Source organism: Scomber japonicus, chromosome 19 (assembly GCF_027409825.1).
Source record: "Scomber japonicus isolate fScoJap1 chromosome 19, fScoJap1.pri, whole genome shotgun sequence".
In the NCBI taxonomy this organism is placed as follows: domain Eukaryota; kingdom Metazoa; phylum Chordata; class Actinopteri; order Scombriformes; family Scombridae; genus Scomber; species Scomber japonicus.
The window spans coordinates 20,249,412-20,393,590 of NC_070596.1; the positions used below are offsets into that span (position 1 = coordinate 20,249,412).

A 144,179-nucleotide genomic window follows, 5' to 3' on the forward strand; every position below is an offset into this window, starting at 1 on the left:
TTTAATAATAATGGAAATACTTGCTAAACCACTTTCTTGCTTACTTGTCAAAGGATACACTTACTGTAGGCTACGTGTTTAAGTTTGTGTGTAGTTATAAGCATCTATTCATGAAAGTTCTTGTGTTCATTGGATCCAAAGTACTAATATCTAAGTGCATTTTTATGGACTATCAGAAAGAAAAAGGTCATCAGCCATTGCCCTCTAGCTGAGTTACTGGTTTTTGTGATTGGCTAATACTATCTTATCACAGGCCAAAACAGGAGGAAATAAATGCTACATTGTAACAGAGCAAAATTTTGCATTCCATGTGTATTGTTACATTTAATGATGTGTTAACAAATAACATGCAAATTAATTGCCAGAAAAATTACAGTTTGTGTTAGAGGGTCTATTAAATTGCTCAGATATTGCATAACATTACCACCGATGATGGTACAAAACATGTTTGAAATGAGAAAGAGAGTCAACTAAAGGATCCCAAAAACAAACCAAGACAGGAACAACACTGCCAAAATGTTGTCTCTCTGTGGCCCATTTTCTGTGGCCTCCCATGAAGGGCAGACAGAGACCTCACTGAGCTAATCTTGATTGACTTTTCTGTTGCTACAGACTTCAATATTGAGCTCAGATCACAGAGGCAGCGCTCCTGCTGTGTCCCCTTTGAAGAAGATGTGTAATAAGATGACTCCATTTCCACTGCAATGCATAATATCCTCTGACCTTCCTCAGTCCATATTACTGTATGTAAATAGTATAAGGCTTACTTACTGTAAATCTACGTCGGTGCTCCCGTGTGAAGCTTTTCTTGCAGCAAGAGTTGAGTTAAAATGAGCAATTTAATGGGCACTATACCTGTGGAGCTGAACATCACATCTCAGCAGAAGTTGATTGATATTCCAGTCTCAGGATATAATGCTATAATTTATATATCAGCAGGTTAATCATATCAGTGGAAATGGAAAATAATTTCCATGCCCATGTAGGTCAAAAGAGTAATGAGCTTTGTGATCAGGTCATAAACATATTTATTTTTATGTTTTATCTCATTTTCTGCTTAGTGACATCTGAACCATGGAGCAAAACAAACACACACACACACACACACACACACCAAAAAAGAAGAGGCTGGCTGGTGTTGTGTATGTATGTGTGTGTGTGATCTGTAGACAAATAGGGTGGGCAGACGCAGACAAAGACAAAGCAGCAGAGGAAGAGGCCAAACAGCAGCAGGGCAGCCCTTGCATTCTAATCAGATCCCCCTGTTTTGGCTCCCGGGAAGTTCTCACCCAACAGGCCAGGACATTGTGCATCTCATCAGTGCTTGCAGATACTGAGTAAACACAAAGACACACCACACACACACACACACACACACACACACATATACACACACTGACCCTGACCAGGCAAACCAAGTCTCGCTCTGGACAGTGGGGAAATTTTGGATGATTTTGGATGCAGAAGAAGGCGAGTGATCATGGGACAAACAGAAGATGAGGTGACCCCCACTAAAACAAGTCCACAATCAATCTCTGGGCTGCAGCTGAAATGAAAAGCAGCATAAATATGACTTATTTCCAATCAGAGCCCTCCAGAAATCACCTTGTGGATTACTACTATGGTTGTCTTTCCTGTCTGGTGTGACCTTGCCTGAGAAAGGTCACTCTGTTCCTAATGTTACAAATGTCTTGAGCAGACTGTTGAAAATGAAATGTGATGGAAGGAAAGGAAATTAGGCCAACATTGATTTGACTAGCCTAATGAAATTCGATCCCAGGGACAAACAGGGCACCAAATGAAGGGGCTACCTTTTTCTTAGCTGACAAGTATTGTGGATGCAGTAATTAATTGTATGAACATGGTTTCAGACAAGGATAAACAAAGAGCATCGTGCAGTTTGCAGCATTATATTCACCAACAGCAATGTCAAAGTCTGCATTCGTGATATTGATAGGCTGAATTGCACTGTGATGACAAAAAAGTTATTTTAGACAAAATGTATATTTTCAGTCCCAGAAATATGGTATCCTGGAGCACAGTCAAAGACACCAAAAGCCATTAAAGGTCTTGGTGTGGGGTTTGCAGAGAAGCTCATTAAGCCTTTGATGAATGGTAAACTGTTGCTAGATAAATCATAAGTTATTACCATTTGAGGTACAGATTCATTAAAATATATCTGAATGGGAAAGTAATTAAATTTAAAATCCATTATTTCTCAAGAGGACTCTCCACAGTGTCTAATTTATTCCAGACTAACTGTAGGGCTTTCTACCCTATACTGGATCATACTGTCCTTGGTGTAATGTAACTCACATGATTTCTGACCCCAGGCTGCAGGTTAAATAAAATGCTTTGATATGCAATTCTAAATAATTGAATGTATAGGATAACACCATCATAAAAAAACACTAGCAAATTTAGCTGTGGGTCACAAGTCATTTCATGGTCGTATCAAGGTCAAAGCGCATGTTCTCTCAAAGCTGAAACTACATCAGAATTACGACATGAATGGGCTTCATGCAAAGACCTTAAACTCACCCTAATACATTACTGTGTCAGTTCAGATAGCAAGTAAATGAAAAACAAATAAGCATTTTTTTCTGTGGCTGAGATAATGTCATGACTTATAAGAAACACACATCAGTTTGTCGAGTGCCCGTGAGCAGGACCCTGAATCCCAAATTGCTCTAAATTGTGTGTTTGTGTGTGTGAAGGGGTGATGATAAAAATATCAGTGTATGAATGTATCTGTGACTGGGTGAATGTTGGCATGTGTTGTAGAGCACATTGAGTGGTTAATAAACCTAGGAGGATGCTGTATAAAGTGCAGTGCATTAACAATGTACCATCAAATATCACATTATTACTTTAAGTTTCCAGTGTCTAGCTAATGATAATATTGACTAATAATGTGATGCCTTTGGTTTCTCTCAAACACATCCGTCAACCTTGAGCTACTACTGGATCAGTGAGGGTCAAGCCTAAGCCTGTAACCTTATTTTAGTCTCATTTCAAAGAAGATAATGCCCTCTAATCCTAACCATAGATATGCAGGCCTGGGAGGGAGGACAGAGTCTAACTAGGCGATGATGAATGAAAGGGAGCGACAGATGAAGGAGACTTTGTTGACAGGTGCAGACTGGGAGTTAAACCTGCTAACATATTCATACCAACCTGGTTTGACATCACAGTTCCCCAGAAAGAATCTGAGCATGCAATGACCTCATGGAAGCTTGACAATGCCATGAAAAATAAGACTCAAATGTAGCTAATATTTTGTTCCAGTAAAGCACTTGACTATGGGAAACTCTTTCTAAAATAAGCATTAAATAGACATTCATCTCCTTATTATTATATTATATATTATAGAAATTATATTAAAATGAGCCAAACTATACAGACATTATTTATAAGTCTCACTTTGACAACTGAATCCTAATTTAAGGCAACAACCAGCAATGAGATAAGCCTGTGCTTAACTTAAAGAAAATATAAGAAAGTCAGTGTTATGGATATCACTCACCCCAGTCGACTCTTTTCTCTTCTTCTATGCGTGTGGGCGAGGGCAGCTCATGCTGTTCTAGCATGTGCTGATCCTGAATGTTTCCGTGCCCTAGGCAAAATATTTTCCGAGTAACCCCCAACCACCCTATCGCTTTATTTTCAGCATAAGTACAACTATTCAGAAATTACATTAATTGGCATGTTCGTGGTCATGCAGTTTGAAATTATTCTGATTTTGTATGTGTGTGTGTGTGTGTGTGTGTGTGTGTGTGTGTGTGTGTGTGTATGTGCACAGGTTTCTGATACACCACAAATATCTGCATAAGACTGAATAGAGAGTGTCAGTATGGTCCAGGGATATAAGAACCATGTTGAAGGGAGATTCAATCAAGCAAACATCAAGTATAATATTGCCATGGAGATTAGCTGAGCAGCTTTTTTGTATTTTATCTTATGTTTTGGAGAATGACCTACTAAAAGTCATTTTGCATTTGCTTCTTGCAAAAATGGTTTGCAATGTAACCATGGAGACAACAATGATTAACAATAACATTTGATGCTGAAGAAAAAGTGGCGAAAATTTGAGTTCAAAGGGTTAATGGGCACTCATGTTCATCAAGTTTTTTTTTTTTTTTTTTTATAATTCTCATCCTCCTTTAATTTTTTTTTTTTTATTGGGGCTAATAATGCTGGCTGTTGTTCCATTACCATCAACTAAACATGCTAATCAGGCCATTCCCTCATCAATCAAGCCTGGCTATCTCTATAATTAAACAGAAATTGAGCTATTTTACCAGCTGATTGGAAGATGAATGGATCTGCTTTGTACCTGTACCTCACTGCAACACACAGACGGGTAACACAGGTTTAGAAAGAACCAGCATGCTTTATCCCACAGTATGTTCGTTTGCTATACTGCTGTACTGTAGATACCACTAGGAATACATTCAAAGTCATTGCGACCTGTTTCAACCGCTAAAGAAACAAAAATGACTGAATATTTACATGAAAAGCTGTATTTATGTAACAGATTGCATAATAATGTTCTATCATTCACTGTACAGATGTGAATAATAATGGTGATAAAACCTAACTTGTCCATGTCTGCCTATTTAGCGTTTAAAAAAAGTATAGAAACATTTAATAAATGGTTTCTGACAAAGTATAATGTAATTGAAAACCGATATAAGGAAAAACACATGTCAAGTGTAATGTATTACTATACAGTATTGGCCAGTCATTATAACTTCTCCTAAGAGGACATATTTCATATTATCACAACTTTTTTTGCTATTGTCATTCACTATTACTTTATACACCAGACCACACTTTATACACTTATATCTGCGTATAACTCAATTTTGTAGTCTTATAAACTATACATTAAGTATTAGTTTATTGCTTATAAATGCTTAATAGGGGACATCAAATTTTACTCCCATTCCAGATGTAATTTTTCTATACTAATCAATATTTTTGCCATAGAGACCAGTTATTTCAACCTAAGTAGTATACTGTCATCTTTTTTACATTTTCAAAATATAAGGATGCAGACTTAGTCATATACATGTCAGAATATTCTTAATATCTATTAATATTACATTATTGTGAATGTAATTGCTCTGGTCATTATTGAAAAAGTAATGATGCTCTTATGATAATGCTCCTGTAGATAAACCTTCGTTGTCAAACAAACACATGCTAAAAAATTAATTTCCTCTGTATACAATTACTCACATTTAATGTAACATAACTGTGTAATTGAGGGCTCAGATGATAATAGATCTACAGAGCAGCTGAAGCATGCATCACCCTGGCGTAACCCCTGCTTTCAAAAGGTAACCGCAAACCACCTCTGCAATTTGAGCTGTGTTCAACTTCTATTTTAAATTGGGAGGGTGAAAACAGACAAGCATGCAGTGTAGGGTTCATTCTTTGAGATTTAATCAAAAGTGTTACAAGTTGAAGATGTATATATTTAGAAATTGTCTGCTTGAGCAAGATTCTGTTAGATATTAAAAGTGACAAATAAGCCTGCATTTAGTAGCTTGACCCAGTCTCATCTCTGAGTACATCATCATATGGAGAAATCTGTCTTTTATATGATGAATGTCTTTTGTATGATGACTTTATGACTGATAGCTGGATTTGTAGGTAATGAATGGAAATCCCTGCTGGCCACATGGATGGATATTTCACCTTGCCTCTAACTGCTGACAGACACTATTCCTGAATCCTCTCTGACCCTCTCCATCACTGCAAATCATTTCTCCATTTTCTCCCTCCGTCGGATTGAGATGAGTAAAAGCTTGCTCATGCAGCGCCCATCTCCACTGAAACACACGCTGCTTGACAACAGAATGACAAACACTTGTTTTTTAAATGACAATATGTCGTTTATTTTCTATATTTTAAAGGTTTATTATTTACAAACAAAATAAACAAAAAAAAATCAAAAAGATTTTTTTGACAAACACTGTTTGTCTGCATATTGTTGTAAGAAAGTTTACATTTATCTTTCTTTCGTCTGAATCAAGTAACCAACTGATAGTTCTTTTTCTCTAAGCCTTGGATTACATAAATGAGCTGAACAATGACCATGTGAGTGGGCTTTAAGAGGACCAAGCAGCTCCTTATAGCGTCTGCCCCTCTCTCCACTTTCCACATCATCAGTAAACATATGAAACCTGTGGTCATCAAAACCAAATAAACATTTGGTTTGTCCTTTCTGGGCATTATTCTCACTTCTTTTTGCATCTCTATTTTTTCCCCTCAAACCAACCAATCAACAAACAAAAAGAAATATACAAATATATGTGCTGGTTTGTTGAGAGTCTCTATACTGCTAATATGTAAGCTCATTAGTTTGTGTTGTATGTCACCATTAATGCCCATTCCAGTATGTTAGTTGTGAATCTTATAGTGAAAAAAGCACATAGTTGGGAAGCTCTCCCTCCAAAGGCAAATATCAAAAACAGCACAAACCAACAGTGCTGCTATCCATCTTGACTGTGTACTAGTTCCTATACACTATGGCATATTCACGATTAAGCGCTCTTCGTTGTATATAGAACATCACCCCACCCTCACTTAGAACCTCATACAGGATCAGGTCAGCACAAATTCTCGGGGATATTGCTCCCTTTACTAACTCATTCAACATCTAACCTAGCTAAAAGAATCTGTACCTTTTTTATTAGTAACTTAGAAAGTGCAATTTCAAAACAAAGACAATGACTTAGAATGTTTTGCTTTGGCCAGTTTCTTTCCACACATTAATATTCAACCCAAACGTCAGTGGCTAGCTACAAAGAAAGGTGTAAAGGTGCTCCAAATTTGTACAATGTCTCATTGAGCGTGATATTACTGCTAAAGATTGCACTTCTTTTTTTCCCCTACTGTACACAAACTCATTAAATACTTTATATAGCCTGACTGAGAATGTTAGAAAAAAACCTGCCTCTAGTTGTTCACATTGTAAGTAAAGATACCAATTGGATAAACTGAGACATTTGGCCATCATCATTGCTTACTCCTTTCCCATCTAAAAACACTGAGACATAGAACACATAGAGTATAGTAAGAATGAATGCGCAGTTGTGTGCAGAAGTGCCCCCCGTACGCACCGAGCTCACACTCATAACAAAGGATGGAACATGGCTATAGTTTAGGCACAAATACTTAAGAATGTCCATGTGAAAAGTCAATGCTTCTGTTCACACACAGATAACGTCTAGGCAGACAGACAATGAACAAAACATAATCTAAACATTACATTTAACGTCAACATTTCTGAGATAGTATCTTTTTTTTTTTAAGTATTTGTGACAGTGCATGCTTTCATGACAGTGGTGGGTTGACTGTATTGGTACACTATCGACACAATCTGTAGCGAAGAATTGTTATCTTTTTAAAAACGGTATCTCAAAGGGGCTTAGTTACTTTGAACTGATGGGATACTTGGCACCATGAAAATTATGACCCTAAATAGAAATTCTGTGAGAGTAAAATAAAATAATTTGTCACCTTTGACTCTCTTTAAAAAGACCGCAGGAAGGCCTCGAGCACAATGCACAACCTATTGTGCTTTACGTGCAGTCAGCTGGCCTGTAAGCCGTAATGGCTGGCTTATTTTTTTGTGGAGTCATCAAATTCTTTGGTTATTGCGAGATTATAATAGTTGATTTCTTTTACAATAGTCACAATATTCTTGGTTGACCTTGCTTCCCTGCCTCAACGTCAGTCCAGGTCAGTTTAGAGTACCTAAGCCCACATAATGGATTTACATGAGACATAAACCTTAATGCAAACCAGCGTTTTTGCCTCCTAATTTGCACAAAAACACCTCTCAGTGAAAATATCTCCTGCACACTTGAGTGACTTGATACCTGACATCTCCAACTGAAAACATAAATGTCGTGCCAGGCTCTTCAACTACAGCAATTGTGATATAACAGCGCACAGTACAGTTTAACTCAAGAAGCACAGAGTTTAAATCATGGCAAAGACAACAAAATAAAATAGTGTTATTAAAAAATGTAAGCCTCATTCCCATCCATGAACCATACATTTAAAAAAAAAAAAGAAAAAAAAGCTCAGTTTTATACTAATATAAACAAAACAATCATTCATAAAACAATGCTCAGCAGTTTTGAGGAAATGAGGCAACAAAAAAGATAGACGCATTTACTTTCAATAGGACGACTTCAAATCAAGTTGTGTATTGTAGGTAAATATCGTATATGTTCACTTGATGTGAAATCAAAAGCTATACTAGGAGTAGGAATAGTATACAGAGAGAGAGAGGGATTCTTAAATGTCCTCCGATCAGGCGTTTCTCAGCATCAAGTAGTGCTAGCTATTGCATTAAGGTTTGTTTATCTCTTATGAAACATGTGTATTTTGTCACTTAACCTTTGTTGCGTTTAGATGATATCCAGGTTCCTGATAGAAGTAAGACATTGTTATGATAGAGAATGCACCACACAGTATCTGTAAATACTAGATCTACAAAACTATTTACAGCACACATATAGGTAATCTTTATGTCACAGTCTATTGCATAATGGTGATAATCTTTAGTTTATAAATATTATAAATATACACAGAATTTAAGCAACATTACATAACATCTCAGCCATCTGAAATCAGAAATAGAAAACAATAGCATCCATCCATATCTTTCTCCACACTTCATTCTGCTCTAAAAATCAACAAAGAAAGCAGCATTTCTATTATCTATTCCCTTTGGACCCATAACACTGTCATGGTTTGTATGTGAGCCTCTGTAGGGATGTAGTGGCTCAACAGACTGTATTTTTGTTGCTAAAAGCAACATGACACTTAGTTACAGTGTTTGTGTTGATTTCTGAAATGAGGGTTCAGGAAATTGGTGTGAGATTTGTTTTTTATGAGTGTGTGCTTTTTGAGATTATTTGTTGGTGTTGCTTGCACGTATTATTCCACAGTGGTGCCTAAAGCTGCTTAATAGGAGAAGATAATTTTCCTCTTCCTCAATGGTAAAAAAAAAAAGAAAAAGAAATCATCATTGTCAGAATCCACAATGCATTCCAGTTTAAAAAAAACACAAAACAAAACAGAAAGCAGGAAGCAAAAATAAATACATTAAAAAAAACTTCATACACTGTATATACGTAATTCTTTATATTTCTCAGAAAGGAAGACTCATGTTTATACTACAGCTTTTAAATTGCCATTGCCAAATATTGTAGTTGGATTTTACACACGCGGTCACATGCACACACACACACACACGCACACACACACTCTCACATACCCATACATACAGCAGTGTATAGTATATTAATATAGATGTATGTATATATATATATACATACACATATATCTACAGATATATATGTATATATATAATAAATATGCGTAAAAGAAAAGAGATGTATCTGTATAATATACATTCTTAAGTTTAGGGAGACAATGTTTGTCTAAAATATAATACAAGGGCTTGTATGTACAGGATTTCTATGAGGTTATTTCAGAAGAAAATTGGAGAGAAACAAAAATGCTGAAGTTCCTCATTTGTATCTCTTTTGTTGTATCTCCATTTTTAAAAATGAATTGAAACATATTTAAGTTTAAAAAATGAAAAGGAAAAAAATGGGATCATAAATTTGATGAAAAACGCATTTTGTCTTGCTCAGTCTCCGTACTGCTCAGCACAGAATCTCTCCTAGAACCAGGGGCTTCCCTGTGTTGGGTTGAAGATGATGATGCTGCTGCCACTGCTGCCGCCGCCGCTGCTGCTGCCGCCGAGCGCACTGGGGGCAGTGCTCCTGATGACATCTGGCGGAATAAATTGACCCGCTGGGGCACTGTAGTGCGGAGGCCGCTCTGCAGACTCATCCCCTGGATCGCTGCCGCCGCTGCCGTTGGTGGCACGATGGAGGCCAGAGAGTCTCCTGAGGCTGGGGGCACTCTGGGCCCCAGAGATGTGTCGTGCGGCAGTGAAGGTTGGGAGGCCGATAAATGTCGGACATCCCGACTCAAGCTGCCTGACTGAAGAGCCTGCGTGCTCTTGTGGATGTCTCCCCGCTGAGGTGAAGGGATCTGCTGCTGCTGAGGTGACTGTTGCTGCTGCTGCTGTGTTGCAGAGCCTGCGGCTGCAGATGACACAGCTGGTTGCTGGGCAAGCTGCTGCTGTGCTGATAGAGATTGTTGGGCAATGGGCTGCTGGATAAGTGACAGCTGGGAGCCTGTGCGCGAGCCGTACTGGAAGCTCCGGCTCGCCAGAGGGGTCTGCACTGGTGGGCTACACATGGCAGCCGTGAAGGACATGGGTGACATGATCGCTCCTTGCTGCTGGAGTGGGGTCTGTGGGTTGGTCAAGGAGGCATTCAGGCTGCCATGGGAAAGACTGGGAGCGGGGTAAATCCCCTGTGCTGCAGCAGCAGCAGCGGCAGCGGCCGGCAGCATGCGTGCAGCAGAAGCGTTGGCAATAGCTGAAGCACTGTATGTCATCGGTACAGAGGACTGCTGGAGCTGATTTGTGCCAAAGGCAGTGGAAAAGGAGGGTTGGGCTGGAGAGTTAATGATGGAATTTCCTGACATTGGTGTTGAGTTCATCCCGCTGACTGACTGCTTGCGGTCCACCATCATCACCATCTCCCTGTCCTGACGAATAATCTGCTTCAATATCTCGTTCTCCTGCGTATTGAAAACGCCGGCATTCAGATCCTTCTGGAACTTCTGCAGCAGCAAGGAGTTCTTCTTCCCTGTTGGGGAGCAGTCAGGAGAGGTGAGCACATACAGCCATGGCAAAGTCTGGTTGCACTTAACCACAGGAAAACGGCAGGATTCAGGACAGTAATGATAAAGATGCAGTGAGTAGGTTTTAGTAGGAAGACTTCCTAACATAGACACCACACATTCAAAGGACTCTAAAGACTTTGGCAGGGGGCATTTGTCTTCTTGATTCCAATACTAATTAACTGCACTTTATTTAAAATCACCCCATTAATGTCTCGTCAAGATGTATTTCAACTCTTGTAATCATACAAACTGCATCTTTTCACGTCCACTAAGGTTTGTCATATTGAATATAAAATGTGAAAGACATTGAATGGCTATGACTATGGGAAGTGGAAGGTTTGAAAGGAGGTAAAGACACATAAGGAGACAACAATGACTGAAAGTATGGTGTGATAGCGTAGACAGTGAAAGTGCTGATGTGGACAATGGAACACAGAATACTGAGGAGTCATACCCACACGTCATTACACTGGACACTTTCTTTTTAGAAGGGACAAAAAGTCTAAGAACTAAATTAAAGTCACATTCTATTTAAATCACAATGACAACTCAGCTAAAACACATCACAAGGACACTTAGAATAACCTTTTAACAACATGAAAATAAAAACACACAAACAATGCAACAAAGATCTATTCCTAACACACTATCTCACCATCAGTGGGCAGAGATTGTAAATATAATTAAACATTACATAAAACATCTTACCACAGAGTGCTACTCAGAATGCCATACTATCTTTATCACTAAAATTGGCATTTATATTCCATTATTAGATAAAAATACACAGTTATGCTATGCTTTTGTGAACCAATTTGGTAAAATTAAATTATAATAATGAAAAATACATCACTCCCTCAATATTGTAAACAAACTGGTTTAGTGCTGGTGTTAAGTGCTATTATTATTACGCCTAAAGGGCATTTTAAGCCCACAGGCCTGGACATTTTTCCCAGTCACTGACACTGTGATAATAGAGGCTTGGCAGACCCCTTTTGTGGCTTTGAGAGTTTGGCTGCAAAACTGTGGTAACATGCTTAATGATACAAAGGGCATGAAAGATGTCTTGAAACTGGTCTTTTGTTGAGAGAGAGCTGTCCCATTTGGCAGTATTAATAATAAATATGCATTTAACATGTTTACTTTGAATGAATGGGTCAAAATGTGTTTAAATGGTGTATTTCCTGTAATTACCGTTGACCTTGTTTATCGACAGGCTGTGAAGCGCTCTTTGTCAGTAAAGAAGACAGAGTGGACTTTAAGTGTCCTGAAGGCTTCAGCTGTATATTTAATCAATCATTAAGGCCTATCCTTGAGTGCAGAAGATTTCTCCACCTAGTTTACAGTTGAGCGGCATTTTCTGGACGACTTTCTCTTCTCAAGGCTTCCAACAAGCCATGCATTCAACTACAAGACAGGACTCATGCAGCTGTAACAGTCTCAGCTGAAAATGGATTGATGTTACGTCTGTAGCCATTTCTCAGAATCAAGTTCTCCATTTGACGTTGTTCACTTTTACTGTCACTACAGGGTCAGGTAGATACAAAAATAGCTAATACTAGCACCACATACTGATTATACCACTACTGTTAACTTACAAGGCTGCTTGAATTGCACTTTTAAAGGTGATAGGGTTAAACTCTGTAGATTGGAAGGACAACACATTGATTTTGATGAGGTAGTTCAACACTTTGAATGTTCAGGGCACTCAGGGTGCAGAGCAACAGCATTTTGTGTACATTTTACATCTGCATTAGTCAGAAGAGTTCAACTTTGGACATTACTCATATAAATTACACTGGTACAGGGCTTCAGTAGTGTATTATAGTGTGCAGCTGTCTTATCTGTTGCTGTTGCCCCTCTGGATTCTCCTCAGGCCTCTTCTTATTTCTCTCCTCCTCTAATCTCTGATATCTCACTCTCTCTGTTGGTCAGTTAAGTGTATGCAAAGGCCATAACAGATCTTACGGGCTATAAAAGCTTACATGTAAACAAATTATTTCACTCTTCTCCTACTGCAGAAAAGAAAATCTCACCTCAGCCGCCAGACTGAAAACATTTTAGTAGACATCTAAATAATTGTCAAAGTCCCGTTTAAGGAAACAAATACTGCCCTGCTCTGACCACTAAACTGAATTACTCCATAAATCTCATATTGGAACAAGAGGCAAAAAGAAACTTAGCAAAATCTGATGTATTTATGATCTATTTTCTGTTCAAAATATTCTGTTCCGCTTTCTCAGTGTTGCATCAAATGTTCTTCTGTAGGGGAGATTTTACAACACGTGCTTATAGATGAAGTCACCTCATCTATAAACCTGGACAGAAAGACTGGACAGAAAATATTATCCCTTAAAAACAAAATGAAAACAAACATCAACAAAATGTAAACATCACTCATGAGTAAAGAGAGATTTCTTTTTAAATAAAATAAAAAACAACTTATAAAATTAAAAATAATAATTGATCAGCTATGGGTTGAATCACCATTTGAATGCAATACAATTAGATTACTGCATTATTTCTTTCTTTCCTGGCATGATGGGAGGAGCATTTGGGATTCAACATCACCCCCAACAAATATGTTTTGTTTTAAATAATAGTAATAGGTAAAAGGTAGTTAACCCATATCTGACATCTGAATATAACAATCAACAAATACACCAAAACAAAATAAAAAAAACCCAAATCATACACAGACATTGCAATGTTCAACAAACATCATTTAAATAATCAACACTGCTTGTAAAAAATAAAATACACACATTACAAAGATGTATGGCTTTACAGATAAATAATACAGTCTCATTTCACTATTAAGCAGTAATCATCTGTGTCTGTTCTATTATGTTTAGTTTCACTTAATACACCATAACTAAAAAGCACTTTTTGAAGAGTGTTTAAACTGGTCTTAATGTGTGTGAGAAATGAAATTTAATGGTATAAATAAAACTGTTTTAGTATGTTGAGCTGTTGGCCTCCAAAATGCGGTCAACATGAAATTAATTGAATGAGTAAGTAAAGTTTAAAGCCAAAAATGAGATTTACTTTCTTCTGATTTGTGTCAGTCAAGACTAAATCTTTTTCCAGATTATTTACACAAAAGACAGAAGTCATATTTCAAGTCAGACAATCAGAAACAAACTTTTTTTCTATTGGTGAAAACATGAATAAATAATGAAATGGGATTTCTGCATGTGACAAAAAGTGTATGTGGCATTGCATTAGTAAAGTTTTTACTAAACTGCAGACATTTGTGAATGCACTTTGAACAAAAGATTCAAAGATTAAATAAAAATGTCACACCAACAGAGCTGAGTATGTGTTCATAATCTGGCTGATTATTCTGTGATTATAAATAAACATGGCATGTGACACTGAATGAGATATCTTTGTTTCCTTGATTGTCTTAATTATTGACATTTTGAATATGTCCATCAAAACATCTGCAGGACTAGTGTGGGTGACTTGAGTTATGTGTCACTGATGCAGGAATTCATCAACAGTTAATGTAACCTTGTGCAAGAGGACAAGCTCTTGTAGGATGAATTTGAGACCGGATCCATTTAGCAAGCCTCTAGGTCAATTTGTCAGGCTGTTCGAATGTTGGAATTGGAATAAAGTGTTTACCTGATGCCTACTCGTCGGCCAGGGCACTCTTGAAAACGAGATGTGCTCGTCTCAAGACGGACTCCTGGTCAAATAGTTTTTAGATAGATAAAAGATAATGTCAAATGTGCAACACGGTTATTGGTTTCAAAGCATGGTTACTTTTTTTTTTCTTTCCTTTTTAGAGCAAGACAAGCATGTAACCAAATGCAGTTCATATATAGAAACGATACAACCATCACGGATCATGACAAAGTATCTTCCCTTGTATGAGACAAAACCCCCTTCATGGTTAGTCTGACAGGATGGATCGAATCTATACCACTCTGAAAAGTGTCAGTCAGAGTGGTCAGCTTTCATTTTCCTGTTTACAGCTTGCTACAGCTGTAAACTAACTCAGCTGGTGGCTCTCATAAAAAGGGCAAATGCAGATTATTCTTGAGATCAAAGGGCATATGTTGTGAAGGGCACAGAGTGACAACAAATTATTACACTTTGCTACAGGGCAAATACAGATTTTGTGTGTTATTTTTTAAAATTATGTACTTATGTCCAAAAACCCTGCAACCCTGTCTCCTTTGAATTACGCTCATATGCAACAAAGTCAACATTTGTTTTTAGTGTCAGGTTCTCATGCAGTGTGAGTGTTGATGTCTGGGTGGGTGGAAGTACAAAGCCAGAGATGGAGTTTGTGCCCTGTCTCAAAAAACATATAAAAACCAAAGTGCACAGAGAACAAACATTTAACAGATACGTTTAATATTAACTTAGCACACATTTGAGTGTAAACATTTTGCTGATATGTTTTGTCTGATAATTGAATACAATCCAGTGCAAAAAGGGTTGCATATGATTATAACTTTGAGGAGAAAAGGTTGTCTTATGATGGGACACACATCTCTTATTGTATTCTGATTGACTTGCTTGGGTGGACTTATTTAAAATCTATTGTTTTATTGCTTGTTGCTGACTTGCCTGACGCTACAGTATTTCAACAGTCAAAAATTAGGGTGCAAAGCAATTCAATATTGATGTGCCTGTGTCAGGCAAAAGAATACACAAATACAAAGCCATGACAAAGAAAAACAACAGTAACAGATAGAGAGGTAGATACAGACTGGAAGCTTAACCACTGATGTAAGACAACATTAGCACACTGTTATTATGCATACTCAACTTTAAAATTTGTATACAGGTGATTGTTGTTCTGTGTTTAAAATAATATAATAGGGCCGAAAAGTTTGCTGACAATAAGGTGACTTTATTGGTAAAGTCAGTTGTAGTGATGTGAAAATGTGTGTCTAATCTACTATGGTGAACTGTCAGTTTATGTGTGTACTGTAGCAGCCATAAAAATAATTAATCATTTCAAAATCTAACTTAACAAACCTGAACTTCATATATCAAATTTATTTGTCTCCAAAGCTGCATTTTATGATGTACATATAACAACTTCTTCAAACTGTGCCCTACGTGATTTGAATCAAATGGGGGCATTTTTATGTATCATATGAGAGTCTCCGTCAGTTAGAAGTTTCTTGGAATAAATAAAACGTCTATCTGAAACAGAATGTATGCTGTTGAATGAATTAACCATATTGAAAGACAGCTGTGGATATCAGCATGCACTGTGGCTGCCAGAAAGATGTTAGCAGTCAGGTGTCAACCACTGCATCCTCTTTCTATTCATCAGTGGAATCACTCTTTAATAGAGATTTTATCTGTGAAGCGCTCTGTTGCTAGGGTGAACGGAGCAGGCCAGGTTACACTCAAAGCTAGGAAGGAAGCACTCAGTGCAGCTAGAAACATGATACCACCCCCCCCCCCCCTATTTTGTTTACTTATTTACTTTGCAATGCACTATTAGGACATATCCTACATTTATAGTGTTATTTAGAGAAAGACCAATGGGGATGGGTTAGGGTCAGAGTTAAGGTGCGATCAAAGGTGCAGGTTTTCTGTTACTTTACTGTATATTTTTCTGTCTTAGTCACAATGGCATGGCTGTACTACAACCAAAATGTTACATTATTGATTTATTATAATTTTTATATGATGTATATATTATAAATTAATATATATATATATATGTTATATTATTTGTTTTATTATTTCCTGTTTTATTTATTTACCTCAATCAGTGCCTTGCTACATCTTATTGATAGGGGTTACTTTGTGTACACCTGCAATCCTTTAAAAAAAAAAAAAGGTATAATAATAATATAGTTATAATTTCAAATGTGGAAATCCCATTTCAGCTGGTAAGATACACTAACCAAAAAATTCATAAGTAACTGTTACTATTGTGTGTCTCGAAGGAGAAAGGAGCATGACTGCATGGAAAATGGCATTTTAATCATCATCAGTAACCTGTAGCCTTAATAGCCACTTCACCTTTATTTGGAGAGCATCCACCTGCATTGTCAAAATGAGGTTTTTTATTAGAAGTTTGCCAAAAACAGGGAAAGAGGTGCAATGCACTTGTGAAATTAGTACACTGTGGTCAGAATATTCATTACCATACTGTAGCATTGTGTTGGATTGGTAGTAGCTTACTTCAATGATTAAATGTAGCAGTTTACGGTCAAATATTTTTTTTTTTTAACAGTGTCCAATAGCTGAGCAACAAATGAAGCAATAGTCTACTGTAAGAATTAAATCAGTACTGATCACACTTATTTGTTTTGAATGTGCAACTGCCTCTTTCAAGTTCAAGTTCATTTTATTTTAAAAATATCAAAACCTAAAATGTATGTACAAATTGATAAAAAATGACTAATTTTACACATACTATTTAGTATTTATATTGTTGTATAAATTACTTTTTTATTCAATGTGATACTGAAATATGCGAATGAAATGTAGAGTTACATTATGTGACTACATTTTACTCTCCAAGAAATATAATGTTAACATTTAACTAAATAAGCCTGACTGAGGCAGAGGAAGAGAGGACAGTACACACATGGACGCATGAGAGTGGCGTGCTGCTGTTCAGAGAAACTTTGTGTTGAGACCATGATGGACAATGAATGCATACCTAAAGTATTTTGGTTTAGCTTCTGAGTGTGTCTATTTGTCAACCTAAATGAACTGAAACCAACAGTGAGCTCAGTGCACGGTAAGCATTACAAGAAGAGGACGGGGAGCCCAGTTCAAACCACCCAGGCAAGTGAACAGCGTAACGGGAAGACGAGAGGAGCAACAGCAGAAAACTAGTCTAGATCCTAGTTTTCCTTTCTTGTTGGCAATTAAGGCATTCAGTGTATGTTGTGGCCTGTTAGTAGCCGGTACAGCAATAAGGTGTAGTGGTATTTAAATCCCCTCGACTTAACAACAAAACCAGAACTACCAGAACTTACTGTGCTGGGTTTATGGAAGGTTATAAATATAAAAAGATACACATTTCAATTATATCTATGCAAAATATAAGCAAATACACATATGTACCTTCTACTTCTGCCAGTTGAATAAACCTTCTTTTAAATAATACTTATATTTTCTACAGGTTTATTGTTCAATCAAGTATTGGAGCAGAAAAATCTAGAAAATGAATTGGAGAATGTGAAACTGGAGGGTCAATGCCACCAATTATTGCCCTGTTGGTAATTCATACATGTGCCCCTTTTTAATCTGGAACAAATCTGTGTTCATGAACCATTATCAACTATAATCTGTCATGGCTAAATTCTTCTGTAAATGTTGCTTTATCAGAGAATAAAGAATATGGAAGCATTGTTGATGATGAGGGTATAGCTGATTGAAAATAGACAAGTCCTGCCTGTTGACAAACTGGGCTGGACCTGATGGATGTTGGGACCTGAAGCGACTTCCTGATGTCACCTGGCCCTGCTCAGGTTCTCTTTTACGGGGTTTGTGTCTGGTTGATTTTGAGAACTCTGATATGGGGTGGGGTGCTGCTCATACCCAGGAGTGCAGATGAGTGGAAAGGCCAGACACACATGCATTTGAGGTTAGCTTCCATCCACTCACTGGCGTCCAGTCGGGGGTCAACACCAAACCAACGAGGGGGCGACCTGACTCCCTCCCGGACAGCGACATGCACTGCCTTCCAGTTAATCCAACCACAAAACGCTATTTTGGTTCTTTAGAAGGATTAATGCTGGTTACAACAAATGTTCTTTATGGTTACATAAAACAAAGAAAGAGATGTGACTTCAAAAGAAAAAAGAAAAAAACATAGCATACAGGTCATGCAGCACAAGATGGCAGACACAATGCTTTTATGAGGAAAGAAGGCAAACAAATACTGATAAGACAAGACAACAAGGCACGATGACAGGCAAGAGATTCAACCAATCAGACAGGACAGGAGGATTAGATGTAGGCAGGTCTTACCGATGCGGTCCAATCGGTCAATGGCGACAGTTTCAAAAGCACGTCGCATCATGGGGTACTCTTCTAGCACCTCATTGAAATGGTCAACAGAGAGTGAGAAGAGTCGGCAGTAGGTGTCTGCTCGCACGCTGGCTGTTCGCCTGCCCTTGGTGAGCAGACAGATCTCTGTATGGCAGAAACACAGGGAGACAAAGAAAGAATGAGGTGTGAGAGAGTTAAAGAGAGTTAGAAATGTAGAGAGAGGAGGAAAGTACATCAGGTCATGAAGGAAACCCTCTCAGTAATTACAGGAAAGATTACCATATAGATGAACCTTGAGCGTTAAGGTACAGAAGCAGAAGCTAATGTGAATGTAAATAAAATGGGAAGCCCATCAGCGCTGCTGTCACTTGCAGTATACTAAGATAATTCATCATCCTGCAGAGAGCTAATGGTGCCATAATGCGATACAGTAGTCAGCTTTAAAAAAAAAAAAAAAAAAAAAAAAAAAAACCTCATCAAGCATGACTGCTTCACTGCATCAGTGCACTGAAGTTCTCAAATGCACTGTATATGTAAACAGGGATTTTCTTTCATATCAAACTGTATTATTTTTCAGTCACTCTGGTTTCTGATATGAAAACAGCATCAAAACTAACGTAGTAGACACCTGCCTGTAATGCACACATCTATGTTTGAGACAATAATCATTATGGACCCAACACAGACTGGACTGGTTGGTGCTTCTAATTCATCTCCTATAGTAGATTACACATTTGCAAGCACATCTCTGAGTGGAAATATTTGCAAATTTGGCTCTCAGTTCTTGGCCATGATTAAGGTTCATAATCTTAAAAATACTTGAGAGAAAGAAGAGAATGTACCCAAAGTTTCTGGAACCCACATTAATTAATTTATTAACAGGATGTGAAATGTGTTTTTTTCATATTCTCTGTTTTCGATGCCAATTATTTCTAATTCAAGTGCTCAAATCATTCCTACAGCAATTTGGTGATTGCAAAGTGAACTCCTGCAGAGAGAAAAAGGTCAGGCTTTTAATTCAGTCTAAAATAATGGGAACTTAAATTTTCACTTCTGATGACAATAACATGAGACTAACATCCAGGATCTAGCATGTAAGCAGCCTGAATATTAGCTGCTGGTAAAGACTGTAAAAACCAGCCTCACCATAGCATCCTGTTATACTAGCAAAAAAAAACAAAAAGATGAATGTGTGTGCTAGATAATGTGAGATGCTAACACATGATATCCAGTGAGTCCATTTCCTTAGTGTTTTCACAAATCAGTGACAGATGGCACAAAGTACACAATCCCATATCTGTCCACTCCACACACTATTCATTCATCCTTTCATCCTGCTTCCATTTTATCCTCTCTGTCTTTCAAATATACATAGTACTGTCAACAAATGTCACGTGCAGAGTCAAACCAATGATGAATTGACCCTATTTGAAAGGAGGAATAAGATTTATCAGGCTTTGGATACACACACAATACTTGGAAGCAGGGCCAGTTCATTATTGGCATCTATAGGTTGGTAAATATAGAAAATCACCAGCCATATCTGTTAAGCATGTGTAAAATAGTACCCACAATTTAAGTACCAACTTCCCTGGGTTTCTGTTCAATCCTCCATTCAAACCACAACACCTCTCTACCCCCATCCACATTTGTTCTTCTGCCTAATCAACGGCACAACCTCCATCTTCATTAAATCATTAAATGTTAACTGGTTGTGGCGTGATCTTTCCTCGTTATGACAGGAGTTGTCACGAAAATAGAGCACAGAATGTGCAAGATGTGAGAGCAACACTCTCAAGCTGTGGGTGTGAATAAGGTGTTTGCTGTTATAATGGAAAAACTGCCTTTAAGTGGTAGCTCTGTTAATCCAAAACACACAGAACAAGAAAGAGAAAGAAAAAACCTGTCTTGTAAAATATAATCTCACAAAGGAGGAGAAACAAAAGCAAAAAGACACACAATGCATGGCTGGTCTGTGTTATTAAAAAACCGACTGTCCCAATACCAACCGTACATAATATGCTGTGCAGTTGAGTTGCATGTTTTACTTGACAGTGGCTCAGATTAAGAGAGATGGGTTAAATTGGCTGAGTGGGTGAATCCTCCCAAATTACTACCTGCCATGCCACTACATTTCAACTGATGTCATATACAACTTTGAAGGCTGTTAAACTAAAATAGCTTCTTCTCCCACAAGCACAAGAGGGCTTTAATTACTCATTTTTCTTTTCAATTCATATTGCAAACCTTTCCTTAATATATATGCAACCAGTACAATCAAATTATTAGTTAGAATGTATTGCCAAGGAATACTGTAACATTTGCTGCATCTCAAAATGTAACATTAGATATAATTACACCTGGAAATAATGTTACCTGACATTACATACCAAAACATACATAACTACAATACATAATACACATTGAAACACTTTGAATAGTTTTAGAAAAGCTTTCTTTCTTTCTGAGAGTTAGATGCTAAATTGATGCCACTCACATCTGTTTGCTAGATATAGGAAAATGGTAAGCTTAGCTTAGCATAAAGACTGAAAGCAAGTGGAAGCAGCTGGCCTGGCTCTGTCTATAGGAAATCTGAAAAAATCTGTCAACCAGCACCTCTAAAGCTCACTAACATGTTATATCTTGTTGGTCTAATCTGCACAATAAAAATAAGTCACTGCACTGAGCCAGGAAATTGTGCAGCACATAAAGCCTTGTAAAGCCTAATATTTTAAACTCTGGAAGGAACCAGGCTAGCTGTTTCCCAATGTTTTTAGTCTTCATGCTAAGCTAAGCTCCTAAACTACAGACTCAAGCGTCATATCTAGTGCATAGATAAAGTGTTACAAATCTTCTCATCTGACTCATAGCAAGAACACAAATAAGAATTTTTCACCACCTGACCTTCTGCTACCAGGAATCGAACCACAGATTTCCTTTCTCAGAAACATCAGAGTACTGTTCCTGGGTTTGCTTTGGCTTTGATAACCCATTGCCACAGCCCCATGAATGAATTTTACCAGCCGTAGCCAGGGTTTTAGAAGAAATGAGGTCATGAGTCCTAGCCCCGCTAGGGGGGCTTGGGGCAATGCCTATTATACTTATTTCCAGCTCTATATTTTAAAATTGATACTCCACTAGAGTATTGCGTGATTCACAGTTTTAAAAAACCTCTATCTCATACTGCAAACCCCTCAGTTCAGCCTCTGTCTTACAACAGGTAGTCTTAGCTCCTGTCTCTTTAAGGCCCCCCCCCCCCGCAAGATGAGCACACTTTCTTTCTGTTCTGATTGGCCAGCTTCCCAGAAGCCTGCCAGGCAGCCGTATCAGAGTTATTAAGTTACCGCTGATGCAAACTCAACATTCCCTGCTTTACTGCTTCATATTAAAAGCTTTATAATGCCTACATTATTATGCCTACCTTGTGAAGAATTAAGAGGAAATGAAATGCATTCTCCACTGCATTAGCACAGTGTTGTCAGGGGCGCTAAAAATGGTCAACAAAACTACATAGTGAGAAATTTGGAGCTATTTGTGCTGCAGATCAGTTAGAAATAATGCAGGGAGGAATAGTACAAGTAGAAACAGCCACAGTGATGATGATGCTCAATGAGGAGCTGCAGACAATCAGCACACCTCTTACATTTAAACAACTTCTTCTAGCTTGCCCTGCTGTGTAATGGAAAAACACAGTGTGCTAGCTTCATGTGACAGGCCCCAAAAACAATGGAAAAAGACCATAATGTTAGTGGAGCAGAGTCGTGTACTGGTGTGGAACAGATGACCATATAGAGAAATCAGTCACAAGCTGACATCAGATTGGGCTGGAAGTTAAAAAAAAAAACAACCCATTGGAAACAGAGCGTTAAGAGCAGTCTGATGTCAGTGCTTTTTGCTAATAGGGATTACTTTTACATAATGTTTATGTATTTATTTGACACTTTGGCCATATTTCTGAACATACAACATTAAAACATTATATATACAATTGAAAATGTGGGAAAGCATAATTGGGATCCATTAAGCACAATTTTGGCTACTTTACCCTCCCTTTGTCCCTGGCAGGTGGCAAAATTGACAAAATTCCAGAACTGGATTTAACAGACAATTAAAAGTATTTCTAAGGGAAACATTAGCACTGTCAACTGAAGGACTTTTGTGAGCATAATTTGCTATCACTTCTGGTGTCACATACTGTCATAGCAACCACGTCATCGTCTGCTTAACCCCATCATAGCTGGGATGACAACGGGACTAGGAGAGGGAGTCACATGACTGAAACATTCAAGCCCAATAGAGATTTTCTGTCTATCATTGTCCTAACATTATTCTCTATTAGTCCACTAGCCTCAGAGTGACTTCACTATTGAGCTCTGCTGTAACAATATGTAATCCCACTCACGGAGGCCCAAGAGTGATTACTGTGATACCTTTTAGCATGCTGGTGTGGCATTGACCATGGCGGGGGGTGTGTAGTGACCTACTGTCCTCATAGATGTCCTGCTCATTACTATGCTAATAGTTTCCTGTAGCTGGGACTAGTTTTGTTACTCGCTCTCTCTCTCTCTTTCTGTCTCAGTCCCCCTCACTGCTTTCTCATTCTAGCTGCGGTTTGGCCTAGTTGTAAGGGGACTGTGAATCATTGGAGAAAAGGGGGAAGAGTGAGGTGCTTGGCACAGCCAGCTGCTCTCAACTCAGGCCTCATCTACTAATACCATACAAACTGGTAAAATTACCAGCTGGGCAGAAAGCAACAGCAGGTGGCTCGGCACTAACAGGACATAACAAAATGAGCTGTGTGACCTTTAGTATTTGGACAGATACGGCACATATCTTTTGATTAAAAGATTATTAATTAAATAGGAGCATTTACTGTATTAAGCATGTTATCCATATGTTTTTCCCCTTTACATCACACAAATTTTAGGATATTTCACTGTTAACACTGTGTAGTTGCCTTAACACATATCCTCGATTTATAAACGTGGTCTCCAGAGGTCAATTCCAGGGGAATAGTTTGTTCTCCTGTTCATTCCTTTTAGCTTTTAGCTATATTCAATGAACAGCTGGTGAACAGATTATCTCCTGCATAAAGCATAGAAAAAAAGTTTAGCTTCATTTTTGTATGTTGCTTGTTAAAAGACTTAATAGCAAAAGGCAGTACGTTTGTTATCAACCAAAGATACCAAAGAGTTGAATTTAAAAGGTGTTAGATGAGTTTCAAACTGTCTTTGAGCTACCATAATTACTTTTCATCATCTTACTGGAAACAATAGTCAGTTTAACTGCTGTGGCTTCTCTTCTTTTCTCTGAAACAGTTTGATAAATGTACTCATACTCACTATCATTAAGATCAATTTTTCAAAGTCGTATTGGCCAAAAGTCTTATCCTGACATTTCAGTTTAGTTTCTAAAACAAGATCTACTTGTTCTGTGTCAATAATTCTTTAGCAGAATATCTCAGAGCTACAGCCCCAGACAATGAATTGTTTGAATGAGATTTGCTGCTGTACTGCAACTGCCAGATATTTTACTATATGACATGTCCACTCTATGCAGAACGTAAGATGACCCCCTCCTTTGCAGCTTTGCAGGCTAAGATGCATGATGAGAGGGTGTATGACAGCAATCCTGTGGTTAGCACAAGCAGTAAAAAAAGATGACTACTTCTTTTTTGATTTGCTGCCTTCCTCGGCTCGCCTGCGAGACATGAGCTGCATGCAGCAGACACACCAAAGTGAAGGTATTCTTAGAATCCTCAGCCTCCTTTCATTGTGGGGATGAACTCATGAGATAAAATATGCACGAACTTCTAAAATAGGAAACTTTGCTTTGCTTTCACATAGACACGATAACGTCTGCCTGCAGATTTTGTCAGAGTAAACAACGTGCAATGAAATTACATCTGACATTTAAAAAATTAATGATACCCATAATTTTATGGAGAGGGAATGGGACCCATGCCGAGAGAAATAGACATAGAGGAAGACAGAGAACGAAAGCACAGCAGAGAACAGAGCGAGGGAATTGCTCCTGATTTGCCAAATATGTGCAGCAGGGACGTACAGAGGGGGGAGAAGAGTTCATGCATGTGTGTGTGTGAGGGTGGGGGAGGAACCTCTGTGTGTCCTAAGGGATGCCTGATCCACGCCTTGGCCTACTCCAACAACCAGATGAGAGGTTATGTAACTGCGGAAGCTGACTAACGTCCAACACTGGTTAATGAGAGTCTACAATAACTTAACTTCAAACAGCATCAAACGCAAGTCCTCAGGCAAGGCTCATGTCTCAATATATAACTGCATGAACATTGGAATGCATGTGTGACTCTGAATATGCTATTCCTGCATGGCAGAACACACATGTATAATTCATGTCTGTCAATTTATATCTGAAAAAAACAACTAACAAAACAAATTAAAAAAAATGTTTCGCTTTTACCTCCAAAGTAGGATCCATCAGTCAGCTTCATCTCCTTGTTGAACTTGGTGATGACACTTGCAACACCATGCTGAATGAAGTACATCTTTTTCCCGACCGTGCCTTCTCGGATAATGTAGTCGTTGGGTTGGAATACCTCAAACTTCAACTTGCTCAACATCCCCGTCACAAAGTTGGGGTCCGCGTTGGCAAACAGAGGCATGGTGGCCACAAGTTTGCGGCAATTGAAGTTGACAATTTCCTGGTGAAGGAAGAAAGCAAAGTGTCTGTCAGATACATGACATCAATCATCATTTTTACCTACAACATGAAAAATGAGCATCAGTTAGGTACTGTCTGACACAAAACATCACCACAAATCTCTGCTGCTTTTATCTGTGAGCACAAATGAATTGGATGCACACTGCTGCTTTATCCCTAATACTTCTAAGCACTTCCCATCACTCCTGAGAAGAAACTTTTTGGCACTCTCGTCAGATCCTGATGAGTTTGCCCTCTGGTGCCGGCGGCAGGCCATCTCTCTGGTCTCATCCTGTCCCCTCAGACCCAGCAGGAGATTAGGAGCTTGTTTTCTGTTTACCCACACATCTCTGTTGCCGTGCAGATGGAAAGCCGGGGCACTTGGCATCTGTGGTGGTGTGTTGTTGACGCCCCCATGAGGGATAGCTTCTCTTCCAGTGACAACAGGACATCAACAGAGAGATAACCAATCTCTGGGATGCTCGCTAGCTAGATGAGGGCTACGTAAAGTGATGTTAGCTCAGCCTCAGATGCCTGTGTCAGCTAATGCCACGGGCTCTGACCTCAATCATGCACCAGAACTAATGAATTAGATAGTAAGCAGTTTTCATGCCCAGCCAGGAGTTCTCTTGGGGAAACATTCTTTGGCTATGCCTATTTAAAGATTTGTCATATGGTGGAGAAAAAGACGCAGCAAAATAGAAGTAAGGAAGGGGTAATATGGAGAGACGGGACATCAGTCTGCCTATTATGTTATACAAAGCAATCTGCTTGCAAACTGCATATATATTTAGAGTACTGCAATCCATTTGCCAGATTTTATGTTTCAAACATTTTATTCAGACATATTTTCTTTATTCGTTTTAAAACAATATGAAAATCAAGTTGCAGCAATGTTTCACCTCCCTGAGAAAGGCAATCCATCACACTGAGCCTTCTGTGACTGTGAATTTTCTCAAAGTCAAAATTGTGTGGTAATACAGTTGCAAACAGGAGAATTTTAGAAAACACAAAACAAATACAAAAAGCTAATATTTGAATGGAAGAAACAACAATGTGTTAATGGTCATGATTTTCCAATAACAGAGCTATATCAATTAAAAGATAACCATCAATTATGGGATGTCGTTGTCCTTGAAAGCAACACCAAGGAGAAATTCTGTCAATGTCCATAGCTGCACACCAGAGTGATTAATGAATCGCTTGAGGCTTAGCTGTAAGCATCATTACCTTTGACCAACTCAACTCCGCACCAAATCCAAAGCTGTTTTATCCACTGACGCAGGGTTGTCATGCGAATCCCAGGTAGTCATAATTGCTTGAGCCAACAGCAGCCTAAATCTTGTGGTAAATGACATGCCGGAATCAGCTGAAGTATACTTGGGCTGATTTCATGGCTCACCTTTGGTCCAAAGCTAGTCTGAGTGCTGCCGAGTGGAGCTGATTCTTATCCCAAATTGACCCGAGTCTTCACCCCAAAAATAGTGTTGGAACATAACGTGCAGACACTCACACAGTGGCAATCAGCCCGACTGTCTCGGGCAGTCTACCTGGAATGGGTGTGGCTTCATTGATATTAGGCTGCGTTATAGCTACATTAATTGATTTCTGGCTGCTAAATGCTAAGAATAGATTGAAAAACAAAAACACACTGCTTTCTTCCCGTTATCTTTCAAAAGAAAACTTAAAGCCAATTTACAACAAAAGCTACAGAAGCTAAGCCTTACAAAGCACTGTAATGATGGATAAAATATACTGTGACAGCAGAGAAGGTACCATTAGTTGTGCCACACATATCTAGACATTAAACCTATGATTTGACATTTATTTGTAAAGTGTACTGTTGCTTTAAGTCTAATATGACTCAAACAGGAGTCGGTGAAAGCAAGCTCATTTATAGAGGTAGCTTATGAATGTGCATAAAGGTTGGCATTGCTCACGAACCTGAAAGAGGGGTCTGAAAACAGAGGAGGTGAGGGATGCGGTGGGGGCTCAACGTGGTGAAGTCTTTTAGTCAGTGTGACACAGCAAATTAGGGTGCTAAAGCCTGACAATAACACCATCGAAAAAGGGACATACAGCACTGTAGAGTACAGATGCTATCTTTCACACTCATTTTATCGATGGTACATTTTGTTAGAAATGCAGAATTCATTAACTTTGTGTTAAATACTCAATAGTACTATACTGTGTGGCAGCTGCTGCATATATTTATATTCATTTTTATTGTGTTTCTAAAAAAATCTATAGCAGAATTAGATAATAACACATCCTCTTGCCGTAGTAATTACAGAAGTATTACTCAATCAATCCTCAAGTGACCTAATTCTGAAATGGATGATCAGAGAAAAGCCTTCAATTTTGGAGACAGAGTGCATCAGTCTGGAAACCTGACACGGATGAAAACAATCCATTGCACTCCATAGTTACTACAGCAGTAGTAGCAGTGACCAGATTAAAGTTATGTGGTTAGCTTCACTAATCAGTTTTTATTTAAATGTCTTTTCCCTGCATACAAAGACTGAAAAAATGAAAAAAGGTAGACTGCCAGGAGACATGAGGAATAACTAACAAAACTACAGGTTCCTAAATCAATCTGCATTACCAGGCTGAAACAATGTAATTAAGCACAATCTCAAGCACATTCTAACTCTGTGGTATATTTTAATATGCAGAAACAAAAGCTACCTTATTGTTTTGGAAAATAATTGACAGTAATTCACTGTGGAGCAAATGAGCAACCTGCTTCCTCTACCTTCTCTGCGAAGAGTGAGCTGTTAAAATAAGCGATTTCTGACACATCTTAAACACTGTTATATGGTGAAATGGCAATGTAAGATAATTTTATGTAACCCGTTTTGCTCTGGTGTTTGTTTTCACTACTCAGTCTCATGGGCAGAGCTTTCATTGTGCGATACTGTCTCTATGCAGATTTTAACTTTGCTTGCTATGCACGGTGAATTAAGCCTGTAGGATTTGCTGTGTTCTCGCAGTCGTACCATCTAAATCCCTGCACCTCCCTGTGAGTGTCTGGGACTGCGTTTCAGCATTTGATTCTGCAAGGTGACTTAATGTGGGTACATGAGAGATGGTCATGATTTCTACGCTTGCTTTGCTTTTTATTTCTTCTCTCTCCCACATCCCTATGCATAATTACCCGTGTAATCTGCAGATATGAGGTCAGCCGAGAACTTTAAAACTGGTCATTGACTTCACAATAGATTTCAATATTCCTTTTCATTATCTCTCTTTGTGAATAATATACAGTATAATCAGTTGATGCTTGAGTTGTGTAACTGTATATCGGTGCTACACTGATATCTTCAGACTCATTATTCCAATATTCCAATACTACTGCATTTGAGAAATAAAAGAGCACATTTTTCAAACACTCTTGATCTGTGGTGAGGTGCAGGTAATGTTCCTGTTCAGAATATTTTCTTATCTTAATGAATGCTCAGTCTGAATGCACAAAGGATGAGGAAAATCCGTTTTGCTGTGTTTCTGCTTGACCTTGAAAGATGAGATGACAGGTGTTGATATCTCAGTTTCAGGTAGTGTGCATTTAAAGGTGCCAAATGAAGATTCACTCCTCATCTTGGGGGAAGAAACCAATTCATGTTCCCAAGCCAAAACCAGTGTTTGACACATACTTGTCAAGATTATTTTTTTCATATTTTAGATGTGTTTAAACATTTTTTTTCTACCATTGTTCCAAATATAGAACTTTAAAATGCCTTCAAACAGAAACTCTGAGTCTCAGAAGATTTATCAATGTTACTTAAGTGAAACCTCTGAAGTGCAACATTGGCAGGAGCTTCTGAGAGAACTGATGTTTAAATTGAGTGTAAAGGTCTTAAGAGAGAAGATGTCTCACCTCTTTGAGCGGGTCATTGAGTTCACTCAGGATGTTGTCCTCATCAAAAATTTTGCCTTGGTAGCGATGTTCATAGTAGTCGTGAATTTTCTGTCGCATGTCTGCTGGAAGCTTGTGGAAGGACATGTATTGCTCCACTTGCTTGTACTGTAAAGGCAAACACAAAACAGATAGATATCAGTTCAAATATGCAGTGCAAAGATGCATTCAAATATTCTCTATGTAAGAATTCCTTTTATCAGTGACAATGGTGGCCGTTAAGTGAGCTGCAGTCTGCGGAGGTCGGTAGTGAGGTAAGGTTTTTTTTTTTTTAAAAACACACCCACCTGACCTGCCATGAAGAGCCAATCTGCACTGCCCAACACACAAAGATATGCAATAATTAACTACCTGAACCTGGCCCCAACCCCCCAACAAACTGCTAACTTTGTTTACCAATTGTGTTTACGAAAAACACTGGTAGGCTCAGTGAGCTGTTGTTGGGGAGCAACGCGCTGTGGTTTTGTTGTGAAATGTGTGGTACACCCCAAGAAACATCAACAAACAAAGGTACTACAGTCAGGAACCGTGATAGCAGGCATGGTTAGGCAACTAGCCACCAGCCAACCTGGTGGGTAACAGAGCCGGATAGCCAATATCTTCTGGGTGTTTCTAATAAGATAAGTTAGCACAGTTTTTTGTTGTGGTGATGTCGGTCATTTAATGGCATTAACAGGAGAAAGGCAAGACACTTGGGAGAATGCAAAGAAAGTCCAGTTTGTTGGATTTTCTCTGGAAAAAAAACCCAACTTGAGCCCCTCATATCAAAATCAGATCACAGGCGTTTAAGGGAAACATACTATTATAATGTTAATAATTAGTATAAACAAGCAGGATTTCCAAAGGTCTTCACTGAATGTGTATTTGTGTCTCTGTATTGAGGACAACCCGTGCTCTCACATAGTCACGGTGCCATGTCCTGGTTCTGTGTGTGGGGAGGGAAAGACAGAACGAGGGAGGCAGGTGGTGAAGGAAAGTAGGAACGAGTACAGGCCCAGGGCTATGTCAGACCAAGGTAGCAGTTCCGATTATCTCACCCATGCAGGAAGCCCAGTACTAATGGGCAACTAAGCCATGATCTAATATGAACAAGCAAGGTATACCTGATATCCTAGAGAGATTTAAGAGCTGGCCATAAACCAGATGGCGCATAATGCATGATTTCATTTGAATATATTGTTGTGATTTCCTAAATATGGATTGATTCAATCAGACACAACCAGTGTTGGATTGTAAAGTGATGATGTCAAGGACATGCTCCTCTGGCCTTTTCTAGCTTCCCCTCCCTTCTATAAAATCTCTTGATTGTAAAGGACTGTACATTTTGTTTAGAAACTGAGTTTGATTCTTGTGTTTAAATTTACTTTTGATTCCTTTGTTTGTATTTCCTTATAAAGTTAAAATTTATGTTTTAAATTTATGCTGAATGGTGCTAAAAAACAATCATCTATCATCAATCATATCATATCATATTTTAAATTGGTAAATCCCCCAATTATTTTAGTATTACAGACTTATTTTTGAAACAACATAATTCTAACATAGTTATAAAAGCAAACTATTAAATAGTCTGTAGCATTGTCAATATTTCAATATTGTAATTATGTATTAACAGTCAGTACCTAAATATGAATAGTCGAGGAAACTACTGTAACAAGCATATTTATTTTTTAGGCAAAGTCGTTTTTTGGTTTTCTTATTTATCTAGCAGTATTTAACACCTTAGTAGATATGCAAATTAAATCCAAGTAAGGGTATATTTACAGTAAAATGAAAATGTAATTGGTTAAATTGTTACTTGCTGTATTTACAGAGAGTTTCCATAAAGCACAATATATTGGGGTTTGCCAATTTAGAGGGATAACTAGGATTATATAATGGAAATATATAACTATATAAAACAAATAAATAATGTTATTAAAGACTTGGGTCTTTACAACCTTTACGAAATGAAAGCAATGCTAGTTGGAAGTCCAACGGTGTAAGAAATACGAGATAGTCACATTATCAAGCTTCATAAAGCCAAAAGTTTAGCTAGATTATCTGAATTACTTTATTGGAAGGTAAACCTGAAAGTGAGCACACTTGTTGGTAATAATTCCTAAGTTATATAATATAGATCAAAGTTAAGCCAGGAAGTTGTTCAATATTATCCTTTAAAACATCGCTAGTGTTATTGTCACTCGCACTACAGTAACATCAGGATACATTATGGCCAGAGGATGAGTGGGAGAGAGGGACAGAGCGAAAGAGAGAGAATGATGGAGGAGAGGATGAAATATTTTGTGTCCTCAGAAAGCCAGATGGCCTGTGATTCATACACATTTTTTTTTTTACTGCACGTGCATGGCTGGACACAAGACTGTGATCTTCCATTTGTGCAATACTGCCAGTAACAGACATGTAAGAGCCGTCCTGTTTCTGGTAATTGAATCGTAGCGGGTGTTAACATTTTGTCCACATTAACCTGAAAGCAAAAACTGACCCAAAGGAGAAAGAAAAGATATTTGCTCATCTGTTCTGATCATTCATTGTTTCCTCACACACGTTTGCCACAGACAGGCCAGTGAACACAATCTCCCCAACCAGTCCAAGGCCCTTACACCTGAAATTAAACAGTCTCTCATGCTGCCGCTGGTAATCACAGAAGAGCAGTAGGTGAGAGTCAGTAGCAGCTGTGAGGTTGGTCGCTCTGTGGGGGGCTCTGTGGCCAGTGTGATGCAAGCATGGTTCACAAAATGAAATTTGTCAGTGAGAGAGAAGATCCTTGAGTCACAATGCCTCCCGCATTGATTCTCTCCCAGCTGCAGGCAGGTGATAAGGGGCCAAGGTTTTGTTTGCGGGAAATTGATTTATTTTGAGTTCACAGTCGAAGTTGGCGAATGTCTGGAGAGGCTCGATGGGGCTGAGGTGGGGCACATAGTCAGGCAAACATGGCACTGAGCATGACATGACATCTGCATTATTTCAGGTTGGATATGTGGCCTCTAGCTTGAGGTCATGTAATTTCTTTCTGCCACATAAATCTGTCATTTTTAATTTTATTGGTTAACTGTCCAATTATATGTCAAAATGTCCAAGTGCACTGGCATTTGCATAGCATTCAGTACTGCCTAACAGAGCCATTTAGATTGACTCCACTCCTAAAATGAAATCAGACGAAGTTAACTGCACTACATTATGACCTCATCCATTTCTTTCTTTGTGCCTCTCAGTCTTTCTCTCTAGAAATAGTCACTGCCTAGTCAGCCCTATACTCACAACGTGATGTGATGTGCCATTTGGCACAACATTAAGCCATTTCTGTTCTTGCCAGTGGCTTGGTCAGGTATTTTCAGTTAATACAATACAGCCTTTATCTAAAAAAAGTAATAGTCATGGAGAGACAGAATAAGTTTGGAAAGGTTTCTACTCTCTGCATGTGCTCAAATGTATCATAACTTGGGTAGAACAAATAGATTAGACCCTAATCTGTTTAATCTAGGACAGGAAACAATCAGATGCTTTTGTCTGTCTGATTTAGGAAATACTAATGACAAGCAATTTTCCAATTGTGGTCCAAAAAATTCAGTTAAAGGAATACTGTATAACTGTCTTGCTGAGGATTTGATAATTGAAACCACTCTCTGGTTTTCTGTGCTGAACTCTTCCTATGGCAGGGTGCAGTGACCTCCTGGAGTCTCCCTGCTGGTTCTCTGGCAAACTCACAGTAAGACTACAGAAAGTCACGAACTCTAAAAATTACAACTTGTCCTCTGTCTTTATGCTAAGATAAGCTGCTGCTGGCTATTGCTAACAGACAGCTATGAGAGTGGTATCATGTCATTCTTGGCAATTGCTATTCCTTTTAAGCATGGCTGCTTGTAAAATACACATATAGTACACAATATTTAAACTATATCTGGGTGTCCAAATGTTGACATCTTTATAGAGCTGTTTTTGACACTGATGGCTGCACATTCAAAGTGTCAAATTTCAGGCTGGTTGGAATTTTAGTTTTCTTAATTAACATTTCATGACAACTTGCTCTTAAGCTTCTTTTGACCAGAACAGTGTTTCATGGCAGACAATTTGTTTCGTGACTCTGAGCCTTGTATATTATCTAATGAGGCGCAGCATGGACAAGTCTTTAAGAATAACTCCTCAGGCCTCAGCTGATGAATGACACACAGCTGTACGCTGGCTCCCAGTGAATCAGCACCAGGGCATCACAGCAGGCACATCTTGAGATCATGCATGCTTTACACCCTCATTTCCTTTGACCCCCCCCCCCCACTATTATTTCTCTACTCTGTCATCCTTCATATGCTTCTTTCAGTATGTTTCCTTATATATTGCATTATGCTTTGCCCTCTTTGATCATTTATTCTTTTTTCACTTTTGAAACATGAGGAAGCTGTTTAGAGGAGATAAGGTTTTCAGGATTTATGTTGAACCTATTAAAAAGAATGACTCTTGAGTGCCAGTATCATTCTTTCTCTTTGTTCCTCATCTTCTGCCCATCTTACAGTACTTACCCCTTCTGCCCTTAGCTAACTTCTGACCTCACACTCACATCCATCTCTCCATCCATGTTTCCAACCCCCCAGCTGTGGCAGTGATAGATGTAATGACTAGAGGCTGAGCACCCTGGACCCATCCCTGCTGCTCCCCAGCCTGCTCCACTGATATGCACAGCCATGCAGCAAATCAGCCCTTGCTGAATCTGGCTACACACTGGGGCTCTGTTACCGTGAACATGGCATTCACAACCTCAAAGCTGTCAGTTCAATGCCTGGAGGGATGTTAAAAGGATAAAGTCGGATGTAGATTAAGCAAATTTGCTGTGAAGCAGATGTACATCCATACAGAGTAAGAGACATGTCACTAATTCAAACAGTGACTTAGGAAGCCCGACTTGTTTGCTGTGGGCGACCTGCTGTCATTAATTTTCAGTGGAATGCACTATGGCATTGGTTTATCTGGCTGTTTACGATCAATCATAAAATTATTGCAGCTTAATAAAAAAATCATGTCTCTGCTAATCAAATACCCATGACGCTCATAGTGTTACTCAGCAAAGTGATGTGGTTTTCCAGACTAAAAGGTTTTTCACCAAGCCTGTTCTATCTTGCCACATCTGCATCTTTTTATCCTGACTGTGAAGTGCACTGACTTCTAATCTGCTAGCATTTCTGTCAATAAAGACTCCATATGGGCTGACCTGCTGATGATTGGTCAGAGGATGAAATTCAATCTGTCGGAGGATGATGAAATTGAATGATTAGCATTCCACAATCCCATTGAGGTGAAAGCTGTGATCTCGACCGTGACGTTGACTAGATTAGGCTTGTCCATAGAGGACTGTCCCGATACTCTGTGTGCATTTAACTATTTTGATGATGTACCATGTATAATAGCACTGCAACACTGCAACTAACATACAGGGGGCTAGATGTGCATTAACCATAGCCTGGCAAGGTCAGGCCATCATTTTACAATGAAATGATAACAGCTAAATGCTTTTGTATGCAACATGTCCTGTTATAGTCAGAGCCAAGGTGACTATAACCATAATATACACCGATGCTCTGATAAGAATAATGGCAACAGCCTCATGCAGAGTAATTGATGTGTACTTTGTGTGTCAGCCGAGACCTACATTACTGAGTTTGTATGTGTGGGTATAAATACAGTCTGGCTACATCCAACAATGATTTCATCAGCAATTCATTTGCTGTAGAGCTTAATTTATAAACTGAATGACAGGAAATTCATGTGCAACTATTCTGATAATCAATTAATTGCTGGTGTAGTGTCATTTTTGAAGCAAAAATGCCTCACATTCACTGGTTCCAGCTACTCAAATGTGAGGATTTTCTGCTGCTTATTGTCAGATATGATAGTTGGTTATGATAGTTTTCAGTGTTCGTCAGAAAAAACAAGCAATCAGCTCTTGACACTTTCCAGAAAATTATTAACCAAGAAAATAATCAATAACGAAAGCAATCTTTAGTTGTTTTGATTACTTTCTTGATCGACCCTTTGGTTTATCAAATGTCAAAATACTAAAAAATGTCCATCACGATTTCGAAAGTCCAAATCAAAGTCCAAATAGAATAGAATGTTAGAATTTTTGCAATAGCGAATGATAGCTTGATTATTTAATAGCAGTTCCATCTTAATAGCGGGTTTGTTGGTTTCTAGTAATCAACAAATAATTTCATTTGAAATTATACATTTTTTACATTTATTTCTAAATCTACATGCTGTAGGTAAATCAGTAAATCTGAGCTTATGTCATCTTTGTTACCGCACAGGTTGAAGGTCAGCTCTTCCCTTTAATCATAACCATGCTCTGTAGTGGATCAAGCTAACCATAAAGGACTATAATCCCCCGCGTAACAATGATATGTACATGGAATTGTGCAGCATAAGCGCAGGAAAAGTTTGGAAGCTAAACTCAGGTTCTTGCGTGCGAGCACGGTGCACATCAGTTATGGCCGTGTGTTCTGGGAACTGCCCTGGCCCCTCAGCGGGATCACAGATGGTGGCTTGGCTGAAATGTTGGATAATCACCCTACACGCAAAAATAACAGTGATGTAATAGGGACTGAAATGAAAGGAGAGGAATAAAATGTGTTCACTGGTAACATACAATGAGGTGGCTGGTAATGTCATAGACCTTTTCACCCCGTTGGCCTTATGTGATCTGCTTGGTGGGAGAAAATCCTCTTTTCTAGTCATCACCCGGATATTGTGATCTGTGAGAGCTCAACCCATTGGTCCACAGGGCCACTGAGAGAAGGCCTAATTTATTTAAGTCTAGCTCCAATGAGCAGGATTTTATGCAGTAGGAAAGAGCAAAACCCACAGATTAATACTTTAAGACTATCCCAGCGGTAATTAGCATTACTTACCTTACAATAACAAATATTAAAGATGTGCAGGGTGCGATTTGCCAGGGGGGATGGCGGGAATTCCTTTCTATCCCTGTCTCAGCTGAATTATTTTTATCCCCTTTGGGATACAAAAATGTATCCACCTCATAGTGATTTATACTGCTTCAACCCATTGACCATATTAAAATCTATCGTTGTGCTGCAACGTGATAAGAATAAGTAGTGCAAGCTGCAGTAAAATCAGAACTGGACTTTCAACATCAGTGCTTGTGCATCAATAAGCTGACCTGCCATCTAAGTTACATGATGATACAGTAAATGGACCAAACCCCCTCTCTGATATCATATGAACCTGATCTTCTTTTAATCTTGGCTACTTAATATGATAATGTGTTTCACTGTGAGGTTCTTACCTTCTCTTGGTACTGCCTGCGCGAGGAATCCAGTGATTGGATTAGAGCCGTAGCATGGCCTACAAACATGGCGTAGCACGTGGCGCCTACAATCATACTCAGCATGGTGATCCACAGGTCAGACATGCTGACGGGTGCCCGGGCACCATACCCGATGCAGAGCATGTGGCTCATAGCTTTGAAGAGGGCGTATGAGTACTGCTTACCCCAGGAAACGTTCTGCAAGGACGAAGAGAAGGGGAGAAACAGAGAGACAGAGAGGGGGTGGGGGAAGTTACTGCAAGGCAAGGCAGAATGGAAAGACAGGCTTTTCTTTGATGGATCACTGAACCTCTACCACACATCCTGCTGGCATACTCTTCATGCCTCACAGCCTAATGCCCTCGCTGAGAGATTGAACTTTCTACCTCTATTTCTCCTCTCTCCTCTTTCACTCGACATTTACTCTTATTTTTCCTTCCTTGTTCTCCCTCTGGCTGGACCTACCTGGCTTTATTAATTCGCCAGTGGGTGAAAAACTGTTCATGTTTGCAAGACCTCAAAAAAAATATCCCTGAACTTGCATCATTTACAGAAGTCTGTGGAGTTGTTTCCTGTAAAGCCCAGGGCATCCTTCTCAGCAAGGGTTGCAGAAAGAGGAGAGGAGGACTGGGCTGGATTGTGCCCTCTCTCTGGTTTGATTTTAAGTGTTGTAATGGGATTCATTGTGTTGAAGGCAGAGGAACAGAAATACAGAGCTGGGAGGGAGGGAGTGCTATTGCTGCAGTCCCCACACACACACACACACATCAACAGAGACTCAGATCTGGCAGTCATTTATCATATTAGCTTGCATGTATACACACTTCCTAGTTGAAAATTTAGTCATGCACGGATATTTTAAACAGCGCTTTGTTACAAGAGAGGGACCCATTTGCAGTGAGTGAGAGTCGCTCCTTTAATCTCTCACAGCGTGTGTTCTCCACAAAAAAGTGACATTGTCTTGTGTGCCTTCAATTACACAATAATATCTTCAGTTGGGTTCACGAGGCCCCAATTATCCCATAATGTGTCCAGCTGGGTTCATAAGACGCAATTTCATTTTCAACTTGTTATTAAGCAGAGTGAGTTGTTTGAAAAGAATATGATCACTCGCTGCTGACTGGGAAACAACAAGTGTTGTAATTCTTTAACTCAAGATTAGTTGTATAAAGTAGGAGATGAAGGTATGCTAAGAGTTGGTGTCTTAAAGGCCTCCACACCACCATCAAGTAATCACATAGTTGTAGGGTTTTACCATTTTGTTCAACAGATTCAGAGTTGTCATGGTGACTAGAGTCAACACTGAACCTTAACTCCTTAACTGAACTAGATCTAAACATCTGAAATAAGACCTGAGGGGGAAACTCGCTATGAATTTGTAATGATGGTTTCTTTGTGTGAAGTGAAGGGAACGTTTTCGAGGTCAATATGCTTCCAATAAAGTGATTGATGGATCATCCAGAAGCAACTGAAACCCTCTCTTTCCCACTTTTTTTCTGAATTTCCTGAATTGGAGGAGGGTGCATCTGACACTTTTTCCAAAACCGGCAATCTAAAAATCCTTTCCATTTACAAAGCAATTGGCAAGGTGTGCTGTGCAGAAGACTGTGGGATTTTCACTTCTCTCTCAAGCTCTTTTTTTGGGGGGGCAAAACTACTTCCGTCACTTTTTGTGTGCACAAACAAGTACAACATAAATGCCTTTAAGGTGAGACTGTCCAAAAATGTGCACCGTATTCCCCATTATTGCACCTTTTGCCTTCAGGCGTGAACAATGCTCTACGGACTAGTTCCTTTTGAGCAGTTTGTAAAAGGATTTTTTGCCCTTTTATTATGCAATTGGAAATCTTACTAAAAGTCACTTCCATCCACAGAGGCTCTTAAGTAGGAGCCCCTGACTCCTTGGGCACCTGGGCCTGTCTGTCCACGGTATGGTGATTCTGCAAACCTTCCTAGTTATTAGGTAGTATCACTGCACAAGACTTGAAAATGTACTACCTTCACATTTTTTGTTTCAGATTTCTTTTTTCTCTCTTTTTGTAACAGTTTCAGTCTTTGAAGAAGTCACGTGTACTGTAGGAGCACATGGAGCAAGATTTAGACTCCTCATTAATACACTATGTCAAAAGTGTGCCTTTTTCCTCTGGGAACTGCAAAATATCTAGTGAGTAACTCAACCGGCCTCTCGAGGCTACATCTATGAAACCCAGTAAGTTCCTATCTGGAGAGAAATGCGACAGCTCCCTGCTACAGGCCTTGTAGCCGCAGCCAAGTTGCCGACTCTGCCAACAGCTTCAACTCCTTTAAACGAGAAACGTTGAGGAAGCGCTCCCACACAGAATACCTGTCTCACCCAAAACAGAATAGCTAATGAAAGAAATACGAAACCTCTAAAAAATATAGTGAATCTCTGTCTTTTCTGCCAGCTGACATACTTCTACATGCAACATGGTAATATACAGTAGATTACCCTATCATATACAGGCACTGGTGTCTCCTATGATTTTCTGTTCTGCTCCACTCCACACTGTTCATCAACTGTGTTGGTAAATGAGTAAATGTACAGCTAATCTGCCATGGAAGACTCACCGACTCTCATCTACATGCTGATTAATTTTTTTTTTCTGGAGACTGATTAAATTCATCCAACAAAATACTGTCTTCAAGTGCCACACAAATAACCATGATTTTTTCCCCCACCTTTACTGCAATAGACATATTTCTGGCTTCTGTGTGGGCATAAATATGTAATTTCTTCCTGTGGCATACAGCACATACACTGAATCACTTACATGCAGGCAAAACAAAAAAAACAGCACAAACCAAGCCAACCATGTAAATGGAACAAATGCCATTTGGGAGGTCATGGGCCTTAGGTGTCCTTTCACATGTGTACATTTTGCATGTGTGGTTGAGCTGGTGGGACAATTTATTGAGCAACATTGCAGAAGGTTTGTGTTGACATATTTGTATGAGTGCAAAAGCAGAAAAATGTTTTACCAGATGATGACAGATACGGCAGAGTGACTCACTGCACCTTTTGCTGTTTGTCCTTGTACGCGTTTGGTGAACGTAGGGACTGTTTGTACTGTTTGTTTCAAACATTTAGGAATTATATAATGAGCTTGTCATATAATTCTGTTGAGTATGGGCCATATAGGGTTTAAGCTTTGACGTCACATTGCATTGTGCATTGGGTGTGTCATATTTCTGATGTTTGTTCATAAATAGAAAATAATATAAAGATGCTATTTTGGAGCTCTTTATTGTACAGATTTTATGATGAAGATTAACACTGAAGGAGCAGACAGAAAATTAAGGGTGTCATGGAAAGGCAAGGATGCTTGAGGCTTGCATATTTAAAAACATCAATAACAATCAAGAATGAGTCCAATAAATGAAAGTATAGGCTATAGATTCACTAAAAGTTAATAACCAGTGCCTCTTTGCATGAAGTTCTACATCATAAATCAAAACTGATTTGAATGAGTGTCTTACAGTAATGTGCTAACAGCCTAGCTTAACACAGTCTCTATAGTGGACTAAACTGTGGCTCCTAATTAATAATCAACAGATGAGAGACCTTTTATGCTAAGTCCTATATTCACTGTAAATAGGCACAAATTGATTAAAAAGTGTAAGATGATCAGGAAATACTTATAGTAATTCATCATTTATTTTATTAAAGAAAAATTCATCTGATAAGAATGGCTCACATACTTCCAGGCAAGCAGTTTTTTAGATGCTAAAAGCTGCATATTTGGGATAATGACGCTGGTTGTGTATACTGTTGCTGATGGTTATAACAAATCCCAAAATATGGATATTTTTATGGGATGAAGACAGAGTAAGAATGAGAGAGACTTGGTAACTGAGAGTGTTGCAGGAGTAAAGTCTGTAAAGTGCACTTTACAGGAGCTTTTAATGTAACAAGACAAATCCACCGCACAAGCCACAAGACCAGCAACATAACTGCAGTGTTATTTTTCACACCACTGCTCTTAAATCAGTGTCATTCCTTAATTGGATTGCTTGAATTTGTACCTTTCCTGCTATCACAGTAAGTGACTCACTTACATCTGATGAGGTGCATTATGACTGCAGCAGTCTGTCATAAACACTTATCAAATGGAAGACATACACATATCTTTCTTCAGTATGTTAAAAGTGTTCAGGAACACCAGACATTTTTCCAGACACAACTGTCATAATTATTTAACTATTGTTTCTGACCATATAGCCTTTTGTCCTTTGGGAGGGATGACTTTAACACTTTCTGTTTGTATAGTATTATGCCCATGTTTTTATTAAATGTGGCTAACACAGCAGATGTATTCAGTTCCTCCAGAGTTGTTCTAAATATAATGAAGATCTAAAAGCAGCAAAATAAAACCAGTTACTGTATGTTCATCTTTCAGTAGCTCTACCTTTGTTTATATGAAGAACTGTAAAGTGAATTCACAGCCTTCATTATTATACACATGCATTAACACTAATCTCATCCCACACCACTGTATGCTAATCAACAACTTGAGAGTTTCTATAATTAGACTGCGCCAAGTGTTGACTATGAGCTCGTGAGTTTAACAACTTGCAATCATTTTAATTCATTAGTCACAACATCTCCAGTGTCTCCAACAGTCCCTTCACACAAGATGTAACTGGTTATGTGACCGCAAAGGCACTGTATGATTCACCATCCTCCCAGTGTTATGTGTGACCCAAAGGCATTGGTTGGTGCTGATACCCACGAATAAGACTAACACGATGTAATGCATGGCTGCAAAGGACAGGATTTGACCCCTGAACAACACCAGTGCTCACAGGGCAAATAACAAAACAACAGAATGTTTTCTCATCTGTACACCCACACTGTTTCAATAGCTGTCCTAGTTTCACTGCAGCATTACTTATTATCGAAAGCCTAAGAAAATGCATTTCCTGTCATATTCTCGTGAAAATTACACTTAAGTCTTTTAGAATGTGCAGGTGTTTTAAAACATATTTTTTCATGTTACAAACATTTTGTCCTTTCATTTAAATGTTTCATTCAAGGTTAACACTCCCTTTGTGTTTTTCTTTTAATATTCATATTTTTAAATTAAACTGAATGTGGATAACATTTATATTAACTGATGATTTAATTACTTTAGTCACGTGACTACCTAACCCATGTATGGGGATAAATATGTGACGCACAATATCCATTTTTCAATTACATAATCAAACTACAAGCTGTTCACTCTGGGAATACACAGAAGGCAGTCTCTGAGCATATGAGTGAGGAGGGGTAATGAAGGGGTCAGCAGGCTTGAATGAGTACCCAACTGTACAGTAAGTTGGCAAGAAAAGCACTCACAGTTGTGTATCTCAATATGAGGGTTGTGATTATCTTTGTTTTATGAGTGAAGCAAGTTGTAATGCTCTTCTCCTAGTCAGCATTCTTCTTGGACTTGGCCTGCCAAAGGTTTCTGATATTTTCTCCTTACTTGTCTATTTCTTTTATTTCTTTTCGACAAAATTGTTACTCAAAGTTGTAAAGTTGGAGTGTTGGTAGGGCTGCAATTATTTTCTTTATCAATTGATCAAAAAACCCAAAGATATTCATTTTACAAAAGACAAAGAAAAAACAGTAATCCTCCCTCAAGTTAATCAGCTAATTGTTTCAGTCAGTTGTTGTGGGTTAGGAGACACATGTGAGTCTGTGCTTTGTGATGTATTGCTTAGTTGTGGTATGCCCTTTCTTTTTGAGTTATAAATAAATGTCCATTAGCAGGCAAAGGCTACTGAAAAAGAATGAAAAGAATGACATTCTTTGGAGTGACGTGACTTCTTTTTCTTTTTGGTGTCCAATCATGTGCAACCAAGTATACAGCAGCCACTTTCACTGATTAGCAACACCCTCAATCAGAAAGGTTAAACTAACTGGGGCAACCTGTTTTATGTTTGGAAATGAGAAAGTGTCCGCACTCGACTCTCATCACAGGTATACAGATGACGATAGCGGCCACATTAGAACAAGAGTGATCTTGTGTCCTTCAAAACTCAGTGTTGCTGTTGCTGAGTGCTGTCCTGAGCAGCCATGCTTGACATCTTAACAATTCTGCTGGAAATACTCCTGCATTTGTGAGTCACTCCCTAGCGTCTGTGATTAAATCCTCCTATTAGCAGCAAGGCCACTCTGACACTGAAGGGTAAAAACACACAACAAATGACACACAACAACAATTTCAACCAATTTAAGACGTTCTGCACCGAGTAATTTACCGAGAGAGCAACAAAAATTTGCTCCTCACATAAGGGCAAAATCAGTCTTGCGTTTAACTGAGATGAAAGCTTCTTGTTAAGAGAAATGTGACATAGAAAGAGAAAAGTTTGATTAATTTATAAACTCTGGATTAAGCCAGGCTGTTGGAAGTGACTCATTTGGGTGTTTTGGGAGAAATAGAAGGGAAAGTAGTGGGTGGTCTAAGGACAAAAAAGGCCAGGAAGGGTGACTGATGCTGAAGGGCAGTTATGCATGGTTAGACATGTTTTTTTTTTCTCCTTTTGTGCGTGTTTTTATCTACCTACTGTATAGTATCTGCCTGTCTGTTTGCCCCTTACCCTCACTGGGACATGAATCCTCAGCAGGCTACTGCTCAGCTGTCTGTCTTTTAATACAAGCCTGGACAGGAGCAGTGAGCTCACACAGACCCACAAAACACACAAGTTCCTCCAGGCTCCTGAAACACATATCTTTACACTCCACATTCAGACAAAGCAACAGCCCATCACCCTCTCACCCGAGCCAGCGCAGTGACAGCAACATTATCTTGTCTGGTGATTAAGTAAATGCAGCCTCTAAAGAGTAAGAAGCTACTTTCAGGCCATTAGTCAAGAAGATAACAGGCTACACCCTGTGCTGCACCACTCAGCAGTATCTACAGTCCTCGTTGGCCCCACTCTTCTTCTCACAGCTGGAGACAGAAAGGACAAAGCCAACAACAGAGAAACAGAAAAAAATCTGAGTTTAAAGTTGTCACTCTTGAGCAACTTTGAAGACAACATTCACCTGACAGTCACTCTCCCGACAAGACGGACAGTTGCATTATGTATTTATACCTGCTGTAAAAAGAAGGGGGGTGGACGGGGGGACGTCATCAAATTTTTTTTTGTTTATGAACACTAATGCATTGTGATGGTGTGAGAGGAGGGATTCCACATATGGGTTGGGCTTTTCACTTTGGATTTGCCAGGCCGCAGTCAGCACACAGGCATCTACTTCTGCAAGGATCCACAGGGAAGAGATTCCACAAATTGCTCATTCTGCCACATCAGAGTCAGAAACACTATGTTAGCTACTCATGAGCTGACACCCTGCAGTAACAATCACAAAGAGTTTGGCTCCAAATGTGTCTCAATTAGGGCTGCAACTATTCAATTATTTTTTTATTGTTGATTGTTCTGTTTTCCATTGTTATGCATCTGCTCAGTAAATAGCAAAGCAAGCATTCAATCAACACAAAAACTACAGAAGGTGATCAGGAAAATAAATGTGAACAATTAAATTATTCCATTATTCTGTTTTTCTGACTGTGTGACTTGTCTTCTGTTTTTTTTGTGTGTGTGAAATGTTGAATTTGTGGAGCTTCCTCTGTATTTGAACATCAGGGGTATGATTATTAACTGCCCTGAAAATAATGCAATTGATGCCCGTCTTCTCCCAAGATTTTATGTTTTTGGCCTTTTTGCACTGTGACACTGTGTTGTTGGTGCAGTATTCTCCTTAAAAGTACTGATTCATTTTTTATAAAACTTTAAATCAAAATTGCACATAGCCCTAAATGCTTACTTTCTCCGACCACTAGTCCAAAACAGAGTTATTCTACTTACAGTGGAAGGAAGAGAGATAAATCCATGTTTGAGAAGCTGGAAGCAAAGATTGTTTGTTTGTTTTCTTTGATACATAATTGATTATTCAACAAAGTAACAAATCAATTAGCAAAACTGCTGTGGATTCATTTTCTGTCTATCCTCTACGCAATTTTGACTAATCCTTCCATTTGTATTCATATTTTCATTCCTGAACACAGCATGAAAAAAATGGACAACAGATTCATGAAACATATGGTCCTAATCCAAACAGTCCGAGAAGTTGTGAAACTGCTGAGAATTGAAGGCGTCATTGTCGCCTTAGTCTCCCATACAGACAGACTCTGTGAGGCTCTATATATAGGTATGCTATCCTGCAGACAAGCAGCTGCAGTCTGAGCATGTCACTAGAAACCTGATATCTGTGAGGAGCTATGAGATGTCTCTGTGATGCTGTTTCTACATGCTGCATATAATTTATTCTCCAATTTCATTTTTACCAAGGAGAGAAGATTTAGATGAGTCAGTCGTCACAGCTGTAACTATCCTACAAGCCTTCAGCACACAGCTATCCTATATTAGCTCTTTGTTTCAGGGGCCCTTTTGCAATCTCCTGTTATGGTTATAGCTTTTCACAGCCCAAATGATCCTGCTGCAGAGAGGGCAGCAAATTAGCCTTTTGCATGATTCCCATTTCATATCGATTTGCATCAGGGAATATACTGTGTGTGATTCATTCTGGGCAAGAGGAGCAGCGAGAAGCGGTTCATCATTAAGCCGCGTGATTACAAGTAAATCTGATTCCAGAGTGCTGTTCATCAAAGTTTAAAATCTGGGGTTGCTCTAGTAAATGAAGTAAATGTTTGCCCAGTTTTGTGTACATAACCAAGGATGAACTGTGAAAGTTATGTGTGGAATTATAACACTGCAAATTCCTTTCGGTGCAAACAGAGATGGATAATGTCTGTTTGGATGAATAACACATGTTGGTTGGTATTGGGCTCACTTGGGCAACTCATTGCCTGAAAGTAAAGAGAAGAGTGGGATGTAGAGTCGTGATGTTGAGGAAAGGTGACATTTGCACCTCCAGTCTGATGCCCGTAAGCAGTCAGTGTGCATGTGGAATACAGAAAATGTTTGTTGGAGAGTTGGAAGATGAAAAGGCAGAAGATTTCCCGGGGCGAGCATTTACAATTGGCATTACCCAGGAGGCCTGCGCCCACTTCTGCACTATCACATCTCCGTGAGTGGAGCAACTGCAGCCCGCTTGACCCCAACTCTGAGAAAGAGAAGAAGGCGGAGGAAGACAGAGGAAAAAGCAGAGGCGAAAAGAAAAAAAGCACAGATAGAAAAGAGACAGTCCCTAGAGTCCTCAAACTAAGTAGTTTGCTGTTTGCCATAGTCTAAAGAGATGCCAGGCCAGAGTGGATCAAGAAAATAAATGGATGGACAACATCTGAAAGGAGAACACTAAGGAAAGCTGTAGTGAATGTTGAACTGAATTTTTGACACTAGATATGAAAGTGAAATTTGTTACACAGTGCTGTTACAATGCCATTAGGATGCATGCACTGTAGTACTGTTTGTATGAAAAGCAGTTTCAATGCCTCATTATGCTGTTTCTTTGTAGATTGTAGGGAGTTTCAACGATTAGTCGATTAATCGAGTGGTTGCTGACTAGTCATTTTTTAAAGAAAAATGTCTGAAGTCTTTGATTCCAGCTTCTCAAATGCAATGTGTTTCTTTAGTCTTTTATCAGAGTAAACTGAATATGTTTGGGTTGTGGAATGTTGTGGACAAAACAAGTCATTTAAAGACACCACTTTGAGCCCATTTTCTGATGTTTTACAGAACAATTTGAGTTAATCAAGAAATGAATCAACAGATAATGTAAATACTTGTTAGTTTCAGCCCTAATGTGTATGAAACAGAGTCCTAGATATAAACAGTGCCTGATGAATATCTCTGATATAAATGAACTACCAGACTCCAACATCGCTCTAAACAAGTCAAATACTGAATCAGAACAACACACCAAGACAAAATACGGCATGTTGACACAACATGTTACCACAACTCGACATTATCCACATGACTACTTAATTTGTTTTGTGTTAGCGCTTCCTGCTTTTTGTTATCTCGAGTTAATTTTAAGTTTTTCAATGACATTACAAGAAAATACTACATTATTCACAGCCTCTGCCCAATTACACTACAGTCCAGCTCACTGTGAAGAGCAGCCACCCCACACTGAACTCCTGTAACAGCCTACGCGTCAAATCTAATGTTTTTAAATGACTCACATTTTAGTGCCCTTATTATAATCTAACATGATTATCATCACTGATGTGCATTCCACACTGTCACAGAAATGAAAAAATGTGCACTCTGATCGCATTCCTTCAGGGTTTCTGACAGCACTGTCAGCCAAAGTGGTGATCACACTGGCTGACAGTGGAGGAAGTGGAGCCATAGTCTTGTCTGGTTCAGGTGTGGTAAAGCTCACCAAGACTCAAACTGAAAGCAGAAGAGCAGTGAGCAAAAAAAAAAAAAAAGAGAATGAAATAGAATAAGGCATATCAACCAACACTGTTATACTCCACTACAGATTTTCTATCACTCTTCTCTCTATTTTCATTACAGTTAGGTTGACAGGTACATAATCTTGAAACAAGAGCGGGGTTTGTAAAACCTGTTATCTTGTGTTGCTCCGTAGCAGCAGAACATAAAAGTCAGATGCTTCGACTAACAACATAATGTTCGAGGAGGGCTACTATGATGATTTGACATTTAGGAGGGCAGGTAACAAACTACAGGTTTCTTTTCCTCTATTACCTGTTGCAAAAATACACACAGAGGTGCACCTTTATTCATTCATGTACATGTCTTCCTGACTTAATTACCTTTTTGGAAGTGTTCAGATCTAATAAGTTCACCTCTGCATCGACTGTTCTCCAGTGCCTCAAACATCGCTCTAAAACAGTTACCACATCAAGTTGTTTGGATGTTATTCATGGATTTCTTTAAGGGTTTTACAATAGCAAGCTCAGATTGAACTGGGACACTGTTGTTGTCAACAACAATTGTTATTGATTCCCCAGTCTCGTCTGATTAAACGTCTAATCCCCTTCACTACAATGGACGTGATTTAACTTATCTGCTACTGTGTTCTGAGGCTACTTTGATATTCTGGCAGCCCAGTTAGGAAGAATACATACAAATTGACTTTTCACTGAAGCCCTTTGACAAAAAGATTATCCAATTATAATTTAAGCAGGCCTTTCAACATCTGTATTTCTCTACATGCCATTTTTGGTTACCCAGAACCCAAACAACAGCAAAAATGCCCAAACTTTGTGATTACAACTTCCTTTTCTGTCACGTGACACACACTGGCCAAAGAGACTTTTTCCCATAAACTTAGACTGTGACAAAGACATCTGTAAATCAGCACATACATTTTTTGGAGTGGCACCTCCCTCGAAATGACTTGTAACACTATCAGAACAGTTTAATTATTTTAACCCCATTCAAGTTAGCAGAGGGCTAAACCAGTAGTTAGCCTGCTAGTTCGTCTCTATTGAGCATGCTTTATAGGCTCGATGATCCAGGTGATTTTATACCCATGAATTGAACTTTTTTGCTTAATGCACTAACTACTATCTAGTAAACCCTCACTTCCATGAACGAGAAGCACTTCATTTACCAGCTAGGTTACTGGCATTTTGCGATGTGTGGCATTTTCCCATTTGTGGAAAAGTTTAAGGTAATGTTAACAGGTCCATACTGTTGTCAGATTTTGCAATGTTAGTGTTTGTCAGCTGGAGACGGCACTTGCAACCTACTCATTGAGCCAACATCAGTTTAATTTGCAAATTGACGAGCTTAAAAATCTACCAGTGACAGTTTTCATTTCAGTTGGCAAATATCGTGGTCACCGGCTAGAAAGAAGCAAGCTGTTGTCTCACTCTAGTTGAAACAAAGCACTCTTTCTTTTGAAAATGAAATAAATAAATTGAGAGGTAAATCTGTTGTTATCAGTATAAACTATATTTTTGCCATGAGAGAATGTAAAGTTTGACAGGCATAGAAAACAAGGGGAGCAGGGCTTAATAAACATTGATTTAAAAGACTGCTCCGATAAGTTCAACTGTCATACAGATCATATATATATCAAATGCCAAAATAACAAACAAAGGAGAAAAGTGCAATACTTACAACCATACCGTTTAGGGACACCCAGCAGTCAGGGGGGAAGTCTTGTAGGAGAGGCACCAGATACTGGAGACAGCCATCCCAGTGACACAGAAGCAGCATCATCCCTATCAAATTAAATATTCTTACCACAGCACTAGCCAGGTCATAGGTCATATGGAAAATCTGCCAAAGAGAAAAACAGATGGAGAAAGAGACAGAGAGACCTCAGTTAGACCTCTTCAGTATCTCCTTTGTTGTGTGAGTATATACACTCAAATACATCATTTATGTACAATGTTGAGAAGTGATGCAAACCTCCAAACACAGTGGTTTGAATTTTACCACATGCGCTGGTATTTTGGAGACATAAAAAGATTAAAGAGAGGCTTAAAATGTTCGCAAAAGCACAAAGTCACTTTTGAAGTAGACGGCATGCAGCGCCAGTTTGGCCACCAGAGAATTCGGCCAGTGTGTGTGTGTGTGTGCATCTTCACTCACAGATGTTGAGCTGTTCATTCATAATTCAGCATGGCTGCGATCCAAAACAAACTGACCAGCAAATATACATACGGCATAGAGTACTCTGTAATGTAGAGCAAGAGTTTGTCAGGGAAATACTGAAGAATGAAGGGAGTGCACACCTCTGGAATAAAGAGCCAGGAAGTGTGTTTAAATGCCATGGACTGAGGCAAGTGTTATTGCCGGTGTGGCCTCACCACAGGAGGAAGTTTCAGAATAGAAAGTCATCAGTGGGGTGAGTAAGCATATCTGCAATGAGAAGCAGTTTCATTTACTTTGGACCTGGGCGAGGAGAATTGACTCATGCTTGGTCAACTGTGGCACTAATTCAGAGTTTCTCATTAGCATGAGAAACCCATTACTTCTTTCCAGGTTAGTTATTCCATAATCTTCCACACACTGAAGCTCAATTTCTTCTTCTGAAAATAGTTAAATATAGACAAAGATAGTGGCTGATTGGTGGTTTTGCATAATAAACCTGCTCCATTTGCCAATTTGTTGAATGAAATATTTCAGGTAATTGTCATCTATTTTTAAGGCGATGGCTTTCCATTCCCTGTAAAATGCCTATTCTACATATAATAAGTGTAATGACAGATTAATTGGATTAATTAGGGTATGGTACACCCAACTGTCATGTGATTAACAAAAAAAGGAAAAAAAGAAAAAAGAAATCACATAAAGTAAGAAAATAGCTTTTTACTCAGGAATGTTTCCCTACTTTGATCAGACATTCAAAGTTGGAAGTGGTACAAATAAAATAAAAATACAAAATCTAGTTCTTCTTTAGAAAAAACTGCTCCCTTATTACCAAGTTGCAGTGCAATGAGTCCAGAACTCACTCCAGAAAAGGAGAAGAGTCTGAGTGTGTACTTCATGCTTAGATGGATTTTGGCATAATTCAGTGCCATATAAACCCCATTAAACCCCAGGTGTGTTAAAGGCTCTTTGAATCCATCATCTCTCCACCCCGGTCTATTGTGACTGTCCTGTAACCTTTCTGCACAAAGGACAGTGTCCACACACAAAACAGAAGAGAGAACAAGAGGCTGGGCTGGTGCTCAGATCCCTCTGTGGTTCGACTCATCCACAGGGAGATACAGTGCACTGCCCTGAAAGGCTAAAATTAGCCACTAGCTTACAGGATGGCTGTCTCAGTGCACCCAGTATCTCTTCTGCTGCCTACATCTTTATTCTTAATTTAGAAGAACGCTCTCTCTCTGTCGTGAGCGCGCGTGTCTTCACATTCATCACAGTTTGATGACTTAATAGCAAAGAACAACAGACACAGGGCAAGAGAGATAAAGACGAGAGTGAGAAAAAAAAAGAAAAAGATAAAGGTAACTAATAAAGGTGTATATTCCTTAAGGATCGCAATAGGACCGGAACACAGGAAATAGCACTTTGGTCCCTCTTTGAATTGCAAATAATTCACACAAGGCAGAAATAGAAAAGTGTCAACTGATTGTCTGCTCTTTCCTTCCTCCACTAAGGGATAATCAAAAAACACCACAAAATTGGGGTCTAGGGTTTACAGGGAAAGCAAGCGACAAGGCTGCTGCTGAATGAGCTTCAGGTTAGATGTCTGAAGGTTGCAGAGAGGTTTTACAAATTCCCAGGGACCGTTTCACTTTGCTGGGAAGCCGCTGCAACCTTTGGGTCATGCTCGCCGAGGGCAGAGAGGGAATGTAGATGTAGAAACTCATTAACACAATGTGGAGTTTGTTTGGGTTTGAATTTCAGGGGCACTAGTCTGAAAAGTCTGTCAGTGTCAGCAGGTAGCCACGAGGTAGTAGTCTATTAATAGAGCTCTTAATAACAGAGGCTCTGGGTGTAGTTCAGTGGTCAGGTCAGAGGATTATACAGGATAACCTTCATTATGATGTGGGGATATATTAGGCTGAATTTATTTGAAACAGTGCAGTGTCGCAGTTGTTGCCAGGGAAAGAAACAATCTCTCCATATGGCAAAATGAATTCTTATATATATATTCTACTCTTTTTATGGTAAAGACTAAATGAATCCCACAAGAAAAACACAGAGAAACAATAAAACAAAAGATGGAGTGAGGGTGTGGAGGGAGAAAGTTTAAGTTGACTGTATTGCATTCAGAAGTCTACTGTCAGACTCAAGGGAGGGAATTAAGGACATGCAGAAGGCTGCGGAGAGAAGACCCTATGTCATGCTCAGGATATGTGTCAGAACAAAGAGTCTTCAGTTTCCTCACTTTCAAACATGCTCATTGCTAAGCAACATCTACTTTCTGTTATATGTGAGGTATTTAATATACATATATATTTTCTAATAACTAAAAATAACTAAAAATCCAGCTTTCATAAAAGAAACAAGATGAACAATGAATTTAGAAGAAATTGTTGGGTAGTTTTATTTTCATGGACAAAACCAAGTTATGGTGATGTAAGTACCTGCTCTGCCACAAATGAAAAATGTTTAATTTTGTTCAAATAATTAAGGTTTATATTTCTAATAGCAGCTGCACTAGTAGATGCCGAGCTGTATGGGAAGTAAACCCCAGCAACATGCTTCACTTTTTCTAAAAGACCAATGAAAAAAACATTAAATAAGAGAGTGCATTAACTCATAGACGCTACTGGAACTGAGGCTAATCAGATGTGATGTCATGACTTTGACTCTCTATAGGTGAGTAAGTGTTTTCTCCAAGAGGATTCTGGGAGTGGCTGCAGTACCAGCCTGTCATGCTGTCTGATTTGGGTAGCTTCTTTGCATGTGGGCAAAACTGCTGTGCAAAAGCAGCATGAGGATGAGCTTACACTGTGTGCTGTCACGCAAGACATTGTTTCTTTTTCCAGTTCTGTCTCATGTGTTTTTGTGCCAATGTATTGATTTGATTTTGTTTTCATGACCATCTGTTTCTGTTGATCCGTGTACTTTCAAAGTGTAGCTTGGCTATGATCCAACACATTGTTTGTGAAAGATCCAGGGCTTCGGGTGCAGTGTTTGTGTTGTCGCATTTGCATGAACGTGCCCATGTGTTTCAAGATGAGAGGGGGCCTGTAAAAACTCTTTAACCACCCGCTCACATTACAAGAACAAAGAACAGCAAGGCAGTGACATTTCTGAACACTGTCCCTACATTATAGGCACAACAAAGCAGTCGACCTAGCAGTGCGTCCGCTGGAAAAGATCTGAATTCATTTTCAGAGTGCTCTCTCTCTCCTTCTACATAAGCTCTCATAAAAACTGCACGACAGTAGGAAATAGGTAGCACTGATCAGCATCACCAATACTCTCGGCTGGCATTGGTAAGATATAGGCTTAGAATTTAGTGCATCAAGCTTAAATTTGACCGGGGACAGGGGCATAGGTCAGTATAATCCTCTAAACACAGTGGAGACAAACAGCCAAGATGTGATATGATAGGTCACAGTCTGGTTGTGTCCAGCCAGCGTGAGGCTAATGCACATTTGGCCTTTCCCCATCTATTCAACAGCGCTATATGGGAGTAGATGAGGATGTAAAACTACTGTAGGAGGTATTGTGTGTCTACATACACAAACATACTTCAATGAACAGGATTTATAAGACTGTGGACAGTTAAACTTCAGTGCATCGTTGCCATCTGTATCGCATGCATTACCGCTGAATAATAAAACAACTGAACTGACAACTAACAGGGAAGGTGTTACAGTAGGTGTCTAAAAATTATGGAGGTGCTGCGGTTCGTGTTATACTTTTGAAAACGTTTTATAATGGTGTAATCTGTCAAGTTGACATATGTACTTCTGACTGACATTTTCAATCTGATGTGCAGAGAAAAGAGCATGCAGGAGAATTACTCATCATCTAGCTGTGGGCCTTGAACACGCAATTACAAAGTGTTCTTTATGCATCTTCAAATTGGACATGAGTGACCTCTGTTTGAGGTTAGTGAGGATTAGCGAGGGACTAATTTGAGGGGATTAAATCCACCACTGGCTATTACATTGAAGGATGACAAAACTGCTTCCAGGAAAATCTGGAATTCTCCCGCTTAACATCGTCTTGCAAATCTCCTTTTGGATCTCTCTTGGTTTTGCTTAATCACAAAATTACAGTTGAACTTGGATTTGAAAAATCATATTATCATCTAATGGGAATTCACTGGGACTTAGGGAGTCTCATGTTTTCTTCTGCTGTCTATCTTCTTATATCTACCAAAAGAGTTGTTAAATTCTTTGTACTTATATTAAAAAAATATGAATAACTTCTGAAGACAATATACAGCTTTAGCAGATAAGGCGTAGTATGGAGAATTTTATGTAAACTGGAAGTACATTGCCAGTGCTATTCTCTCCCCCAAGAAAAGCAGCTTGCTGGAAGTAATTAGAGTTCACATGACTGCGATGCACTATGCGTAATCATGTTGATACATGTATAGTTCAGACATAAATAAACATAAAAAGAGTTGGCATTATTTCAGAGCTTCAGGCAACATAATGTATGCTCCAGGAAGCTAATCAGTCTGCAAATGTGTCTACAATGCAGACAAGCAGAGAGTAGACTCCACAAGAAAAGGACAGAAGAGAAGCAATGCTGTACTTCCAATGACAAAGCAGAGTTCAAACTGTAAAAACATTGATTTCCTGTGTTTATAAAAAGCACTGAATCTTCAGAAACAGTACATTCAGTTAATGAGGCCCAACAGCAATTTGTAGCCAGAGACTTAATTAAAAGGCAGGTGGCGATCGATGGGATCTTTACACGGGCAGAAAACAAGTAGTGATCCATTAATGTAACAGAGAACATCTGAAAGAGGAGAGCATTATTTCTTCTATGCATGCACTTCACTGTCAAAACACAGAGAATCAACTTCAGTTTCAGTTGTTCTTCCTTATTGGTTTAATTAAAATGCATTTTGTGTATTTAGTTTGATTTTGAAGTCATCACAACCTGATTTTTACATTATTTCAGCAACTAACCATTAAATGAAAGAAAACCAATAGCCAAGCATTTTAATAGTGAAGTGATCTTTGAGTATTTCATGTAACAACAACAATCAAATATCACTGAATCAAATCGAGCCTGACATTTGATTTCCATCTTACATTAAAATATAATGGTTTGGGACTTTATTACTTTTTATGTTGAAGTTGCTATTTTTCTCTTGATTTTTCATGATGCAATTACTTCACTACAAATATTATCCATAAATATCTGACTATATCCTTGTGACCCGCAGCAGCAGATGCATGTTTGTGATTGTTAAATAAAGCTTCTAATGTTTAGGACTGCACAAATCACAAATGAAGGTCTTTGAGTGTGGGATAATAATAGACATGTGACGTTGTAGATAAGATGATGCTGTTCTTAACAGGATTAGCTACCAGCCATTAATCAATGCATTCATTTAATTGGCTAAGTCATCCTAGGGCAATTTATGTCAATCACAAGTTAAAATAAAGACTCTTTCTATCCATGTAACTCCCTCCTATGGGAATGCTGCCGTTCATCCGCTCTGTTTTCCATCATTTCCGTGTCCGTCAGCAGTATTCTCTTGTTCTTCCACTAAGCACATCACACTGCACCGCGAGCCTAGCTCCCTTGCCCGCTGTCTCACCCGCTCTGCGTCTATTTTGGTCGTGTGAGCGTGATAACCTCAACACTTCTGTTCTGCCTTAATCTGTGCTCCACCATTCAAAGCTGCATTGGCAGAAGCAGCATCCTCCCAGGCAGAGAAGCCCACACGGGCCCAAGGGTCACATTTATGATGTTTTCTGCATGGACTTAATTTGTGGATTGTGTGGAGATACTGTGTTGGTAATGGCTTTAGGACTCAAACATTTACTTGTTATATAAGAATTTGGTTCCTCTTTTCTATCAGTGCTTCAATACATTGTGACACACACAGTGTGTTTAGCCTTGTGTATGCAGGACAAATCAGGGACCATTTAAAGATTCTCTCCAGACAAATGTTAAGATGCACTGTATACAAAACACTCTTGTTTGAATAATAATTTGTGTCTGATATGATTTTTCCCCACAAAAAAGCTGAATACTAGAACAAAATTGGCTTCCAAACTATTTGTGATATCATGAATCCTGTGCGTAGGCCCACTTTTTAAAATTGGATTCTCAATGAGCTCAAAGAAACTTTCCACTTTCAGCAGATGAATGTGAAACAGCCTTCTGGTTTCGAACACTGCACATATATCAATCTGCTCAGTGAAGCTCAAACATTCAACTGGAGGAACAAGAAGAAAGACATATTTTTGAGTGGAGGGGGACTTTAAAAGCCCCATGTGAACATTATTCTGAGTAGGGATTAATGTATGCAGTTAATGCATTCTGCTAATTTATGCATATTCCTTTAGAAATGTCCATCAAGGCTTATAAAAGTCTGCCCTATACCATGAAAGGCTCAGTGCTTCAGGAGAACAAGTAACATATTTATGGATGAGGAGGAGGTTGAATGTTCTATTGATTTGTACCTGTAACCTGAGCAGTGGTAACAAAATAGAAACATCAGCTCTGTACTAAGAAAACATGTACACATGACTGACTCCAAATTCAAATAGTACTCATAGCAGCACTTATACACTGATAACTCATCAGTGTAGCGTCAAAGTTGCTGAGAATACAGATGAGTATAATATGTTTTGGACATACTGTTTAAAAACATGCCAGCAGGCTGAAGAACAACTGCATTCCCACATGACCCATTTTCCCTCCAATTGTCTGGTTATGCAAGTCTTTTTCAGTATGACAGTTTGAAAAATCATTCCAGGAATTAAATCAGTACCCTCAGTCTATGATGGAGGAAAGAAGGAACGAGGCAAAGAGCGGAGAGATGACAGGGAAGTGACGGACAGACCGAACGCATGCATACAGCATTTACCCGAGGCACTGCTGCTGCCCAACATCCTAACATAGAAACAAGTCAACTCCATAAAATACAAGAAAATACCACATGTAAAACAAAATATTTACTGACATATAAAATAAGATTGTAATAATGAATTTCAATTAACGCTATTTGTCTGCAGTTGGCAATGATATATTTTTATATGATTTCTAATAGAGAGAAATCTCTAGCCTCTAGGGGACTGAACATCTCACACTAAGTTTTATTTGAGTTTTAAGTCAACATTACTAATTACCTCATATTTTAGTTAAGCCTATGATGTGTGAGTAAAAGGCATTTACAGTACTATGCTGCACTGTTGCAGTAACTCCCCGAGGTCTACTTGTTTTAAATGATACTGGGGGGAATAGCTCTATATTTCTTAAATATGTCGAACTCTTATTCGCTTTCTTGCTGAGAGTTAAAAGAGACTGGAGGGTGAAACAGCTCGCATGACTCACTCGAAAGTCAAAAAATACTCCTGCCAGCATGTTTAGCTCTACTTGGTCACAAATAAATAACTTCCTGTAAAAAAACACAGCTTTTCATTTTTACATTTATGTTTGTGGATGTGTTAAACACGTAAGCTGTTTCCCCCTGCTTCCAGTCTTTATGCTAAGCTAAGCTAAGTTTTCATTATTTTACAGAAAAGGTTTCCTAATATTAACTGAATTGTCTGACAACTTTACATTTAATCTTGAACTATCATATCACTATTTGTGTAGTACATCTTGTGTACAGTGACCAGACATCCTGGTTTGTCCGGCTCTTTCTGAGAGAACCTGTAAGTATGCTAACAGTTAGCTGTCAATCTTTTCTAAAGCGCTACAGGGGGCATTACTCATGCTGTGTTCTGCACAGACTGCAAGGTTGAAATACAGATATTAAAGATATCATATTAACAACAGCCAACCATGAGCAGTGGTTTCCCTGAGAGCTCCAACAAAAGCAACTTACTAAGAAGAAAGACTACAAAGTGTAAAGCACCTGGTAATCTTCTTAAAGGTAACTTTCTGTAAAGGCTCTATCTCTGTTTTTATTAACAAGGTGCAATTATGATTTAATGTTGCGATGTTTTAATCTTTGTAAACTTATGACAACCTTGTGGCACAGCATGACGTTATAGGCCACAATGAGATCTGTAACTTGTTTTGTTTAAAAAGAAAAAAAAAGCTGGCAGTCAATGCGTCACAGTCGACCATTTAGCCAGCAGCCTGTGCATGTGCACACTGACAAATACTTTGTTGGATTTTGGGAGACAGAACATTTTTCATCTGCTGAGGCACTGTCCATGGTGTTTATAGGTGTGCTGGGTAAATGTGCTAGACACTGAGATAATTGAGCCCCATCCTGAAGAAAATGCATGTGGTGTGTGTAGTATTCTTAAGGGATTTTATTTTAAACACTTTGAGTATATTGCGTGAAAGTAGACTGGTACGCAGAGAGAAATAGAAAAATTAAGAGTAAGAAATGTAATGTTTTGCAAATGTCACAGAGGGGTGAAAGAGAGGAAGGGCAAGTGTTTTAGTCTGAGTTATGGCTGTGCTAAGAAGGCAGTCAAGGAAGATTAGTGCCCATGTGAGAGCAGGAGGGATTTGAATGGATTGCACAGGGTGACCTGCTGTGCTCATGTAAACATCAATACGATGGACCCTTCGTACTAGTTTACAGCGAGGACACACCCTTCCCGATATGCCAGGAGGTTGGTGATAGCCTCACTGTATGATTTTAAACTGGTGAATCATCTATACTCAAAGCTGCCATTGATCCTTTCTGTGTACTGTGGCCTCTGAAGCTCAAACAGAATATATAATGGCTCTCCCAAACATCAAAACACAAAGTGCTTTAAAACCAGCATGATAGTAAATACACAGCTCTATTGGGTCAGTATGATATTATAATCAGTAACCCAGAGTGGAAGCAACGGCACATTATCTAGTCCCACATGTGTAGCATCATGACTACACCTGATATGCTACATAATCTATTCTGCGCTACTCTCACATGGACATCTATGATAATCAGTTTTCTATAATGCAATAATAGTTATTGCTATATAATGACATTCCTACAGGACGAAATAAAATGTTTCGATTTATATAAACAGAGCTCAATAGACGAGCACAGCTGTCGTCGTGACAGATTGATGCGGGGTGCTTCGGCGAATCCATCCCCCAGAACATTAACTCTTGGGAAGTGAAAGTGGAAGAACCCTAAATGCTTCACTAGTTAGTAATTAATTAATTTGCACAAGGCATCATTACAGGATGTCTGCCTCCCCTCTATGTGATAACTATGGGATCATTATACGAGTCCCATGGAGAATTAGCCATGGAGAGTTTATAAAGCACGGACCTTAAGACCTTTTTTCTACCAGGATTACAAATGCATCGATTTCCTTCAGTGTAACCCTCCCCACAAACCCCCCAACTTACCATCTACACTCACAAGGCAACCACCAACAACACGACAGTGAACAAAAATAACTGAGATTAGCCTAATCACCGCACTTATCACTTTAGCTCCCTCCCGAGACTATATCTGTCCTCCGTCTGCTTACTGTACTGTGCACACCACGCAGCAGGAAACTTGTGTTCACATGGGGATATCCCGTTTGGACGCCAGATCAAAGTTGCTTTCACTGAATGTTTCTTACTCAAAACTCCATCGGGGCTTAATACAAAAAAAGATATTGTCGCTGCGTGTCAAAATATGGCATGAGTTTAAAAACAAAATTATGCTAAAAAAATAAATAAGCAGCAGCTGTTGGAAAAATAGCAGATGTTGATTTTGTTTGACTGCTGCGGGGCTGCTGAAACACTTATACTCCAGGCTCAATAACGGAAGACGGCAGTGGTTTCAGGACGCTGCATATATTGTACACTACTCTGAACTGTAGCAGAGATCTGTGACTAGAATAGCATAAAACCTAGTTCTATTTACATTTCAAGGAGAAAAAATGATGATTAAAACCCTATTTTAAAAAAATATTGCATAAGACTTAGCATCCTGTCTGGATAAACTATCGCTTCTCTTTTTCTCTGTCCATTCCACTCGGTGTCACTGCCTTCCTATCTCTCTATCTGTCCCTCTCTCTTTTTGCTGTGCAGACATGTCCGTTTGCATCGTACATCAAATAAAGGGCAGAGGTGAGAGACATACTGACAGTGACAGTAAGAGACGCAAAGAGAGAGAGACAGAAAGAGATAAATAGAGGTACTCCCAGTGGAAGAGTATACAACATTTTAAATGTCATACATCAATGTACAGTGACAGTATGATACCATATGATGTGTGATCAAGTGACCTGAAAAAGCCAACGGTTGTTATTGTAGTTGGCAGACTTACAAGAATCTAAGTTTGATGAATATGATGACTAGTTGTACATTTTTTGTTTGTTGGTTGTTGTTTTTTTAAACGCACATGCCCTTTAAGCCAATTCATAGTTTTAAATCTTGACATATATGGTATGCAGCATAGGAGAAATAGACAATCTAGCCTATATTTAGCCTTCATATTCTCACACTTTAAAGCTTTGTAGGCTCCTCTCTGTGTTCTATTTATGAGGATATCAAGAAGACATACTTTTATTGTTGCGAGTGTTTGTGTGGTAGATCCAATGTTTGAAAGCCTATATCAATAGTAAAACCTGTGCACCAACTCTTCCTTTTATAAGTCATCCAATATGTTCTTTCTTTTAAATATATGCATGTGTGTTTCTGATTTGGTGTGTGGAAGAGTCAATAGTAATGTGTGCATAACCAGTCCCTGATTGAAAGAAAAACACTAAAATAAACTGCAGCTGTGGCAGTATAATCAGAGTGGATAAAGCTATTCTCCTCTCGCTACTTTAACACCACGGGTCTCACAATTAACTCTGTACTCTAAACCATATGGTCAAGCAATTAACACTATCTACTGCAGTTAACAAGAGCAACTGACAGCAGAAGGAGCACTGAGTGACTTGGCAAGGCACAAATGGGTTAAATCTACAGGGGGTAGAGTCTGGGATTTTCCACCCTGTGGGCCAACAGTGAGCTTCCCTCAGAAAGCTGAGCAAGAACATGATTCAAGGCACATTATGTTCATCGTCAGAGAGCCGTGTCTTAAAACAGAGAGGACAAGGAAAACAGACAGTGCGAGAGAGAAAAAGCATTGTCCTTCGTTTTTTTTTCCTGCTAGACAAAATTGGACTGGAGGAGTCCATTAGGCTATTATGTGTGCGTGTGTGTGTGTGTGTATGTGTGTGTGTGTGTGAGAGAGAGACTTTACTTGCTTGGGTGTGTGTGTCTGCGTATGTGTGTGAGAAAGGGTGAAAAAAAGAAAAATGCTCAGAGAGGGTTGAGAGTGAGAAATATAATGTGTGTTTGAGAGAAGATAATACCTAATTACTCCACCAAAAAAAAACATGCAAGCCAAAAAAAGTGTAAAATGCTGTTTTGTTCAAGTATGACATTAACATCTGGAGGAGAAAAAACCCTTCTAAACGCATTAACATATATATTAAAGCACAACCTAAACCTCTAATAAATCAAGTACACAACTTTGGTAACAGTAATGGTTTTAAAAGCATTTCCTAAATTTAAAGTAGGTTTTTATCTAGACAATAAAACACATAGTTGTAGAGCTCATTTAACATCAATGCTGCTGAATACTGCTATGACAGTGTGGGTTCATCTCAGTTAGACAGAGGTGCCCCTCCTCACGACATGTCAAATAAATGACAGGCAGATTGTCACACATTAAGACACGTGACAGAGCTCTTTAGCCCCCCACAGGCTGCAACTCCCAGACACCAGACAACGAAGGTCTGTTTCGACTCCAGTACAAAAAAGGGTGGGGTGGGGGGTTGGGGGGATCCTAAATCTGTTTATGCCAATGACCAGCACAATATTATAATACTCTGTTGAGTCCTGTCCAGATATTAAACAATGCAAAACATATTTTGATTTGGCTGTGAAATCAAAGCATTCACAGGCTATCTTGTCAGAAGGTCAGACCTGAATAAAAAGATGCAAACATGGTTACTGTTAACATGGAAACGCTAAAAAATAGATATATTTTTAGCATTTTCCATAAAAAGGCTGCTGTTGTAAGACTTGCTCAACCAAATGGGATAAAGCATGTAAAAACACCACTAGGGAGCTTGAACACTGATGAAAAATGCAAGAGGGAAGAAGAAGAGGGAGCGGTGAATTCACTGTTTCGGAGCCAAGTGCTTCGTGGCACCTGACACACGCTTTAGTGACAAATGCAATGCTTTTCTCTATGTATGGATGTTGGTCAGTAGTAGCCACACAGCACAAAACATGATCCTGTTTACTGATATCAAATCAAGATAAAGATTAATGTCTTTCTATTACAGTACAGTACGTTCATTTACAGAGCCAGTTTTAGACACATGAAAAGCAAAGATGAAATATGCATTGCGTTTTTTAGTCATTATTTAATATCCTAAATCAGTAAACTCTGTCACGGCATTGAGTGCACTAGAGCCTAAAATGTGCAGTTTACTGTTGGAATTTGTCTAAGACCAGCAGAGGAACAGATAGATATTCATTAAAAAAGTAATGAGCCTTAAAACAGAGAGACCACAATTCACCTTCACCTCCAGAAACTACTGGGTACTTACTGTATTGCTCACAAAGATACATTTGTAAAATGTACAGAGGCCATTGACTTCAAAAGACACTCAAATAAGAAGAATAATAATTATGTGAAATTATAAATTAGAAAGCATACAAGTCAACCCCCAAATGGTGTAGTAGAATCACATTAGAGGAAGGTGACAGAGACAAGCAACTGCTCGAGCTGAAGCTCAGATATGAGAAGTGGAGGATGTTACATGACGTCTCCCTTGACTCTCAGTTAACTGCATCCAAATGCAAACTACACAACGAATGTCTTATCAAAAGAGTGTAATCAGCATGTTAGTTTTAATTCAGCTGCACAATTTGTTCCATGTGTGAAGAAATTATTCTGCATTCATTAACTTTCATGCAATTTCCAATCAACCAGACTTGTGTTATCTCTGTGAATGCATAAAAAAAAGAGCGCTAAATATTACTCATGATACACATGCTGCTTCCAGGCCTTCTGCCCCGGGTTGATAAATAGCATGTCTCAGGGTGCAGAATTCATTTGAAACCAGTGCAAACATTGAGGACACTGAGTTTTCTCTCAAACCATGTGTGGGTTAGGGTTAGGGTTAGGGTTAGATCAGTAAATCAGACCTCTGTTTTCTTTGTAAAAACAGTGTTCCCTCCATGAAGTTCTTCTCTTTGGAACATTAAAAAAACATCCAGCTGTGCAGCAGCCTTGCTAGGTGTGATTTAAAGACTCTGGGCTAATTCACACCTTCTCCAGGGTTGAATTGTGTCTCTTCAGCTTTCCTAGCAGCCTTCATCTCACAGTGAGTTTGTTATCGAGCAGAATTACTATAGATCTCCATGAAATTCAACTCCAATGATTATCTGGTCATTTTGAGTGTTTAACTTGAGTGTCTCTTATCGGATTTGATCTGATGGCTTGAAAACGCTTATTTTGGGACATCATTTCCATAATTTGAACCATTTAATGGGTTCACTTCAGGAAAGTATAGGCCTGTGAAAATACAGTATATTTTAGGAATGAAAACGATCATTTGTGCTACCAAACTGTCATATGCCACCTCTAGGCTACAGGATATGACATATCTAAACGCACACACACACACACACACACACACACACACAAACGCATGGACATGACACAGTACCACAATAATCCTCAGCCTCACACGTGGACATCACATCACATCACATCATATCATATCACTTCACATCATATCACATCACAGGAAAAAGTTGTGTACAGCCATCAGCCAATGGCTCTGCTCCACCGCAGCTTTCTCACAGAGGAGAGTCCTACAACTAAATGCCATTTGAGAGAACATGATAATGAGGCCAGGCTCCTTTTAATTATCCTCCTATAAATGTCATTTGCTGTTCACTGTGATAAATGTGTTGTATATTTTTGTATAAATTCAATGTGTCTTTGACACTGTAATAAATTACATGTGGGTGCAGCTTGAACAGACAAAATAACAGATTAGATTTAAAAATGTTAAAGTCTGTGTAAAGTAAGAATAAATATGTGTTCTGAGTTTGACCTACCACAGAAAAGTGTGTTGTTAACCACCCTGCCGAATTTGAATGATTAAAAAAATCGCCAAATATATGAAATTAGGCTTCAAAGTTGTGTAAAACTCAGCCTTTTTCTCTGCTACCAAATGCTGTGTGCCCGCTGAGTTCGCTGAAATCCCGCCCCCTACCAAGTGTCACCTGTCAATCAAAGTCACCACCTCTACCAGAAACATGGACGCTACGTCTGAGAGCTTTCTGCCGCTAGCTCAGCTGCTAGCTTGGAGGCTAACTCGGCTGCTAGCTCGGCAGCTAACTGGCTAACTGTAGACTGTAGTAGTAGTAGTGTGCGATGAATGTATTTATACCTCTACATATCTATTTATATGCCCAGCAGGGGCGGGTTTATGCTTATCACCGCTGCGTTACGTAACGCGGCGGCCCACAAAATCCTGAACACAGAAATATTGAAACAGTTTGTGAAGTCTAGCTCAACTCTAAATGGTTGAAATGCTTTTAACACCTTTTTTAGAAATACATTTATGACCTATTTAATGTGTTTAGAAGAAAATGTCTGAATTCACTTCACACGGTCTTTAATTAATTTAGCATTGATCCACCAGCTGTAATTACAGAGAGAAATAACAACTACAAATCAATCAGAGGAAAATTATACAAGAATCACAGTTGCTGCTGTGATAGACACATACTAAGTTGAAAAGTCCTCCCCATTTTTTCTCTCTCTCTCTCCGTTTCTCTTGCTCTCATTTTCAACCCCACACATGATTCAGCACTTCATGATTCAGCACACCATCTGTGTGACTGTGCGTGCGTGTGTGTGTGATTATGCACCTGTGTCCCTGCATGAGACTGGGGCGGTGGCCTCAAGGCACTGAGGACCTGGCAAGACCTATTCTGAAACAGGTGAATCAAGTCCACAGGACTCAATAAACCAAAGCCGACTAATCTCCTTTGGCACCGATCTGTTGCTGAGGTGGCAAATTACACAGTGACCTCATTGAGGCCCCCGTTTTTCACCTCATAATGTCAAAGAGGAAGCTTATGTTCATCAATGCTGTCATTTATCAATCAAAATGCCAAACATTCACTGTTTTCAGATTCTCAAATTTGAGGATTTGCTGTTTGTATCATTGTGAAATGTTGATTTTGATCTTTAGCTCCTGAAGCATCATATTAGGCTCTGGTAAATTTTATCAGACATTTTTCACTTTTTCTTACATAATTAACTGAATAAATGATGCACACATGAATATTGAGTATACTTATTAGTTGTAGTCCTATATTCAAGCTTCTCTGTTGTATACATTCTCTGTTGCCTATGACGCCCTTTCCTGACAGACAAACATTCACACCTCCTCCACCTCCATTGTGTTGACATACTAAAAGATGGAGGAGTATAAAAAGCTCTGCTGTCCGTCACACAATAGTACGAGTTATTTCTGAGGAGACCAAATTTAGCCAGAGTAATGTAGTTAAAGGCTCCTCTTCTGCTCCCACGCAGTGAACTAGATACCCAGGTCAGCTGGCTCATATTTTCCCCTCTTTCAGATCAATTTACCGACTGAGCGGTGAATCAACTGCACACCTTTGCTCAGGATGAGGGATCCCTGAAGACACTCTAATTAAACAGATCACTTGCATCATGCCCTGCTGTCAGCTGCAGCAGAATAATGCCCTGGAAAAAAATAGCCAGCTTTAAAAGACGTAATATCTTTCCTACACCAGTGTCTTTGTACTTGCTGTAAAAGTGTAAAGTAATACCATTCATTAGTGGTGAATTAAAAGAACACTTTGAGCTGACTCATTGTGTCACATTATTGCTCACGGAAACAGGTTGTGCATTTATATGACAGCTCTGTGATTCTGATGCTGACAAAGTGGAAGTGGAGTTACACAAAGCTGCCATTTCCTTCAGGCAGCTGCTTAGTGCCTCGCAGACATGTTCGTTTTCCTATAAAAAATGAATGTAGTTCTTGTTGCCTGACAGACATGATAAAATAAATCAACATCACTGATTTAGAGAATGCTTAACCTCCCCATCAAGAATGCATAGTGTGCATATGGTTGGCAGAAGACCAAGAAAAATGAAGTTTCGGGGCATCTTCATGACACAAACTCTAGTGATGACATGATGACAGGAGATGATGACACAGTTTCATCACCGGGAGCAGCTTTTCAAAGCATAAAAATCAACTGGAATAGAGATAAGCAGAGAAAACTACACCAGTCAATAGTTTAGCAAGAATAATAATATATAATTAGAATAAACAGATTGAATTTGTAGCTACATTAGCAAAGTAGGTGCATTATCAGCGGGTGAAAATGGTAATTTTACCCCCTGTGCTGTTACTGTATTTGCTGTGTTGTATTTACTGTGTTTATCGTGACTATAGTGGGTGGGAGTCATTGTGTAACTCACCACGTGTAAAAATGTTCTGAAAAAGTAGTAGTTGGAGAGGAAATGTGTCAAAAAGCATATAGCGTATGTATTTACTGCATCATGAGGTACATATGTTGATAACTGTGGTTGATTTACAGTGTGTCTACTTACAAAGCAGAGTCTGTGGTGTTTAACACACACACACACACACACACACTACATTCATCATTCAAAATTAAAGGACAAAAAGGTGACAAATCTCCCTCAATACACAAGAGAATACAACGTTAGTTTACAGGTAGTTTATCAACAGGAACATTATGCCACTCTCTAGTTCTAGTTCTACAGTTTGCTAAATTAGCTTCCAAAATGTTATATTAATGTAGTCACTGAAATTTTCAATGCAGCATGTCAGAGAGAAACAATAATTAGGTCCCAACAGATGTCTTACGAGGCAATCATTTATGACTTTTCTGCAGAGATGTAACTAATTAAGTGAATGTGTATGTTTTTCCTGTTAAATCTGTAATGCATAGCCCATGTATTTCACAAACCACACAACAGACACAGAACACAATTTTCTATATTTTAGTATAACCACAAACATTCCAAAAGCCTGAAGCTTTTAGAGTATAAGTTGTTCAGACTTTTATATTATTGTTCTATAAAATATGCTTCATTTTCGTGAAAAGCAATCTAAATTAAGTAATACAGAGAATCAGTAAACAAAATGTGATGCTGTATAGATAACTTCTACTGATTTGTTAATGATAAGTTTTGACCCATATCTTGGAAACAGACCAATTCTGCCTGGAGCCTCAGAAAGGGTACAGCCACCCCTGGGAGCTTGTATGCTGCCACAAGCCCAACCCGAGCCCTTGTGCCTTAGCTGGGATCTGGCGGGAGGCCTGGTGGCTGTGATGAGCCAGATGTGGCACTGGGAGCTGTGGGGATTCTCTACAGCGGCTAAAAAATATTATCCCCTTACTGCGCTTTCTTTTGCATTTTGTATTAAATACAATGAACAAACAGCAGCACTGGGTGAGGTGGTATCTAAAACTATTCCTATATAAATCATAAAGATCTAGCCAACATTAGCATATATTCAAAGGTAACAGCAGAAGTTGGGGGAAAAAAGCCAGCCAGCCAGCCTGTCATGACTGTAAGGTCACTGAGATAATTAGCACAGTATCTGAGAGGGCATGAAATAATAAGAGAAACGTAAGGGAAGCTGGGTTAGAAATGAATAGGAGCAGGGGGCAAAACCGCCCTTGAAAGATCTAAAAATTCCTGTGAAATTAAAAATGAAAGGGCAAAAAATGCCCCCGATAACTGTTCTCATTATTTCATTGAATTGTTAAATACTCAGCCATTAAACATGATTACCCTGTAGGCCTCTATAGGTGAGTGTAAGGCAAACTATGACTAGCACATTTTTTCCAGGGTTCTCTTGGAATTCAATAGAAATGGTTTACATCTGATAGCAGTATTGATTTTTTTTTCTTCTTTTGCCTTTTAGAGACAACAGAAAGCTGTAAACACAACTAGGCTTTCCGACGATCTGATCGGCCGATATTTGTGAGATTGGCTGTAATGTCTTAATTCGCCGATCCGATCAATGTCGTCTAGGGTTGCAAAGGGGTGGAAAGTTTCCGGTAAATTTCCGGAAAGTTTCCGGTAAATTTCCATGGGAAGTTAAGCTGGGGAATTTTGGAAATATTCCAAATTGGAAACTTTCCATGGGAATTATGGGAATTATGGGAATTTATGGGAATTTATGGGGATTAAATGGGAATTTATGGGAATTTATGGCAACTGAGGGTAATTTAGTGGAAAGGTATCATCATTTGATTGATTAATTGGATAAAAAAAGTCCACCCCTTCATTAAAAAACATTATTTTAAGTTGACGATGAAAAAAGGTGCACAATGTCGCTTGATGTGCCTGAGCTGTTGAAGTTATATTAAATTATACAATTATTTATAAATTAATATTAAAAAAACAACTAAATGTTATTATTCTTAATGGTTTCACACACAACTCTGAAAAAATACAACAATGTGTCTGTGAAGCTACACAACCCTGAGGGGGGTGTGTCCAATGTATCCTGGTGGAGATACAACTCATAAAATCCAAAATATACAAGATGTTTTTAAAACTATTAGTTATTGTTATTTACTTAGGTGCAAATGATATAACTAGTAACATCAAAGTTCCACTCCTGTCTGTTAAAGTGATATTTGCTGTATAAATTGTGGTTTATTTGGTTTTGATCAGTTTTATTTTTTCCAACATAAGGCTAAATATAGCACTTACAAATAAAAATATCCCTAAATATATTACCATATAATGTCATCAAAACCACAGGCTCAAAAGTCTGGCTTCAAGTTGTGTGCTCTGTGCTCAAAAGTGTGGTCTAGGATTGTAGAAATCATCTGTGCATGTGATGGAGGAATGCACAGTGCATGTAGGGGGCGTGGTCTCAGATAGCATAGATATTCAGCTGTACTGCATGATATCTGGTTGTTTTAGTCAGGATTATGCTAAAATATTATTTTACACAACTATATTTAAGTTCCCTAATAAGAACATACCTTCAGTTTAGTAAATTCCCAGTTTATTCCCAGTTTATTCCCATTAATTCCCGTTAATTCCCATTAATTCCCGTTAATTCCCGTTAATTCCCATGGAAAGTTTCCAAGTTTGAAAATTCCCGGAATTTTGCAACCCTAATGTCGTCATTGTCGTGGTGAAACTTTTTGCAGATGCTCCTGTTGCATAGATTGCAGATGGCTTGTGTTTTATCTGTCTCATTCGAAGAAGTTCCACACCACCATGTTTGTCGCTAGTTTTGAGGATTGGTGATCGGTTTATTTAAACTCACTAATCGGTGATCGGCCACAAAAAATCCTGATCGTGTAAAGCCTAAACACAACATTAACATATTATAATCTTTTAGGTTGAAAAGGTGAGCAGATGGTTATATATAGATGTACATTCAGCAGACACAGAGCAACATCAGCATTATTTTGGTGTTTCTGTCCACCTGATGCTCACTCTCCCTCTAGCTCTGCTTTGGTTTCCTCCAACTTCTGAGGGAAATATCCGGTTCTTTAGCTGCTAACTGCTTAACTATGTTGACTTTATCTGTCTGCTGTTTGGTATTGAGCAGGTAGCACACAGTGGGTTTATGAAAGCTTTTTGGATAAAAAACAGATGTCTCCTGCTACTGGAAAAGGGTTTGATGTGACGGGTGAGACAAAGTCCTGAGTTACATGGAGATGTGTAGATGTACAGAATGCCAGCCCCCATTTGGTTGGTGCTTGTTTGTTTTGTTGAGTGTGGTGGATGAGCAGTAACTGTTCTGCATGACCTTCACACTGTATGCAGCAATTTCCCTAAGCACTGCATATTGTAATAATTATGTGAGCAAACAAATGAACGAATGATTGAACAAACACATAGAAAAACACATACAATTATAAATAGTGGCATTCAGTAGCACAAACACCAAGAAAACTGAGTCAATGCCTGTACAACATGTATGTAATTCTCAACTAAAAAACCAAATATCAGTAATACTTATCCTCCATTATATCATTTCTCTTCATTATTTTTCTGACTAATTGGCGCAGCCAGATGGAGACGTCTACTACTCCTTTCTAATGAGTGACAATCGAGTGAGTGACTTGCTTAAATAAGATGCACCAGGTCCTTTGTGGTTACTTATACTGTAGCCATTCAGCTGTTAAAGCAGAATACCCAGCACAAGCTGAGAATTTATGGAGGAAACTGAGACATAAGCTAATAGGTAATCATCTCATTTTGCAGTACATTACCATTTAGGACCTTGTGAATATGAGTTTGATTTTTTTTTTTTTTTGTGAAATTGAATTTTTGGTATGTAAGTATGAGGTGAAGAGATCATGTTTTTTTTGGATGATTACTTTACATTTTGCCAGCTACAGACATTATAGTGCATTTATAGTGCACATTTCGGTCTGAAAAACATCTATGAATGGCTCTAATAGAGAGTGTTAACAAGAATAATCTGACTTAGCCCAGTTCTCACTGTCCAGCCTGCGCTGATGAAATAATGTCTCGCTTTCCTTCACAGATGGAGGGAAGAGATGGTGACAAAGTGAGGATGGGGGCAGGAAGCACACAACAGATGAAGGGATGACGGACATGCAGGCTAGAAGATGACTTATTGTTGAAACTGACTGACTGAATAACTAACTGACTCCATCCCGGGCAGATGTATTGATGGTTCACTGCTTGAAACCCATTATGATAGCAGGAGACTGTGTTTGTCCCTCCATTAAAGTGCTAATCCTGCATCCTACACCTAACATGTTACGACAGCTTGGAATTTTTCCACCAAGTTCTTTTTATTTCCTCTCACAGCTTCTGTGAATGTGTCTGATTCGCTGTTGTTTTATTATTCAATGAGTCTATTTAATGTGGTTACCCCAAAAGAACTATATTACATTTTTATCTTTATTTTTTAATTTACTAAAGTTAGACTGAGAGAAAAAATGAGTGCTACAGAAGGATGACATACTGTGAGTGAGAAAAAGCATGCATAGGGGAGAGAGGGAGAGAATCACATTGGAGGACAGAGGCAGAGTTTGATTAGCAGAAAGACGAATGGAGACAAAGCTGAGCTGAGAGAGACAAACTGAGGTTGCAGGGCTATACGCTCTGCTGTTGTATACGAGCATTATGACACATCCCTATATACTACACCGCCTGCATGCATGTTCACTGCAGATTTTCTTTAACCTTGTGACTATTAATGTTTCTAACCTGCTTCATACTATCTCATCCTCTCACTGCATACAGTATGGATCTGCTAACTAGATAGCAATATACTGTAATTTACTGCCCCGAAATTCATTATCAACTTCCCACATGTGTGCATGTCGAGTTAATAATAACACCGAGCAAATGCGATCCATATGGTGCTCACTTTCACAATATGGTTTCTCATGTGTATCCTACAATACTATGAATCTAAAACCATATTTGGCAAAGCTTGAAGAATGCTGAAGCATGTTAATGGCAATATAAAACTGTTAAAAACAAGTACTGACAGGAAAATATAAGCTACTATAAACATTATAAAAGTCTGCTGCCTCATTGGTGCTTGAGCACAAAGATGATCTTTTTATGCTCTGTGTTCATTGATCCATAGCATGGGGGCTGGGAATTGAAAACAGTACATAGTGGTAGCATTTACACTAAGTTCTGGCAGGATACTTCTCACAGATATACCTAATAGTGTGTTTATAAAAGCTTATATTTTAGGGTGCATTATATTTAGGCTGCTAAATGCACCTTTATACAGCAAGTGATCTATTTTTACACATCCAGTGATACTGATATATCATTGAGCCATGCTGTACGTGCACTCTAAATAATGTAAGCTCGGGTTGAGCCCCGACAACAACACAACCGCCTCTACTGGTGTAACAAACAACATGGATAACAGCCGCCAGATAACAACAAGGGCGGGAGACGGAGGGGCAAGGACGTTCAGGATGAGGTGAGAAGGAGAGGCTAGCACATTAAAAATCGTGCTGCGGCCACCTATTTACATGTTATCCAAGCTACTATTCAAATCAAACGTGATGTCAGTGCCTTGGCTGTGATGCCTAAAATGCATCCGTCGGCTGAAATGGTTCAGTCGTGATATGGAAGAGCACAATCTTTTGATCTGTCAGTGTAATGAAATCATTACCAGGAGAGGGAGAGGACTAGAGCTCGGTTAAATAGTCTGAGTCAGGGAGTGTAGTGACTCAATGGAGGGTAATAATGTATCTCTCTCAGTTATGTCCTGTGGCGTATAACCTTGTGAATGTTCATACAAAAAAAAACCAGAGGCGCCTGAAACATCCACACCAGCAAAATACTCAGAAAGCAGTTAATTTGGGCTCTAATAAACATTCCCTTTACTTTGTGATACTCGTTTGATTAAATAGTTAAATATATTATATTATGTCCTGAATCCAAATTTAATATACCTACAATACAGGTGGTACTGAGGCTTTTTTTCTGAGAAACATGAAAGCAATTCCTTTTGATATCTGATTTTGAAATAATTTCACCCATCACTGAGCTGAGACTGACAGTACAACTTGTTACTCCAGATAAGCCTTCTGACCAGTGGTGATTGACAGCACCTATTAGATTTATATGTGCACAATTATATCTCTGCATTAACCTTTCAAGGTTGATACTGTGCTGCTGTGAAAAGCACCCAGCCAGAGCAAGAACAACCACGCAGCACAGAAATATAAATAAAATATACACCATAACTCTTTCTGACTCATTGTCTGGCTCTGTTTTTATATCAATCTTTTTTCTATATTTTTGTCTGTTCCCTGACTAAAATATACGCACCTCCTCCCACTGATGTATGTATCTGATGAGTCGGGACAGTCTTAACAGACGTAGGAGACTGAGGATCTTGGTGAAGCGGACGATTCGCAGGGCACGGGCTGTTTTATATACCTCCGAGTCAAAGCCTTTCTCCACTATTAAAAAGATATAATCCACTGGAATGGAGGAGAGAAAGTCCACGACGAACCAGCTCTTCAGGTAATTCATCTTGATGACCTTGGGGTCGAGGATGATCTCGGAGCTCTCCTCATTGACAATCCCCGTCCTGAAGTTCATGACCAGGTCCACCAGGAAGATGGTGTCCGAGGCTACATTGAAGATAAGCCAGGTGGTGGTAGTCTGCTCTGAGAAGAAGGTTATTCCCACAGGAATGATGATTAGATTCCCCATCATCATGATGAGCATTATCAAGTCCCAGTAGAACCTGCGGAGAAACACACACAAATAAGATTACAGTCATGCAAGGCAGAAATCATATTAGAGACAGTTGAATATAAGAGTAACACACAAAAGGTAAATAGTCAATGAAGGCAAGAAAGAACATATATGGGACTATCTGAATGGCGTTTAACATGTCATACCCAGCAGAAAAGAAATTATCAGCACGAAAACACAACCTTGGACTATCTCCAGAAAATGTGAATATGTTTTGTGAGACTAGAAAGCATTCCAGCTGTTCTTAAACATAGCTGTGCTTTGAGTTTAATACCAAAACCAACATGCTTTTTTTTCAGGTTCACCATCTTAGTTTATTGTTCTAGCATTCTACCATTTGCTAACTAGCACCACACAAAGTTCAGTTGTAGGCTAATGGGAATGTCATACATTTTGCAGGAATTTGGCCAATTACCAAAATATTGGACACCTTTAAACCCGGACCTATTGTTGGCCCTAAATGAAAAGTCAGGTGATCACCAAAGTTATTACCACATATCCTGAGGATGGTGAATGTCAAAACCAAATTTCATAACAATCCATCCAAAAGTTGTCAAGACTCAAAATCACAATTGTCAATCTCATGCTGGCACTACAGATAAAGTTAAGGGATCTCTCAATCTGGTTAGATTCATCCTCTCGGGACCGTGCAGGTCTTCCAAAATGTCACAGAAATCAATCCAATATTTGTTAAGATTCAGTGTGGATTAAAGTGGTGGACCGACTGACCAACATCCCCAGAGCCCTTCCTCTAGTGTGGCTAAAAACTAAGTTATGACTCTAAATTTCCTGCTCTGGGAGTTCTACAATCAGCACATATTATATTACATGTGACATGCCCATGTGTTTTAGTAGAAAATTCTTTAAAATTGCAGTCTGTGGATGTGCAAAGGGTGTTATGTCCTCACAAGCTACCCCACTAAGGAGAGCCAACAGCAGGTGCAGCCCTGACAGCTACATTATGCTTGAGTTGTTTCCAAATCTCTTTTAAGTCTTTCGGCTGTCACGGCCTCAAGTTAACTATGATTTAAGGACATCAAAAAACATGGTGCAACCACTTACTGTATGTATGTAGGGCCCTGTAGTATGAGACCCTCTCATTCTGCCTGGCTGTGTTAATGTCCCTGCCCACTGTCTTGTGATGAACAGGGCCACAAGTGATTCATCAGCACCCTGCGCTTTTCACGAAGTGTCCTGGGCTCCGATAAAGGCTGAGCAACCATGAATGAAAATAGATGCTTTCAGGAATCCTATCTCGTGCTAAAAACTCTCCACTGACGCCATCCTTGCTGCCTGACTGCCTGCCTCTGCCTTGCCATCCATCCATTGCTGTTGTTGAAGATGGAAATGGACTGACTGGCTGGTTGGCAGGCTGCCTGTCTTTGTTGGCAGACTGGCCACCCAGTAATGGATCTGTTTGAATAAATTAACCCAGGGCCTTGGCTTTATAAATATCCACAGATCATGTGTCTGAAAATTGTCTTCACTTCAACTAAACAGCGGTCATCTAGATGGTTCATAATATCCACCACAGGTATTTTTACACCAGCAGGCATTGAACTGAGGCCTGTGGAGTGGCCTCTTCATATGGAGAACCTTGACTTACTGTAACACCTTGATTGGGACATCAAAGAAGAGAAGATGATGCTACCATTAAGACTACTAAATCTTAATGGTAGCAACATGCCGCAATGACAATGATCATGAGAATCATAGGGTCAGTTATTTATTTGTCATAGATATCAAAATGTTTGAATAAGAGGCTGCAGTGTAGACATCCACAATAATTAATCATTTCAATTGATTTTTTTATCTGAGGGGAAAAGGAACAAAGATAAACCATGATTATAAACATATGTTTAGGAATTCTTTCAGTTTGTAGAAAACTATTTTAGATGACTTAATCAGTCTGTAATTAAGGAGCATAGCTGTAGGAACACTTTGAGAAAAAAATAAGTAATTTATAGAATGTTGTCAAGTACCATTTTCAACAATAATAATATTGAATACATTATTTCTCCTATTTTAATTTTGTGAAAACAATGCAATACCTTACTACATTGACAATATAGTATCAAATTCAATTAATTTGAAACCACGTAGCTTATGCTTATAGCTGGCTTACCACAAGTAAACATCCTGATTCTGCTCAACAGCTCATTGCCAGCATCTGTTAATTACTATGCTCCAAGGATTAGCAATGTTGGATGTTTTCCATTCTGGTATCGACAAATCCAAAAAAATGAGAGCCCACATCTCTTAGATATCTATTTCTCTCATAACTTGAGTATGTGGCATTTACACTATAATAAGTTGGCCTCTAGGACGCCAACTTATTTATGAATAAAACATTGTGTTTCTCTCCTTGAACTAGAAACTATAAAACAGGAGGCAGTAAAACATACTGAATGAACTCACAAACTTAAAGAAGTCATGTAAACCCTGAAAAATGCAGAGCAGTCCAGATGTCTAAATGTAAGCACAATCCTCATTTCAAGCCAAATCTAAGGCAAGTGCCCCCTTTTTTAAAGAGCCAGTCACAAAGCGTGTCATTGCAGTCAGCCACAACAAATGCTCAAACACTGCATCCATCATTGTATTAAGCTCTTGCTTCAATGCTCCAACTCTGAGAACGCACGCAGCCCCAGCTAAAAAAGTAGCCGCATGCAGTGCAACCGGCTGTAAACCCATTTCCAACTCCAGCAGTGCATTCAGACCCCTGTTTAACTCCTGCTTCATTTTTGGTTGCTCCTGCAGTGCACCTGGACACACCAACTGACTACTAATTGATAAAAGTTGAGTTAAAGAGTTAACATTACTGATTCCTCTACTAAATGCATCCACTCTTTATAAATTGGGAAAGAATGGAGAATGTCTCAACCCAATATATATCCACAACACGATATTTTAAACAAAAACCAACCACATGACACATGCCTCACTATACAACAGCCCCCTTGGACTACTTTCTGTAGAATCCAAAAAAGACAAACCATGGCGCTCTGGCAATCATAGACATCACTGCTGTGGTAGATTAGAGAACCTGCTGCTGTTTAGTGCAACCAGCACCAGTGGAGGCGGAAGAATTACCATCACAACAATCTTGCTCTGTATCAAGCCAACTCATTTCTTCCTGTAGGTTTCCTCCCTACAACAAGTGCTTCATCATAATCAATGCCAGACCACTCCTGCCAAGCAACAGAGGGAACCCCACACAGTCTTACTCAGCATAAGACCCTATCCAATCTGTAGTCTAACAGTTAAACTGTGCTACATTCCTATTCAACTCACTTTAACCTGTCATTGAATCTTTAAGTACTAAGTATTATTAAATTTGGGCCTGTGGACACCCAGTCAAAGAAGAAACTATTATATTAATTTTATAATGTGGGGCATATAAATCTTCAAATTGAGGAATGTAATTTTAATATTGTTAATGTATGTTATATACATGGTAAGAATAAATAAATTATTATTAATGATATGGAGATATTTCCAAAAAAAGCAGAAATTCTCGGCAAAACTAGTTAGAAATACCAATATAGATGAAGACATTTTAATGATGACATAAACTGTCTGCAATAACTGCAATGTGGCATTTTAACTATGATCATATAAGAATTATAATGGCTAAAACACATCCATGTGTCTTGGCCAAACAGACACCCTCTTTAAAACAGACTATGAAAGAGTAGTCGTTTACACTATGACAAAGGTATCTCCTTAGCATAACCAGAGGTGTATGAGGCCATGCATGAGGCCTCTCTCAAAATCTATGAATAATGAATATTACTAACCTGCCATTAAACTTTAAGCAGCCACTGTGTACAAAGAATATGTTGGATATTGAGTTTCAAACACTCCCTAAAAGCAATATAAAGCCTGTGTGAATAGTGGTGTCATTCATGGACTGTACTTACGTAAGACTTTTCATTAAAAGACTGTACAATGTTTTTCGTTTTCTCTTTTTTGGTCATATAAAAAGGTTCTATAAAAAAGAATAAAGGACAGTAAATGTATAATATAATATAATAACAGTGAATGATAGCTACTGATACATTCTTATAGCAAAAACCAAATAATAAAAATAATTAAGTTGTTAAATTAAGCCCTACAGATGAGAACAGATTAACTTTTAAGCCAAAATACAAGATGACCTACCAAGCAAAGAGTACCCTTGCTGTCTATCATCTATGCACCAGCATGTTAGGTAGCTTAAAGTGCTGGGGTATTACCTCACAGTACCACTTTCAAGCCAGAAGGCAAAATCTCTCTGGCATGGAAGGGTTGTGTCTTTACACTGGTTAGAGGACAAGGACTTCCTCTGAAAAACTGCCCTTTGGAAAATGTCATGACGAAGGCCCCTCAGGGGGCTTTCACCAGCCTGAGTTAGTGAAATGTTTTCTAATACAGCAGAAATTAAAGGACACACCACCATTAGGCTGTTAGACTCTGCACTTCTGACTGAGTATGTCTCACTGGGAGGATGCAGGTCTAGATCACTCCCTGTCACTTGTGGTACCACACGTATAGGTTCTCAACCCCATTCTGTTTACCCTCTACAATGCTCCCCTTGGGATGTCATCAGCAAATGTAGGATGTCTTTTCTTTGCCATGCTGCTCCTAACCCTGTCTTAAGGTGAGAAAGGGCTGGATGAGTATATATATCCACCAGTTAAACAGTACCAACACTGAAGCCCTCATTATTGGCACTCAATGTCAGAGTCAATTATCCCCCATAACTAATCTCACCTTTGACAGCCAGGATATCCCCCTCTATTCCTCACTCACCAATATGGGTGTTAGGTGTGACCCTTAGGTGACCATATAAGACATCTATGCATAACCTCTTTCTACCATATCTAAACTCCGCCCCTGTCAGATTCAGAACAGAGCTGCCAGGATCCTGATGAAAGTGCAAAAACACAAACATATAAACACAAATTCTGTTTTCAGTGCACTGGCTCCCTGTCTTCCTCAGGCTTGACTACAAAGTCCTGCTACTAACATATAAATCCATGAACAGACAGACACCTCCCTACCTACAGGAACTGATCATAACACAAACCTCCACCCACACCCTCAGATCTGCCAACAGCTCACTCCTCTGGGCCCCTAGTACTAAGCACCGCACGATGAGGGATCAAGCCTTCTGCTCTGCTGCACCGGGCTTGTTACTAACCATCTCAGACACAGACCCTAGACTCTTCAAAAATGCCTAAAAACCTTTTTATTCAGGAAAGCTTTTTCTTAATTCTTGCTGTTATTTTCTTTATGTTGTGTGCTCTGTGTTATTATTACTGTAGCACTTTGTGTTTCACTGTGAATGTAAAGTACGGTACACATTAAATGCATCATTACCATTATTATTATTATTATTAATTGTTATTTCTGATCCATAATCACTCACTACAACGCTTTACTTCTGCACTTTTCTAGGTCCTTCATACCCCAATTGTTCAGTGCAGTAACAGTGCAGAAAATCTAACCCATACACTTAAGACAGCCATTAATTATTATAATAAGTAATAACCATAAAGAAGGTATGCATATTACTGAATTATTCATGTCATAACCTTCGGCCATCTTTTAGAGAGGGTCAATCTCCTTACATAATTGTTTTCAGAGACTGCTAAGCTCATTGACTGTTGTGTTGTGCTACTAATCCTTACCCACCGTTATTGTACATCTGTGTGTGTGCATGTGTGCACACGGCATGTGCATATGCCTTTGTTTTTGTGTGGGTGAGGGCAGGATATCCTTGTTAGCATTATTCTCGTGTGCCTACCTAGCAACTACCTAGCAAGTGCAAGGAAATTGTAGAGGTGCAAGAAAAATAATAGGGGCCCAGGCATATTCAGGTGGTTTAGAGCCGTCATGTCCATTGTGTTGTATTTCATTACTGCACTAAAACAAGCAAAGGTGAGGGGTGGAAGCACAACTGCAACTTTTAGTGCAGTAATTATTTAGCTTGGAATTGATCTTAAATAAAAAGCTCCAGCTCTGGATCAGTAGCAGAAAACTGAAAGAACCAGAGTAGTGCATACCCAGACTTGCTCTGACTTCAGGACCATGGACAGCTCTATGTTCAAGGCAGAGGCAACAACAGACCTGGCACTTTACATGTGGCTACAGCAGTAAAACTGTGATGACTGTCACCATCAAGCTGTGCCAGGGGACACTGGTGCACAGAATGGGCCAGATGAGATGCTTAATTGGTGAGGTGGTGAACTGTAAACAAGCAGCTTGTGGAGAACCAGTCCTGCTTGTACCTGATCTCATCTGTTTCCCATTTGAACGCATTGTGTTCAAATGTTCAACAAATTAGAGCAGGCAGGCTGTTTGTCTGGCTGGGCTAATTTGCTACAATGCTTATCATGAATGTGTGACGATATAGTCTAGTCGTTGTCTTTCACCAGGCAGTTTCACTTACTGTCTCACTCTTTGGAACAACAGGACAACGCACTTTTGGCTTGCTTAGGTGAGAGAATAGCTGCCAAAGAAAATAAACAGCCTGTGGGCCAATCATGTCACTGTGGCATTTAGAAAATGCCAAGAAAGGAAGAGTGGCATGATCCTTCTGCAGCTCCTTTAAAACAAACACACATTCCATCACATTTCTTCAGCAGGGCAGCTTTAAAAATATATTACCCACACATTAGTCTAGTCACATGTTTGTAATTATAGCCTATGATTAGATTCAATGATCAATTTCCTCTCATTAATTCAAAAACCACGGCCATCTTCCCCTTAATCGTTCCCCTGCACGATTTTTACCGCATTCTGTGAGATTTTTTTTCTTGCACACACACACACAGGCCCAGCCGTCTTACCGCCGCCTATGAAATGTTTACAACCGTGATGGTGCATCGGCATTGTCACGTTGTGTGCAGGTACTGTCGCCCCTATAGAAGCTGAATATGTCGCAATGAGGACCTGACACTGTGCTGTTAAGTGTGCAACAACCAGAATGGGTGCGCTTGTGTGTGTGTATGTGTATGTGTGTGTGTGTGTGTGTGTGTGTGTGTTTTCAAATCATGACATTCACCATCATTTTTTCCAAGGACATTTCACACTGATACACCTTTGTAGCCTTAAACACGTCCCTCTCTCTATTAGGCTATGATAAAAATGCCGCAATGAAACACACACATGCACACACACACACACACTCGCAAAGCACATTTTGACAGTGAAGCCGTCAGCCAGCGGAAGCCCGATTGCCTAAATACAGAGGTAGATTAGCGCTTTGGGGCAGGCAGGCTGTGCGTGTGCTGATGACAGAGCGTTATGTGTGAAAGTGTACAGCTTGCAGACCCTAGGGTGACGGGAGGGGTGGATAAAAAAAAAGGGAGGGAGGGGAGAGGGTGAGCAGGTGTCTTTTCCAGCCCTTACCTAAAATCGCTATATGGATGAATGATCCAGTATCCGGCCGTTTGAACCCTCTCTTGCTCTTTCTCCACGGCTTTCTGACTGCCGAACATACGCAAGGAGAACTTATTGACTCCGGGCTGCATCATGGCCCCAAATTGCCTCTGCATAAAACCAGATTGCCTGGCCGCCCCCTCCAGATCGTCAAACCCGACCATGGCCTCTTCCCTCTCCCCCTTGAAGCCCACTGAGTTGCCATGGTCCTTGTTCTGGCTCCCCGTGTTATTTTTCTGTATCGAGTCTTGCCTCTGAAAAACATTATTCCCATCCGCCTTCTCCTCCTTGTTGCTGGAGAACGAATTAGATTTGTCTTCCATGGTGTTCTTAGTTTTCCCGTTTTTCTCTGTGGCCAAGCGTTCCGTCTCCTGCTCGGGAGGACTGTGCGTAAAACTCGAGAGGACCCGCCGAGGGCTCTCCTGTTTCTTTTGATGTCCTTCAAAACTGTTCAGCTCCCCTGCCTTCAACGCGAGTGCTGCAAACTGAGACAGAGTGCCAGAGAGCCCGGTGGATCAGGTTTCTTGGGTTACCGCCATCTACCGACGGCCCGGGCTCCTACCGTCCAAAAGCCTCTGCCTCGTCTCACTTCGCACGGCACTGCGGTTTAACTGGCACATGCTCCTGCACCTTATTTACATAATGTGTCTCATGATAGCGCCCTCCTCTATCCACATATGTCACCAGTTTCACACATGACAGGAGGAAGCCAACATCATGGGAACAGATCGATTGTAATTCAGTGATATATGAAGTCAATGAAGACGTGCTGTTTCTTCTTGTTTAAAAAAGAAAAAACAGTTGATACACCATGTGTGCTTCCTGTGGCTCGGCTGGCAGCAGGTTTGTTCACTACTGAGGAGAAGACAACACGGTGAAACATATTGTTATGTCGGCGTGATCATACTTAGTGTCACTGGTCATGTGAGAAAACTACATGAACATTTTGTGGAAATCACACCTTGAAAGGTGTTGCTGATATGAGCCAACATTTAGAGTTTGTAGTCTGCAAGCTACTTGTTTGTGGCACCTTGCAAGTAGACAATATGCTCCAAATAAAATCACCTGCATGGTGCATTTTAAACCAGAGTTAATTAGGCAATAGCTAAAATCCTTTTGATGCTGTATAAATGAGGGATGACCTCTTACACCCTCTTAAACGTCTAATTCTTCCCACCAACCTTCAATTTTAGTTTTTTTCAAACACCATGTTCATTCAGACATTTCTAATTAAATTAGTGGGTTCATTGTTGTTTTCATAAACCAACAACGTTCACAGAGGGCACCAGTCCAAATAAAGGAAGGTGATTACTGATGAACAAAAGAAGGGGAAAAAGAAATGACCTACACTGTGAGATTAAACGGTAAACTTGAAGGAGGACAATTTGGGAGATTTGAATTACAAAACAGTGAAACTGTGCTCTAAGAAAATAGCAGGGGAATGAAGTGATGGGGGAGGAATATTTATCATAGATAATGGGGAAAGCAGAAGCATGGAGCAAACAGGATGAGTAATGGTATTTGAAGGAAAGACAGGATGAAAATAACTGACTTGGGAAAGTGGATGAAGAGATGCAGAAAGAGAGAAAGAGAGAGCATGCAGAGAGCACCCCAGCTCATGCTTTCCCCATGATGGCATCGCTGCAGTACACATGACCCATGACACACAAATCCATCTGCTCAACTAGACCTATGGAAATGCAGTACATATAAGATCCAGAATATTTTACATTTGGTTGAAGCTGCAGTAATGCATTAAATGCTACCACCTCCATGTCAAGCATACTGACATAAAAATAAGATTAGATATGCTTGATTGTCATACAATTACATATAGAAGGAAAAAGTACTCAGATCATTTACTTTAGTAAAAGTAACAATATTAGACCAAAAAAAAAAAGAATTACAAATAAAAGTTTAAAATGCTAATTAACTACAAATAAAAAAGCAAAAGGGAAAGTACTCATGCAGAATAGTGGTTGTCATTGTTATGCAATTGGATCTTTATTACTGATAGGTTAACAAATAAACAGATATAGATTTTCTTTTATATAAATGTAGTGTAAAAAAAGTACAATCTTTCCCTGTGCAATGCAGTGAAGTGATGATTCAAGATAATGACAAATATTAAAAGCACAGTATTTTTATTTTATAGTTATTATAGTTGAGACTATATAATGCTATGGGTATGTGATAAATACATTTTCACAGTTTTTTCCCTAATCATTTTCTAAGTGCACCCTTTAATATGCTGCTGTTGTGATGTATCTCCTGATGTCAGTACAATGAAACAAAACTGAAGGTTACAGCCACACTAGCTGCTCTGTGAAGCTGTAATTAGGCACAGCTGCTAAAATGCTCATAATGACAATGCTAACATGCTGAAGTTAAACCTGGGGTGCTGCCCTTGCCAAAGGAGTTCACGCAGTGCTGATTAAGCCCATCACCGCCAGGTAAATCTCTCTGTATTTAACAGTATACAGATTTTTTTAATCTCGTGTGGGGTATGCCATTTCTATGCTGGCACACTAGTAATGATGTCTTTACATCAACTAGTGATTCTAATAATGATTGGTTTCCAGCTAACCAGAAGTAAGCAAATGTTATCGGACAGAATGGATCAAATTCTGATTTTAAAAAATAGTCATTTTTCAGGGGTTGTGACACTCAAAATAATTTATCCTGCATTTTACAGCTGCGAGGCGGACCAGCTTACACATGTTCTCATAAACTTGAGTCGCATCCAGGTAACTACTAGTGGCACTGCCAGGAGGGGGAGACAGGAATTCCATACTGCAGGTTTAAGTAGGGATAATGATTAGCATCTTAATGTGTTAGCATCTGAACATTAGCTAATAATCTTTAAACACAAAGTACAGCTGAGGCTGATGGGAATGTCATTAGTTCTGCAGGTATTTAGCTGTACGCAAACTGTTAGACAAATTAAAATTTTGATGATGTCACAAGAGGAAAAATCACAGGATCATCAAAGTGGTCATGAATGTCTGTGTTAGATTATTTAACAATCCATACAATGATTGAGATATTTCAGTCTGGACCAGTCAACATTATCATCTCTGAAGCCTCACCGCTGAAAACAGCAACTTTCAGACTGACAGCGTATACTGTACTTTAGATTATTAAAGGATTATACCGTATACCAATATATTCATCTTTGAGAGACTTTTATCTTTGTACATTTTACCTTGACTTTTACTGTGAATTAAAAATTGCATTAAAAATTTTGATTGATTTTTAAATAAATAAATATATTCAACCACTTAGCACCAGCTTTTATAAAATCCACATTAAAAAAACAAAAACAAAAAACAACAGAAACACTATTAACTCAATCATTCTATTGGCTGAGTCAAAGACCACCATTCACAAAGGTTAAGTCTCTTTCCACAACGCGGCATTACATACCCACACAGAGCCCACACACACACACACAGTCTTTTCATCGCCACACAAAAACCTCAGCTGGCTGTGTACATCACTAGAGAGGACATTAGCTGCGATATTATGCATGTTTGGTGGTGAATTATTATGTAATGATCCAAATGTTATCCTAATTGAAACAGACATCCCTTGATTTTTTTTTTGGTGGTGGGAGGGGGTTATGCTTTTTCTCTCTCTGCTAGGTTTGTATTGGGTTGGATTAGTTGGCATGCCAACTGTTTACCCTACACAACGCTTGTGTAACTTCAGCTACACAGTTAATGGGGCAGGGAGGGGTACTGAGAGAGAGAAAAATGTTGCATAAGATTTATGGATTAAAGTAATACTGATATTGAACAAAGTGCAAATCCCAGATGTCCCATTCACGTGTCAAGAGAATAAATACAGCAAAAGTGAATTTACCAAGTGGAGATTGTGTGTCACAGATGAAGATGGATTCATGTAGGGTAAATCTTAATTTAGATTTGGCCAAATCTCATCATTCATTTACAGCGTTACCAAGCTGCAGGATAACTCTGTTGAATTAAAAAAAATCTCAAAAGTGAACTGTAATTATTTAGATTTTCGCTCACTAAATTCATGCTTTTGTTTGACCTCCCAAAACTGATACTTCTAAGCTTATACAGTTAAATGCTGTATGTTGCACCAAGTTTTAGTCAATCACATTGGGATATCATTTTGCCTACTATATATCAAAATACATAATATCCAAAAAATAGTGGACCAAATATTCTGCTTCCTTGCAAGATAACATGAGTTACTCATTCCTCTGATTGTTTCATTGGCCCTGATGAAATTGCATTGTGTCTCTAAGATTACACCCAGTCATCTCTGCTTACAGTCAATACCTCATCTGGACATGAAACATTACATGTCCCTGCACTGCCAGCCATTGCTTATGCCACAAATAGCATCAGCAAGATACAGGATGGCAGCATTGTGTTACAATGCCCCCCTTAGCCCCTTTTCATTTTCTGCAAGTCACTCAATGTATAGCCAGATTATTGTACCGAGAGGCATTGTTTCTGCTCACAACATTTTGAATTAAGCTTAAAGTGACATGGGGATAAATCATCTGTGTAGTGTTACTGTATCTATTGCAGTAAATTTTGAAAGTAAATATATCTTTTCGTCCATTGTAGTGTTACTGAAACATCTGAGAGGCCGAGCTCAATAACTGACACAAATTAAAAATACAAATCTTCCACCTCCTGGGCCAGACATGACTACTAATTCACTTGTCCTCTTTGGACTCTTGTCCCATGACTGACTACTTTAATTAAACCATGATTGGGGCTGGGAAGATGGTGTTGTAATAGGATTGCAAGCTTTGGTCCGTCTCCAGCTGAGACTATCAGGGTATCATAGACCTCAGGGATGAGGCAGAGGCATTGGATTGGGACCAGCTGAGGCCAAGGTTGACTTAATCAGCAAAGCGACTGGTATAAACAAATGAGAGCATCACGAAGCTCCGTCAAAAAGACGATCAGAAGATGACGAGAGACAGGGTTGCACTGTATACATCAAATTTAGAAATCCAAAGAATGTAATTCTCACTGTACAAAATCAGTCCCTCTGTTCTTCATTACCAGCAAAAGTTCCAGTTTTCTGATGTGCAGAAGAATCCCTAGATGTTGGTTGTTGGGATCCCAAGCTGTAAACAAATATGTCAACCGTTGGACACCATACAATATTGTATTAAACATGGAAAGATCTTACTTCATTACCAGGATGTATGTTGCAACAGGATGGTGGGGTGGAACTTAATACATCAATCAAATGTGTCAACCAGTTACATGCCAGTTACTTTAATGTGACAGCTGGCATTTCCATATCATAATTAGATCTACACAGCAGAGCTCTTGTATAACTTATACAGATTAAGTAGCTACTGGGCTAAAGATACACATAACCTTTAAACACCTAGGAACTAATTGTCATCTGCAGCTTATCAACACTACATTAGTTGTGTTGATGTTTTAGCAGGTAGCTTCTTTGTCTCCACATGCCTCAGCTGCTTCAGTTGCCAGTGCCAGCCACAATGTGAATTTACTGTTACATTTACTTTACATGAGAAAGAGATTTTTGCAGAGGTGGGAAGCATATTTTCCAGGTACCTCCATATTTCCAGAGTCTTTTTCTATCCAAGTATCTGTACCTCTACTTAAGTACAGAATGTGAGTACTTTTGCCACCTCTGGATTTTCCCCCCTCAAAGCTCATGAGATCCTGAAGCATAGTTTTTTAGCAGGGGAATAGAATTTAAAATTAAAGATGTTGTAAAGAAGTAGATGTATTCTACAAATTCTGACTTGAAATTAAACATTGTTGTTGGACTGTTACTTTAATGTGTACATGTGCAAAGTTTAATACAGCATTTGTGTAATGTGGGATAGAGAGTAAAGATTAAATTCTCATGTGTACATCATGCAAGTGTTCACGTCACAGAACATCTACAGAACTGTTGTATGACCTCAAAGTTGATCTTGTGGGAGTTAAAAATACAGCGCATTGACAATATTGCACTATAAGCATTAACTTTGGGTTTAATCAGCTTGGATGAGACTTTGTCTGACATTAGGTATCCAGGTTGTTTGCCTTTTAAGGCATTTCTGTAACAGCCATATCAGAGCTTTCAGAAAAATCCATTCCATTTCCATTCAGAATTAAGATTATAACTACAAAGTACACTAACTGATATGACATAAATACTGGATGAATTCACACTGATTTATATGGATTGACTGTATGTTTGCATGATAGTACTGTTCCCCAATTTCAAACTACCTTGTAATTATAAGCAGGTCTTGAGTATGTAGTACATTCACCATAAAAAAAGTCACAAAACTACATATAGTGAAACAAGTCAGTATGGACACTATGGTTCCATAATGCAATGCATGGAGGAAATAGAAAAGCTTTCCACAGCTGCAGCAAGATTAAATAATGTGAATAGAAATGCAACAGCACCAGTAAGAAAAACTAAAGCATTTGATTACATAGATTTAATTGATTGAGTTTGGAACACAGCAACAGTCAGGTCCAGCCTAACCTGGATGCAGCTCCGCTTTATCAGACAGTCATCCAACACCTGACCCTGATTTGAGCAATAAAAGTTGCTGGTTATTTCAAGTATATCATTTTGACAATTTTATGAATTTTGCATTATAGCTCTTAACATTGTGTATACAGTACCTCATAGTACTGTGAAAAACATGTAGCTCATGAGAAACACCCTCAACTGAAGCAATGTTGCATGCAAAAACAGATCAAACTAACAATATGTTCCTGTTAATGTGTTTGAACATAATGATATGCCAACAAGAAGTCTTGTATTTGCTATGCACAAACAAAACTGGATCATTAGCCTGTCTCCTCTGAGCCTGTGCTAACTCCTCTGACAAAATTAAAACACTGCAATCTATTATCATCTACTACAGTAACATTCAAATGATGAGTGTATGTATGCTGTTATTTTGATAATGGATTTCATTCATACATGTCTATTTTACTCAGTATGTGCTCACATAGTGGATACAGCCTTTAATCATTACAAGTTTTATTTTCATCAAAAGTTAACACTGTTTTCACACCTTTGCACTGGGAACAGATCAAGCAGCAACCTCTGCAGCTGAAAAATGAAGCCAATGTGAAAGTGCCAAAAACTGCAATTCCTGGAGTAATCCCTGGAGGCTGGCTCTAAAAGCAAGTCCATCCTCATAGACCCCTATGTTAAAATGTCCAACTTCACAGCAGAAATAAACATCTTTACAGCTCAGCAAAAATACAAACACAGTTTTGTTTTCTAAAACTAAAAGTAAGTGTTGGTTGCTTAAAGAAAGCATTTGTTCAGCATTTGGTTGTAGTAAATGATGTCAATGTGTACATTTTCTAAGCCTGTTGTTTTGTCAGCAAAAATTAGCATTTGCATAATCACAATTAACCACACACCGTGAATGCACTAAGCTAGCAGTTAGCATAAGGATCAGGTCCACCCTCTCGTCCAAATACGGTGACTTCTGGCTCCAAAAAAACAAGATGAGGACAGTCAAAATGCAAACTCGAGGCTTCAAAACTGGAGTCCACAAATCACCAATGGGTGACGTCACAGAGCCTACATCCGTAATTTTTTTCAAGTCTATGGAACACATATACCTAGATGGTGTATCAAGTTGATGCACCATTGACAGCCTTTCATTGCCTAATTCCAGATTTGTGGCATACACAGTGTCCACTTCTAAGCGTAGTAATCCCAAAGGATTGACAAGTATTTTTAGTAATGGATTTACTGACGTCCGTTGATCCCTTGATGGGTAGCGTCTTTCAGAACAGTTATGAAGGAGAGAGCATCTCCAGCCTTGCTGAGCAAGCATTTAACAGTATACACGTGTGTAGGTTTTTTAACCAAACAAACAAGGTGCTTGAATAATGAGGTTAACTCAACAGAGAAATCAGACTACCTCCATCCTAACTTAAGAGAGGTGCAATGTTTTTTCTGTCTGCTGTCTTATCTGAACTCACCGTGATGAAAACCAAACAAGCAGCTGATGTACATCTCCTCACAGTCGCCGTAGGTTGTTCCTTTGTGCCTGCAGCAGTGTTGGTTTGTTGGACGGTCCTTTTTCTCCTGAGAGTTTATTTTCATCACCGGTCTTCCTCTGTTTCTCATCTCCAGCATTCACTTTACTATAGCATACAAGAAGACTCATTTCAGAAATGGCATTGTCAGTTTTTATGCTGATGTCCTACACTTAACAAAATACAATTTTGGAAGTGAAATAACAAAGTACTATATGTGTATGCCTCTACTTGGTGTTGATTATCATATTCAGCTGACTACTCTCATTGGTCTTACTCATCAAAGATACACCAAAGATAGCATTTTACACCTTTGCAACAACTGAAAACATTCTCCGAACATTAATCACACATACCTACGTCAAGCCAGACCTGCCTTTAAAGTACTTCTACTAATAAAAAGGTAATTGTTTGGATTTGTACCATCACACTTGTATGTTACTGTCTCAAGAGCCAAGATGAAACCAACAGGGAGCAGAGTTTCTCTAGCAACTGGGGAAGCCTATTCATTTCCTAATACAAAAGCTTTCTCTGTTCTTGCTATTATACGCAGTTTAGGACAGACTACAATATTGAAAAAAAAATTAACATAAGCACTCTCTAGCACTGCCTCTGTCTTTCTGCATCATTACTTTCAATAATGCTGTATTTGTGTGGGCGAATATGTCAGCTGTGAGTGTGGGTCTTGGTTATTGTGGTTAGTCTTTTATCTCTGAAACACCTGTTGCATACAGTGATTTTGTCTCACAGTGGATGGGTCAGCTGTCCCTAATTTATGAATACAGACCTGGACAAAATCCCAAACTTTTGTACCTCATTATGTCTCCCTCTTAAATTAATATTACACCTTTGTCATTGTTGGTGTGATTGGGTAGAATGGCTTGATATACATGACTGTGCAAGCTAAATGTGGTTATTTTTTTATGTTTGACACTCAAAAGTATGATTTTTTTTTTTTTTTTTTAATTTTGTTATTCATAAATAATCCTTGGTTCAATTATAAACCTTATCATGTCAGAAATGCTGAGTATACATGTGTGCCAAGTTATGAATGAGTAAAACAATGGCTACATTATGACTGGCTTAGTATGAAGGGAATCTAAATGTTAATTATGGCTCCAAAAAGTCAAATCGCCTAAACTTTGAAAGCCAGAGATTTTAGAGGCTGTCGGGTAAAATCCCATAGTAATCCATGGTGATCTGAAGTACTCTAGCTCCCAGACAGCGGCAGACCACGGCCAGCTGTAGACAGACAAGTGTGCATCTGTGTGCGTGTGTGCTTGTCTGCATTTGGGGGAAGGGAGCGAAAAGGAGGGAATTACTTTAGATGAATTCGGAACGTTTTAGCGTAAGAGGATACGATGTGTTCCTGGTCCAAGGCTGGGGAAATGAAGTGAGGGGCAGTGAGGGGCAGTGATGGCGGGAGAGGAAGGATTCTGTAACAGTGCATATACGCAACCTGTGACGTTGCTGCTTTCCATCTATCTGTCTCATTTATCCTCCTTTTTTCTGTCAACTAGTCCTCTCAACCCATATTTTCACACTACAGTCACACAATTTTGTATTCTCCTGTTACCTCCTATTAGTCATCTGTCCTCTCTAAACCACAACCCTCTCTCATCTCTCTTTAGTTATCCCCTTCTATCATGACAGGAAAGCTCCCTGATGTTTTGGTCTGCTACCTCAGCAACACAGCAAGGTTAAATCTCTCAAAAGATGGAGGTTCCCTGCAGCACTATATATTACCACATACAGTGCCCCCACCTTGGAAGAGTGACAGGCTTGATAACACATTTTCACATACATAAGACAGTTAACCAAAAGGTGGAGTTGAAAAAAATGCACCCATGGCAAAATGTCCTTGTGTGATCAGAATTTCAATATGCAATCAATGCAGTACACGTTTGTTTAGATTAAAGGAATAAAAAAAATGTGTCAGGACTGCACAAACCCCAAATAAAGGGCACTGACATTAAGGAGCAGATCTGAGTGTTGAGATAAAGGAGAAGGTCTACCTCAAAGGTGGTCAAGGGTGAGGTCACTTCAAAGCCACAAAGTCTCTTATCTGTGAACTTTCTTGACTTGAATTCAGACTCTCAGGCAGAGCTTAATCCCAGGCTGCCCCCAACAAGCTCCACCAATCAAATAATTATGTTTAGGGTCTGCAAATCCTCATGAAGAGGGCAGGATTTGTATGCAGGGAAAGTGTTGTCAAGTTGTGACAAGAAAATCCCAGATGAATGTTTTGAATCAGGATAAATACATTGTGGATTTGCATCTTTTTATGGGAACTGTTGATAATGTCTGTATAGCTATATAAAATGCATGTTCATGTTATAATGTAACGTTATTTGCAGTTATATATTCCTCTCACTAATTTTATCCAAAGCATGGATATTGAAAGCACAAGTAGTATTATTATTATTGAAAGTATTAAAACATTTTTTTAGAAAGCTTATTAACTTTTGTTAAAACATAGTTGAATCCCTGCAAACACAGGTGTATCTTTTAGTATTAATAATGGCTGAGCCAGGTCTGGGGTCCTGCCTATTGTTGTGCATGCTGGCTCTTTTACAGGCCTTAGGGGACACTTCAATTGATCGTTAATGTCACACCTATGCTTTTCCTGCTATGACATGTTAATATATCTACTTTGAGAAAAGCTTATTGACCACATGTAATGTTGCCAGCTACGCAAAGAAACAGAGTAAATAAATTGTCAGAGATAATTGGGAATCACTTCAGAATTATGAGGTCGGACTTTTAGAAGGAGCTATTGATTTGGGAGTCTCGTGTGGGCTATCTGCCTTCTGATAGTCTTCAGCTTTATTGCCTCTTTCTTTATCTACATGATGGAGCAAGCTCACTAATATGTTGTATTAACAAGATGTCAGGTCATACAAAACTGTAGTAGAGGTAAAGAGTATTTTCTGTCAAAGAATTGTTAACAGTCTAATTCATTAAGATGTTTTACAAATCAACACCTATATATGAATCTAAATATATACTAAGTGGGCACTTATCAACTAAGACAATGTAACTTTTTTTTTCTTCTTAAAATTGGTGACAAATTACATCACCCTTTCTGTAACATGCCCTAACAATGAATTGTTCCATACTGGCAAGTTACACAAAGAATACCCAGGATATTAGTATAAAATTAAGAAACCTGCCAAATAACCTCAAGGTGAATTGAGGAATGACACATAGCATGTTGTGATAAATATGTCACCCAAAAGGCCTTTGTTGTCAGACCAAATCACAGACCTGAATGTGTCTGACAGTTTACTTAAATAATTCATCATGTCTTCTCTACACTTGTACTTATGATGAGTAAACACTGGGCACATGTCGCATCCTGCTAGGTTGGAATATGACTTGAATTGACTTTGCTTCTTATCTTTCCTGTCTCAGGTGGTCACATTGCATAAACATGAAACTCGACATCCATTCAGATACTCAATACAGCAAAAAAGTTGTTTGCTGCTCACATACACTCTTTTTATTTATTTTGCTTTGTAAAGCTGTGGTGATGTTTACAGTATTTAGGTCCTGAGAATATCCTTAAGCAGGACTAACATATAGTACAAATGACTCTAGGTTTAGGTACATTTAGGTGAATTTAAACCTTAAATGTCTTTTTCTTTTTCTTTTTAACATGATATTAAATCTGTTACTGACGCATTGCATTGGTTTAGATTGCCGTAGCAGTCTAAACCAATGCAATATTTATTGTGTTCTCTATCTTCCAGGGTCAGAAAGTGAGATAAGAACCCTCTGGTTACAGCCCTAACTGTCAAGATCCCTTAATGTTTAATGGACCATTGGGAATCAAGTTTTTAAAGTGTCCATTTAAACTGCCACCCCTGATTAAACATGTAATTTATGTGCAGGTGATTTATTTGCTTCTGTTAACAACACTGTGACGATTAGAAGATAAATTCCGTGGGGACAAGTTTCTCTAATCTGGGAAAGTGAAGGCCCGGGAGGTGATATTGCCTTTGACCAAGTCACCTATCCCCCAGTTTGGAGCAGAGCACTGCTAAAGTAGCATTTTTGGAAACTTAAATAGAAAATCATATGCTAGTTAAACCTAATTTGCCTAAATCCTTTTTTTTCCCTTTTTTTTTATGAAGTTTCTGTGTTTTACATTGCTTCTTTATCTTTCTGACATTCATTAGGGCCCAAAGAGGCCCAGGACAAAGCTTTTTTATCCAGGTTTAAGTCCTTTGAGCTCACCCGTATGAATAATTAAGAAGCCTTCAATGGCAAGGTGCCCCAGTTCGATCGTAAGCTAATGAATCTATCACTAATGACACACTTAGCTCATCAGGCTTGACATCAGTAGACCCAGCATTTAAACAACAACACTTGAGCATGACTGTTAGCTTCAAGTGTCAAAACTCCCCTGCTGTTATATACCAGCAACTCTTATTTCCCCAGAGGACTAAGACTTTAAGGGCTTTTACAGGCCGGACATTAGATTGACTGCCCTAATCTTGTTTTTAGTGCATGTTAATCCTTGTTCTCACACACGAGTTATTGGTCAAAAATGTACATGGAATCCCTCAAACTGCAATGGCTGTAGTTAATGAAAACACCAAATATAACAATTAAAAAGGTATAAAATATTGTATAAAAACTTAAACCACTTTCTCAACATTTTCCTATCTTAGTTACTAATTGCAATGCTCCAAACTAAAGAGCACACAATCACCAAGCAACCAAAATAAAATCCTTTAAACCAAAAAAAAAAAAAAAAAAAGTGCAGGCCTGAGTCTTTCCTTAAGAGTGACCAAAAAACAAATACGTGCTTCACTTGCTAATGCAAACTAACAAAGAAATAGTATGTGTCCTACTGGTTAGTATACTCACAAATCCCTGAGTTGAAACATGGGTAGAGGAGGATGAAATGGGCAATGAGTGAGGTTACAGGCTGGCGGGCTGCAGCAGTCCAGAGGAAGTGAAAGCTGAGCGGGAGATGTCCACTCTTCCATGAAGTCCAAGGACAGTTTCCTGGTCCTCAGTCTAATGAATGTACATAAAACTTTTTTTCTCAGTCACTAAACTCATCCCAAAGCTCCTTTACTTCTCGTGCCAAGTTCATTTTGAGCTTTACACTAGTTGACAACATTAACACACACTAGCATCACACAGTAACATTATCTGCAACAACAGTGAACATGTGCAAATATAACTAGCGCGCTAATGGCATCAGTATCTGTCACACTACATCATGATTAACACATACACAGAGGTATTTACCTTCTGCACGTTACCCGTTGGTAAAACTCTACGTCCATCAAAGTAAATAAACTATCTTTATGTCCTCTGTTGACATCCGGCTAGCTAGTTGCTATACTCCGCGGTGTAACCTGTACTTCCGGCCCCTCGACCTTTTACCTTTTCCAGAGGGCGCCAAAAACGCCCTCTTGGCAAAGGGTGCTAAGTTTTTCATGGCTTATTTGCACGTCAAGACTTCATTTTATAATGTCACCATGTGGATCAATTAACCATGCTGCAGTGGACACCGTAGTTCTAGTTTGTGAACCAGCAGGTTTCTGGATCTCACAGTCAGAAGTAGGAGATGGGGAGAGAGGTGTCAGGCTGCCCCAGGTATCTTCACTGAAAGGTGGGAATCTAGTATCTACTTTATATGGTAGGCTAATGATGCAAAAATTAAAATGAGTCATACTACTAAATACAATTTGTAAGTGTGTTGTTGTATTTGTGTGATGTATGGTTTGTGCAATTTTATTTTATAGCCTATCTGTTTTTTTATGAGAAAATACGTAATCATAATTCATGATAGGCCTATAGCATTTTCAATTCACTATGAACCGTATTTTAACATTTCACTAAACTGGTTGTAATTGAAGACTTTTTAACATTTAAGATTATTTATTCATCTATAGTTATTTACATTTAGACTGATTAAGTATTTTCCTATTGAATGCCATTTCCTACTCATACTCATACAAGCCTAAATCACAGGTTCTAACATTTCTTGGAGTTCTTGCTTATCTTCTGCCAGAAGAACAGTGTGGTCAGCATACCTGATGTTTGTCTAACCCTCCCCATTGATCTGTATCCCTCTCTTCTCCTGTAGTGCTTCTTCGATCATCCTTTCTTCTGGTGCCAATATAGATTTTCTATTATTCTCATTTCTTGTGCAAAAACGCCTTCTTCTCTCAGTATCTCAATTAGCTGCAAATTGTGTACCTGATCAAAAGCCTTTTGATAGTCTATGAACACCTTATAATCTTTTTTTGTTCTTTTTTACTGTATCATTCTCTCACCAATGTGTCCTAGTATGGAGATGTCATCTCTTGTTCTTTTTTCTTTTCAGTAGCTCAGCTGGCATTCTCAAATCCTGCTATCAAAAATGTTAGTTATTGTGCTCTTGATTATATGCAACAGCATGTTTGACCTCTGACTTTTAATACTGCTCAGCCTCTTCACACACCTGGGTAATTTTCACTCTATGTAGAGGAATGAAACTGCTCTTCAGACATTAATCTTGTATTTTCCCTGATTTGTAGATCTTGTTTATGATGTTTTTGATGTTTCTTATTCCTTCTGGTCCTAGACTTTGAAGTAGTTCCACTGGGAAACCATCTGCTCCCCATCCTTGTCTTGTGAATACATTCTTTATCACTTCCTGAATTTCTTCTTCTGTGATTTCATTTGTTTTTATACTGGTTGTGTAATCAGTTTCTTGATTTTTCAGTGTTTATATCCTTGGTCCTGCAGTAGTCCTGTAGTTCCTTGATATACCCAGCCCGTCTTTTAAGCACTTTTCTCAATGAGTACTTGTTGATTTGGACTGCTGTTAATGCAATTCTTCCAGTTCTTTACACAGGTGGTTGACATCCACATTTGTTATATCTCCTTCTTCAGGTTTAGGTACAGTCTTTGTCTACCCTGATTAGTAGTTACTATGACTAGATTATGGTCTGCTCCCCAGTCTGGTCCAGGTTTTGCATTTGCAATTCTTACTAGATTGTTGTATGTTCCACTGACTAGCACAAAGTCTATCTGATTATTTGCTCTTCTACAAGGTGCTGTATGTCTGAATTCCACTTTTGTACAAATCATGTGTTGGTGAAGATCAATTTTTACCATCTACAAAATGACATTAACATTTCACCGCTTCATTTCTATCATCCAGACTAAAAAGTCCCACAGTCTTTTACTCTTTTTGTTCTACTACTATTTTATTAAAGTGTCCCATAAATATGTCATTTTACAGAAGGTCCTCTTGCATTTAATTGCTTCTCTTGGTTGCTCATCGAAAACTTGATTATTTATCAGCATATGTTATGAACATATTCATATTTATTGGTGTTGATTTTATTTTTACATACATAATTCTCTCACTTTTGTCCTTAGTATAGCCTTACTATATTCCCTGCTTTATTATTCATCATAACTCAATTTCTTGATTTTTTTTCCTCCTGGGTACAAAATTCTGAAACTGCCTTCAACTGTTAGTATGTCTGTCAAGTAGTCTCCTCTCTCCTTTCCAGTGTGACTCCAAGGATGTCAGCTTCCATTCTCTTTATCTTTTGCAATATGTTTGGCACTTTGCCTGTAGACACTGCTAATCCTTGTACACTCAATGTTCCAATTTTCTTGTCACTTGATGACGGTGAAAAGCTGCCTGTTTGCTCACAGCTGTTCCACTGGGCTGGATTGGTATGACTGGTATTCACCCTATACCCGGTTTGCCAAGATCTGGAAAACTTTGTTGAACTTTGACCATGTTTTATATTAAGAGGCTTGATAACAGAAGAAAGCCGCAAGAACTTCTTCTGCAAGCAGTGTCTAATTGACAGTTGACCCCAGCCATTGTTCTTCTATTTCGAAGAATCTTCTGTCTTATGTCTGTGACCACACAGCCATGAAATGAAATGTCCTCAACTTGCCCTTAAAGTCATCCACTGCCTGCATTCCATGGCTTCACATAATCCTGATTGGAGGGTTAACAGGTACACCTTGCTCAAGGGTGACCTGAAGGCTAGTGGAAGGAAGGAGAGCCTTACTTTCTTTTGGTAATATCTGTTACCATGACACTACCCACTACTCCTTCATTAATGCAGCACTCTGAAAAATATAAATCCAAGCTGCTTCTACAGATGTTGTTGCCACCCCCTGCCTGAGAGGGCACAGTAATATTGGTTTCTGGCAAACCAAGACAATGTTCATAAAACTGTAGGCAGAAACTCTCAGCCCTCAAGCTCATACAAGCTGATAATACACTACCTGGAGTCTGGACAGCACCAAATGGCATACAGCCAAAATAAACAAACGGCTGAGGAAGATAGCAGAATATCTGGCAAAACTAAAGACTCAGATATGTTTCTCTGGACTTGGCAGATATAACTAAAGCTAAATGTCAGCAAATATCTGGATTACATTTAATATCAAAGAAGATGCCAAGGCAATGCCAAGTTGCTGCAAGGTTTTGTTTTTCTGTTGCTTAATTTAAGTGTCTCATTCAAGACATTATCTTCCACAATCAGTTTTTTTTACCCCTTCTGCCCAGAAATGGTAAGAAATGGCAAACTTTTCTCTCTAGCTCAGCAACAAAGCTGTCATTTTATATTTACAACATTGGATGGGTTCTGGAAATTGCTCTAATCTTTTCACTGGTATAACGGAAATGCCATTTTGATAATTAATCTGCCTGGCTTCAGTGGGGGAGTCGAGCCCAAACTCACTAATGAGGAACTGTTATGTGGAGACCCAATGTTGACAGATGTCAAGAGTATCTGTTGCTCTCTTTGGGGATGATTATACACCAGTTGCATGGTTTGGGCCAAAACGTGAGCTTATGGGTTAAATGGGTTGATTAATTATGATCGTTACTGGTCTACAACATAAATATGTGTTTACATTAACATTATTTCAGTCATTATGAGACAATTACCATTTTTAATATTTCATACAGTATTTTGTGTTTTTTTAATGAGCTGGAACATTTTTTTCTTGCATAGTCAATATTATTAAAATATGCATGCACACCAAATATCAGTTGGTTAAATGGAGTACAGTATTTTGGATGGTAGATGTTCCTTTTTCCTATTATCCATTTCACACTGTTACAAGCTTGCAATAAATCTGCTTTGCTTGGACAGACTTTAGATGACTCAGAGACAGTCCACCTACTTACATCAGACAGTCATGCATCACATGTGCAAAACCTTTAGCTCTGCAGCTGTAACCCCACTGACGGAAAGCCATCAATTAACGCAGAGAGGCTACAGCTGAGTGAATACAAACTGTCGCTGTATTTCAGGGTGTGCAGTTGTGGGAAGCTGGCAGCGTCCAGTCATTGACTGATGTTATAACCATGAGGAGGCTTTCAAGAAAATTAGGTTTCAGAGCTACAACATACGGTCACTTGATGAATTGCTCTTAACTTTTCACCTTTATCGACATGAGGCCAAAGGGGTCCTTCCTCCTCCTCCCCACCCTTGTTACTCAGCGCATGAGTTGGTTCAATGCAAGGTTAGTCTTAAGTCTCACTAATCAAGAATGGTACGTGGCACATGCCTCTTGGTGTGTCTTCTTCCTCACGCCTGTGTTCAAGTGTCTGTGGATGTGTGCTTTTCCAGTCATACAGTACATTTGGGTCCCAAGGCAAAATTCTTTTTTTCATAGTGATGATAAAAGCCTGCCATAAACACAATGTTCTGCGGAGCACAGTAGCAATAGAAGTAAACAGCAGCTGTCTGGGGCATGTGACTGAATGCTCGCAACGCAGGGAACAAGCTATATCATGATTGATAAGCCTCAACATTGCCTTAATTGAAGACAGTGTCCCAGCCAGGCATATCAGCTTGAAACAAACACACGCACACATATGTACATGTTTGCATGCATGAATAAATGCCATATATAACATGACATTCATGCAAACACACACTATTCTTACAAGCATTCCCATTCATTTGCTGTTCACTTGCTGTCTTCCTCTCCCCTGCTGCCATTTCTGCACCTCTCCTTCCTCTTGTGGCAAACCAAAATCCCTTATGCAACAGTGCAGAAAGCCTGTCTCCATATTTGATGCCATACTAATAACGTAGCCAGTGTAACACATGGTGGACAGCTGGTACGGCTACCAGTTCAAATGTAGCTAGTTCCACCCCCTCCTCTCTCTGCCAGCATCCTTACGCAGAGAGGTCAGCTGTGCACCGTTCCCCTCATTAAATCTCATTACGCAATTGTAAATGTTTCACTGTAAATATGCTGCACAGTGTTTGTGGCTTTTTCTGAGAGAGATGTAGGTTTCATACTTATTGTTAATTCATGTTGTCACTGATAAGATATACTGCTTACTACATAGCACCTTCTCTTAAAAGCAATGACCATGAAAAAGGTGATGATTATTAGTGTCACGGCTCTGTGTCATATTCTGGCTCTGTGTCCCTTCACCAGTCTGCCAGATGCCCTCAGACTTTTCTCTCTGTTTGTCAAGACTGGACTGAGTGGGAAGAAAGACAGATAAGAAAGGTTGTAGGTTACATTTAAAGAGTACTTGAGATACTGTTGCTTGCTAAGTTGACTCTTGTAGGGACTAAGTGCCAACGCAAACTCAGCTCAGCAAAATCGGCTCCCTTTCTGTTCTCCTGTTCCACGTACCTCATCCCCTTGTCAGTTTAGTGTGTGTTTCAGTGGGTTAGCGTTAGGGTTCCTGGATTTCAGTTCAGTCTTGTTGGATCATTTGTTTGGTTTTATTCTATTGAGTTTAGTTCTACCTTCTTGCACTGCTGTGTCCTGTTGCTTAGTTGTTCAATAACTATATTCTTCAGTTCTTAGTGTCTGCTGTATTCTGCATTTAGGTCCATCTGCTCCGCACTTTATGACAATGAGATGATTTTGTAATGAAATGAAATCGGATGATTCAGTTGCTTTATATATTTTATATGATTCTATGATGTATACATGCATTTATGTAAGCACAACAAGACAAAGATATAGAAAACTGAATCATCTGATTTCATTAGCAAAACCATCTCATAATAATCTCCACCTATGATGACTTTAATGAAGACTACAGTTGATTATCAGATCAGAAATGTAGTAAGGCTACCATTCCTCAAAGATAATAATAATAATAATAATAATAATAATAATGTGGTGGGTCATATATTGTTAATGTACCTGCTTGCATTCATAGAATAAAATTAGCAGTGGTGCAATAAAGTATGAAAACTGCTGACCATTCATCCATTTGAATTAATTATGTTATACTGTACCTTCTCATGCTGACATAGTAGCAGCACTGTAAAACCACTTGTTAATTATGAAGAAGGAAAACTTTGCCGTTGCCAATGGGCACAAGTGCTTCTTAGTTAGCATTTCCTGTATTCACAGACACGGCTGAAGCTTTGTATGAATGTGTATGTTTTTGCACATATTCTATATTTGGTATTGCTATAAATACAGTGTGCCGTTACATCCAAGTATAAATCAATACCTTAACATGATACATTAGTGTTTAAATACATATTTTTAGATATGTATGTGCACATGTGTCTGTCTGCAGTCTGTGCTTATGAGCCAGAATCATGATTCTTCTGGAAAAAAGTGGGCAGCTGCTCTCGAGTTTCCTGGTGCCACTTCTCTCTGTCTGAGGAACTTGTTTACAACTGGGCACCTGACACTTTGTATGTAATACTAGAACAATAGCCACAACACACAGACACTGCAGGATAAGATTTGATCACAGACATCTCAAGTGCAAAGAAAGGACAATACATCTGAGACAAGACTAAATGTCCTAGTTTAGTGTCAGCAATCAACCCAGCTTGGTAAGTATTTTGTATTTAATCATTTATATTTAAACTGATCAAATATTTCTGTATATGACTTAACATAGTAATGCTACCAATATAATTGCCCTTTACTAAACCTGACAAGTAAATATGGTTTGGTTTGATGCATTATTTTTGTAGGTTAATGAAGTATATACTGTGTCTTGAAGCATACACTGTGATATGAAATAAAATCCCCCCCCCCCCCCCCCTCATTGTATGAGAAAATTCTTATTTCTTAGTCATATTTTTTCTTTTTTCTAAAAATCCTGCTGAACACAAACAAGGATATCACAGGCATGGTGAGATTTGGTTGCATTTGCAGGTTTTAGATAATACACAAGCCACGGTTCACTGTATGATTAATACTGCAGTTAACCAAGAGGCTGAAGATAAATCACAGGTCCTGCTTAAAATATTATCTTCATGGCTTTGATGTCAGCACAACTGTATGCAGGGACTTTTATGTAGGTCAGGTTAACAAATTGTATTTTCATGGCTATAACATACAGTATATGATCGGATAACCTGGATTTCATGCTTTCTAATTGTAATTGTGCAATCATTAATTAATCCCAACTTGCTACTGTATTTGCACTAAATAACAATATATTAGCAGGAGTCTTCCTCTGAAGCACATACAATGCAGTCTGCACTTAGAAGATAGAACATAGACTATGCATTCATACACATATTCTTAATCAAATATGTACTCTAACCACACACAGACCCGCATACACACATTCAGTAGTGCTGACACTGGTTGTGATTATAATGTACGGCCCCTCTCAAGCCCTCATGACCCTAGCTGCTCTTTCTTCCTCTTTAAATTAATGCACCGATGCAGTACCCACTTGTATATTCTGCAGGAGGAACAACCAATACTCACTGAAGACCCATTCATCTGCATGAGATGTTTCTGTGCCCATGAGATGTGTGTTTTTTCATCTTTCTCAGGTTTTCATTAAAACATGAAGAATAGAACCATTAAATATAGTTTACAAACAATGCATATTCAGGCTAGTAGACACTTAATAATAATAATAACACTGAGGATATTCAAATACTGCTAACATCAAAGTGTTGGTAAATTGCTGCTTACATTATAATTCACTGTCAGAGTTAGATGAATTTGTAATTACAATTAATTTAAATTAAAGTGAAGTTTGAATTAGCTGAACAGTTCACTACTGCATGCATGGACTGTAATTCCTCTCTCCGAGGTGCTGAGATGTGAGGTGAGGTGTGCACAGTGAAGAGGAGGCTGTGTTCATTATGCAGCGAAGCATTGATTTATGCAATAAACAATATGCTCTCTGTTTCCTACACACGGTGCACACACTGTATGTTTAGACATGCACAGACTGCATTGCAGCTCTGTACTGCGTCCTCCCTCAATCTGATATTGATCTCATGCAAGCTGTTTATTGCTGAAAACATATCAGATGTGTTCATTTTTTTACATCGTTTTGAGTTTATTTAGTAATTCTTTTATTTGCTATTTTCTCCCTCTTCAGTATCACTGATATCTTGAAAGTAGAGCTGACACAATTAATCCATTAGTAGATTGATTTGTTATTTTGAGAATCAAATAATTGTGATTTAATTGTCATTTATCCAGTTAAAATGCCAATATTTGGCCATAGACTGTGACTATTTTATGCTTTACATCATGGGTTTAAAAACCTTTAGATTACTTTTAGGGGTTTGTAAAATTAAAATGGGCATTTTTCACTTTTTTCTGACATTTTGTAAACAAAAAAATGAATTGAGAAAAGAATCTGGAGATGAATCGATAACAAAAACATTAGTTATAGCCCTACATAGAGCTCTATACATACTAAACTGATTGTTGTTGTATGTAATGGATGAGACCAAAAAGAGCAAACCATTTAGGTAATTGAACTAAGGGGGAATAAATCATGAAAAATATAGAAGCATATCAATTATAAGAAAGGGTGGTGCACAGTTGTTTTGGGCTTTGTGATTACCTCTCAAACAAAAGCTGGCAGCAAGGGTAAGCTACCAACTGCTGAATGTATAATGTGTGTGTATGCATGCATGTTAGTGTAAACTGATGGTTGGTGGTATATATGCATTCTCCCAGGTGCAGGGTTTATACTGTATGATACAGGCCTACTTTGCTTGGTATTTTAAGCTCACAGTGAGTTTAAATAGGTCCTTCATCAACATATCCTGTCCTTCCTTTTTTCCTGTATCATCATCTCTGTCTTGACCCTACAGTGTGTGAACATAGGGTTGGATTTGTAAGCAGCTATGGCGGTCAGTGATATATGATCTTGTGTTGTCCCAGAATATACATCTCTGAGGGTCTCAAAGCCAACACCAGATAATATTCTGAGACACATCAAAGCATCGCCTCGTTTATTTCTGCTGCCGAACAAACCTGAGGTTTTTTTTCTCCTAATGTCCAAACAACCAAACAAAAGTACAAGTATGAATTTATATTATACCCCGCCTCCTTTACTTGGAAGCATTTGTACATCACTAATCTGGTCCAACAATATTGCAAAAATAGCTCAGACTAAACCAGCTTGCACATTTATATGTCTCTTTTTTGACTAATAATCATGGTCAAGTCCATTAAACAACAACATGGCCAGATGGCATACACCAGATGTTCATGATTACTGAGAATACAAAATGATTCCCGATTTCAACATCATTAGCAAATAAAAAAAAGTGTGTGGGGGGAGGGGGGGGCTGGAGGGTGGTGGGTGAAAGAAATTCCTGTTTTTGGCTTTGAATCAACAAAGTAAATAGGAATGCCCTTCGTGTTTTGATCCCACAGGGAGAGATAGGGTGGGGTTGGCTGATGTTGATGTAATCACTGCTGCTTTATAAAAGAGATGGACTGGTCTTCCAAGGTCCCTTGCCCAGATGTTGTTGCATAATAGCTCATTGAAAATGAAAGCTCTGTTGTTTAGTATTGGCTTCCAACCTCTGGGACCAGCCGGCCAGCTTTGGCTGTATGAAGCTGAGCTGATGCCCATTGCCAGCCGCAGGAGGTAAAGCCTTAACCATTGATGATGAACTGTCTGTAAGCCAGAGGATGAATAGACACGCTGCTGTGCAATGTTTTGTAAGCCAGAGATATTGGACAACTGGCTCCATAAACATTTAACTGAAATAACATGCATTTAAATGATGCATAGTACACTGAGAGTCAGTCAGTATTTGTTCCATGTTATGAAGTCAGTTGCTTGCTGAATTATATTGACACAGAAAATGGTGAGAAAGACTTTGCTGCTGGTTGGTTGACCTCCTGCTAATAAGGGATGAGGACGTCAAGCTGCTGCTCAGTCACACTGAGAGGAGCAGGCTGTGGTGGTTTAGGCACCTGATGCCCCCCATGAGTATGGATTAGACAAGTGGCTAGAGAAATGGATGGGGTAGCTTCTGATGTAAAATACAAATTAAATAGTAAGTGATATTTAGCATGCTACATTGAAATTAATCAGAAAAATCATTATACAGAACATAGGACATCATTTGTCCAAATGCATTCAGAATGTCCTGGAAAAACCTCTTGATAAAATTAGCTTCCCTATATTAAGTTAAATTTAATGGGCTGAAGTTAGTTTTAAATTCATCTGAATTGACATCTGATGCGTCATAGGACCATCTCTCTGTTAGGACAGTCAAAGTAGTGAGAGAGAGGAACATCATTTTCTAGATGACATTATTTGTCTGTTGACCCACATGAGGAAATTAGATTGTAGCATAAGTAATGGTACTGAGTGGGAAAAGTATAAATATAATGTACTATAATTGTTGCAGTGTAAGAGATGATGCATTCAAGTTCATCTGAGAAAATACTGGAGAGAGAGTGCAAGAGCTTTTGTGTCTCATGTTGCAGGAGTTTGGCTGATTGTGCTATAGGTGACACATACAGTACACATGTGAGCTCATGAATGTCAAAATTTTACTTCTTGTCATTGAGATGGTGGACCTACTGACCGACCTTGACAGCTGCATTACTAGCATGGCTGGAAAAATTTAAAATGTACAAATAACAAACATTTTAAACACCTTAAAACCTAACCAAATAAATTAAACAGGTGCACTTGAGGTGTTTTAGAGAATCACTCCAGAAAGGTCTAGTAGCATGAGGAGATTGTGTTGCCCCTACAGACGCTGTTGCATTATTAATGAGAACCGTCTCACAAAGTTCCCACCTAGTAGCACTTAAAATCCTCCTTAAGTCCCAGGACACACCTCAGTTTGTCACTCCACAGGCCATTTGAGGGCAACTACGACAGAAGAACATCAAATGTTGCTATCATGTCAGAACCACATGCTTAGTCATAGTTACTCATTTATACAGGGGGAAAAATGTGGTCCAAAAAGAGTTTACAACAAATAGAGGATATAATACTGATTTAAAACTCATATAAAGTAGAATTCAATAAAGAAATGACAAAAAACAATACATGGGTGGATAAAACAGGAGTTATTACAACAGTAACTTTAAAAAAAGAAATAAAACTAGAGGGTTTAATATTGCAGTTTTCAAAGAAAAACACGATAAATTAGAGTTGTGATACTGGCAGAAAAAAACAGGGTCACCTTCATTCTTCAGCCTTGTAAATACCAGAAGAGCTAACTTTTAGGACAAGTTAGGTCATAAATTAAAGGACCAGTGTATAAGATTAAGTGAGATGGCAGATTGTAACTAACTAAAGCCCTCTCTAGACTGAGTATTTGGTTTGTCCATTCTGGGCTACTGTAGAAACATGACAGCGCAACATGGCGGGCTCCATGAAAGAGCCGCTCCCTATGTAGATATAAAGAGCTCATAATAATTCTTATTTTAAGGTTACTATACACAAGTTACAACATCATTATAAATATTCCATTTCTGCTATGTCCTTTCATAGACCCAAACAGTGTTTTGAAAGTAAAGTTCTGGTAACGTTATTTCCAAGAACTCACACTTAGCAACCCTTAAATCAAATTTCAAGTCTTCCGTCATGTCCTCGACCCTTCCTGTCGTATATCTGTCACATATCACAACAACCTGGATTACAGTTGGCAGGCATGCAAGCACGTCCATATCACATCACTGACTGAAACTGTACCAGAGTCTAAAGTATCCCCGTCTAAGGTACATGGGTCAAACACTGCCGGTCCTGTCCTGTAACAAGAGAAGAGGGTGCCAGCCAGGATACTCAAACAAGCTCTTAGCAGCCCAGGCACACATCACATCACAGCGTTACCTCAGCAATTCATTGACCCGCACACAAGTGCCCTTGTTTTCTCAGCAGCCCTCATCCATTCACTGTCTAGATGAAATGAGCTCCTATGATTTAAGAGGGGGAGCAAAGGGGGGGAAGGGGGGGTTAGGGACCAGGTGACCATTCCTGTTGAACCTCAGTGAGACTATCTAGGTCACACCCTCCTTTGACTAATTAAAAATTCAGGATGGAGAGACCTGCTTCATTCTCCAGAGGCATGAAAAATGTTTTACGTGTATGTGTTTTCTAAAACAGCTGAAATGAAACTGAAACCACAGTATAATTTTAGATCTTTTGCCTTAGTGCCAGTTTTTACGGTCTACGTTAAAAACAGCAGGTGGCCAGATATTCACAGTGACAGCTGTGAGGCTCTGAAATGCCCCACCTGTGGAGCTCAGGTAGACAAAATCACTGTTAGCTTTTAAATCTGTCCGGGAAGAGCTTGTTTGTGGTTGGCCATTTTTGTTGTTTTACCTAAATCTATTTATTAGCTTACCAGCGCTTCATCATATTACACCTTTTTTCCACCTTGTTATAGTTTCACCATTTTTACTTGTAGATTTTATAACCTTAGTTCAATAGTAGCAGTTTCTATAATGACAAAATGTGCAGTGGGATGTGTTTACTGACATTTTAGAGCCATAAGTAAGCTGTTGAGTACCAAAGTGTCTAGCAGGACTGATGCTCTTGCTGTTTAAAGTACATTTTGGGAAATACTACATTGACGAGGGTTGGATCATAAAATTGATACCACCTGAAATCTGAGGGCTGTACCAACCTTCCCATCTAACTCTGCAATAAATCAATAAGCATCCCTCTGACAAGTCAAACTATTCCTTTGAACATGGTTGATCATTATATATACATTGCAAATGAAAGGAGACTTGTGAATTGCATGCTGATTAATTGAAATATATGTTAACATATGCAAGTGTAAGTAAGGCAGAGCTCATACTCACTCTCACTGAATGGATGCTGTGTTGCTACTGTACCTATTTATGCTGAACTGCTTCCATGCATTGTATTCAATTACAATGTTAACCCGCTCTCTCTCCTCAGTGCTGCCTTAATTCATGTATTTATAACAAACATGGCATCCTGACAGATTGCTTTCTATGATGAAGGTCATGGTCCTCCATTTGTTTTTTATTGACTAAAATAAGTTGGATATATTAGGTGACACCCATATATCTCAGAGAGAGCAAATACATTTTTTTGTGAATTGCACCTGGATTGAAACAAACCTACGTGGCCTAGTTAAGTTGTTCCATGATGCAAACTTAAGCTGGTTGTTGAAAGTACTGTATACCTTTTTCATATATGCAGGTGTCAGTGTTACTCTTGTTTTAAAGGGTGTATTATTGGAGTAAACTGATCACATGCTGTTTATCATCCTGTATGTCATCCATATGTGTGGATCAAATAAGCTGATTGGGAGAAACAGGGTGACACAGATTAGCTGACAGTGATACAGTATGCATCATCAGGATCTCTTTCTGTCTCTCCCTCGCTCTCTCTCTCTCTCTCTGTGTGTGTGAGTGTGTGTATGTGTGTGTGTGCATGCTGATCTCTGCTTATTCTCAATGCTCTCTTGAACTTGTTTTATGCAGTGGAACATCTGAGTGCAACAACCACACTGCCCTCCTGTGGGATTAGGAAGTATTACATATTCATAACCTGCTCTGTTTACACTTTGATAACGAAAAATTAAAGCTGGTTTTACAATATGTCAACAGTACGTGATCCGCCTCTCCTAATTACTGTATATCAAAGGTTTTGCAACTGCCAGAATATTATAACTTAATTTATAAAATATTAAGTTCTCTTTGCCCCAACTCTCATTTTAAATGCATGGCTTCCTTTTTAGGTCCAGATAATCCCTCTTCTTTTTTTTGTTTTGGTAAAGGGGTCTAAATCAGATTTTTAAAATGTATTATTAAAGCATGTAGTTCCAGCCAGGATACTTTAGTTTGTGGTTGGATTTACATAAGAACTTAGTGCGTTGTAATATTTGCTTGTATGATTAGGTATGATTGTCTCTGTATAATCTATGTGTAACCTCTCAAGTCTCCCTCCATGACCAATTTGGCTTTCCCAAGTCTGTGTACTGTACTTGTTAAATTGATAGATGGATGTTATATTTGTACCTGGCGAAGGCTCTCATGAAAAACCCGCCCTTGCTCAGCTGCAGGGCTGCTGACTGCAGGTTGTATTCTGCTTTACTGGCTGCACTCACACAGGGAAACAGATGGGTAATAAGGTCACAGCAGACGTACCTCTCACTAGCACAGACAAATTGCAGACTCGCCAGCTGTGCTGAGTCAGGACAACATTAGACTCAGGGGAATTGAATCAAGATCTCTTTTTGGAAATTGTTGCTCCATGTTATTTGCCTTTCATGTGGAGGCTGCCAGTAAAAGTTCATGTAATATTAAGCATGTGAAGTAAAATCATGTCAATTTTACCTTAGATTAAAAAGTTCCTTTCACAGAAGTAGAACTCATAAGCAAAAAAAGAGCACCCTTACTCATATCAATATACTCAGGCATTATCACTGGTGCAGCAATTTTGTAATTAAGTAATCACTAGCAATGTGTACTTGCATATGTGTCATTAGCCTTTGCAGTACCTTACCAGGTGATGTTGAAAGTTGAGCCAAGTTCAGGATTTTGCCTGCCCCTGTGTTGTTTTGCCAGAGCCTGCTGCGTTAGCACCCCTGCAGCACTGACAGATTGCCACCATTCAAATGAATGAGAGGGCTGTGTTTTTCCCTGCAGGACTGATGTGCCTAATGTTGACCCTTGATTCAATTAAGGAACGGCTTCTGCCCAAAAAACTCTTGAACAGAGAAAAATATGTAAGAAACCTAATTTAGTACTGAACTGAATGTAATAGTTTGAGCAGGCAACACTGTTCATTTACTTTCTCAAGAACATCAAGGGAAATTCAATGTGTCATTATCTCACAATTGCCATTGTTACAAAAGTTACAGTCTAACTTTGAAGCTGGAGACACAGTGAAAGACCAGAAAAAATGTGAAGTCTGATCATACTTATTTCAGATTTTAGAAGAGATAGAGAAAAAAAAACATATCTGTATCTTTTAGTATATAAATCTTACATGAAATGATAAGTGATTTACATAAAAGCATGTAATCAATACATTTACAATAAAGCAGTAAAACCAGTTTTAACATGATAAAATAGGATACAAATAAATTAAAAAGACAGGTAAAGATATCTAAATTTGGGTTGTGGAGAACTTTCTAGTAATTCCAGATGTCAGCATAGAAATCATGGCAATACTTTTCCCTATTTTATTCCCTCATAAATCAGTAGCAGCATCATTTAAAAAATTACTTCACAATGGACTCCTTAAAAAGCTGAACTCAGACCCTTTCATTTTCCAACAATTATGAAGTCCTCTAATTATTATCGCATTATTTTTAGAAGATTGACTGACTACAAGATCAGAAATACCAATTCAATTTCTATTCTAAATATAGATAACACTTTATTAGACTTTAAAAAGATCTTTCTGTAAAGGGTGGTGGTACTGCTCTGATTCTGTTTGAATGTCCTGAAGTGTTTGTCAGTATTGATCTCAGTGTCCTGATAGCTGATAAAACATGCTGATCTTGATGGAATGTATTGTTATCATAGCTCAGTTTCCCTGGAAAGAACCAATTCTGCTCTGCCCCCGAACAAATGAGAAGCTAACCTACAACACAGTATAACTAGATTATGTATGCAAGATTCTGGAGGTATGTGAATAAAGGTACTTGTCATACTTTCTTACCACCAGTAGTCTGTGTATATTTATACTCTACTTTTCATTTGACTATTTTTATATGGTACTCAATGTATGCTTCCTTATTTAGAAGTTGTTCTATTCACAATATGCAGGAGGGAAATGAAATAAACTCACTGGAAGCAGAGATTTCAAATAAAACACACCAAAATCTTAATTTAAACACTCCTTTATTTTACAATAATACTGCCTATGTGGGTCCGGTCCTTAAATTATTACATATTTTCAAACAAACAGGCACATTAACTCTTTTATTGTGGGTGGCTTAATCACCCATGTTTTTTTTAAAAATTGTATCCTGTATCCCTGTAGTCTTGATTCAGAGAAAGCACTGCAATAATTACACCACCTTGCACAGTTTGAAAATCAAAACTACACAAATCAAGTCCATAGACCAACATATAAACAGTACACTACCATACAGGTTTGGCGAATAAAAATCTGTGTTCAGTGCATAATGTGCATGGCATCGGAGAAGATACATTCATCACCCTGTTAGCCACAGCTGGCTTGTTTCAGTCCTCGGTGTCAGAGCTGTCCGCTGGGTCGGTGTTGTGGGTCAGCATGTAGTTGTCCATGTCGATGGAGGGGCAGTTGTGGATGGAGTAACGCAGACGCTCGGCGAGGACAGCCTGGCTTGAGTACGGAGGCAGGCGGAGCAGGAAGAAGCAGGTCTGAGCTGTAGGGAGGCCGTTGATGGGCTGGAGATGATGAGAGGAGAAAAAAAAAAGATAATTTGTTGGTTTGTACTTTTCATATTTATTCATGAGTACTTTTTAACGACTTTATTAGCAGCGACCTTACCCTGTCAACCTTGATAATTTGGAACTTTTGTGTAATATCAGCCGGATTGGAAGGCAACCTGGACCTGCCAGAGACGAAACGCAGGAAAAGCACTCGCTCTTCATTGGTGAACTCCTCCAAACTCTGCCAAAACCAGCCAATAAGCTGATGGCTCTCGGTGATGTCACGGTATCGCACTAGCTTCTTTAACATCTCGACGGAGACCTCCGGCAGGCCACAGACCAGCTGCTCCAGCTGCTGCGCTGTCAGCAGGGAGAGGAGGGGCACAGGGATGATGGTGGACATGCCCTCTCTGACTGCTGCCACCTGGACACAACAGAACAACGTCAGCTTTGATACTTCTGAAGACGAGCTACAGGGATCCCACAACAACAAACAGGCTGTCTAGTGAGCACTAATGTAAACTACGAGGCAGACTGGCTGTTTAAAATGGATGCAGAGTTTCAGATGCAGTAGAAGTAAAATTGCACCCAAGTCTTTTATTTGAACATATTTCATTGGAGATTTAGTTAGTTTGAAGTTTTTACTGTTTCATTTAGCCACTCTTAAGTCTCATCCTAATGCCTTAAAGGGTTAGTAACTCATATAATGTGGTTGAAAAGAGTTGTTAATTTTAGAAATGAAGGAAATGTCCCAGTTATTAATCAAACACACTATTTTCTACCAACAGTTAAAAATGTGTGAAAGCTCTCTACAGCCACAAAGTTATTTATCAAACAACTGGGTTCCCTTGTAATGCTACTATAAATCTGTTTTAATAGACGATTATAAGAATGTTATTTTTATACAACTAATTTAGTTTCCAGAACAACATATTTCACATTTGAACGATACACTCTCAGTGCCATTAGGGGGTATGCATCAATTGATTAAAATAGCCATTTGTTGCCAGGCAATGTGTTTGACCTTGACTGCAGAAATATTTGACATAATGTTTCTTCAAAAGCAGCAAAAATAAAAAGAGTTCTGGTTTTGGAATGGATTTTTAACACAGTCCAGTTGGCTCCTCGCGGACTCACAGCTTGTACAATGACAGACAGTCCGATCTACAGGGGACAGCAAATGGGGCTCTAGGGTGAGCTAATGGTACATGAAATAGATTAACCCTTCAAACCTGTGAATCCATTTCATGTAGCCTGTAGTCCAGAGCTCTCTCCACATATTCTGTCCGGTTGGAAAAGTTTAGAGAAATGTTTTGACCTCCAGGAACTACAGGTACCAGCCTTCCATCTGCACTGTGGGCCATAAATGAATCCAGCGGGATCATCTTTAAAGGGCGACATGGCAGGATGAAAGAAAAAAGATGAGAAGTTTTTATAGTATATTGAAAAAGAGTTAAATATCTATTCAGTTTACTAGATGACGATCAGGAATATTTAATGAACTCTGTCATAAGCCAATTTGCATCTTTGTATCTCACCACATGGAAATTTTCCTCTGTAATTCCGCTGTTTTCTAAGTGAAGGATGCCTTGTAGGGTGCGGTATGTGAGCAGGTCCACCTCCTCCAGATCAGGCCCTCCTAGTGGCATCGAGCAGAGCTGTTTCCACACCCAAGGTGCCAGATGTAAGTCAAGAGGTTTCTTGGTGCGGATGGCCACAGCCATGAGAATCCCGAGGAAGCGAAACTGGACAATGTGATCCTTGGAGAGTGCTGCCGGGTTGAGCAGGAACCTGTGAGGATACAGATCATTTTTGAGATTTGGATATTCTTTTGTACCTCAACAGTATTGTTTTGGTTGAAGACTATCAAAACAAACAATGTGCACCTGTCAGTGTTACTGCCCACATCTGCAAAACTGTTGGGAGTATGAATCAGAAGATCCACCACATCAGACTGCAACTCCTGGAAAAAACGCATTGTAATTCATCAGTTTACATAAAGCTACATTATAAACCATCTCTGCTGCTCTCAGACCTTTTGTGTGGTTTTCATCCCCATCCTACCTGGCACATCTCAGTGATGGTGTCATCAAACACTCCTCCGGCATCGTCAGCCCCCTCTCCGACAAGCTTAACCTTCCACGCTCGTGATGGCAGCCGCAGCTCCAGAGGATTCAAGCTCACCACCTGCTTCGCGATTTGCACAAAAATGGGCTTGCTCGAACGCCCTCTGTGGGAGTGTTAGGGAGGGGAGGGGACATCAGTCAAAGATTTGATGTACATGCACCAACACACAGTAGTAGTTAAAAGGCACATTAAAGAAACAAATGCACACAAAGGTGCCAGATAAAATGAAAGTCTCCCCTAAAATAAGCCCTGCTGGGCAGTTGGAAAAACAGCTTTACAAGTTGTTTTTGTAATCTCCTGTTTTTCCTCCGGCTGGCCCCTGAAAATGTATACAGACAACTGATCTAAAAATCATGGGCATCCTTACCTTGTGGAAATCCGTTTCACAGTGATCTGTGGCCCATATGTTTTGCCCTGGGTCATTGTTCTGCCAATGGAGCGCACTAGAGGCAGAGTGTTGACCTTAGGTGATAGAAGGCCTCTGAGCTCGCCTCGGATGATGGCTGTTGTCCCTGAACTGTAGCGTGACGTGGACACCTGAACGGAAGGAAGGACAGCGGATAAATAGGAGGAAGAGACTGAGGCATCACAGTGAAATAATGGTAATGACACAGAGAGAGGTAGCAGGATTATTTTTTTTAAATATAAAACACTTTTAACAGATTAGAAGGGCAGAAAATGGGATCAGTGATTACCGGATTTTTGGTGTCCAAGTTTAGCAGCCTCCAGGATTTGTACATGAGATCAGAAAAGTGGTAGAGTACCCTGAGGCGCATGCTGAGGATAGCAGGGCTGCAGTCTTTCAAGGTATTATACTGAGGAGGGACTGACTGGGGAAGGCCTAGCTGGAAACTTCCAGTGCCACCTGGAGATGACGATAAAAAATAAAATTCAAAGTGTATCCCTTCTCACAAATCAGAGGTGAACTAGCACATTTTAGGACTGTGTGTGTACCTGAGTTTTTCATCGAGGTAGAGGGGGTGGTCCATGCTGAACTGTGGCAGCGGCCAGCGGAGATCTGTCTGATGTTCTTTCCCTGGAGGGCTGTTACAAGTGTCGGCTCCTTCACTGGGTTGGAGTGTCCAAGGCCAAGCTGGGACACACATAAAAGACAACACAGTCCTCAAAGTGCTTCTGATGTGCAATGAAAGCAAACTTTAAAATTTCATGTGTATAATTTTCTAATAGATGATCTTCATTACCTGTCCCTCGCTGTTACAGCCCCAGGCATAGACGTCTCCAGTGGAGGACAGTGCGAGGACATGTTCACAGCCCAGAGCAATGTCTTCTATGAACAGCCCCTCCAGGGAAGGCACCAATTGAGGGTTGGATTTATTCTTCAACATAGAATCTGGCAGGCCAATCAGTCGCTCTGAATGAACAGAAGAGAGCCATGGATAAATAAATTAAATTAATTCCAAACAATTTAAGAGTTAAGACAGTCTTGAGTTAAAAACAACAATATTTAATCCAATAATGCAAATATTTTCACATTCCGTTTTCAAATAGAAATGTACCTTGTCCAAATGTGTAAACATGTCCATCGCAGGCCAAGACCACGGAGAACTGAGTTCCACAACTGACTTTCTTGATTCCCTTATTGCAAAGCTGCTCCACTTTCTGGAAACAGGCAGAAAAAAAAGAAGATGATAATATTTAGTGTAAGAAGCACCCATTTAAAATATATTAATAAATGTACAGAAGTGAATACAAATGAATAAATGCAAAGCACGTCACTGATATTTAATAAGTTAATATAAATAACCTTAGTTTTGTCTTTTGAGGATTTCTAAATTTGAGTCTTTGTCAACATTAAATTACCTGAGGGTAATATTTTGCTGTAGAGGAGCCTGTTCCCAATTTGCCATAATCCCCATCTCCAAACGCCCACACAATCATGCCATCCAGAGAAAGGACCAGCGTGTGGTTGAGACCACATGACACCTGAGAAAGATAATTAAGTCAGCTTTGATGAGTATTATTTAATCTCTTTTTCTTTTTCACTGGATATATATTTTTTTAACTGTATCAAAACACAAGTGTGAGAATCAAAATCCATTTCTCACTTGTCCAACATGATATCCCTCAAGTGCAGCCACCCTTTCAGGCAGCATCTTATTGGATGTTGATCGTTGACCCAGACGGCCAGATTCACCACTGCCAAAGGTGAACAATTTCCCATCTGCTGTTATTACAGCTGAATGCCGGAAACCACAAGCAAGCTGGGAACAGAAAGCAAAGACTGTATCATAAAACATAGTTAAACTGATGTGTCGGTATAACACTTTGACATGTTGCCTGAATTGGGTTTTTTCTTATGCTGACAAACATAGATACCAAATGTAAAAACTGTTCTTTACTGAGGTCAACTAGTTTACCTAAAAGAAACCAAATAAATACAAATATAAAACAGTGAAACACATTTGCACCATCACTGAATGTTTAAAATATTAATGCACTGTATTTACAAAACCAGGAACTGCAAGAACAAGTTGCCACCATGAATCAAACAGTCTTAAGATGGAAAAACATGGCTGGGATAATGGACCAACAATGGCTGATTCAAGGCATTTCATAAACTGTTAATTATATTACTGTACCACTGATACCCTTCTTAATGCTTCCAAATATACAGCCTGAAATCACTGAGGGTTATCTTTACCTGGATTACTTCCTCTCCTTGTAAGGCCTCTATTTGTTTGGGTCTCCTCTGCCTTTCACTGTTGCCGTGTCCAAGTTTTCCAAAATCTCCATCTCCCCAGCTGAACACCTCCCCAGTCTCAGTCAGGGCCATGGAGTGTCCATCTGACCCACAGGACGTTGCCAGCTGGGTCACCACATAACCTGCCCACATAAAGGAGTCAGTTAAGCTCAACTTATACGGATAAGAACGAGGAGAACATGAATGAACAATTCAGATTTTTTTTTCTCTTTCAGTTTAGGAAGGAGGAAAACCCTGTTACGACATCCCAAAGCAGCTCAGAATCAGGTCCTTAAGCCTCGGATGACTACTGTACCTTGAAAAGCAGAGATAATGGTGGGGACGTAGAGATCATCAGAATTTCCCTGGCCCAGTCTGCCGTACTGTCCCTCTCCTACAGCCAGTACTGTCCCATTGGACTGGACCAGGAAGGTACAGTTCTGACCACAGACGACCTGAATAACAATGAAAACATCCACGAAGGGATAAAGAGAAAAAAAAACAATTATAAAACATCAGCGATCAAGGACAATTTCTGACTCATGAGGGAAACCAGTTGCTACCTGTTGTGTCTGTAACAGAGAGGGTGCAAGAGTAGGCATCATGGGATTCGTTCCCATTCCAGCCAACTGTCCATAACGTCCGCTGCCCCAGAGATACACCTCACTCTTCCCCCCTTGTTGCCAGTCCTTTAACATGAAGTGAAAAGCTGATTATGCTTTGGAAAAATTACTTTTAAAAGGATGTATATATATATTTATCTATAGCTAAGCTGTTACCTCTGGTCTGACGGTGGCCCATGACATCAACTGTTCATCCATCCTGAAGCTCCACTTACTATTGTCCTAAGAGACGAGACAGACAAGTGTCTCAATATATGTTTACAACAGGAACTTAGGGATATTTTAGTCAACTCAGATTCCTGAAGCATATCCAATGTTCACCATTTCAAAAACAAACAACAGCTCAAATAAACATGCCCCCACTCACCAGTGCCTTGATGATTTCAGTGTGATCCACCTCCTGAAGGTCTGAAACAATGAAGGATTCTGGGAAGATGGTGCCGCTGGCGATAGCCTCAGCACTGCGGACAGTAGTGGCGTAAGTGGCGAGCCAGCTCCACTCTACTGGGCAGCAGTGGCCATTAGGACTGGTGTGATGTGGGGGCCGTGGGTAATGGCACAGGTGTTTCTCTAAAGACAAACCGACAGTCAAGGAGGAGAGGCTCTGCAGGAAGGCACTGTGGACTAGCTGGTCACCGGCTGCCACATGAGTCTGCATTAAAAGAAGACATGTATGAAATGAATAGTTACATTTTTCTGTTGTGGCTAGTAGGCCCATCAAAAACAAATATTAACAGAAACAAAGAAATGATAATGTATCAGTAATGACCCGCTCATAGGTGTACTGCTCCTGCAACAGCAGAGGTAACCTCTCCAGCAGTACAGCCAAACAAGGTGCCCGATTTAGACCCAGAATGTTCTGACTTCGGAGGACCATACGACAGGAAGCCAGCACGTGATTTTGACTGATCCAGTCAGGGGTGCAGCAGATCAACAGAACGTCCTGGGAGGGAAATGACAAATATTATATAATATTAAATGTTGCAGCTATAAATAATTTAGTTTTTTACATAGTCTCAGTTCTTACGTACTACATTAAAGTGTAATATTAAGTTTAAAAGTTATAGACTCATTAGTATGGAATAGTGTGATGAAAAGCACTGTGATATTACAGCTATCTTAAGTTTTGGAAATTGAAGTTACACATCATTCAAATTACCTTTGATCTTCCAAAGCAGGCAGCCACGCCCAGGTTTGGTATCCAGGTCGTACTGACAGTTGACCCCAAACCAGTAACAGTCTGTAAGACTGAACCATCCTGTGAGAAGCACAGAGACATAAAGGGATTCAAAATCTCAAATGAGACTCCTGAAAGATTCATGATAAGGAAGTGACAGCAGCAGTGAATGATGCTTTCTGACCTGTAAGGACCAGATATTGAGCAGTCCTCCTATCCCTCCAGAAACCAGAGCTAGTCCACCAGGGCAAAATGAGAGGGACTTCACTGCCGTAATGTGGCCATGAAGAACATAAACACACTTTGCACTGTCCTGATGTAAAAGGAAACAAAAACAACAGAATCAGAGACGACTGTTGCATTATTACTATTACTGTTTAAAAAAAAAAGAAATTTAAAGTAAATGAATTCCTGGCACATAAAATCCTGACTTTAAGAATCATTTCAAAATATTACTAAAACCAGAGCTGTAAAAAAAGAGCTCAACCACAGATACAAACTGACCTTCACATCAATGCTTTTATCCTGGCTCGAGGAGCTTTTCAATATGCTGGGCAAAGATACAACAGTACCCCCCTGTGGCAATGTCCAGATATGCACAGCGCCATTCTGACAACCTCTACAGAAAGATGGGGGGGATGGGGGGTGGGGGGTGGGGGGGGGATTAAAATATACAAAAACATATGAATAAAGGAACTTGTAAAATGAATGCTGGTATATCACATTATATCCCAAATATATGATCACAGCAATAATCTTACATGCAGCAATGATCAAAAACAGATTATCACAAATCATAATGTAACGTCACCATTTTTTGTTGTAAAGAGAAGAATAAATTATTTAAACTCACGCAGCCATCATGAGCCTGGGATCTGGTGCTCTGCCAGCAAGTGGGCACCACTCGGCAGTATTTACTGTGCTGCTGTGGATGAGAGAGTGGAGGGTCACCCAGGTGCCCCCTGAGCGTCCCAGTAATTTCACCACCTCTGACCTGCCCAAACAGAGCAGCAGATGTCCTGTAGGGTCCCATTTTAGGGAACTTATACTCTCCTGTAGAGTGAAGGCAAAGAGAGTGGAGTGGTCAGAGTGGAAAATTCAAGCTAAATCCTACATCACAACAAAGTATGTAGACAATAGTCCCACATTAACAATAAAGTCATGTGGGTGTAAAGTACATGCAGTTTGTTTTTTGAAGTGCTCTTCAGCATACTGCGATTAAAATGAACACAGGGTGAATTTTGCAGACAAACCTGGAAGACTGACAGCACTACCGGCTGCTCATTCTCATAGATCTCAGTTGTTCCCAAAAGGATCTTTCCACTGGGATAGCCCACTGCGAAAGCCTTGTCCTCACTGTGCCAGGCGACACACTGGGGGGCTAGGAGAGATCATGGCACAAGACAGTCAGTTACAGACCTTTGCACACCTATTGGAACACTTACACAGGTAATTTCACTTATATTGGATTTTGGATTTCATAAACAAGATGTTACTTAGTGAAATTTACATAGATTGATATGCGTATTTCCGTTCAGATGAAGCGAGGCTAATTGTTTCCCCCTGCTTCAAGAACCTAACCACCTCCTGGCTCAGCTTTAGCACACAGACATGAGAGTGGTATCATTATTCTGCATAACTGAGCAAGAAAGCAAATAGGCATAGTTTCAAACAATATCAAACTATTCATTTAAGTGCTTTACATTAAATTAAATTAAACAATTAAGAATATGTTCCTATGCAGATTTAAGTTGTATATGTGGGTCACTGTCCAAACATAACTTCTTCCCATCTGATTACACCATCTTATGTTTGAGTCTGGAGTGAGCAGGTATCTCTTCATGTGTGATTATTTCATAGTTATGGTTTTAAAGTGTAAGCGTGTAAAGCAGTCCTCTCACCCTCTTTCCTGTAGCAGTGGCTGAGTTCGGTGCTCTTCACCAGCATGTCTATTTCCTGCATTGTGACCTGCAGCCAGCAAAGAGAGCCATCCAGCCGTCCCACCAACAGGCTCTCAGCAGGTCTGTTCTTACAGGCTGCTGGCTGGTCAAGAACCCACAAGCTGAAGGCCTGAGCCCAACAAAGAGCTGTGACCCGAGACACCTGGGCCTCCACATGACAGTGAGATCCTGCAAAAGAGAGAGGGCATTTCAAGATATAGCAACTGCAATGCAATTAACAAGTCCCTCTCCACTCTTTTGTTTTGTTTACACTCCTAGATATGTATTACATTAAACAGCTGTAACGAGAACTTATTAACTACAGTAAAAAAAAAACGTAGAACTTTTTTTTATAGCCGTGATGAAATAAGACATGAAAAGAGACAAATAGCCAGACTTACCCCTGATGTTCATGATGTTGATGTGTTTATTCTCAGGAGCAGCCAAAAAGTTTCCGCCTGTACTCCAGTAAACAGGAGATATGTGATGACATCTGCCAGCCCTCTCAGTGCTAGATCTGTCTGTCTTACTGGAGAGAGTCAGGGGAAGAAAAATTTGAGTTTATAATTAATTCCAGTACTTTGACAGCAAAGCAAACCCTCACTGACACAGCAAAACTCTCTCTGGACAAACCATTTCTGAAACAAGCAAACATTACCTGGTAATACAGGAGAAGGTGGTTTGTAACTCCACAGTGTTCTGGCTGATGCTCCACAGTTGCACCACCTTGTCCTGAGAGCATGTAGCCAGCAAACTCTGTTCGCTGTTCCAGGAACAACTGGCCACCTGGTAAGAACAGAAATAATTCAAAGCTTCTTTTTACAACATCTCATGATAGTCAGAACCCAGTGGTTAGAGCTATGTTTTTCATGTCCTCCATCTCAAATACAAATTGATAGATAGTGGCTTAGATAAGAAATGTTCATATACATGGTTTGCAGTTTGTTACAAAGCAAATTAATGTAATTGGCAAATTTACTCCAAGTCTCTGACCTTGTTGTAATGCCCCTCCAGCCTCTTGAGAGGACATTTGCGTAAGTCACCAGCGAGGTCGCTGTATGTTTGGGGCCGAGTAGGACTGTCCCTTCCTGTGGCAGCCAAGGCCTGCACCAGCTGCTGTGCTGCCCACTGGCGATGTTTACTGGTCAGCCTGGCAGACAGGACACATGCTGCCAGTGCATTAGCAAGCTCCAGAGGACCCACTCTTGCACCCATGTGGGGTAAAGGGGAAGGAGGCAAGGACGAAGAGGACAGCCCCTGGTTTCCTGTATCTAGGTCAAAAACACATGTACGCAGAGGACAGATACTATGAATATCAAAATAACACATAACAACACAACTGCTTAAATAAAACATTCGTCCTTACCATTAGCCTCGTGTTCAGGCCTGTCTGGGCCAGAACAGTGAACACCCTTCTCAGTGAGCAGGGACACCAGACTTTGTGTGACCAGGAACGTTGGGGGTGTCTGCTCATTGTAGTCCCTCTGCTGCTGGGTGCCCTGAGTTGCAACTGTTAGAGTGGAGCTCAGACAACCTCTCTGCTGCGGGTCAATGATGGCCCCAATGTTCACTCCTGTAGCTGCTGCCATTAGGTCCTACAGCAGCAATAATAAAAGGATATTCAAGTGTTAGTATTTGGTCTCCAGCCCTTTACTACCAGTGGTATTTTTTCATGATTAAATAATCTCTTAAAGCTTGGGTAATTCTTTATTACAATCATAATTCTATTATTTATAATTAGTAGTACTGAACAATAAACCAAATTATAGCTATAGTGATGTAGTTATTGTGAATTTTTAAAATGCCTAGCACTAATAATTAATTTGTGGCTCCACTGAAGAACACCAACCTGAGTGCATATCTCCACTAGCTGTCTGTACGCAGTAGGGCTGTGTGACACCACACTGCCGATGGCTGTAGTGAGGAAACTGAGGCAGCTGGAGTTGTTGCGCTCTGTCGCCAGCCCCTTCACACCAGACTGTCTGTCCACACAGGTGTGAGCCCTGCCGCCTGCTGCAAGCGTCATCAAACGCACCAGAATACGGATATCTGCCAGACCCAAGGACTCTAGTCCATTAGACTGGCTACACACGGAGGCACTGGAGAGGAGGAAGAAAGTGAAACTGAGTATTCATGTGTACAAAATCTATATACCAAAGAAGAGGTGAAAAAATATATGAATGAAGCAATATTCTGCCCAAATATACCTAGAAGCAGTTTGAGACAGTGCTCTCATCACCATGTTGTAAGCTAGTAGAATCTGGGCAGTGGAGGTGACTCTTCTTAAAGCTTTCAGTCTATCATGAGAGTCTCTAAGTGATAGTGCTTGCTGTCCAAGGCTCAAAGAGGTCTTCTGCTCAGCAAGGGCATTCCCTGGTGAGGAAAAAACACATCAAAAGGCATTATGTTATGGTAAACTGTAAGAAATATCCTTGATGTGTCTTCATCAAGATTTATAAAACACCCATAACCCATTTGTGACATGAAAAAAAGTGCAGGCAAAAATTGTGCATTTCTCCATCATACACAAAAAATCTAAATAATTGACCATTTGTGCTTCAGATGCTCAGTTATGATAAATGAGTGATGACTCATTATGCTGCAGTAAGTTGGACTGTGGCAGGAAATACTTGCTGCCAAAAAGCACAGAGGGAATGTGGGTGTGTGTTACAACAAGTGGGCTAAGTCAGGGATAAAATGAAAAAAAAAAGCATCACAACAAGGTCAAGATGACAGTTTGCTACTCACTAAAAAGGACATAATGCTCTGTTTGTATATGCTCTGCAGTTTCACATCTGGGGAAATGTGGATAGCCTACAATAAATTAATCTCGAGTGGAACGTTTGGTGTCACACTGTCATAGAGTTGTTGAAGAAGTGTGTGGAAATTGTCTATAAAACCTTAATGAGAAAGGCCTACTGAGACATTATAATCTTGACAAACTGTTTCTCAAAATTAATATAATGTCCATTTTCAAGCTATAGCGTGTTTGTCATGTTTAAGTGCTTGCATTGTCCCTTTAACCACTATCACTTATACTATTTATTTAACAAGGACAAGTCTTCTTAATTTTAAGTGCTTAAAATTTTATGTGCTTTGAAACATCTATGCATGTGTCTAAATTGTATATTCTGAGAGAGGTCAAAGTGTCTATTAAATGCATTAACAACAAAACTGGTACCTTTGGGAACCACTGCTCTCATAGGGTCAGCAGAGCGATAAACCAGGGCTCCCAGCGGATCTGGCTCAGTGAAGGTGATGGGGTCTGGCACCAGTTTCTTTTCAGTCAGTCCCAGTGGTCTTAGCAAGAGCCCAAAGTCCTCCAGTCCTGTCAGTTTGTCTGTGTCACACTCATCTTGATGACTCATTTCCCAATCATCTGAGCAAACAAAAGCACCATTTATATTAGAAGAATTCATTATTCATTTTGCAAACATTAATTCACTTTATTGTATCCTATGTTTTACCTACCATCAGAAGTACTGTCCAACTGGCCAACTAAATCACATGTCAGACCCTTAATCCTAAAAAGACATGAGAACACAACAATGATAAATAATAGGCTATATAATCAAATACATTAACCAACAAAAAAGTATAATTTATACTTCTTGTGGGAGTCTGAAAACAAAAGACAGCTAACTGATTTGTTTTCTCCAATATGCTACATGCATGCATGCATATTTCCAGTATATATTATTTTATGTATATATCTGCTGTACCTTTCATATTTGGCACTTGGATCGTTCAAATTTGCAGCCAGATACTTTTCCCTGCAGGAGCTGCAAAGGAGGTAGAAGGGGAAATTGGAGCCACACTCCCCTTTAAACCAGACATCCACATAAGCCCCGGTGCTGTCGTAACCTTTTCGTGCAGCACTCTGCCCACAACCTGGGTGTCGCCGCTTTATATGGTTGTTAAATTGCAGGGTGAGGGTGTTACACAGCTCACACTTCACCATCTGACTGTGTTCTTCTCCAGCCTAAAAGAAGCGAGATGCAGATTAATGGTAGTTCTAGTAATAAGAACAATGAAATCACAATGACATTTTTGTTTTGTCCATGTCATGCAGCCTTAGTGATGAAAGTGTGTGTGCATCACCTCCACTATCTGGAGCGTGTCTCTCTCCAAGCTGAAGAATGAAGGTGTGAGCAGGTCCTCGTAAGTTTCTTCATGATATGGATCATCCATGTAGCCCAACTCTGACTCCTCTTCAGCAGAGTAAGGATGAAACTCCACCTGCTCTGGCCAATCAGCAACCGCTGTGTGTTGTTGGAACAGCTGCGGTAGGGGGTTGGGTGATGGCAAGTCTAAAAAGATAACGCTTGCTTCACATGACATCGCACAATACAATGGTTAACATGGGTAATTTGTTACAATCAGCAACAAAAATATTATATTCAAGGCTGTTATTGTAAGTCAAGGCACAATTTGAAGACTTTATATCAATCAGTATAATATATCTACATTTAAACTAACACATGATCCGACAAGCCTGGATGTCCACCTTTCATTTCTAATTTTGTGACACTGACCTGCCCTTCGGAAGGACGTTCTTTGAGTTGGGCCTGAGCGTCGCCGCCGTGCTGGAGGAGGTCTGTTCCTCGTCAGGTGGACATCCAAGAAGTTTTCCCTCTCTATCCAGTCAAGACCTGGCAACAAGCTGTAAATAACATAATAATAATAAATAATAAAACACTATAGTCCACCAGTTCCTGATGGTATATGTAAAAATAATAATACCAAATGAAACTGAACAGACTTCCTTAAATCCCTGACCTTTCGCTGGGTTGACTGGTAGAACGCTCCGGGCATTGCACTGTCTCTGGCCCATCTGGAGATGGAGTGTCTGGAACACCCTCCGGTCTGGGGGACTCCACTGCCTGCTGCTCCTCAGTCAGGGGGTGCTCAAGCATCCAGCTGGCCAACACCTCAATGGTTTGAGAGTCCAAGTCACCTGCTACATCTGGGAGGGACCACAGGGAAGTTGAACTGTCAGAGTTTAAAAAAGAAAAGATGGATCATGGGGTGTTGCATTGCTAATTTGTGTTGGACATCACCACCAGATGATCATGCAACTGTGCCCTTCCTAAGGTCAGGCTGGCACATCTGCTCTGGCAATCAAGTGTGTGAATTTTGTGATACAGTGAGGAAGGCCTACAATTTGAATAATGTGTGGAGTTACTGAAATAGGTAGTGCTGAAAACATTACATGTATATTGGTGCAATGCATAAATGTAAACGCATCCATACATTCCTTTTTCAAACATTCATAAAACATACATGATCTGTGCCATGCGTGAAAGAATCAAAATTGGTTCACTTTTATGTGGTGAAATTGTAGCTTTACAAACCGACATTTAGGTAAAATAAAAATGGTGGATGAACAATTTTAAAATGTTATACTATACATGTTGTGAAAATCTGAGCAAAAATATATTGGATTACTTATTTTCTGAGTCTGAAAACTGCTTCTGCACATTGTTTTGAGGTCGAAAAACAACATGTCACATTAGCTATATAAGTTGAAAAATGAATGCTTGTTATTTTGCATTATGTTGCAATTTTTTCATTCAGAAATCTAATTACAAGAAGGCTGCAGCACACAATGAAGGACAGATGTTTAAAATAGCAAGCACATGAAGCAAAGCAGTACCTGCTGCCTCCATGGCCCAGTAGATATGTCTCATAGTGAATCCCATTTCTAGCAACCGACTGGTGACAAACATTTGTGTCCGTTCTGGTGGTTGAGGAGAAAAGAAAAAGTACACAAAAAACAGAAAACAAAAACAAGGCCATGGCTCCATTTTGGAAAATTTCATAAAGTATGAAGTGGAATTTTTCACATTATTTTATTTTTCATCAGCCTCATTAATTTATCTATGGAACATAAAAGCCCCTCCATCTCAGGTAAACTTATTCAATTAATGCTCAACAAATGATTAAACCTACCGGTTGAGTCGCCTGTTAATTCTAATGTATCCTGAGATATGAAAGTCAGATCAACGAACTTAATTAAGCTTATTTCAATTCCCAGAATGTTCAAAATAAGACCAACAAAACTGATGATGAACAAATGATGCCATTCAAGCATGTGAGTGCAAAAACTGTGTCATGCATTCATTTGGTTGTTTTAATTTCATATCTGTTCAATAGCGTAGCAAAACACATGCTGATTTGAGCAGCAGATCAGTTGTGTCAAAGCTGAAAACATAAAACTCATGCAAAAGACAGACAGCCCCCACTGCGTTTTCATTGATCGACTTTCCCCCTTTTATTATAACATAGGAGATTTAATAAAATCTATTTTAAAATGAAAGAAATAGCATGTTTGAATGTGAAGCCAGCATGTGGAAAACGTTTTTTAAAAACTATAACAATAGGCAAAGCTATTCTATTTAAGACAGCATGTTGGTTGTCAGGAAATTTTAAATTAGGAGATACATTGTAAATTACTACTTAAATCTTCTTCTTCTTCTTTAGATCTATATAATGCTGTGTACTGACTTCCAACAGCTTTTTCCCCACTGACATCTCTGCGCTTGTTCTTACCCAGGCTGCTTCTGGCCTGTGTGCTGCAGGGACCAGGTTCCATGAAGCTAGTCTGCTGCTCTGTGAAGGCATCACAAGAAGCAGAGCTGGCCAGGCTGAAGCAAGGATGCAGCACAGGGGGAGTGCTAACCAGGCCGGTAAGCGTAGGGAACCGAGTTAGCACCATATGCCTAGAGGGAGTGAAAATACAGTATGTATAGTAATAACACAGTGCAATTGGTGCTACATGGCCACTTTTCGGGCCTGACCAAACATCTGAAATATAAATTATCTGAAGGCTTAAGATGAGCTCAAGTGAACCAGATTTAATACTTGGAGATGCCTAAAATTTGGAATAAATCAAGCATGTATCTTCTTCTGTCAATTATTTGAAAGATAAACATTTAACTAAAGCCTTGTATTTCTTGTCGTGGTATCATCTCACACTCTGAGAAGTTAGTACAATACGTGCTTTGCACTGTGCGAGTCTTCGGTAAATAGTTGGTACTATTCTCGTAAAAAAACTCTCCAGGAAAGAGATTTTATTTTCTGTATGATATTATTAGCGCTGAAGCTTTTTTGCTCACAACTTGAAAGCAGGAACAATACTGACACTATGGTCAGCTGGCTGGGTTAGGAGAAAAACAGGCAGGCAGAGCTGCAGCCTAGGTTAAAGACAATGCAGGCAGAATCTCTCACTCTCTTTTTTTTCATATCGATCCTAACTCACCCATTCCCTGGACTTCAGAAAAGCTGCTGCTGCCAAAAGATACAGGTCTGTAGTAATCAGTAACAACATGTTTCTGAGATACACTTCTGAGAATTTACTGGACTAAGGATTTTGTATGAATTACTCAACCAACAGTTAAATTCAATTAATATTAATATGATCAACCCATTTTATACTCACTGGAGGAGGCTGATGGGGAGGAAAGGATTGAAATTATCAAGACCATCTGCCTGCTGGTTTGTTGGTAGAGAGGAGGCCAGTTCAGTGTTAGAGGATGAGGCAGAGGCTCTGTTTGATTGGCCGAAGATGGCAGTGCCCTCTGAGCCAGCGCTGTACAAGGAGACGGAGCTGGAGGACTTTGAAATAGGCTGAGATGACATGTGGTGGCCTGAGTCTGCAAGGACAAGGTGATGACTATTAGGTCACATGCTTTATATTATACAGCATTTTTTAATTTGACATTAAAGACAATACAGTAGAGTCGCTTTTATATCTTTATGCGTAAGTCAAGTTCCAAGACTGTGCAACCATACAATACAAAGGTCCAATATGTGTGTGTTGCTAAAAAAAAGTCATTTCTGTCACTGTCTTATTAATTTCCTATTGCTCTGAAATTTCAAGTTAAAACTTTAGATCTGACAAGTCCAAGTTGAGCCCTACATCTTTATTTTTGTGACTTGAGTCTGTCAATGGTCAAAGTCTACAGTTCTGTGTCCTTTGTACCTTTGCATTCTTTGTCCTCCTGCAGTCTGTTGAGGGCTCCTTTGTAGATCATGACCTGAGCCCTTTCCAGGTCAGCAAGTGAGACGGTCTGTTTGATGGGACAGGGCCTGACTGCCCACTTCACCATGCTCTGCACCACATACTGTAGTACTGAAGTCAGCTCAGCACTCTCATCCCATTGTTTGCTGCTGGCTTTGGCCTGGTCAGAGTTTGGACTGGAAAGGGGACTCATTGGGGAGTTGTTGGGGTCATGTTTAGGTACTAAGAGCAAATCTGATAGCTTCTCACAGCTGAAAATGACAGTCAGGGATTTCAAAGCCCCAGTGAGAAGGTATGAGACTCTAACTGCTCTTAGTTCAAGGGCAAAGACTTTCATTTTGGAGGTTTGGGATGTCTGGTGGGGCTGGGGTTGACAGGTGACGTCTTTGTTTGAGGATGGTGATGGCAAGTGGTCTGTTTCAACCTTCTGCTCATCAAACTTCTTCCTCTCATCTTCGGTCTGCCATCTGACATCATCTGATGTGTCTTCATCCAGGCAGCTCTGAGTCTCACTCTCTCTCACGCTCTCCTCCGAGTATTTCCTTTTTAGGGCTGAAGGAGGCCCCAGCCATCCCTGCTCCTCCAGCAGCCCCATCAAATATATCAGATCTAACAAGATGGTTGGTTTGAGGCCTCCGAGTCGGGTGACATCGCAGCAGGATATGTCACAGGGCTCCAGTGAGATGATCGGTGTGTCGCTGGGTGACCAAGAATTCATGGAGCTTAGTTATTGGGAAGGATGAGAAGAACCCACAGATACAGCATGGAGTGACACCAGGACGGATTCAACAGGGATTAATGGATTTAAGTATGAAGAGGAAGAAGCAAGAAAAAAGTAAGATCAGGGGGGTAAACGAAAAAAAATGAAGTAAAATGTTAGACAAATTACAGAGGAAGAAAAAATAAACACTAACAGAAAAGAATTATACAGAGTCATAAACATGCTGAAAGGACCAAGACAAGAAAATATAGGAGTTGTTTTATGGAAGTTAATGAGAATCATTGTTTAATCAACATGTGCAAAGACAGTTTATCATAACAGGTGGACATAGCAATACATATTTGTAATACCTGACAGAGAGGTCTGCTTCCTCCCACTGAAGCTTGGCCAGGGAGCTTCCTTCTTTCAGGACCCCCAGCAGGATGGCCCTGCGCCCACTGGGCTTGTGAAGACATAAACCTCCAGCCCGGAGACCATTGTCCACTCCACCGATCAGGGCCAGTACTGGCCAGACTTCAGTGCAAAGAGCAGCCAGCTTGGTCTCTGACAGGGACCTACGGTGCCCCAGCAAATCCCCCGTGTTCTCACCGACCAGATCTTTCTCTTTTTCATTCTCTTCCTTCTCCAAGTATGTGTTACTGAGTCCTGTAGGAAAATGTAAGACAGTGAGTATGAAACTAAGAGTAATAGCCATTTAGAAAATATGTTTTTTTAAGGATAATAAAGGAAAAATAAAGTGTGGCTTCAAAAGAAGGATTGACAATGTGAACACTTTGACAACAACTGCTTTTTTTAAATTACCCTTGAAAAAAGGTGATGATATCAAGTTTTCCTGCACTGGAAAAGTGGTATACAATTAATCTTAACTGAGGCCTAATTACAGTACAGGACCAGACTAATCTTGCTCATAAGTGACCACTATCTAAGCTTGTAACTGACCTGGACTGTTGCTTCCGAAATCATCCTCTTTAAGCAAGGGTCCAATAAGCTCCAGATGGGTATGGATATGCTGGTTGATGTGTGGGGACCACTGGTCACATTGATGGAGTCTACGGAGGAGCTGCACTGTTGACTCCAGCAACACGGTGGTCTGAGGGCTGCAGAGAGGGTCCCCAGGAAGGAGATTACTGGGCATGCCTCGCATCTGGAGGTCACGCAGTGCCACCTGTGGGGAATACAGAGGAAAAATGTTGTTGCACTATAAAATACTATTTGAATAATATACAGTACCAGTCAAAGGTCTGGACATACCTTCCCATTCTCTTGAATAATACACTGTGTCCAAACCGTTGACTGGTACTGTCTGTGAAATTTTAGAAATTTTCCTGCAATGTTTCCTCACATTAAATGTGTGGTCATTTCATTGTATGGGTAGCAGTCTATTCTGCTTACCTTGAAATGTAAGTGACTATGAGGAGTTCCTACAGTAGGTCTCTCTATTAATGTAAGGACCCAAACAATACTGGATTTTTGGGATTGATAACGATATTAGGGAGTGAAAAAATTTCCAAAATGGATATATTGGCTGAGAATTTTATATATACACAAATTTTGCACCTCTTGCCGTATAAAGCAGGTGCCCACAGTGCAACATGTACAGTATATTATGTACCTTCTCTCCAGGATTACTGCTGTAGAACAACACACAAGGGTACAGTTCAGAGGCAACCACACCTTCAAATGCCAACTTTGGCTCCTAGCATAAAAACAAGACAAAAAAGACAGCGAAAGATTGAAAAACAACTCAATAATCAATTAGAGCAAAACCGCTGAATACTGACTGTGAATATTTGGTCAGACCTTGTCATTCTTTGCAAATGATACAGTGTGAGCCTCCATGTCCAGGATGCAGGTGATGGTATCACCCTGGGTAAAGGAGGGAAGGGTGCGGACAAGTTCCCCTCCATGGTACAGGTTGCCACTATAAGCACGATATAGCCACATGTCAGTGGTGGTGTGGTGGTTGTAATCTCGAACAGGCCAGCGTGAAACACCAATACAAGTGCCTTCATTGCCTCTGTTCTCTTTGGTAATGTAGAACTGAAGAGAGAAGTTGGTAAAAAAAAAAAAAAGTTAACCAATAAAGAAAATCAACATTAAGATTTTAACTTTATGAGTGTGTTTTTTTTCTCCATCTAGACATCAGTGTTTACCTTCCATATAAAACAGCCAGATGTGATTGCAGTGGTTGCCAGGCCATAACCTTTCCCTCCTGAGCCATGCGAGAGGATGTTCCCGCTCTCCAGAGAACAGCAGATTAACTTGTGTGGGTCAAAGGAAAAGTCTCCAATGGGAATACATTCATCATAGCTGCCAGGATTCTGCCAAACAATGAAACAAGAGTTGGATAACAAAACTTAAGCACCACATATCAAAGCTGTCCAATAAATAGATAAATGTACATAATTCACTATAATTAGAAATCCCATGAAAATGTAAAGGGTTAGAAATGTGATATAAAGACAATGGCTACCAATTAGACTTGACTGATGGAGTTCTATAGTAAATAAATGATTAGCAACTCATACTCAAATGAAAATTATCATATTATAATGTAGTGTTATATTCTATACTCACACTTTAAATAATTAGACACTAATTAAATTTGTTTCACTTTTCTGTCCAGCCCCACTTTTCACCCCACACCCGTCACAGAGAACAAGCCCATCTGTTCATTTCATTACTGCCAAGAGTGCATTTCACTCATTCTTAAACAAGGCATTTTGTACTTTTAAAACTGCTGCATTCATTCACTATTTTTAAACATGTATAGCTTTCCTTTTTGATATTGTAATGGGGGTCAGTATAGTCATTAATAACATGAATGATTTGCAATATCTGAAAATTGAGAAAACATGATTTCAAAAAGAATGACAAATACATACATTCAAATACTTTAGAAGAACTATCTATTTTTTTCCTTATTTTAATTGAGGTCAGCTGATTTCTAAACAGGACATCAGTGGCTAATACTTGACTATTACCCCCATGTCTTTATCCGCTGTCTCTTCGTGGTTCTTCTCAGCTAGTGGTTCCTCCCACATATAAGCAGACAACAGCTGAAAGAGATGTTTAACAATCTACAAGAAGATGGAGAAAAAAAAATATTGGATAATGCATTGCACTATACAAATATATACAATTTCAGACTTGCAAATGTTTTATGTCAGGGAGCCTGTAATTTTCATGCTGAATGTCTTCTTGATCTACTTTAACTCAATAATTTCCTGCCATGAACTGTAACTGTAGTAGAGTAGTACAGAGAATTGCATGTGAGGTTTACTTTTTTTTCTCCTTTTTTTACATCATACCTGTTGAATTTGAGCTGTATCAGAACAAGCAGGTAACAGTCTTTCTAAAACATGGAAGGCCAAAAGCTTAGTGCGAAGATTTTGGAAGCATGGAGATCCTGAAAAGGGGGATGGAGATGGTGATGAACAAGGAATTCAAATAAAAACCAGTAAACAATACTGCACCATAATGCTGTTTTTAATTATGACTTTAAATGGTCTTACCCGAAGAGCACTTGTGGGAAATAATGGCCATGAGTGGATCAATCCATTTGACAAACGTAGAAAGTTTTTTCATCACTCTTAAGGACAATACACGCCTCAGAAACACCAGGAAATCTGCAAGCTGAGATTCAACCACTTTGCTGCTTTCCACTCCTAAAACAGCAAAAACAGAAGGAAAACTGTACACTAAACCAGGAGGAATAACACATTCCACAAATGACAAATAATACATTTAATTATGCTCTATAATAACATTGCATTCACAGGAATTTGTAAAAAACATAACAAAACTCAATGAAGTTTAACATAGCTGAATTTGCCACACCAACTAGATTTGCACTCTTGCTGCTGGTCTCCAGATCTGTCCTCTCAGCTGTTCCTCTCTCTGCTGCCTGCTGTTGCTGGAAAGTGTACAAGATATTTTGGAGCTGCTCACACATCACTTCCATTAGAGCATCAGATACATCCATGGGTACCAAATCCTCACAGGAGCTGAGAGCACAGAACAATTTGTTATGCAAATGAAAACACTTCAGAGTCATTTTTCAATTAATTAAACAGTAGAGGAGGTCATGCACGCTTCTTTATAGCTGTTTGCTGTCTCAACACCTTCTCACCTTGAAGCTACAGTCAATATCTGAAGCAGTCGGGCACAAGCTAGTCTGACAGCTCCGCTTAGTAGCATGGTTCCAGATGTAGAAGCTGCATACCAGCCCTGGTTTATCAGTGCACAGCTGTTGTTGGTCAGCATGGAAAGGATTTCTAGGATGCCACACTCAATGACCAGCACCAGGTCCACTGGTTGGTAGCAGAAATTCAGTGCAAACATGGTGGCTAGGAGAAGGTGCTGGCAGGAACCTGAGTGTGATAGAGACAATATCAAGTTCGGCAAAGTCAAATAAAAGCTGCTGTTGCAAAAAAAGAAACAAAATGAATGGGGAGCATTACAATGCATCATGAACAAACCTGGATGTTCTCTTTCCAGCAGGACCCTCTGCCTGAGGACACGCACCACCTGCTGGTAGAAAGTGTGGGCTGCAGATTGTAGCTCTCTTTGTGTATCCATGGAAGCTGAATGCGTACCAGACTGGATCAAAATAAGAAAGTAATTTATATTACATTTTTTTCAGCTTGAGAGTATTAATTACTTGTTTCCATAATTACTGATGATATAAACATCTGCACAAATATTGTGATAGCATGATTATTAGATGTACCATGTAATGCTGCATCTCATAATGAGTTCCCGATTGAGAGCCAATGATTTGTGTTCCCAGACCAAAGCATCCACAGAGGAATTGGAGCTGCACCGATTGTAACAATGTGGGAAACTGAGGGGACACTGTGAAACCACTGATCTTTTCCTCCATCTTAGAGAGGAAGGATGACATCTGACAAAAAGCCTCTAGACGTACCTGACAAAAAAAAATAGTTACTGGTTAATTGGAAATGAACTTTATTCTGTATTTCCAATCAATTGTTACAGGTTTTTAATCATTTACACCTATACATGGTCCTACTTGGTTGATTATATCTGTTATTATATTAAAAAGATGTAGAAACACCACAAACATAATGGCTACGAATAGGTTTGCTGAAAGCACACGATCAATGAACAAATGAACAAATAGCTGCAGGTGTTCTAATTCCTCAACAATTATATTTAACATTTTATAAAAGACGAAAAACCTAAATACCTCAGCCCTCTGCTGCTGCTGCAGTATGGCAAAAGTAATGGCCTTCGGATCTGCGTGACTACAAGTCTGTCCACCCGGCAATGTTGGTGAGGAGGCTGACGAGTAGAACAAGCTTCCGCAGACAAAGTTAAACACCTGGTTAAGAATCAACAAAGTGTTGTTGCCATAGTGGGGCATAGAGGTGGTTGGGCTGATGCACTGTCTCAGGCGATCCCAAGCGTCTTTCATGATGCCCAGAGAGCAGAGAGGTAAGCCTGAAGCAGACAGATAAGAGGTGTAAAGCAAGTATTGTCTCAGTTAATTATTCAGTGTTTTTTTTTTTTGGGGGGGGGGGGGGGGGGTTATGAAAGAAAATTAGTTGCATTCAGAGCAGGGACCATCTCTTGGCCTGCCAATGTGACTTCCTGGAGTCTCTGCTGGGTGCCTGGCAGCCTCACGGTGACAACAAGTCCCCAGGAAATCATTGCACAAGGCCAACGAAACAGTCCTGCACATTACGAACTGTAAAACAACTAATTATCGCTTTTCCCCTTCAGTTTTTACTCATACTTAGGGCACATTTGAGAGTGTTGTCAATCTTTTAATATAAGTCTATAATAAGAGAGTAAATATTGAACTATTCCTTTAAGACAGTACTGTAGAGTATGAAATATCCAAAAAGTGCATTAACTGACACAAAGTATACCACTTACCCATTTTATTCTTTGAAGATCCCATGGTGGTTTTGGATTGATCAGACTAAATAAGACAAACACAGTATATTAGCAGTGATAAGGTGTTGTAGGGTCAAATATTGGTACAGTAAAAGACTTACCTGTTTTCTGCTATCAGCCATCATCAAGGATTCTGTTGATTTCCTGAAAGAAGGATGATACAGACAGTTAGTGCAGAAACAGCTCAGTTAAATACAACGGCATTGAAACAAATCACTCACACACAGCCTGATGCAGACTTTACCTTGCTCTGCTGTTCATTGCCTGAATATTCTCCCTTTCGCTGGGTTCCACCCAAGCAGGCCTGACCCCCAGCAGGAGGAAGAGACAGCGGGATACTACCAGATGGCAGGCAGCAGGAAAAGACAAGCTTTCATCGGACTCTCCGTGCTTTTCCCACTGCTGCTTGCGATCCAGCTCCCGCTCTGGGCTGACAGGGCTTTCCATGCTGCTGGGGAGGGTGGAAGTACCAAAGGACTCGTACACAGTCACGCTCTGCTGTACTTGCATGGCCTCCCGGGTAGCCATGAATGACTCCAATACTTCTGCACAGACAGGAACGACCTTTGAGATCATTGTAATAATAATGGTGTATGTACGTACATGTGTTATGTCTATTTCTGTCAACCTATACAAACTGAATGACATTTTTACATTGCTGGAAAAAAGGGCAGAATAGAGATATGCCATCCTGACCTGACAGGTACATACGACTGTTGCTAAATGTGTCCTCCTCTGCAATGTCTTCCTGGTTGTGGTTTGCTGTGGGAGTTGGGGGCACCTGCACCTCCCGGCTACACTGACCTCCGGACTGCTGTTGCTCTTTTCCTGCCTGGTCCACTGAGGTACTTGGTTCTTGCCTGTCTGAATCAGGACTTTGCGGAGATTGAGAGGTCTGCAAATTCAAGAAATGTGTAGTGAAACATGTGTTTTTTCATTTTCTATCACAATCATTTTAAATCATTTCATGCAGTAATTTTAATGTAGTAACAAAGTAATGAAAGAAAACTGTTAAGGTTTATATTGTTTATAAATCACTCTGTATTGCTCTATAACTGCTTATCATTGTCAAAAATAGCTGCACTGAATATGTATTTGATTATGGTGCAAAGTGGAGTAATTTTCATAATGATACCTGTTTGGCAGCAGCCTGCACCTGTGAGGTCTTTGGGGAGTTTTTATGGGCCAACAGCGTGCTCCTGATTTTATAAACTGTTTCATAGACATCTAGCAGCAGCTCACAGGGCTCATATCTGTCTCAAAGGAGAATGGATAAATAAGAGTGGATAATTAGCATTGCACTGCATTGCGGTACAGATGTTATGCAATAATTCATTCACATAATTCTGTTTTTTTTAAAATGTAAACAATAAACATTAACCATACAGACAACTGTAGCCTTTCTAGGGTTTCAGAATTAAATGTACAGGAATAGGTATCCTGCAAATATTTGTGTTACTGACCTGTCCTGCACACTGGCCTCATCCTGCAGCCCAGTGTGCTTCAAAAGTGCAGCCAGACTACAGCGACAGACAGTCTGCAGCAAGCAGTCGCCCGAAGAGCCCCCACTCTCCCATTCTGCTCTCACAGCAAAATAACACATTACACCAAAGTCATGAAAAGGGAAAATGCAAGTCTAATGACCAGAATTTAAATATCATAAACAGACAATGCACTCATCCACAAAGACAAATGTGACTCAAGGTACCTTTGCTGAGAGCGTACTCCTCCATCTTCCGCCACAGACCACCTGCAGATCCTCTGGAGGATCCCAGTGCCAGTTCCAGTAAAGTCCTGGTTTCCTCACTCAGACTCAACTCTGCCAGCCTGGAATCACTACTGCCCAGCAGGGCCACCTCCGTCAGCCATGCCATGCTAGAGTCTACAGGACAAACCATGAAATGGGATGTAGGACCGGTTAAAAAAAGAAAACTAAAACAAAAATAAGTTCATTTCCTCATTTGCATAAAGAAATGGTCTAGAATCTGTACCATGTAATCATATCTTCCCTTGTTTGGTTCTATTAGGGGACCTTTTTGTATGTTAGTCCCCTCAATCTAACTCCATATTTCCTGTCTATTTCTACAGCCAACCTCCTAATAAAAGACCTTGAATATGGCTAACAATAATATTAGTTTTATTTCTAGTTTATCCAAACAGAATACGGACATAAATCAGGGGATAGGTTGGAATGTATTTGCCAAAACATTAGCACATGTGAAAGAATTGAGAGAAGGCAGTATGTTTTCCTACCCAGCTGTTCGAAGTCCATCTCAAGGCCGTTCTTGAGGAGGATATTTGATAGCCAGAACTCTGACGTTTTCTCCTGGGGTGAGGGTGGCAGGCCTTGCAACATACCACCTAGGCATCGGCCGACTGCCAGCGCTACAGACCGTTCCAGATCTAACAGCCAAGTCCACTTGAACTCCTCCTGCTGTTGCTGCTGTCCAGGACATGTGTTTTCTTCACCTTTATCTACCAGAAATATATATTGTAAGCATTATTGTCATTGATAAAAAAGGGGATCCTTTTTATAGAACTATAGTCAATATACCACTGACCTGTGCAGGGTTTCTGAGCCTCCATCCCTAGCTCCTGTTCCTCCAGCAGGCCTGTCTCTGGCAGCAATCTGCTGAAGTCATTGAGATGCTCCAACAAGGCCAGTAAATGGCTGAGAAGAGGTTGAACCGTGCCCAGGGGCAGCAGCAGCAAAGAGTACATAACCTGGCACAGCAGGCTGCCAGCAACTGAGTTGTACAACACCACTGGGACAAGAGGTGGAGAAGAGAGGGGGAGATTAGAGTGACTGATAAAAATAATGGAAGAATATAGTGCCGATAAACAAGATTACGCTTGTCAACAGATCTATTGGCATATCAGTGTTGAGTGGCCCAACTGAACACTGCTTTAAAATATATGCAGTTGACAGAGATTTAAGAGAAGAATCAGCTTGGGAACTTGCTGTATAAATGTTTGGAACAGTCCTTCAATTAGTCATTAAAAAAAACACAATAGAAATAAACAAATAGAAATAAAAACATAAGGAAGGGATTTGGTTTGTTTTGGTAAATAAAAGAGCTATCCAGATCTGTACAAATAATAAAAACAACTCACAGAACAGCCATTTGTCTTACTGTGCAGCTTCTTGATGATTTGTTTGTCCAGGAAACTCTCTTTCAACAGTTTGGTGGATCTCCTCAGTGTCTCAGAAGCACAGGGAAGCAGCAGGTAAAGATGCTCACAAAGCAGCGTTACACTGCTGTCATCCTACAGAACAGGGGAATCAGTGTGAACATAAATGCAACGACATGACTGCAGAGACCCATCAGCATAAGACTTCTGTGTTCCTCACTAAGTATAACGTACCTCTGGGCTGGAATGAATGTAACAATGGGCAAGCAGGTGTTTGTGAAGTCCAGAGAGGAGCTGGTGGAAGTGAGATGGAGGATCAGTCTGTCCCTGATTATCACTGGATAGCAGTTTGTCACTATTTTTCTCCAATTCTCCAAATGCCCGCTCCTGCATGAATATGTACAAAAAGAACATTTGTGATGACAGAGAAAGCAATTCACTATATTTGCCATATAACTAAAAGTTATATGATAAATCCTTCCCTCATCAGTAAACATACGATACAAAGTTACACACAGGGTCTTCTTTCCATACCGTGTAAAAGCCTATGCTCAGCAGAAGGGTTCTGAGCAGCACCTCTGCTAAATGCAAAGGGTCATAAGCCTCAACAGAGCTGGAAGAAGAGGGTGGTCGGATTGTCATAGCGGGTGTCAGAGGGGGTCCCAGGGCTGTCACTTCCCCCAAACTGCTGTAACCGAGCAGAGAGGCTACATGGCTCTGGTCCTGAAGGCTGCTGAGGACCATGTCTAACTGCAGACGCTATGAAAGACACAGATAAAAGAAGGAGAGAATTGTCAAGAAAATCACATTTTTACAGCAAACTGTTCTCACAACATCCAATCAGTCTTCAACACATATTGCCTAGCAACGGCAAGTTGGAGCTATGATTTTGACAAACTGTTTCTTTTTTAATTATTATTATCTATCTGGATCATTGTCATAATATAATGAGGCAAGGCAGAAAACATACCTTATTATAACAAGTTAAATATAATGCATTCCCTGCATGTACAAAAACATCTGTAGACCATATTCCTGATAATGAATGTATTAACAGTATTACAAAAAAGATGATAATGATGAGCAGCACTGCCATAATTACACACAGGCCTTTTTTAATTGGCAGGAAAATAACTATATATATACCTGTCCTTTGGAAAGGACATTTAAGCTCTGGGGGCCCTGAGGAAGGAGGGAGAGGAGCAGTTCTGTTCTTTCCCTCAGAGGAGGCAGCAGCAAAGACGCCCCGATGGATAGACTGTTCATAACTGCCTGAGGATGGACAAGAATATCAGCACAATTTGAAAAGACACATATCAACCAAATGAGCACATGCAGGCTATACCAATCCCATTCACAGACTGATTTAGATAGAATCCATACTATATTATAATCTTGGTTATTACACCAGCAGCCGATGGCAACAACAGCTCCTGTCATAGATCTGCATAAGCAATGAAAATAATTTAGAGACAGGCGGCCTTTTAATTTACCTGCTGTATAGAGTCTGGCATGTTGGTGTCTATTAGTCTGAAGAGCAGGTTCCTGAGGGGCCTACCCTGGGCCCCCAAAACCATTGCACCAGTCCCTCCAGCATGGGCCAAGGACAAGTGGATGGACAGCAGCTTCATGCACAGCAAAAGAAACTGATGGTGGTCCCTGAGGAAGAGGTGCAGGCAGCATTAAGAGCATCCTGTGTTCTGCAGTTAGTGAGGATGCAATGCTACAAAAACTACATTCAACTCAATAGAAATGATCAGAGTCCCGCACAAAGAACTACATTTTCACAACAGCATAAGGACATTTTTGCTTGTAATTCTGTATAATGAATGAAGCTTTAAATGTAAATGCCAAAATAGAACCTTGAAATAAGTATAGTAGTAGTAGTAGTATTAGTAGTAACTAATGAGTACTGTGTTAATGTATCTGGATACCTTTTAGATATGAATGGGGCAGGGGGAGTGTCATTCCCGATGCCATCACAGTAACTTTCTAGGAAGTTGCGTAGATAGGTGAATGTACTCTCTTCCAAGTCAACACAAAAGGGTCTGTGCCAGGCCACCAGTTGCCTGATAAACAAAGGCCAAATCACTTAAAAAAGGTAATAGCTGTACCAGCACAAATATATCAGAATTTATAGAAAATCATTTGTTTCAGAGACAATGCTTTACCTATCGGTTGGAACTGCAGTCCAGGCCAGGCTGTGAGAAGTGCCAGCAGTGATTTGCTGGATGGACACGCCCTCTAGACCAAGCACCTTCTTAGGTTTGGTAATAGGTGTAGAAGTGTGGCCTTGCCCACACTGGCCCATGGTGTTGTTCCCCCACGCGTATACTTCATTCTCTGATGAAAGGAGAACAGCATATATTGCAGTCTGAGCACATTTACAACTTTAAAATCCCATTTACAAACCTGTAATAAAAAAAATTAAAAAATTGAAATCAAGGTTGCTATGTTTTCTAATAATCTAAATAACTGATTATAACTTACCATGGGACAAAGCCAGACAGTGGCTATCCCCACATGAAATATCAATGATCTTGGTGATACCCAGGTCTTCTATGAACCTGGGCCTCAGTGAGGTCGTCTCAGAAGAACCACATCCTAAACATGAGCCACAGCCCCACGCAAACACCTGCACAAATTACATTAATAAACCCAAATTAATTGATTAATGACCTATTTTTCTTTCCATATGGTTCAAATCAAATACAATACATTGTTTGGACTGAATATTAAGCACTGAGAGAGACAATATTATATTGGACCTGATTGTTGGTTAAACATTTTAATATTTCTATTGAGATTTTGTCTTCAGAAGAATAAACTGTTTTGTGTAGGAGCTGTAGGTGCAAATATGATTTTAAGTTGAGCCAGTAAAAAACACAGTGATTTGCTATTAGCTAATTCTGACATTGAAAAACATATCTGGCCCAAAAGCTCACCTGTCCTGCAGAGGTAAGAGCCAGAGATGACTGGCTGCCAGCACACACTTTCCTGATGATGAATCCATGCAGGGTTTCTATGACCTTGGGGCGATACACACGATTGGTGTCTCCGTGTCCTAGTTTACCTGCGCGGGTGAGTCATATCTCAGTAGCAGCAATAGTTCATGCTAGCTCAACACATTTTTGTTGTGATGTATAACAAACAATACTGCAGCGGGACTGTCCTTGAGGTTAAAAAATTGATTTCTACTTGTGTGCTATTTTTAAGAAATACACAGAAAGCAAATGCACAAGCAAATGTTCACATTTTATACACAAATTTAAAAAAACAGTTCACACAGACGCTACTTTGTGTGTATGAATCATCCCACATGTCATCTGACAACATACCATTGTCTCCTCCTCCAAAGGACCACACAGTACGTCCATCCTGTGCCACAGCAATAGTGTGGGAGCTGCCACAAGCCACCTGCCCAACACCACTGATATCCTTCACCAGTGTAGGCATGTTCCGACTCTGGCTGTCACTGTGTCCTGCTCAGAGAGAAACATAGGACAACAGATGTTATTGCTAATATACCTGAGGAAAGATTTCATTTTGAATTTGTTGGGACTAATAAGTATAAGCAACTTGAGAAATAACGTGTGTACCCAGTCTGCCAAAGTCTCCTTCCCCCCAGGTATAAAGCTCTCCATCATTAGTAACAGCAGCACTGTGTCTGTAGCCAGCAGACACACAAATGACAACCTGGAAGAGGTGCAATTATCAAAATGGGTTTTCATCATTCAACTGCCATCTACAATCGCGCATCTATCTTTTCTCCCTTACAAGCTAATATTACATGCTTACTTTGCCAAATAGCGGTCCTTGTATGATTTTGGGATATTTCTGTGTAGCACTGTTGCCATGGCCCAGTTTGCCATATTCTCCATCACCCCAGCTGAACACCTGTAAGAAATATTTAAATATTATTATTTCATAATAAATCAGATATATCTCAATAACTTCAGATATAGTGGATCCATCTCTATAATGCCAATGAAAGAAACAGTAAGTGTAAAACCACAACTTTGGTTTTACACTGTTTTTGGTTAATAAATTTGGGTAAAAAACACAACTTATTTATTTTATGTGACAGAAAAAGAGTAGAAACATATAGTCAAAAGTGTACTCTACAATCTTTTGAAATATATACAGTACCAGCAAGTCAGTAGTCTTTTCAGCACCACACAGTTGTTCTAACGTCTTACCTCTCCCTCTAAAGTGATGGCCAGTGTGTGGCCATCCGAGCCCTTGGAGGAGGACACTTTCTTCATGTTTCTATGTGGCTCCAGCACAAGTTTCTTGGGCATTGACTGATTGTTGGAGTCGCCCAGACCCAGACGGCCATAGCTGCCTTTTCCACATGCTTTCACTGAACCATCTGCAGATACCGAAAAAGTGCAGTACTGGCCTGCTTCAATCTAAAATAAGGACAAAGGGACATAATAGAAAATGCATTACTCAGATTGAATATGCTGGATAACACTATAATGCATTAAAAACTCTAACTTGTGACACCTATGGTCAGTATTAGTCCTGTTCTTGTGGGTGGCCATACCATCTGGGCATCACTGAAGCCCTGCGTCAGTTTTGGCAGCAGGATTTTTTCCAGAGTTCCTTCTGCCAGCTGATGGCTGCTGTTGCTGCCCCACACATAGACCATGACTGTGTCACTCTCTGTACCAGGAGCAGCTGCATCAGTGCTGCATGAGCACAGGCAGTAGGATGCTAGATTACAAATCTGCCAAAGAGGAGGATAGTTAGGTCAGTTACTGTGAAGAATAACAGGTAACACATAATAGTGTTGATATATTATGTGAGTCTCACCTCCTCAAATAGGCATAGAGCTGCCTGGGAGAGACGACAAAGTCCATCTGCATCCTTCTTCAGCACCTGAGTATTGACAGAGTCCCCACGGAAACCCTAGAAAACAAAAGATTTATATTTAGCCTTCTATAGTGTGTGTTTTAATATAAAATGTGACTCACTGTGCTGTGGGTTATACAGTACAGTAAATCAATTGCATGCTATCTTTATTCTCTAGGATTTCTACACCAGAAGTATGAGAATGAGCCCAAATTCCTCCATAATCAATGACATGTTACTGCATGATCAGGCACAGGATGAGGTCAACACAGACAAAGAATCAAAGGTATTGCTCTAGGTAGAAATCCAAGCTAGTGGAGATAGCGAGTGTTTAAAGTTGTGCGATCCCACTGGATGTGGTTAATATGCTAAATCAGCATACAGTATATCATGAAAAGTATCACATACTGGCTTCCTGCTTCATGACATATATGTACAGCATCATGAGGTAGCTAGCAATACCTAGCTCTGGCTGTCATTTGCACATGAATATAACAAAGCTGATTAGCCAGCTCAATACGCATATCTAGAGAGGGCAGGAAGACTGACTCAGTCTTAATCCTTATCTCCACAGTAATGCATCACTCAAAGCTTCAAATGTGTTCAAATTAAACGACTAGTTCACAGCAGGGATGACAGTGAAGAGGCATTTTTCTTCTTTAAAGAAAATGGGGTTGATTTGTCAGTATGTTCATAAATGTACATTTAAGTTATCTCATATTATTTTATGAAGAAACCACTGCTACTATTGAACATTCATGTATGCAATCTTAGTTATTATGTATGCCAGTGATGTGCACTGTAACAAAATGCTATACAAGCCAAAGCAGAATGTCTACACTGAAGTGAAACAAACACTCATTCCTTCCACATACTATTGTTTGCCTTTCTTTATGATGTGTTCGTATTAGAGAACAGGACCTTCCTTTAATAAAGAGAAGTCAACATTTCCCATAAAATTTGACCTTTGGTGTTTACTACATAAATTCCCAGGTTACAGTCTCAACATGTTCAGATTTCAAAAACTAGTAAATCTGAATTGTCATGTGATATTAGGACACAGGCAGCTTGATAAGTGTAGCATCACTGGTGTTAGTAATAACAGCTGTGGCTCAACAGAGTATATGAAGCATATAGTAGGAGGAAGAATAATCGATAATAGACTAAAGGGGAACAACAGTCAGAATAAAAGTTTCAAATCTGAAGAACGTGACATACCGAATATTGCCTCATTTGAAAAAGAGTTTGGTGGATGACATCAAAGCCCACACCAGCTGAGTGCTGGGAGCTCAGTGAAGAGGAGGAAGACAGTGTAGAGGTGCAGGAGGACATGGAAGCAGCCAAGGCAACCTCCACCCACTCCAGCAGAAACTTCAGAGAGCCTCTCTGCATGGCAAGGCCAAGCAGCAGTTCCAGCGCTAGCCTCCGACCAGTCGGGTCTGCCCCACCAGTACCGCTGCTCACAGATGTCTTCTTTAGGAACTCAGCCACCTGCGCCAGGCAGTCCAGCCCAACTGATGGGATCTTATTCTCATTGGCCAGGGAGAGTGGAGGCAGAGAGGCCAGCACAGAGGATGCTGTTGCTAGCACGTCATTGCAAAGCACCGATTCAGGATGTACAGAGGCTGCGTATCGCCAGTTCTGTTGTAGTAAGGAGAAGAGCAGACTCAAACCTGTCCTTACACCCATCTCTATCAGAACATCTGTACCTGACTTGACTTTGGATGATCCCCCTGGCAGGCAGGGCTCTGAGGCCAGCTCAAGTTGCCCACATTCTGTCCCGCTGTCGGTGGACTGGGAGGGCAGCTGCACGCGGAATTTGTCGTGGTATTTGGTGTGGAGTGCGTAGTAGATCCTCTGGAGTACTACCAGCCTGTGGTGGAGGCCCAGAGTGTAGGAGGTTTGCGTCAGCATGCGGTGAGCCAGCCATCGCTGGCTGTGAAGCAGGGATGACAGGTACTCTTCTTTCTCTGCAGAAGCACAGGGCTCACACTCAAAGTCTGGCAGGCGAGGGCCAACAAGTTCTTGAACAGGTTGGGCCAGAGTCACCACCTCCTTGTTGTGGAGGAGCTTATTGTAGAGCGCAGCAGCTCCATGCCTTGTGGCTGCGTGCACACTGTCCTCCGCTGCCCAGGAGCTATTGAAGTGCTCCTGCCACTTCAGCAACACATGGGTCTGACAAGGCACCATGTCTGAGCATTATCTATACTCTGATGTTCACCTGAAAAACAGAGAGGGAAATAATATGTTGAGATGCACTAATAATATTCACATGTATCACTCCTTCACACTTGATTGCCATAATGAAATGGCGCTTTTATCTGTCATCAATTCAGTGGCAACATTTACCGCAGAGAGCCAATGTTCTAATGTGTTTTCCTGCCAAGAAAAGCCAGTGTCAAGGTGTCACGTTTCTCTTCTGTATTGGCAGTTTTCCAAAATACTGTACATCCAGGCTACTGCTATAGGCCCAGTGGGTATTATTGAAATAGGTCAGCTCACCCTATGATTATCCACACATCCACATGAGTGAGGGGACGTTTGTCTTGAGAGCTGTTATACTGTTCAAGACAAAATGGAAGCATTCTGTTTAGTATCATTTAAGAGTGTTGCTGTAATAACATGAAGTGCTATAGTTAGGCTTTAGAGGTTAGCGATAGTAATCAGAGCCCCCTGGCAATAATTCATTCATATTCTCAGTCTCGGTCAAAATGTCATAGTCATCATTTCCACATTGGTCACCTGATGCTCTGACATACAATCACATGCAAGACCACTGGGGCTCCACCTAACCCCTAGTCTGTCTGTTGTGCAATTCAGTCTGCTTCACAAACAAACAAAGTAGGGCTGCAACTAGCAATTATGTTAAAACATCAGAAAATAGTCAATGGTTAGATCTTACAAAATGTCTTGTTTTGTCTGAACAACAGTCCAAAACCCAAAAGATATTCAGTTTACGAATAGAAAGGTATTATATCATCACATCTGAGAAGCTAAATACAAATGTCTGGCATATTTACAAAGCAAGCCTATAAATAATAAGAAGAAAGAAGTAGAAATTATACAGCTCAGAAGGAAACAGCTGTCCAAGATCTAACAAATACAGACTACACATATTTAGTTCTCTTATTGCATTTTTAAGTGACTGTCAGGGAAATTTCTCAGTTTCCTGTAAATCATGTAATCCTTAAATGGAGGTTGAGACGTGACAGTCCCCATGACAGTCAAAATATGCAAACCAACATTCATAGACTGGTGGGCGATTTCATGGGAATATTAGTTGCGTGACATTCCCATAGTATTAGTAAGAGCACGTAGATAAGGTAAATTCAGCCTTTAAAATTCAAAACTGTAAAAAAAAAGAAGAAGAAGAAAGTAGACGATTTGACACCCACTAAGCTAATATTAACTTCTAGCTTTAAGT

General features: G+C 39.5%; 2 protein-coding genes across 2 annotated transcripts; both read right to left on the reverse strand.

Annotated features, from left to right (window-relative positions):
- Positions 1-9,648: 9,648 nt before the first annotated feature.
- LOC128380274 (potassium/sodium hyperpolarization-activated cyclic nucleotide-gated channel 1) lies at positions 9,649-80,237 on the reverse strand. Its single transcript, XM_053340021.1, has 8 exons — positions 79,885-80,237; positions 72,055-72,478; positions 48,768-48,929; positions 36,675-36,893; positions 29,342-29,488; positions 25,225-25,465; positions 18,763-18,927; positions 9,649-10,757 (listed from the first exon to the last, which is right to left on the reverse strand). The coding sequence occupies exons 1-8, from the start codon at positions 80,235-80,237 to the stop codon at positions 9,649-9,651; spliced, it is 2,820 nt and encodes a 939-aa protein (XP_053195996.1).
- Positions 80,238-109,017: 28,780 nt separating this feature from the next.
- Positions 109,018-142,945, reverse strand: LOC128379992 (probable E3 ubiquitin-protein ligase HERC1). The gene is made up of 79 exons (XM_053339636.1): positions 141,974-142,945; positions 140,717-140,812; positions 140,448-140,630; positions 140,098-140,310; positions 139,697-139,795; positions 139,498-139,594; positions 139,237-139,380; positions 138,844-138,971; positions 138,389-138,533; positions 138,070-138,241; positions 137,833-137,967; positions 137,392-137,557; positions 137,045-137,170; positions 136,433-136,657; positions 136,133-136,285; positions 135,901-136,033; positions 135,328-135,531; positions 135,020-135,241; positions 134,475-134,648; positions 134,230-134,347; positions 133,902-134,019; positions 133,463-133,661; positions 133,011-133,311; positions 132,868-132,910; positions 132,746-132,791; positions 132,054-132,307; positions 131,574-131,771; positions 131,323-131,443; positions 130,974-131,214; positions 130,682-130,848; positions 130,357-130,509; positions 130,153-130,250; positions 129,826-129,921; positions 128,995-129,162; positions 128,642-128,881; positions 128,454-128,537; positions 127,781-128,006; positions 127,192-127,486; positions 126,082-126,842; positions 125,539-125,752; positions 124,650-124,819; positions 123,754-123,837; positions 122,877-123,063; positions 122,633-122,760; positions 122,199-122,407; positions 121,820-122,079; positions 121,569-121,621; positions 121,279-121,476; positions 120,305-120,470; positions 119,947-120,196; positions 119,464-119,692; positions 119,091-119,368; positions 118,756-118,883; positions 118,499-118,626; positions 118,059-118,286; positions 117,411-117,538; positions 117,011-117,210; positions 116,662-116,776; positions 116,342-116,470; positions 116,140-116,238; positions 115,750-115,923; positions 115,348-115,632; positions 115,137-115,202; positions 114,921-115,046; positions 114,674-114,812; positions 114,319-114,500; positions 113,723-113,878; positions 113,478-113,600; positions 113,174-113,276; positions 112,859-113,028; positions 112,611-112,749; positions 112,310-112,521; positions 112,024-112,193; positions 111,594-111,759; positions 111,416-111,492; positions 111,068-111,320; positions 110,762-110,914; positions 109,648-109,953; positions 109,018-109,544 (listed from the first exon to the last, which is right to left on the reverse strand). The coding sequence occupies exons 1-79, from the start codon at positions 142,943-142,945 to the stop codon at positions 109,359-109,361; spliced, it is 14,481 nt and encodes a 4,826-aa protein (XP_053195611.1). The 3' UTR covers positions 109,018-109,358.
- Between the last annotated feature and the right edge of the window lie 1,234 nt (positions 142,946-144,179).

Coding starts and splice junctions, on each gene's coding strand:
- LOC128380274 (XM_053340021.1), bottom strand. CDS start 80,237: ATGGAAGACAAATCTAATTCGTTCTCCAGCAACAAGGAGGAGAAGGCG. Junction 72,479..79,884: donor CATCCATATAGCGATTTTAG/GTAAGGGCTGGA, acceptor GTTTCTCCGCAG/GTTCTACTGGGACTTGATAA. Junction 25,466..29,341: donor TCAATGACCCGCTCAAAGAG/GTGAGACATCTT, acceptor TTCCTTCACCAG/GAAATTGTCAACTTCAATTG.
- LOC128379992 (XM_053339636.1), bottom strand. CDS start 142,945: ATGGTGCCTTGTCAGACCCATGTGTTGCTGAAGTGGCAGGAGCACTTC. Junction 122,408..122,632: donor AACGTCCTTCCGAAGGGCAG/GTCAGTGTCACA, acceptor TTATCTTTTTAG/ACTTGCCATCACCCAACCCC. Junction 118,884..119,090: donor TGGAGGGGCATTACAACAAG/GTCAGAGACTTG, acceptor TGTTCTTACCAG/GTGGCCAGTTGTTCCTGGAA.